General features: G+C 37.6%; 19 protein-coding genes, 2 long non-coding RNA genes and 1 other non-coding gene across 32 annotated transcripts; 9 read left to right on the forward strand and 13 right to left on the reverse strand.

Annotated features, from left to right (window-relative positions):
- Nucleotides 1-3,571: 3,571 nt before the first annotated feature.
- LOC135677041 (hydroxyproline O-galactosyltransferase GALT6-like) lies at nt 3,572-9,862 on the forward strand. 3 transcript variants are annotated; one of them, XR_010514525.1, is made up of 8 exons: nt 3,572-4,672; nt 5,029-5,261; nt 5,345-5,632; nt 5,718-5,846; nt 5,965-6,138; nt 8,616-8,723; nt 9,171-9,430; nt 9,504-9,862. XR_010514525.1 is itself a non-coding variant. In XM_065188906.1 (8 exons), the coding sequence occupies exons 1-7, from the start codon at nt 3,793-3,795 to the stop codon at nt 9,375-9,377; spliced, it is 2,019 nt and encodes a 672-aa protein (XP_065044978.1). In that variant the 5' UTR covers nt 3,572-3,792; the 3' UTR covers nt 9,378-9,397; nt 9,504-9,862. The 3 variants fall into 3 exon arrangements, 2 of the variants coding, with proteins under 2 accessions (XP_065044978.1, XP_065044977.1); XM_065188906.1 differs by having other exon boundaries at nt 9,171-9,397; XM_065188905.1 differs by having other exon boundaries at nt 9,171-9,862.
- Nucleotides 9,863-12,193: 2,331 nt separating this feature from the next.
- LOC135677042 (LOB domain-containing protein 27-like) lies at nt 12,194-15,064 on the forward strand. Its single transcript, XM_065188907.1, has 3 exons — nt 12,194-13,309; nt 13,400-14,350; nt 14,927-15,064. The coding sequence occupies exons 1-2, from the start codon at nt 12,717-12,719 to the stop codon at nt 13,506-13,508; spliced, it is 702 nt and encodes a 233-aa protein (XP_065044979.1). The 5' UTR covers nt 12,194-12,716; the 3' UTR covers nt 13,509-14,350; nt 14,927-15,064.
- LOC103989428 (uncharacterized) lies at nt 14,974-18,714 on the forward strand. 2 transcript variants are annotated; one of them, XM_018826861.2, is made up of 3 exons: nt 14,974-16,132; nt 16,217-16,260; nt 18,156-18,714. In XM_018826861.2, the coding sequence occupies exons 1-3, from the start codon at nt 15,076-15,078 to the stop codon at nt 18,360-18,362; spliced, it is 1,308 nt and encodes a 435-aa protein (XP_018682406.2). In that variant the 5' UTR covers nt 14,974-15,075; the 3' UTR covers nt 18,363-18,714. The 2 variants fall into 2 exon arrangements, with proteins under 2 accessions (XP_018682406.2, XP_009406542.2); XM_009408267.3 differs by having other exon boundaries at nt 14,975-16,132; nt 18,135-18,714.
- A 789-nt stretch (nt 18,715-19,503) lies between these two features.
- On the reverse strand, nt 19,504-27,254 carry LOC135677043 (ultraviolet-B receptor UVR8-like). The gene is made up of 8 exons (XM_065188908.1): nt 27,020-27,254; nt 25,493-25,648; nt 21,956-22,114; nt 21,184-21,354; nt 20,961-21,092; nt 20,775-20,888; nt 19,900-19,989; nt 19,504-19,815 (listed from the first exon to the last, which is right to left on the reverse strand). Exons 1-8 carry the CDS (start codon nt 27,225-27,227, stop codon nt 19,637-19,639), a joined length of 1,209 nt encoding a protein of 402 aa, XP_065044980.1. The 5' UTR covers nt 27,228-27,254; the 3' UTR covers nt 19,504-19,636.
- Nucleotides 27,255-27,734: 480 nt separating this feature from the next.
- LOC135677044 (gamma-glutamyl peptidase 5-like) lies at nt 27,735-30,926 on the reverse strand. Its single transcript, XM_065188909.1, has 4 exons — nt 30,507-30,926; nt 28,861-29,016; nt 28,605-28,772; nt 27,735-28,113 (listed from the first exon to the last, which is right to left on the reverse strand). The coding sequence occupies exons 1-4, from the start codon at nt 30,846-30,848 to the stop codon at nt 28,006-28,008; spliced, it is 774 nt and encodes a 257-aa protein (XP_065044981.1). The 5' UTR covers nt 30,849-30,926; the 3' UTR covers nt 27,735-28,005.
- Nucleotides 30,927-39,378: 8,452 nt separating this feature from the next.
- LOC135677045 (aspartic proteinase 36-like) lies at nt 39,379-44,409 on the reverse strand. The gene is made up of 10 exons (XM_065188910.1): nt 44,112-44,409; nt 43,467-43,596; nt 43,023-43,282; nt 42,144-42,371; nt 41,007-41,169; nt 40,808-40,881; nt 40,597-40,693; nt 40,427-40,493; nt 39,760-39,831; nt 39,379-39,673 (listed from the first exon to the last, which is right to left on the reverse strand). The coding sequence occupies exons 1-10, from the start codon at nt 44,357-44,359 to the stop codon at nt 39,507-39,509; spliced, it is 1,506 nt and encodes a 501-aa protein (XP_065044982.1). The 5' UTR covers nt 44,360-44,409; the 3' UTR covers nt 39,379-39,506.
- A 2,888-nt stretch (nt 44,410-47,297) lies between these two features.
- LOC135586125 (serine/threonine protein phosphatase 2A 57 kDa regulatory subunit B' beta isoform-like) lies at nt 47,298-51,688 on the forward strand. 3 transcript variants are annotated; one of them, XR_010514526.1, is made up of 4 exons: nt 47,298-48,682; nt 48,805-48,872; nt 49,167-49,228; nt 51,174-51,312. XR_010514526.1 is itself a non-coding variant. In XM_065188912.1 (3 exons), exons 1-3 carry the CDS (start codon nt 47,570-47,572, stop codon nt 51,223-51,225), a joined length of 1,233 nt encoding a protein of 410 aa, XP_065044984.1. In that variant the 5' UTR covers nt 47,298-47,569; the 3' UTR covers nt 51,226-51,369. The 3 variants fall into 3 exon arrangements, 2 of the variants coding, with proteins under 2 accessions (XP_065044984.1, XP_065044983.1); XM_065188912.1 differs by lacking the exon at nt 49,167-49,228 and having other exon boundaries at nt 51,174-51,369; XM_065188911.1 differs by lacking the exons at nt 48,805-48,872; nt 49,167-49,228 and having other exon boundaries at nt 47,299-48,682; nt 51,174-51,688.
- Nucleotides 51,689-53,482: 1,794 nt separating this feature from the next.
- On the reverse strand, nt 53,483-59,304 carry LOC135677049 (uncharacterized). Its single transcript, XM_065188914.1, has 4 exons — nt 58,858-59,304; nt 58,677-58,787; nt 55,938-56,006; nt 53,483-53,837 (listed from the first exon to the last, which is right to left on the reverse strand). The coding sequence occupies exons 1-4, from the start codon at nt 59,020-59,022 to the stop codon at nt 53,787-53,789; spliced, it is 396 nt and encodes a 131-aa protein (XP_065044986.1). The 5' UTR covers nt 59,023-59,304; the 3' UTR covers nt 53,483-53,786.
- A 1,239-nt stretch (nt 59,305-60,543) lies between these two features.
- LOC135677048 (disease resistance protein RPM1-like) lies at nt 60,544-63,901 on the reverse strand. Its single transcript, XM_065188913.1, has one exon. The coding sequence runs from the start codon at nt 63,808-63,810 to the stop codon at nt 61,174-61,176; it is 2,637 nt and encodes an 878-aa protein (XP_065044985.1). The 5' UTR covers nt 63,811-63,901; the 3' UTR covers nt 60,544-61,173.
- Nucleotides 63,902-65,414: 1,513 nt separating this feature from the next.
- Nucleotides 65,415-71,757, reverse strand: LOC135677050 (probable ubiquitin-conjugating enzyme E2 16). The gene is made up of 6 exons (XM_065188916.1): nt 71,599-71,757; nt 71,341-71,444; nt 71,143-71,245; nt 70,993-71,056; nt 65,840-65,928; nt 65,415-65,752 (listed from the first exon to the last, which is right to left on the reverse strand). The coding sequence occupies exons 1-6, from the start codon at nt 71,626-71,628 to the stop codon at nt 65,657-65,659; spliced, it is 486 nt and encodes a 161-aa protein (XP_065044988.1). The 5' UTR covers nt 71,629-71,757; the 3' UTR covers nt 65,415-65,656.
- Nucleotides 71,758-73,229: 1,472 nt separating this feature from the next.
- Nucleotides 73,230-74,196, reverse strand: LOC135677850 (uncharacterized). The gene is made up of 3 exons (XR_010514760.1): nt 74,109-74,196; nt 73,826-74,017; nt 73,230-73,563 (listed from the first exon to the last, which is right to left on the reverse strand). It is a non-coding gene; the product is annotated as an uncharacterized LOC135677850 (long non-coding RNA).
- Nucleotides 74,197-76,796: 2,600 nt separating this feature from the next.
- Nucleotides 76,797-95,930, forward strand: LOC135677051 (protein ROOT HAIR DEFECTIVE 3-like). The gene is made up of 22 exons (XM_065188917.1): nt 76,797-77,154; nt 78,537-78,603; nt 78,697-78,799; nt 81,940-82,010; nt 82,130-82,193; nt 82,269-82,334; nt 82,469-82,516; nt 82,581-82,643; nt 82,729-82,785; nt 83,150-83,308; nt 83,643-83,711; nt 83,795-83,886; nt 85,430-85,508; nt 89,923-90,088; nt 91,939-92,063; nt 92,194-92,456; nt 92,533-92,629; nt 92,712-92,870; nt 92,957-93,061; nt 93,660-93,754; nt 93,867-93,963; nt 95,211-95,930. The coding sequence occupies exons 1-22, from the start codon at nt 77,007-77,009 to the stop codon at nt 95,502-95,504; spliced, it is 2,487 nt and encodes an 828-aa protein (XP_065044989.1). The 5' UTR covers nt 76,797-77,006; the 3' UTR covers nt 95,505-95,930.
- A 1,964-nt stretch (nt 95,931-97,894) lies between these two features.
- On the forward strand, nt 97,895-104,652 carry LOC103989439 (homocysteine S-methyltransferase 2). The gene is made up of 7 exons (XM_009408280.3): nt 97,895-98,149; nt 100,350-100,406; nt 100,486-100,703; nt 100,785-100,914; nt 101,737-101,940; nt 103,455-103,526; nt 104,236-104,652. Exons 1-7 carry the CDS (start codon nt 97,973-97,975, stop codon nt 104,401-104,403), a joined length of 1,026 nt encoding a protein of 341 aa, XP_009406555.2. The 5' UTR covers nt 97,895-97,972; the 3' UTR covers nt 104,404-104,652.
- A 314-nt stretch (nt 104,653-104,966) lies between these two features.
- On the reverse strand, nt 104,967-110,238 carry LOC135677052 (uncharacterized). The gene is made up of 3 exons (XR_010514527.1): nt 106,545-110,238; nt 105,562-105,717; nt 104,967-105,473 (listed from the first exon to the last, which is right to left on the reverse strand). It is a non-coding gene; the product is annotated as an uncharacterized LOC135677052 (long non-coding RNA).
- A 183-nt stretch (nt 110,239-110,421) lies between these two features.
- LOC135677053 (vicilin Cor a 11.0101-like) lies at nt 110,422-112,886 on the reverse strand. Its single transcript, XM_065188918.1, has 6 exons — nt 112,066-112,886; nt 111,801-111,976; nt 111,649-111,729; nt 111,311-111,577; nt 110,905-111,217; nt 110,422-110,789 (listed from the first exon to the last, which is right to left on the reverse strand). The coding sequence occupies exons 1-6, from the start codon at nt 112,850-112,852 to the stop codon at nt 110,602-110,604; spliced, it is 1,812 nt and encodes a 603-aa protein (XP_065044990.1). The 5' UTR covers nt 112,853-112,886; the 3' UTR covers nt 110,422-110,601.
- A 2,619-nt stretch (nt 112,887-115,505) lies between these two features.
- LOC135677549 (uncharacterized) lies at nt 115,506-116,084 on the forward strand. The gene has a single exon (XM_065189912.1). It carries the CDS (start codon nt 115,506-115,508, stop codon nt 116,082-116,084), a length of 579 nt encoding a protein of 192 aa, XP_065045984.1.
- A 525-nt stretch (nt 116,085-116,609) lies between these two features.
- LOC135677851 (TATA-box-binding protein-like) lies at nt 116,610-121,347 on the reverse strand. Of its 2 annotated transcripts, XM_065190259.1 has the most exons (10): nt 121,181-121,347; nt 120,782-120,994; nt 119,932-120,019; nt 118,935-119,006; nt 118,199-118,249; nt 118,044-118,088; nt 117,859-117,951; nt 117,410-117,511; nt 117,259-117,332; nt 116,610-116,846 (listed from the first exon to the last, which is right to left on the reverse strand). In XM_065190259.1, coding segments are annotated over exons 2-10 (597 nt in total). In that variant the 5' UTR covers nt 120,853-120,994; nt 121,181-121,347; the 3' UTR covers nt 116,610-116,845. The 2 variants fall into 2 exon arrangements, with proteins under 2 accessions (XP_065046331.1, XP_065046332.1); XM_065190260.1 differs by lacking the exon at nt 117,859-117,951.
- LOC135586138 (pentatricopeptide repeat-containing protein At2g13600-like) lies at nt 121,124-122,655 on the forward strand. Its single transcript, XM_065189913.1, has 3 exons — nt 121,124-121,204; nt 121,756-122,393; nt 122,514-122,655. Exons 1-3 carry the CDS (start codon nt 121,124-121,126, stop codon nt 122,653-122,655), a joined length of 861 nt encoding a protein of 286 aa, XP_065045985.1.
- On the reverse strand, nt 121,647-121,717 carry TRNAG-GCC (transfer RNA glycine (anticodon GCC)). Its single transcript has one exon. It is a non-coding gene; the product is annotated as a tRNA-Gly (tRNA).
- On the forward strand, nt 121,814-124,207 carry LOC103989857 (pentatricopeptide repeat-containing protein At3g26782, mitochondrial). Of its 2 annotated transcripts, none has more exons than XM_018827475.2 (2): nt 121,814-122,393; nt 122,514-124,207. In XM_018827475.2, the coding sequence occupies exon 2, from the start codon at nt 122,683-122,685 to the stop codon at nt 123,598-123,600; it is 918 nt and encodes a 305-aa protein (XP_018683020.2). In that variant the 5' UTR covers nt 121,814-122,393; nt 122,514-122,682; the 3' UTR covers nt 123,601-124,207. The 2 variants fall into 2 exon arrangements, with proteins under 2 accessions (XP_018683020.2, XP_018683021.2); XM_018827476.2 differs by having other exon boundaries at nt 121,820-122,421.
- A 442-nt stretch (nt 124,208-124,649) lies between these two features.
- LOC135581244 (probable zinc metalloprotease EGY1, chloroplastic) lies at nt 124,650-134,038 on the reverse strand. 4 transcript variants are annotated; one of them, XM_065188919.1, is made up of 10 exons: nt 133,431-134,035; nt 131,298-131,762; nt 131,071-131,211; nt 130,195-130,296; nt 127,266-127,477; nt 126,406-126,456; nt 126,256-126,325; nt 125,606-125,674; nt 125,102-125,152; nt 124,650-125,007 (listed from the first exon to the last, which is right to left on the reverse strand). In XM_065188919.1, exons 1-10 carry the CDS (start codon nt 133,746-133,748, stop codon nt 124,849-124,851), a joined length of 1,638 nt encoding a protein of 545 aa, XP_065044991.1. In that variant the 5' UTR covers nt 133,749-134,035; the 3' UTR covers nt 124,650-124,848. The 4 variants fall into 4 exon arrangements, with proteins under 4 accessions (XP_065044991.1, XP_065044992.1, XP_065044993.1 ...); XM_065188920.1 differs by lacking the exon at nt 126,406-126,456 and having other exon boundaries at nt 133,431-134,037; XM_065188921.1 differs by lacking the exon at nt 125,606-125,674 and having other exon boundaries at nt 133,431-134,037.
- Nucleotides 134,039-134,381: 343 nt separating this feature from the next.
- LOC103989858 (plant cysteine oxidase 2-like) lies at nt 134,382-136,975 on the reverse strand. The gene is made up of 5 exons (XM_009408804.3): nt 136,484-136,975; nt 135,909-136,027; nt 135,510-135,648; nt 135,230-135,418; nt 134,382-134,680 (listed from the first exon to the last, which is right to left on the reverse strand). The coding sequence occupies exons 1-5, from the start codon at nt 136,713-136,715 to the stop codon at nt 134,568-134,570; spliced, it is 792 nt and encodes a 263-aa protein (XP_009407079.3). The 5' UTR covers nt 136,716-136,975; the 3' UTR covers nt 134,382-134,567.
- Between the last annotated feature and the right edge of the window lie 1,234 nt (nt 136,976-138,209).

A 138,209-nucleotide genomic window follows, 5' to 3' on the forward strand; every position in this document is an offset into this window, starting at 1 on the left:
ATTAGACTAAACATGTCAAGGTTGTTTTAATCACCTTTACATATGTCATCTGCTTACCAACTAATCTGGAAATTAATTGTGCAAAGTGAGCATTTTGCAAATAAATATATCAATGAATGATGCTTGTTCACCTTTTCTGGGTTTAGTTGGAGGGGAAGAGTTCTGATCTGATCCCACTCTACTTTTGTGTGTGGTTTTCATGCAGTCACCATCACCCCCCCAAAATGGAGAGAGGGGAAAAGAAGCTTAAAGCTTGAGCCTTTCCTTTCCTGTTGAGAGAGAAACCATACTAGATTAGAACTAATCAAGTCCCAACACTTTTTGTCATGTTTCCAAAGTTCAAGAAATGAGTGTGGGTGGTCCAAAAACAAGCCATATACAGAGCCTTCTCTGGGCTTGTTTGCTTTCATCCAGTTTGTCTCTATAGGACAAAATGCCTTTTGTTTTCCTTCTCAACTTCAATCCAAGAAACAACTTGACACATGCATATCATATCACAGCACATTTTTATTTTTGGTGATTAGTTTCCGGGGTCATTTTTGAGCTTTTACACATTAATTCTTGATCCTTCATATTTGTAAATTAATTCTTAAGAATGTTCTCTTATCATGATAAAAAGTTTTCAACAATATAAAAATTCATTGAAATTTTTTTCCTCTTATATATATATAATATGATATTAGAATATGACTTGTTGAGGTAACTGATGTATCAACTTATTGAATTTGAATTACTTAAACCCAAGTAAAATATAACTGATACATTTAGATCTTTCAAGTCCATATAAGTTTTATTCTATTTTAGACATGAGACTAAATTATAATTTTATAATATCTTCTATTCAAGGATTTGATATTCTTATTAAAAGACTAACAAATTCATATTCAGATTTTAATATGATACATAAGTCCTCACCTAATAGTAGTTGTACACTATCTCTCATCATGTCTAATATTATGTTGACTTTAATATCATTTGTCATGACTCGATAATTAAAGCACGAATAAACTAGCTAAAAATGCTTGCACAACTCATTTAGTACTTATAAATTTAGTTCAGTTTTTCTTAATTTTGACTAAATAGAGCACTATATATTTGGTTTGAGGAATAAGTTATATATATATATATATATATATATATATATATGGTGATTAGTTTAATGTTTATTGGAAGTAAAAGATGTGATATGACATACAGTTTGTGGTTGGAAGATTAACATATAAACAGAGAAACTAAAAGATAAAAAATTTCATAAAGATAGGAGATGAGCCCAACCACTCATTTAGACTGTAAATAGAAATGCAGAACATTTCAACATTCCATTGATATCCAATATAACCATCATAGCTCCAACATGATGGATGCATCCCAATTCTATTGATATCCATTATAACCATCATAGCTCCAACCTGATGGATGGATCCCAATTCTATTGATATCCATTATAACCATCATAGCTCCAACCTGATGAATGCACCCCTCATGTTGTGGGAGCTTGCAAGTTGCTCCCACAACATAGGAGGCTGAAGATGAGTTCTAGCATATGGAGTTGATATAAATTTCTCTAGAGAAGGGTATTAATCATATATGATCCAATTATCAGTGACAACCATGTTAGGCTTCAAGAATTTACCAGTCATGGGGCAATCAAACAATTGTTCAGAATCAAAAAGATCATCTGACAACCAATCAAACAATATAATATACAGTATGTGTTGCTTAACAGATGAAGAGAACCAGCTGATGCTCCAAAATCAGTTTGTCCAGCAAGGTTGAGTCTCCTGACAGCCTCCCAACACTTCAAAAACAAAGAGCTCCAACATGCTGTTAGGTGGCTGCTTTCTTCCACCACCTACCTCATCATTGTATCTTATGCAGTCCCATCAGATACAGGACAGAGACTTGAAAGAGAGGGGGGAAAAGGAGCAAAACAAAAGCTGATACAAAGAGACAATGGAGTGCAGATGAGCATCACTGGATCTTATGCAGAATACAGACTTGCAAGAGTGAGCAACAACAAATAAAAGGAACAAAGAGAATAAATTGAGTTGTATTTAAATCTAATTAAATTTTTTATCGTAGTCCAGGCATGGTGTGTTGATAGCTCTCTATTTTGGCCAATTGACATGTTAAGTCTAATCTGACTTACATTATAGTTTGGTACTCATTGGGTCTTACTTCTATGGCTTAGACTTTGAAATTTGTGGTTACCCAATTAAAATATTTATCACAAGGGAATAATGTTCAACTTCAGTTTCCTAATTATCTTATAAAAGACATAAACAAATAACTAAGGATCATAACCAATCATAAAAACAACTCAATGATCAATCCCAAGAATCCAAGGTACAAATTCTTCATTCTTAGCAATTCTATCCTGCTAAACACATGCATCAGTATCTCATAAAAATGCATGAGGAAAGAACAGAATACACAATACATATGTGCAGGGAACAAAGCTGGTTGGGTATGTGAGAAGGGATTGGAAGCTCATCTTAATTAGTCTCAACCATAAATCATATGTCAAGAACAACTCAACCAGTGAAATAAATCCACTTTAGCATGTAGTCATCAACATCTAAGCAGCTCAATTAAAATAGATCAGCTTCTTGAAGGGAAAGGTAACAACAAATAATTGTTTTATAATTCAAGGAAATTAAAGACTTAGGAATGGGTAAGATCTTGAGTGGATTCTCCACTACAAAAAGACAAATTGTTTCAATTGAACTTGGATGGATGACAAAAATAAAAACTGTGGATCAGATCAAAGAAATCCAAATTGAGAAGCAGAAGTTTTATAAGAAAAGTTCAAGTTGGAATTGAAAAATAGAAAGTACTAAATTCTATTCCACCAAGATGCTTAGAGAATCAAGTTTACATAACATTTTATTTTGAAACTATTATAGTTTCCAAATTGTTATAATGGATATTGTATGGGCTATAACATAATTAACATAAACTAATAAATCTTAATATTCAAAGTCACTTAAAAATTTAATATTAATCATGCTTCTTTTAATTTTTGAGAAAACTAAATTCAGTATCAATACATTTTTATTGATGATCAAGATTTTTACTGGCTAAGTCGGCTAATATATTCATTTCAAATCATGTTATACGATAATCTTTATCGTTCTTATATAATGCATAAGAACAATCTAAACCTATAATAAAATTAATAACTAAGATTGAAGGCGATTTGAATTAATTAAAATATGATCATAATATTTCCAAAGTTACAATATTATAAATACTGAATCTCGATGGAAAATCCTATTATTAGTTCACTCTAATGTTAGAAATAGATTAAGGCCAGTCAGATTTCGGCAGGAAAATAATTGGTTTTGATGGTTACGAGAGTGGTTTAGACAATTGAATACGACAGATAGGCGTTTCTGATACAATCAAAAGAAAACGGACGGCTGTTCTCGAAAAATCAAAATTTCAGAATCTGCAAGGACACGTGTTCGTTAATGATGAAAAATATTTAAAACATACCAAACTGTGGTAACAGGAAGAATAAAAATAGACTGCTATAAATACCCCCGTCGACCGAGCCACCGACCTCGAAAACGGCTTTCTTTTCGCCTTTCCCTTCCCACCGCCCCCACCACCCCCACGAACTCCGCCTCCTCCTCCGTCGTCGTCGTCGTCGTCGTCTTCTTCTCTTCTCTTATTCCATCGGTTCTTGCCCGGACCGATCGGAGAAGAAGTTGCGGAGTTGGCGGTTCTCCGTGCCCTCTGTTCCTGATCCGGGGGAGGGCCGGAGGTGGTGAGGGTGGGGGGGCGAGGATGAGGAGATCGGCGAACCTCGAGGCGGTGGTTTCGCTCGGTCGGAAGTGGCCTCTGCAGGTTCTCCTCGTCCTTGCCCTCCTCTACGGCGCGCTCGTCTTCTTCTTCGAGTACCCGTTCCTCTCATACCGGATCCCCTCCCCTTCCTCCGCCTACGCCGCTTCCGGGCTCCTCGGCGGCGATGCCTTTAGCCTCCCCCTCAATCTCGGCGCCGAGGTCCGGCCCGCTCCCCTCCGCCCTTCCCGGCGCGCGCGCCTTCTCCACAATTCCGCCAGCGGCCCCGCCGGCCCTCGCCTCCCCTCCGACCCACGACGGATGATGTCCGCTTCGGGGCTCGATTTCCGGGTCCTCAACGTCACCGCGGTCGGCGGCCGGCCGTTCTCAGGGCTTCACAAGGCCGCGAAGGACGCGTGGGAGGTGGGCCGGAAGATGCTGGAGGAGCTAAAAACTGTTCCTCTGGTGGACCTAGCGACGACGAAGGACGAGAACCGGACGGAGGATAACTGTCCGCACTCGATCATCCTTTCTGGGGAGAAGTTCCTTGAGCGGGGGAGGTTGGTGGTGCTACCCTGTGGGCTGACGTTGGGGTCGCACATCACCTTGGTTGCGAAGCCGTACAAGGCCCACCCAGAATACGACCCCAAGATCACGGCCTTGAGCGAAGGGAAGAAGGAGATCATGGTCTCTCAGTTTATGATGGAACTGCTGGGAATCAAGACGGTGGACGGGGAGGACCCGCCGAGGATACTGCATTTCAACCCCCGGTTGAAGGGGGATTGGAGTGGGAAGCCTGTGATCGAGCAGAACACGTGCTACCGCATGCAGTGGGGAAAGTCCCAGCGTTGCGAGGGTTGGACGTCCATGACTAACGAGGAATCCGGTGGGTTTCTCAAGCTTCCACCTTTAGCTATTCTCTGTCACGAGTCACGTGACACTTTAGGAAAAAAACTAATTTTCATAATTTTGCTATCGAATGCTGCGAGTTCCAAGTTTTGAAATTGGGTTTGCTTTTTGCAATAGCATGCTAAAATTTTGAATTGCAACATTGTTATATGAAAAAAAACATTTTGGTTTCTTTTTTCTTTTGTTGCTGTAAATTTCTTCTACAATTACCTTGAGAGTGGAGATTTGCATTCTGAGAACCTTATGTGTGTTTTACAAAGAGATAGGTGTGTTTTCTGTTTTGGTTCATTAATGATCGTTGATTAATGAGCTCATTGTTTACTGATATTTCAGTTGATGGGCTACTGAAGTGTGAAAAGTGGATCCGTGATGATGACAATGGGATGGAAGAGTCAAAGGCAACATGGTGGTTAAACCGGTTGATTGGTAGGACAAAGAAGATTTCTGTTGATTGGCCATATCCATTCGTAGAAGACAAGTTGTTTGTTCTCACTCTAAGTGCTGGATTAGAAGGTTATCATGTCACTGTTGATGGGAGACATGTGACCTCTTTTCCTTACCGCACTGTAAGTTTCAGTTGCAAAAGCCCCACAGCTGATATGATTAGGACTCAACATTTTGTTGATGTAATGGTTTATGTCCTGTGTAGGGTTTTGTTCTTGAGGATGCGACAGGCCTGTCGGTTAATGGGGACCTTCATGTCCAATCCATTTTTGCTGGTTCATTGCCAACTTCTCATCCTAGCTTTGCTCCACAAAAGAATCTAGAAATGTCAGCAGAATGGCAGGCCCTGCCACTTCCTGATGGACCGGTTGAACTTTTCATTGGCATCCTTTCTGCAGGCAACCATTTTGCAGAGCGTATGGCTGTCCGGAAGTCATGGATGTGTGAAGTTAAAAAATCATCTAATATGGTGGCTCGGTTTTTTGTTGCTCTGGTAAAATTTCAAGCTACTCTGACCTACATTTTCCATCCTTTTGTTTTGGAGAGATGCTAACTAATAGAGTATTTTGTTCAAACAGCATGGAAGAAAGGAGGTGAATATTGAGTTGAAGAAAGAGGCAGAGTTCTTTGGTGATATTGTTATAGTGCCTTTCCTAGATAGCTATGATCTTGTTGTTCTCAAGACTGTTGCCATATGTGAATATGGGGTTTGTATTGACTATGATCTGTTTTGCCTTGAATTGCTTGCTCTGCTATTTTTGGTCTTAATTATCAATTATTTCTAATCTTGTGGTTTTCTTTTGTTTCCTTTTCTTGCTTTAATAGGTTCGTACTCTTGCTGCTCGCTATATAATGAAATGCGATGATGATACCTTTGTTAGAGTTGATTCAGTGATGAATAAAGTCAGAAAAGTCCCTAGTGACAAAAGCTTGTATGTGGGTAACATGAATTACTACCACAAGCCATTGCGAGAAGGGAAATGGGCTGTGACATATGAGGTACATAAATGCAAGTTTTTCTCATATCTAAGCACAATTGCAGTCTAAGCAATCGCCATATCATATATAAGGTTTTACACAAGTAACAAAATTTCAGTGCATTATAATATCCCTTCTAACTCTGTATGCAATATTTTAATATTGTACTTTTGTTCTGTTTTATCATTCTAGGATTTACATTTTTTGCACTAGTAGAAATTATGTTGATTAGATCCTGCTTCCTGAAAGGTATCTGCAATGCTTGGTTGGTGAGAGGAATAAGAATCTTTGTTGGTAGCCGCTGAGTGATCTTTGCAATGATTAGAGGAAACTTGGGTAGATTAAAGTTTGTCTATTTATTTTTGGTTGAACTATGGACTTCTTGAAGTGTCTAAGAAATTCTTTTGCAAGGCTAAGTCTCCTTCATCTAATTATATAAGGAAAAGAAAAGATGTTTGGCTGACTTTCTCACAATAAGTTATGACTATTTTGAAATCAGAAATATTTGGTATCATGAAACAAGAAACACAAAATGGATGTAACCCTAGGAAAGCAATTAATTATTATTTCAAACAAAGTGAGAAAACACAAAAACAGCATTCAGATCTTCTCATGCAAGTTGTATATGGCATAATCAACACCACCGATATCAAGGATAGCCTCAATTTTGTCCAGTGCTGGTCGATGAATGTAACGATGGGACTCTTCTGATTCCTGAAAGTTTTCAAGTGATCTTTTTTTTTTATCCTGGAGCACTTGTAACTTCCTAAGGTCATGTTCGACAAGTAGTCGTATTCATGAATCTACTTTTACATTCTCTGGCAATAGGGTTAAATAAAAAAGTATCTCCTCCATAGTTGATGCGTATATATCCTTGAATATAGGTTTCTCTAAGGATTTTAATTTTGAATAATATCGCCCGTACCGGGAGGTACGTACTGGTCCGCCAGTAGACCGATACGCAGACCGGCGCTACCGGGCAATACCGTCGATTGAGGCTGCTTCCACCCTGTTACTAGACGGTCGATTTCGACAGTCGTCGCTCGTTACTTGGTGGTATTAGCCGAGGGAAGAGAAAAGGGAGAACCTGGAGATCTGGTGTTGCTCTCCCTCGACGATCTTGATATGTCGCCGCCCTCCCTCGCTGGACGTCGCAGATGAGATGTCGCATCCTCCTCGTTTGAGGCGACGAGGCCTTGGCGTCATCGACGACTTATCATCCATGCGGGGAGAAGAAGCCTCGGCGACATCGCGGGGAGAAGAAACGAAGCATCGTCGAGGCGACGAGGCGGTAAGGTTGCCTCGTCGCCCTTTTTTGTGGGGGAGAAGGAAACCTCGATTTCTTCTCCCCACGCGGGCAGAAAAAGGAGGCGACATTGCCTTTTTCTTATAACTTATATATATATACATACACACACATCGAGCGGTACACCCTGGTGTACCGCTCGATACTCTGTACCATACCGTATCGAGTTACGCTCGAAACTCTGGTACGGTATGAAATTACAATCCTTGGGTTTCTCAATATGTCTTGTTGTCGATAATATGCATATATAGTGGATCAAGTTCATAATCTAAACTTAGTTCAAATGTTGAGTTGTATCTTTGGTATGCTTCTTAGATGATAGTTGTATTTCTTAACTGGCTGGCAGGGAAAAACTTTGTTGTTTATTGTTTTTCATTTGAACTGAAAGTATATGATATTATTTATTAATGCCATTTAGTTTGAACGATAGCTGTTAATCAATGCTCAGTGGGAGATGTAAACTTTTTCAACACCACTGATGCGTTCATGCTTTTTCAAAGACAGTGTGATAAATGTTTTCAGATTTTTGTGTCTGATCGTGTGCTCGTAGTCAGGGTTCCAAATAGTTTTTGTTGCTGTGTATGCATATGTAGATATTTGGTTCACTGTGTAAGGACTATGACCACAATGTATGGTGTTACTGCATATGATAAATGTGGAGTTGCATGTGCGCCAAACATGGCCACTTTAAGTTCCACATAAGCACAAAAATACTACATATGCTAGATTCACATACACCAATGCCGTGACTTATGTGGTCCTCTGCATAAGCATGAGAATGCAGCTGCATATTCCTATGTATCCACATATAGCATTAACAAGAAAATGAGGTCATATCTTTCGTTTTATGTTTCCTCCTTATAACTAGCATTTTACAGTTGTGCCATCTTAAATTTTACTCATGGTTCATGATAATACAATATTACTCGTTGATATATATATATTTTTTAATTTTGCTCTAGTATGCATCTTTTCCCATTTAACCATGTACCCTTTCGTAGTCTCATCATCTTTCACTGCCCAATACGTAATTAATCTGGTTGGACATCCAGCATGCTATACATTAGATTAAAGTTATTTTTCTATTACATAGACTAAATGTTAGTTTTGCTTGAAAAATATGATTACTATCTTCTCATACAACAAAGTAACGCATTTAACGTGCTCAGTTGTTATGGATCTCCTTTTGCAGGAATGGCCTGAAGAGAATTATCCACCATATGCAAATGGTCCTGGATATGTTGTATCATCTGATATTGCACAGTTCATCATATCTGATTTTGAGAAACATAAGTTAAGGGTAAGCATATTTAATTCTTCTATGAGTAGCTACTTTTATATTTAGCTTAGCAATACAAGTAGTAACATTGTTGGGGCACGATAAACTGGGAACTAGGTGCAACTAATTGTGCCTGTTTGCAAGAATATAAGTGGAGGGTGACCTTCCAGGACTGGCAAAGGTCCGATCCATTCTAGCGTACCATCTGGAGGAGACACCCGGCTAAACTGTACTGAACAGCACGAAGTTTAAAACTCAGCTTACTAGTTACCGTAACATAATGGTTTTATCTTCTGTTTTTGTTTTTGGTTGCTAAGGTTTGTGCTTTTTCTTCATTTATGAAGAGAAATGAAACAATATACATACAAATTATATTGTGATTAACAACTTTTGTTAACCCCTGCATATCCAATGAAGATTTTGATTAATGGTTACACATTATGATGAGGAGTTTTCTAAATTATGCAGTTGTTTAAAATGGAAGATGTGAGCATGGGCATGTGGGTTGAGCAGTTCAATAGCACTCAAGCAGTTGAATACAGACACAGTGTCAAGTTCTGTCAGTTTGGATGCATAGACGATTACTACACTGCACACTACCAGTCCCCAAGGCAAATGACATGCTTGTGGGACAAGTTACAGGCCGGGAAGCCTCAGTGCTGTAACATGAGATGACGGCAACATGACATTACGAGGCAAAGTCTTAGCAGTTATTTCAGCCACATTCGGTAACTCGACTGGCTGGTTTGTTAGTGCTTACAAATTTGTTCATTACTTCTTTTTTTTTGTTAACATTGGCAGAGAAAGACAAGTGACGATGGTAGTGCTACCCTGCTGCTTCTACATGCATGTAAAGCTCAAAGAACGTAGATCCTGTTACTTTACGCCTTCTCTTTTGGAGGTTGAAGCAGCCTAAAAATCGTCAAGGATCAGAATCTGCTGACTTCTTTAAGTCTCAGATTTTGTAATTTCATCTCAGTGAGATGCGACAAAATGTCATGGCACGGAACCACACCTTGTTTCTGTGCTTATTGTCTATATTGGACATCAGGATGTAGCTATTAAGTGCACGGTTGAACTTCGACCTTTTGTTTTAATTTGCTCATGTGAATTTAACATAATCTTTTCATATTTACAAGTTAATTTCCTTTTGTTGACTAGCAGCTGACTCACGACATGACCTTCAACTGCAAGGTAATTCATTAGTTAAAAGATTTTGGTTATCAACGAAGCATTTGGTATGTGCATTTTATTTAGCAGTGTGAGTGTTATATTCATCAGTTTTTAGAGATTATTATAGTTCTAATCATTATTGTAGCACCTTTAAGGTAGAAGTTGAAATGTGGTTCTCATACTTTTGAATTTAATGGTTGACAGAAATTGGCCAAATTTCTGATGACCATCAAGTTGCTTATAATTTGTGGATTCTGCTTCAAGCTTCAAAGTAAATCTTGCACTAGCAAACAGTTTATGGCTGGAAACCTTCAGGTTGAGAGCCTAATCAATCATGTTTAAAATTAGTTCTCAGATGGGATTATTTAGCTTCTAGTAAACCTTAAGCATTGTTAGCATAAATCTGGTCAGGTTTGCTATGAGTTGCTATTCTATTTGCAACATGTATTGCATATTGTCTCAGAAATTGTTGTTAGATCTTTAATCAAACAGGCCTTTTTTTTAGTTCTTGTATTTTTAGTAGGTTTACTTTTGCAGGTTTCTTCTTGCGATTGTTTATTCTTTTTTCTTCCTACAATATAAATTGGATATCAATTGTTGATCCTGAACGTGAACCTATTTGGTCAACCAATGGAATATCCATAAATACAGATCAGTATTATTATTATTATTGTTGTTGTTGTTGTTGTTGATCCTGAACGTGAACCTATTTGGTCAACCAATGGAATATCCATAAATACAGATAAGTATTATCATTATTGTTGTTGTTGTTGTTGAAGCTCCTTCACCCTCTCCAGAAAGGCAATGGGAGCCAATGAACTCAACATCCGCCACACAGCATGCTAAAAGATGTAAAGCAGTGTGTGAAGAGAATATATATATATATATATGTCTAATAAAATAAATTATTAGTATGCAGATGCCTAGGAGAAATTTCACATGTGAAATTATTTTCTTTTATATCTATATCACATGTATGAGCATTTTTACCAGCTATATACCATATCTACAACTGAAACTAATATTTGTGATGCAAAATACAGTGAATCAAATCCAAAATAGGATGAGGAGAAATCAAGAGGAATGCTAGAAGATGAACTACTTCTGTATCCTTTTGAATGGATAATTGTTTGACCAAGTAAATATACATTGTTTGAGATATATAAAAAAAAACTAAGTCTGCAAATTGTCCATAAGAAATTGTGGGATTGCACATCAATAAGCTATTGTAGTCTCTCTTTAAATTGTCACTTAACTTGGAACACTTCAATTCCCACATCATCAGAATGTTTCATTCAAGAGACTATCATTCTCCCCAATTGAACCTTCAATTTGAAATGCTCCATCCTCATATATGAAACAAATTGCACATCTACTATTGAACTAATTGGTGGTAGTTTTTATCCAAAAAAAAAAAAAACTGTATATATAATTGGAGATCATCCCAACACAAGGAAATTAATTTACCACAAGTGTTAATTGTGCAACTAAAAATATCCTAAAAAATTGGTTATACCTAAAAGCAATTATCAAACATTATCTCATTTGTATAATATGATCACTTATCCAACCAATACAATCATACTTCTCCTGTTAATATACTCATGGTAAAATTCAAGAGACTATCATTCTCCCCAATTGAACCTTCAATTTGAAATGCTCCATCCTCATATATGAAACAAATTGCACATCTACTATTGAACTAATTGGTGGTAGTTTTTATCCAAAAAAAAAAAAAACTGTATATATAATTGGAGATCATCCCAACACAAGGAAATTAATTTACCACAAGTGTTAATTGTGCAACTAAAAATATCCTAAAAAATTGGTTATACCTAAAAGCAATTATCAAACATTATCTCATTTGTATAATATGATCACTTATCCAACCAATACAATCATACTTCTCCTGTTAATATACTCATGGTAAAATTCAAGAGACTATCATTCTCCCCAATTGAACCTTCAATTTGAAATGCTCCATCCTCATATATGAAACAAATTGCACATCTACTATTGAACTAATTGGTGGTAGTTTTTATCCAAAAAAAAAAAAAACTGTATATATAATTGGAGATCATCCCAACACAAGGAAATTAATTTACCACAAGTGTTAATTGTGCAACTAAAAATATCCTAAAAAATTGGTTATACCTAAAAGCAATTATCAAACATTATCTCATTTGTATAATATGATCACTTATCCAACCAATACAATCATACTTCTCCTGTTAATATACTCATGGTAAAATGCATTAAAATATTCCTTCAAGATAAATAGAAGAAGGAAAAAAAAAAAAAAAAAAACAAACTAAACAGTCTTTCGATGATTTTTCGAAAAAACTATTTTCTTTTTGAATTTTTCTCGAGAGAAACTCTTATTTTCAGATTTTGTATCCGTTCAGCCCTTTATACGGGTAATGCCAAGTCCAATCTACGTCATATGGATCGATGGATATGATGCATCCTTAAAAGTCATGATTATTATCGTAATGTTAAGTTAGACAAAAAAGACTGTCTTACTTAAAAGTATTGTAACAACTATAATTTTTTGAAAAATCTTAAAAAGTATAAAAAGCAAAAAAAGAAAAAAAACAATAAGGCAGTGATTCCGTGCGACTTGGTCCACCTTCGAGTCTGTCACCCACTCCGACCTTTTACACGTGCGCCCATCCCGCCGCCAAATCCGCAACTACCCATCCTCTCTCTCTATCCGACTCGGTGTCTTCTAACGCTCGCCTCCTCTCCCTCCTCCACCACCTCGACGTGATTGCCTAGTTCAAGTAGCAACAGCACCACTTGCGGTGGCGGCGGCGGCGGCGGAAGAAGGAGACGGAGGAGATGACGGTGAAGGGGGGGACGAACCAGTCATGCGCGGCATGCAAGTACCAGCGGCGGAGATGTGCGGCGGATTGTCCCCTCGCCGCCTACTTCCCGGCCGACCAGCCGAAGCAGTTCCTGAACTGCCACCGCCTGTTCGGCGTCAGCAACATCCTCAAGATCATTAACCGCCTCGACCCGCCGCAGCAGGCCGAGGCCATGAAGTCCATCATCTACGAGGCCAACATCCGCGACCGCGACCCCGTTCATGGCTGCCTCGGCCTCATCTGCTCCCTGCACCTGCATATCCACCACTTGGAGCAGGAGCTCGAGGCCACCAACAGTCAGCTCCTGCTCCACCGCCACCACCAGCTCGCCGCCTCCTCCTCCTCCTCTTCCTCTTCTACCATGATCGATGGCGCCGCCAGCTACCTTCTCCTCGACAACGGCGTCTCCATCGTCGAGAGCTGCAGCATCGCCGACAACAACGACATCAACATGAAGGCGGCGGAACGTTTCTGGGCTCACCATTCTTCCGCCCTGCATGCCCCGATGGACGATGAGATCTCACCCTCCTCGGACGCCATAGACGAAGATGGAGCCTACGAATCATGGTCCAAAACTTGCGCTCACTGTATCGTTCGACTTCCTACGATCCCAATCACAATTCTGATGGAAACTGCTTGCTCGATCCTCTCGACCAGCTCCGAGTCTCCGCTCAAGGACACGATGCACTCGGCGATGGCTCACGTCTCACGGAACGAACTCAAGAGCGCCGCCGCTTGCTTCACTCTCACCAGCGCCGTCAACTGAGGGCCACCTCCCGGGCTTCCAATTGCTTCACTGTAATCTTCTTCGCCACCCATGTATCATATAATCTCTGCTAATAATACCCGGCGATGTTGGATTTCCGCAGCACATATTAGCATGGAGTTGAGGTTTGTGATGAATAAAGCGATTCTTTTGCTAGGGTAGTACGTAGTTTTTTTTGCTTCACTTACTACCATAACACACAGAAGAACTAATCCTTGTGGGAATCATATTTCTTTTTCCCTGCAATTTTGTTGACATTTTGAGTGAAAAGGTATCGTAAAGTTTGATTAATAAGGAAAAAATGATCTGATTACTTGCTAGTTCAAAGTTGCTTAGATTTTACATGGAACATCCTGTCAATTTAGCCACCAAAGATAGTTCATATCCATGTATTCCATGCTCCATTTCTGTAAACATTAGGTTAACGAATTTGTCATCTCTGTATCGAGCATGAAGACATAACAATGATTGCTGCATTCATGCAATGAGCATGAAGAAATAATAAGAATTAGATTCATGATTTTATTCTGATGTTAAGAGGTTGTAAAAGAAAGGCAATCTCTTAACCAAACATGAACAGAGGAGAAAGTCTGCTGCTGCTGCTGCTGTTGCTCATATTAATCGACTGTCGAGAATAAGGTTGTCTTCAAACCTCTATCTCTTTCTCTCTTTCTTTCTTTCTGAATACTCCTCTTTCTCTTTCTTTCTCTATATATGTATTAGTTGTCTTCTCTCATTTTCTGAAAGTAGTGGGAAATTTAGTTGAAATATTCAACGTATTATTATCTTTTTACCGCAGAGTATGGTGCAATGATTTCATATTCATATCAGGCAAAACAAAGGTATGCATTCTCTCTCTCTATCTCTCACTCTCTCTTCGTTGCTGAGCATATGCTGATTTCTATCATTGTTCTATCTATCGATCTGTCGATTTATTTATCTAAACTTTCAATCTATCTTATCTATCTATCAATTTGATTATCAATATATCTTTGTATTGTTACAAAATTCCTACTGTGTTCTTCCCTTTCACTTTACTTGGTTTAACTCTTGGACTATGATTGATTCTTAGATCAGTTTAAGACAACAATATACTTCATATATGGATCCTATTAAAATACAAATAATTACTGTTCCTACAGCTACTGTTACTGCTGGTAGTGCCAACTAAAAGGCAGATTCCGCGCACAGGAGTCCAATCTATGGCTTAGTGGGGCGGCCATCTTTTATGTCCCCTTCTCTGTCACGGATCAGCTCCGAATCTTGTCTGTCCTCTCTCCACCTGTCCCAGAAACCGATACCATCAGCTCATATAACGCCCATTCTATATAACCACCAGTCCGATTCGTAGCAGTTTTTTTGTTTTTGTTTTTGTTTTTGTTTATTTACCGCTCTGATAGTTTATAGCGTTTTGATAGAGCGGCCGTCATTTTCCGAAATATAACGTCTCCATCGGGAAGAAAAGAAAGCAGCAGACAGCAGACTGATATGAACGACCGACATAAAATGGGGGATTACTTCTTCTTCTTCTCCGTGTTTCTCTACTTCGCTCCTTCTGTTTGTTTATATGTCTCTGAATCCAGTGCCGTCTTCTCTGAAGAGTTCCGTGGGCAGCAAGAGCACCAATGCCCACAACGGTGGTAGAGATGGAGGCGGAGGCGAGGTCGAGGGCGGCTTCTTCTACCACCACGGCGAGCGGAGCCGGGGCCTCTGCTCCTCCTGGATCAGCCGCTTGCACATGAGGCTCCTGTCCCTCCCGCCTACCGCCGCGCCGCCTCCTCCGACGCCGCCTGCACGCCGGAAACTCCCGGCGGATGCCGGTGAAGGTGGCGTCGTCCTCAGCCGCCTCAACGACGACAACTACCCGCATACGATCTCCACCGACGAGTCCCGAACCCGGACTTCCATTTCCAATCTCAACTCGCCTTTCGTCGACCGCCGCTACCTCAACCTGTTCGAGAGGAGGCCCATCGCGGGCGTCCCCCGGCTTCGGTCGCCGCTACCGCCGCCGCAGATCGTGTATGGCGACGAAGGAGAGCGATCGGTCAGTGGGTTCGGCCCCTTCCAGCTCAGGTCAAGGAACGCCGCCCTTCGTCGAGGAGCACAGGAGAGCCTCGGCCGCGACAGCAGTGGCGGGGAAAGGGTTCTTGGAAGCGGGAAGTACCACCACCGCGGTTATTTTCCTCTCTTCCGCAGGATGGCTCACCTCGGGGAAGCTTCGAATGGAGAAAAGGGAATGCTCGGATCTCGTCTCGGAAGTCGGATTGAATCTGTACATGGCGAGGAACAATTAGATCAGGTGAATGTGTGCTTTCCTCCGAGGAGGGCGCCTGATGTCCACGACCAGGTGAAATTGTCCCCATTCTTCCAGTTTCGGCCATCCTTGAACTCGGATTACACGATTGCTAGGAACAAGGTAATCGTTGGCCATCCAACGGACGACGGAAACACCAAAATTTTGGAGCATCGGAGTCAATTGAGATCGTCACTGCCCATGTCTTACTTCCCACCACAGCAAGTGGCTGATGATCTTCCATCTTGGCGACCGTATGAAAAGCGACACTTCTCTACCGATCAATGGAGTGCGAGTTGTACTTCTGTTCAGCATGCAGCAAGAAGCAGAGGTGAGCCCTCTCTGGAACTTGCTTCTGTTGTTCGGAAAGATAAATCTGCATGCCTGGAGTAGTCTTAATCTGTTTCTATTACAGGTGCTGCTTACAATGATGGTGCTGGCCCAATTAGAACATTTTGTGTAAGTTTCTTCTTACCCTTGATCAACTAATTGGGTTTCAAGCTTCAAATGCATGGAATATCACTTAAAAGACCTTTTTTCAAGGTTAAATTTCCTGGATAGTCCTCAAGTATCAGTGCTCTTTTGAGTTGGTCCTCAGCCTATCTTTTGCATCAAATTGGTTCTCCATTATTGGTCCTATATCAGTCAAAATTTTCTGTCATCTTCCTTTTGGTAGCAATAATGGATGGATGAGTTGTGATAACCTTTTTGTGGATTCGACTTTTAACATTTCTCATGTCATCGGCTTGGTATTCACAAGACAAAATACTCACTGGCTCAAACCTATTCTTGAAACCTCCTAAACTTGATCTCAAAATTTCAAATTTTAATTTTTCTTCTTTTACTATGGAATTGATTTGTATGCCATGTCAATTGTTAAAGCCCACTTAGCACCAAAAAAAAAAAAGAAGAAGAAAAAAAGGTTGACTATGACTAACATCACTAATTTGTTATTTGTCAATGGTGATAGATGATAGAAGGATTTGATTGGTACCGAACTTTGTTCAAGGACCAGCTTGACACAAAATAGTTTGAGGATCAACTTGTACTAGCACCAAATGCTGAAGGACTATTTAGGTAATTAAGCCTTTTTTAATCTTAGAAAACTTAGATTGGCATAAATTCCGATGGAAAAGTCATGTAGACCTTCCCGGTCCTGATTGAAATGTGCCAATATTAGGAATATTCTTTGGTACCGATAAATCTCAAAAGAAAAGGAAAGATTCTAAGTTTATGTATCAAATTCACCCATATAAAGACTAGCTGATGAAGACCTTTCCTGCCCAACAACCAGATTTCATCAACATCCCTTACCTTAAGTTCCTATTAGCATGTGGAGATTTATTTGGACTAGGCAAGCCAACATTGCTCGAACTTCATGATTTAGTAGGAACCCGAGTCATATATTTTCATGATTTCTTTCTTTTTCTTTATTTGGACTAATAATCCATGTAAAATCCTTTGGATTCTCTTATGGGAATTGCAGGTAGTTCTGAATCTTTCTTTATGTATTGAATAGTCCTACTACTCCCATCAGCATACTAGGAGTACCCCATTTTTTTATTGTCTGTCTGACAAACAATAAGTTTGCCCATATGAAGAAGCATATGGAGATGGTCCATTTGTATTGTCATGACTCAATATAGGACCTTGCACCAACCGCCTTCAGGAGTATCTTAACTTCCAAAAGGGCGAAGACTACATGTAAGATTTTGTACCTAGCTTTAGTTGACATCAACTCGTTGTCCGTGTTGTGTCAAGAGTCTATCAAATGCATTGTAAGCCTGAGGTTTTGTTGGTTATTGCTCTTGTTTAATCTCTTTGTTCACCTTCAAGTTAATTCGTTGATCAACATCTTTATCCTTAATAGGTTTCTCTATAGTAGTTTAGTCGATTAGCCCTTAGTTTGGCATGGCCATTAGTTTCAAAAAAGTGTTTGGTCTGTACAATTTACATGCCTAGCAGGTTGATTGGGCTGCTAGAAATTTCAAGTGTTCCTATCAACCCCTTAATGGTGACTGATGCATAGTGGTCCATGTTGATACCTAAGATGTGGTTATCCTTGAAGCATGGATGAGATGGGACCACCAAATGTGTAACCAGTCACATGGTGTGCAATATGGGCATATCCTTCATGGTCATTTATGCAATTGTCCTGTGTTTGTTCTTTTGTTACAATAGGTTGAACTTTGTAGTAAATTGGTTATCACTTATTTATATTTCTGAATTCTAGTGCTGATAGATTTGAAATCCCTTGTCTGGTGTCAGTACTCAGTTGCCCAAACAGCTTTTTCATTTTGTTCTAAAATTGACCCTTGATCTCTCACTGACAGGACCCTCATATCTTGCCTCAGAATGCGACAGTAAACCATCTTGAGAGAACTTCTGTATGCTTGAGTGAACCAGAAGAACCTTTTTCATTTTGGAACATGGGGAGATTTAAGAGAAGAAACACAGTCTCTTCAACAATTGGATTGACGCGCAACCTCAGTATCAAGCGAAACGCGAACTTGGACGAATCTCTTCCTCCAAAGTTCAGGAAGTTGGGCCATGAAGATTAGCATCAGTGCTTGGAGATACAGTGAGCTGCATCATTGTTATGACCACAAGTCAGAATGATCCTGAAATGAAATTTCCTCTGTGAACAAAATTATCAGGTAACCATCGTCACTTATGAAGCATCAGATATATTTGTACTATCAGAAAGAACTCAGATGTAGGAAATAATGAAGCATTTGAAGTGCTTCAAGCTGAGAAGAAGCACAATGTTACTCTGGCACTCCCTATGTAGCGGCATGTAATAATCCTGCCATGGTTTCTTTTCTTGTACTAAAGTGATGAATATTTTGTTTTCTTTATGCAGGGATGAGGTGAGGTATATAAGAATATGTATAAACAAATTTTGTTGCTTTATTTTGAGTCTTACTTGCATGTTATAACGGATGATTATACGACATATGTATCCGAATGGCTGAGGTGGTCTTCGCGTAATCTTGACCTATTAAAGATAATATTAAGATCGACTCCAGATGAAATCTAGCTTCTCGATGGTTTCTCTGCAAAGGTCAACGTCCCCCTACATTCCCCTTCACATTTTTTAGCATGTCAACGACAGTTAATTATTAAAATATTTCCTATCAATCCCGTGTAGCATATGCTCACCTGTAGTACCCATAAGCACTACAGTGCTGCATGATGTGACACAGAACAAGGAAATATTTTAAGATAGCCTCGGAGCACGAGGCGGTGACCGGACCACCATGCCTTCAGCCATGTGAAGAAAATTATGGTTTCCTAACTCTTTATAACTACATTACATTAGAAGCAGAAGGCTCCAACTTTCGAGTCTGAAAAGTTACAAGAAGAAATCATACAGAATTATGGCAGAGAAATAGAATTCATCATCTCCAACTTTATTTTCCCCAAAAAGAATACATATATTAATTATTTGATGATACATCATAAGAACAAGATTCGTAATATCGTATCGTATCGATATTTCGACCTGGGCTTGGTATCGGTACGATACGGTACGATGTATCGAACGATATATCCCGGTGTACCGAGCATTGTAGTATTGCTACAGTGCACTGCTACAGTGCAGTTCACGTACCGCTGGTCTGTCGGACCGATACCAGACGGTACGATTCGGTATGACAGACCTTATTAAAAGTAAAACACAAAAAGTACTTAGAATACAAATATCTGAATCAGTCCCCTCTTCAAAATGAATCAAAATTTTAATCCCTAGCATAATTTGCTGCTCAATTTACATCATCTCCAACAGGACTTACATAAACGATATTACTCTCCAACTGGACTTGCATAAACAATATTACTCTGTTGCTTTTGCGACAATTGTAAATCCACTGCCACAATATACTGCAAATTGAGTCCAAAGAAATGATCCATTGCAGTCCAACTTTACCTCCTGTGGGCGTGTTTGATCAGATGTGTCCCCCAGGCCAAGCTGGCCATGCTCCCCCCAGCCCCATGTCATTATCGATCCTTTCTCTGATAAATATGCCATAGTAAATAACTTTAATTGCATCAGACAGAAAAAAGAGAGAGGCAACCATCTGTTGTTTGTCTCATCACCTGTTACAAGAGCAGAATGTTCAGCACCTGCTGCAATGCTCACCACCTTCTCATCAAGGCAGGGAACTCTCTCCAGAGTGAGAGGAGAACCTAGGAGTCATATATAAGACGACTCACTTGCCAGGAACAAATCAAGTTGACTAAAGCAAAGAATATTTAAAATTCTATGATATTCAACAGAGTCACTTAAGCCATGAATAACTGTACTGACAAAGAATGCCAATTTATAAGAGCTTTATCTTGACTAACAGTAAAGGCTTTTCTCACCAGATCAGTAATTCACCTACTTTTGAGTCATTCAGTATTTGTATACCAAAAACAATTGGTCATTTTAATGGGGAATCACATCAGATGGCTACAAAATATACCAAATTTGAATAGCAACTCAGCCTTGTGCATGCAAATCTGTTGTTGTCAAGACTTAAAATTTAGAGTTCAGGGATCAGTGCCTGAAGAGTATAAGAGAACCAAATCTTACAGTACATAAAAAAAAAGTAATAGCGAACAACAAAAGATATGAGAAATAATTAGTCTTGCAAGAGTTCGGTATCTCAAGAGACAGGTAAAGTCAAACGTCGCCAGCTAGATTTTTATACAGATTGAGATAATTTCATCCGTAAATTTAGAGTTCAGCCATCAGTGCCTGAAGAGTATGAGAGAACCAAATCTTACAGTACATAGAAAAAAAGTAATAGCGAACAACAAAAGATATGAAATAATTAGTCTTGCAAGAGTTTGGTATCTCAAGAGACAGGTAAAGTCAAACGTTGCCAGCTTGATTTTTATACAGATTGAGATAATTTCATCCGTAAATACATGGAATGATTCCTTTTTATTGGTCAATAATTTCTTATATAAAAAAGAACAAAAGATACCATTTGAGGTGGTACATGAAGCAAGCGTAGGTAATCCATGCTCCACCAAGTTCACTTTTCGAGTCTCTGCGAGTAGACCATGGCGGCTCCCACCAAGCATATAAACGAATCCATCTGTGAGGCAGTCGGTAAACTAATCATAACATGCTATATATATAATCTAACACTACTCTTAAAAAGAAGTACCAGCCATTACTAAGGCATGATTCCATCCAAGAGCAACTTGTGAAATCCGTAGAGACAGCGGTGCAATTTGGGGGATATGATTATCAACATTTCCACTGAATCGTCTACCCCATAAGTATAACTGTCCACTAGCTGATGCAAAATAAGCAATTGCATGTTTAATAACTCAAAAAGTCAAGAGGAAAAACATAAGCACTATTACATTTAATTAATACGGACATACCTGATAATGCAGCACTATGATCGCCATTGGCATGCATGCTGACTATTTTACGGTCATCAAATCCTTGAACAGCCACAGGAAGATTAAGTGATCTTTGGCATCCAGATAGATGCTTACCAATTTGTCCATATCTCCCAGAGCCGAAACCATAAATCATATCACCTGAAGATCCTGCTTAAAGAGTATGGTGTATTAAAATTACTGATTAATAGAAGATACATCCATGATGATGAGAAACTCATATTGAAAGCAAAATTCTGAACATATTCAAAACAATGTTGTCCTACTATTTGGAAGAATGAAGCTTAGGTCTAAGATTTGCTTATCAAGAAAAACATAGAATTTATCAGCAGCCGCAGCTAGAGTACACAACAGAGATTTCCTTAATATGATACGATTACACTAGTGTGTAGACATGAATATTTCCAAGGCGATGAACGTTAGGATAGGAATATGACTTCATACTTACATAATCAAGCACATGACAAACATGGCAAAAGCCAAAAGGCACTAAAAGTTATTAGAAATTTCCAAGCTTCTATTTGATGATTGTGGGAAGAGCATAAAAGAGATCAATAGGATGTCACGGTATCAAATTTCTCTGAAATATAATTCTTAAACTAAGGAGTTCATAATAACATGCATGGTCTCTTATTTTAACACCAATGCTTTTCTTCTTCAACTTTGCAAATGTGACTTGTAAAAGGCCAACTGAATTAGCATGTTGAGCTATAAATTTTAATACAGAGCTAAAACTCATGAATGTTTTTACCTGTTACCAAGGCGAGAGAATGACGCATTCCACATGCTACTTGCTTAACATGTTGTGAAACAAAAAATAGGACTTTAAAGGGAGAGCCATGTGACTGATTGTCCCCATTGCCAAGCTGTCCAAATGAGCCATCTCCACACATAAAGAGACATCCCATATCTATGAAGGGATATGAGGAAGATCCATTATTAGAAAAAAAAAACTCAGATAGATGCTCTAAAAGAACAGCAAAAGAATATCAGAATGACCAATAGAAGTCACAGTTGCTTACAAGAAAAAGAGCAAAAAAGCTGGAGACAAAAACAAATGCTAAGTTGGTGGCTGAAATGAATTAGAATAAATAATTGTGCAACTAAATAAAGAACCAGTCAGAAAATGGGTGATACGAGGTGATCCAAGTTCGCAATACTTTGCGGCAAGGTGATTCCAGCTCAAGGATCACCCTTGATCTGTCAGACTATGCAGGTTGAGTTTAGCTGATCCACATACCAATCTGAGTCAACCACATGCCAATCTTGTCCAAAACAGAACTAATTCAGAGAATAACTTGGCTAATTCTGGCAGATCTTGGGCAATTCCAGCCATTTCTAATGGATTCTGACTAATCTCAACCAAGATAGGCAGATAGTACAAGATGTGGATCATGGAGCAGATACTATAGGAGTGTATACATGATACACGATACACAGCAAGAGAATTATAATGAATAATGCAACTGTGTATAAGTTAAAACTGACATGAACTGACAAAACAACTGGTGCTCATACCAGTCTACATGTTCTAGTGCAAATTAAGATGGATATATGAGTTTGCTTGCAAATAAACAATGTTGACATCCTGTTGTAACATGATGCTTGCAGAATCAGGTACCTATGTTTTTTAGAGTAGGAAATTAGGGAATACTTTGATCAGGAGAATGTTGATGTATCACTCTGTTACAACCATAGTTCCATATGCAATCTTTCTAACCTATGGAACTACCATGAGTAGGCAAACACAATTCTAGTGATGAAATGATATGCTTATAATAAGATATGATCCACGAAGCCTCAAAGCTTCATAATGGATTATAGATGAATCACAAAGTATGATGGGAAAACATGGTGCACAATATTTGAATGTTTAGCAACAAAAGCTAAAACATATTTTCCAACAAGAAAACATAGCTATCAAAGGTTAAACAATAATTGGCATATGTAACAGGATGTATAAACCCAGAGAAAAACAACATCAAATTTCTACTAATAAAATAAATAAATAACTACCCAGTTTCTTGGGATAGAACTCTAGTATACTACCAGGAAATTCAATATTGATGAAGTGGCACTTCAGACAGCTGTAGAAATTTACAATTAGCAGAAACCTAAAATTCTTGTCTTCTGAAATTATTTGAGTTGGTACACCAGCCACTACGAAAGCAAAATTACTTTCACCATTGTGCTTCAATTAAATGAGTGGGATTTAACAGCCCAAATCTTCGCCGTGCAAAAATAAGGTGTCCTTGCTGTAATTGATGCTCATGATACAGAACCAGTAACAATCATGGCATTGCATTCAACCAACATTATAATTAAATGACAAAGCCAATATTTGTGTCGTGTTCAAAACACACAGCACGATCGAAAGGATATTAATGGGTGGTTTTATATGGATAATAAAATGAACACAATGCTCAAATTTCTTGAGCCTGAACTACTTAAGCTGCACAAGATGCAAACTACTTTAAGCTTCATTAGACCATCATGTTGGATTCTATTCTTAAGAGTAGCTATTGCAACAACTACGAGTTCTCAGCTCTTAGCATCGAGGGAAGAAATCATTCAAAATTTAGAAACGGAATTATGATGATGGATATCTAGGGAAACAACAATCTAAACAATCCAACCATGAACCTAACAACAAATGGACACATTAAGATTACAAATGTATCCGTTGAGAACACCCTCTAAACATAATTAATCTCTTCTATAAAATTGTTCTCTCCCTAAAATTCAAAGTCAAAAAAATCTATAAAGCCAATTTTATTTCTCTTCTTTATGCATGCATTATTGGTTAAAGCAGGAGCTTAATGCTAGGTTTGTATCTTTCAAGTGGGTACCTTCATATCTGGAAAGCTATCATCAATAGTATTTTGCAAAGGTGCTTGCCTAGGCGCTTAGGCGAGACGAGGCAAGACTCGAGCGCCTCAAGAAACCTCGAGGTGGGGCGTTTTACTAAAGAGCCGCTTGGCCATGCACTTGGGCCCAACACTGGGCGACTCGAGTGCGTGCTCAAGACAAAGTGGTCGCTATTCGACTCAAGTTCGAGCCTGGACGATTAAGTTGGTTTAATCAAACCAACTAATACCCTATGACCGACCCAGTGAAAGCAACGGGCAAAACCCTCCTGTTGCCTTCGTTTGCTATGTCCATCACTGCAGCTTCATTCGCAGCCGTCGGCAACTTCGTCTGCCACCTTAGTCCACTTCATTCGCTTCGTCTGCTACCATCTGCAACTTTGTGCACCGCTGGTTTCCACTTCCCCCCATCTTCGTCCACAACCTTTCTTCGATTACTTCTCAATCTCCTCTCTTTCTCATTTTATAGGTAATTAGCCTTTCGCTGATTACTTTGATGCACCCGTTTGAGGTGGATGCATTATTAGGAGTTAGAATTTAGAACATAACAGTACAATTACTTTGATGAACCGGCTTAAGGTGGGCGCACCAACTTGTTTTGACATTTTTGTTATTAGACGATGAACAATATAATTTGGTACTTTATATAATTCCAATTTGATATGTCATTTTTATTTTTTTGATCATACTTATCAATCGTAATATGTTTTTTAAATTTTAATATTCGAGAGCGTCTTGTTTCGCTCGGGCGATCACCTAGGCGAGTGCCTAATGCCTTGAGAGTTTTGGGACCTTGATGCCATTTGGCGCCTAGCACTTTTAAAAACACTGATCATCAATAATATCATGTATATGAACTACAGTAGGAAGTCTAATTTGTTCCTTGCCTCATAATAGTAAGTATTGTTCCTAAGATTAGTAATAAGCTACAAAATGCAAACTGATTTCTCCAGAAACAATATCAAAATTCATAAAATCAATAAAAGCCCTCCGAAGTTTTTACCATCACAATTTCAGAAGTATAACAAGACTTTTATGATTTCACAAGCATGCATTAAAAGGATAAAGATCCGTAGGAAGCTTTTCTTACCATTTGAAATATGCAATTTGTAATATGGAGTCCTAAGACCACTTGGCATCCAAAAGATAACTATAGTGTTTCATCAAGTTTTATGTTGTTTAAATCTGCAGCATTACCAAAGTCAACATAAGTTATTATGGCACATAATTTAATGCCCTAGGATAAATTTAAGACAAAAATTCACTTGTTCGTATATCTAGAAATAAAGCAGACAATTTGATTCACAATCACTTAAAATTTGGCTCATGAGAGAACAATTTTTTAAGAATGAATACTGCCTTTCGGTTTAAAATTTAGATGGAACAATGAAGAGGAAATAATCATTCTAGCACGTAAAAACCTGTAACAAAACCAGAGTGATTCCATCCAGCAGAAACGTAGGACATAGTTAAGCTCTCAAGGAATTTTACAGGCTTCGGTCGGGAACAGCTTTCGAACTTCCCATGACCAAGTTGACCATGTGTACCTCTTCCCCACGTCAAAACCCTACCATCACCTACAAAAGGTCAAGTCATGTGAAGCATTTCACCTAAATAACTTAAATGCTTCTAGAATCTGTTACAATAATAACTATACAGGACCGGATAGGTGGAATCTCAAATACTAGATGTGAAGAAGAAAACAGTAGGTCAACAGTAAGAAATAAAACTTTAGAAGTTTCAAACCATAATCATGCTCAATCTAAGATGATGGGAGAGGATGAGAACAGCTACTAGGTTCCACATCAAGCAGCGAAAACTTTAGGATAACCTCAGTATTAAAAAAGAAAAAAAGATAAATAGAGACAAAATAAAGCTAAATTGAGAATAATCAAAGGCACTATGTGGAGTTCATCAAAACATCCAATGAAGTGTGTTAAAGAAAGAGGATCCAAGACAAACTTTTATGAAAGGTAATACATTAAAATTACATCTAAAATCAACACTTGAAACCAAACTATTTCTCAAGTACATTGGCGAACATTATATTGAAAAAGAACTTTACATCTAAAACCAACACCAGCAATTTGATGGTAATTTCTTATACACAAAATTACTGATAAATAGGGTAAGATGCCATTAGACCTAAGCAGTAAACATCCATTCTAAGAAGATCAATGATGGCAAATAAAACAAGTAATATCACTCCTGGAAATTATGTATCCACAAAGAAAAAATGATCTATTATGAATATAATAATGATCTGTGTGTGAACAGTAAACTAAATGTCTAAGGTGATATAAAAGTCTTTTGTGTTCAAGAAGAACCATGGAGAGACATTTTTTGCTTATAAATTATTCTTCCTTTTTGTTTTCTTTTGAGAGGGAATACTGGGCCTGCAACAGAGCAGAGACTGAACCCCAGACCCTTCATGGCAGATCATTCATGGAAGGAGAGATGCTATGCCATCCAAGACAAGGGTTGGTGCTGAAAATCCACGTTCCTCATTATAGCTAAAGCTCACACAATCAAGAAGCAACTCTGTAAAATTGGTGGAAAGGCTAAGTTTTTATTTTTTATTTTTTTTATCCAGAAGGACAAATTCATCAAAATATAGCCAAAGATGGATTATATTTACCATCATGTGAAGGCGTCAAACCGTGTGGCAAACTCATCAAGAATCAATCAACGAATCTTTTGCAATTTCCAAGTGATTCCCTTTAATGTTTCTCTTAGGATTAATCAACAAGGAGTGTTATCCATCATTTAAAAGAAGAAACTCTAGCTATTAATTCTATATCAAGCAAAATAAGGATCTTTCATGAAGAAAGAATGAAAGTACCGAATACTGAATCGAGTGACGACAAAAGCCCTACAATTTTGCGCTAAAATCTCAATCAACAGAAACAGAAACTCATTCCGGGTTGGTTGATGGGGGGAGTTAGTACCAGTGAGGGCGACGGCGTGGGCGCCACCGCAGGCGACCCTAGATACGGCGGTGGGAAGGTGGGGGAGGGGCTGGGGGAGGTGCTGGTCTTCGAGGGTGCCGGTCCCTAGCTGTCCGTCGGTCCCCGCGCCCCAACTCCAAGCATACACTTCCTCCTCCTCCTCCTCCTCTGCCGCCGCCATCTCCACCGCCTCTTCAGCTATCTCCATCGTATTCGATTCTTCGACTTCTTTCGTTTACCCTTCGCGATTCAGAACACGTTTATAATATGGTTAGGATTTGAAATAAAAATATAAATTTTGGTTTTCTTTAAGATAATTTGTAATATAATTCCATATACAATTTGGATATATATATATATATATATGTATGTATATGTATATATGTATATATACATATACATATACATATACATATATATTTATATGTATATATAACTTAAACTAGTTAATATGAGTTGTATTGAGATGGTTAACTTAAGTACTATGAAGGGAAATTTCAGATATATTGAAGTTATATATATTTACTTGGAGAGAAATTTCATATGTTTTGATGATTTCTGATGCATTTGGCTTTAATAAACACATCCCTTTTTGCTGCTTTCTCTACTTATGACAGTCTCAAGGTACTGTTTCTATCTGTGACAAATGGCTCTTGTTACTGAAAGTGCTATTGCACACAACACAAATTTGAGGGGCAATTTTGTTCTACTCAACTTAGCACTGATAAACTTCATCGATTTATTTAGTAGAAAGAAATGTAACTTGTTTGATCAAATTGATCCACAACTTATAAGCAAGTTGCATCCAACACAGCAGATTGAAATGACTGTTCTTTTCTGAAACACCTACTACATGAATGTGAGTTTTGAACCAAATTGATGCAACTACTTCTGATGATGAGCTCCTCGTGATGCTAATGTACAAGTTGTGGAATTCAGTAGGGGTTACATCTTTTAGCTCCATGTTTGATCCAGAAGAAGGTTAGCTACCATGAGATGTGCCCCTTGAGGAAGCCCTTGCAGAGCCTTTTCCAAGCCTCTTGATCTGGTTCTTGTGCATCCAAGCTTGCCTTTGCTGCTTCAGCATGACAAGTCTGCAAGAGTACACTTGTATCAACTTTCAATAGAAAAGAATTGTATATTTGCATTTTTCAGAGTTGCAAATGTGAAGTTTCCTCAAAAAAGATTTGATGTTCAAAGTTCTTGAGAATTAGAAATTGACACCGACTATTAATTCCTTCATTGTCATCATCATATTTAGCTAGTCTGAAGAATGAAACAATGCATGCTTTACTTTTTTCATGTTGCTAAATGATGATGAATATGAACAGTAACACCATATATTTTTTTTAAGAGAAAAAATCTATTAAGATCTAAAAATCTACGAAAGAAAAAAACTGTTGTATCATAATTTTCCTGGATTCTGAACAGATGTGATCACAACCAAGGTTTTGAATCTAATCTACAGTATCAGTTTATCGAACAGTATACCGATCTGTGCAGTTCAACATCGTTCGAAGAAGATAATACCTATACCTACACCAGATCATCATCAGACCAATAAATACCGATGGATACAAGGTACCTGAATGAGATTACGCTGGAGCAAACGATCGACGAGGTGCAGGAGAATGTCTTTGTTGTACTCCGGGTGACCCTGGATGCCCATGATGTGATCTCCACATCTGAACATCTCGACGCCGGTCTTCTCCGAGCAAGCCATCACTTCCGCATGGGGCGGCAGCTGCCACACCTGCACGGCAAGCGGGTCATCAAGCATGAGCTGAATGCATGGAGGAGAGGACACAGCAAGGTTGAGTTCTTTAGCCGTCTTCGCCAACCTCGTCGCGGTGGAATTCGATGACAGGGAGATGAGAGGGGATGCGGAGAGAAGCCAGCAGCTTGATGGTGGAGTGAGAGGGGTGGATGCAGGTCACTCCTATATCCCATCCTTTCTTTGCTCTGCCAGTCTTCCCTCCCAAAGCTCGGCTCAAAATCTGCATACAGACGAAGATGTCATCAAACTATGCCTCCTGGTCATGGTTACCGAAAGAACACATTGATCCGAGAGATAGATATCCCACATCAACAAGATTCTTCTGATATATTCTTTATAAAACACATCGACAGTTTTACCCAGTTGATGATGTCTATACCATATATGCAAGACAGAGAGAGAGAGAGAGAAAGCAGTCACCAGTTGTCATTTTCTGAAAGGAAGAAGCTGGAAATGGGGATGAGGAGGGCCAGTGGCAGTGCAGTGACAAGAGTGTTGTGCCATGGCTCCTTTACTGTGGTTACTAAATTAGATGGTGCTTCACTCTGTGGTCAGTGGATAGAGATGGTGGATCTCCTCCGTGGTCCCCATGGTGCAACAAATCTTCTTAGATAGCTACTTGGCAATGCTTGATCCTGCATTGTGCAGCTTTAATGACCACCCACTCTTGTGGATGTTCCAAATGAATTGTCTCCACATGATACCTGATCCCTAGACATCACCACATGATATGTTGTTCCTAGAGAGTGAATCTTGCTGTCATGATAAAGTTTGTTCTTTTTGAGATCCAATTAAGCAGTGTTCGAGCTACCAAATTAAACTCTTCCCTTCCTTGCAAAGATGACACTAATAAGACTCGAGTACAATAGTATTTCTCAGATTTCACATTGATGGAATCATGGAAGCATCGTTTTTTTAATGGATGTCAAATCAAGTTAAGAGAAAAAAAAATATTAGTACTATTGTCATAAAAAAAATTCTTGTTTGAATGCCATCTAGGAAGGCTTAAATAAAAAAAGAAAATAAAAGATGAAGAGACAAAATTTCCAGGGCTCCAACCCCAAGAAGAAGACTGACCCATTTGTATTCTGACCTTATTAAAAAGGTAAACAAATAAACAACTTAGCTTCTCATTGATTGAAAACTATCAAGGCTAATCTGTAGTCCTAATGGCAGATCAGTAGGTTTCATCAAAACAATGGAGGCTTCCGGATGAGCTCAGAGAGGACATAGACTGGACTTAGAATCAGTCTCCCCAGTCACATCAAAGTTGGTAAGAGTATGATCAAGCTGTGGAAATAGGTATGGCAGTTTCCAGATTCTTTGATTGGGTCCCTGTTTATGCATGCACCACATTCTTCCCGTCAAAGTCTTCTCCTGATCTCCTCCTTCAAATGGGGGCTTTTCGACCACGGTATAAGCATGAAAGACACCAATCTATTCACAATCATAAAGTAATCAACCTTCGTTTGATGAGACTTCTTACCTGCCTAGGCTTGTCAATGATATTCTTGGCTTATGTATCTGTCACATCCAATCTCTACCGACAGAGCTTTAAATCAAACATTGATCACATTGTTTTTACTCTCTCATCTCTCTAAAAGAAATCTCCAAGATCATGTTTTCTGCGTGCTCCAACTATTACCGGTTTCCACTGTGGGGTAATTTCACAGACAGAAGATATGCACTACTGAGGAGAAGAGGGTATACCTGGTGGCCAAAGCAGACACCGAGGACCTTCTTCTTGAGGGAATCCAAGGTCTTGAGGAAGGAGACGAGGTCGTTGATCCACTGGTCGTCGCCGTGGGCGTCGTTGCAGCTGCCGGTGATCACGAAACCGTCGTACGTGCCGACGTCCTCCATGCACGGCAGCTCGCGGCGCGCCGCGCGGTACACGTCCCACGTCTCCCCTTCCTCCCCCAGCAGCCCCACGAACACCTTGAAGTACCCTCCGTAAACCTTCTTCACGTACTCCGACTCCTCGGCGCACAGCAGCACTGCGAACTTCCGCCTCCCCTTCTTCCCCACCTCGCCTCCATTTTCCCCTCCCATCCTCCTTTCTCCTCTCTCTCTCTCTCTCTATTATACCGTTTGCAGAAACCAAGGAGCTCTCTTGCTTCCTATGATGTATGGAAGAAGAAGAAGAAGAAGAAAGCTCCCCTCTAGAGAGAGAGAGAGAGAGAGAGAGAGATAGAGAGAGGCTAAAGTGATGGGGAGAAGGTGCTTTATAGAGGAGAAAAGGCGAATGGTGGCAAGAGTTCCATGTTCAGTTATGGGGACCAAAGCAATCCTTGTGATGATGTGTCATTACATGATTGGTGGGTGTAAGACTTGATGTGGTGGCATGCAGAACAAAGAAACAGTGAGGAGAGAACAAAGGAACAGATGCAGTTCATGTCCCAAAATGTTCCAAATGAATGCAATGCAGCTTTGATTCTGACCAAGAAATAATTAAATTTTGATTCCTTGCAGCACAGATTTGAGCAATTTTGGAGTGTGAAGGGACAAACTCAGAAGGGATTAATTAAATTATTTGGATCCCTTGCATCACAGATTTGATTAGGTTTGGAGTGTTAATGCCACAATGTATGTTGGCATATTATGCAAACTTGAGTCTTAATATTGTGACATCAAGTGCAATCTTGATGAACAATCTCAAATGACTAAGGTGTGTTAGTATAAAGTAGGAATTTTAGCAGAAATTAATTTTTACCTTCATATCTTAGTCGATTTTTTTTATATTAAATAGATGTACAAGACACTCATTAATAAATTTTTTTATTTGAGTTTATTGCATTAAATAGCACACAAGATATTTATACATGGACTGAAACATGATATCTATCACTGTAACAATGATCTTATTTATTAGTTTGATTGAAAAAATAATGCAAATTTATTGATATTTATTAAATAAAAAATTAGTGGATGATCGAATATTCAAACCAATTATCCCAAATAATATAAAGATAATTAAAACCGAGAAGCTTGGCATATGACTGACAAAGAACTAAGAATTATCTAATTATTGTTTTACACACTATTAACTCGCCTTTTGATAGTGGAATTTAATAGGATTTAATGGAATAATGTTTGTGATATAAGGAAGATTTCTAAGGTTTGTAAATGTATGTAGAAAATGTTCATTTTTAGGTAGAATAAATAAAATATTATGATATCCGAAGAAATAATATCCACAAATATCCCATCAGATATTTCACTCACCCACTCTATCAAACATTAATTACAACACCCACATAATACTAATACCCACATGGCAAATTTCAATCTCACACTTCTGTTCTTGGTCTTGCCAACTTTGTCTTGCACCAATTTTTTGTTCCCACCATGTGACATGCTTTGTCATCTTGTATCCCAAGATGGATTCCATCTTCTATGGACACAAAAAAGTAATGAACATCATGCATAAATAATGCACACCTAACTTTACAGTAAGAAAGACCTTTTTCTTGAGTGTTCCATTTGATTTAACATCCACACCTTGTTAATACCCACAAGGCAAAAACTCATTTTGCATCATCTCCTCAATCTAATCTCCATTACTTGATCAAATGAACTGATAAGAAGCAAGAAAGCAGGAAAAAATTGCTAACTAAGCTAAAATATCAGAAATGATAGGCCTAATTCAACTCCACATTCAGTCCTAAATTTAGTGGACAATTAATGCAGCAGCAAAAGCTACTATTGGCAGCTAAATCACACTAGATCTGAAAACAGGGACATGGTGCTGTCAACAAAATCTTAGACAATTCATTCACTTCTTGTGTTAGCTTGAATCTTCAATCACAAGTCCATTGAAAAGATGAGATTGGGCATTGATCAATTCACCAGCTGCAACCACAAGACAGACAAGTCAACAATTCCAAGCCCTTAACACACTCAATCCAACTGACCTGACAATGGATGTAGTACCTCCCCACTGATGTAGTAGATCAGAATCTGAACTGCTCAAATGAGGATTTCTGAAGGTACTGAAGAAGAGCCATTGACATATCAGCTCACATTTCAAAGATACTGAAGAATATGAGGTACTTGTCTCAGAATCATTTGAAGTGGAGGTGGTGCCCAAGTCCTAGACAGGGATTGTTCTTTGGAAGGACAGCCCTCTGTTATTCTATAGAGAAACAGGAAGAATATATTCCCTCTAGATTTGTTTTTCTGATTTAGCTTCTCACTAGCTTCTCACCCCTTAAGAGAACAGTACTCATGTCATCTGATAAAACAAACCTCTTGCCTATTTACTTTTATCATGTTTTAATTATGAGTTAGTAACCATACAGATAACCAATATCAGACTGATAAAACAAACACCTTGCCAATTTAAAATTTTGATTCCTTATCCAACCACGATGTTCATGGAATCCTTGCCCTGTTCATTCTGGGTGCCTTAGAATTTTATATATCTTAGGAGAATATATCTGGAGGCAACATCATCTTTTAAATTTCCTTTCATAGTTTAGAGTAGCTCTTCTTGGCAAAAGCCCATCGCCTTGTTCCCAGAAGAGTGCAGCTATGGATATGTTAAGCATGACAGAAAAATGCTGTTGGACTGATCTCTGTAAACAAGGCAGTTGTGGAAGAACAATTTTTTTGCAAACCTATGTGGTTTCTAAGTGGCTCACTCAAGTATTAGAATTGGATCTTTCTATTGAGAGGAGATGTATAGGTAAACATGGATGAGCACTTTCTTATCCATATCTACATTATGCCTCAAAATACTACATTTTCAGAACATGACTTGAACAAGAAAGAGCTAATTTGCATTTCTGAGGAAGAAGATTTGAACTTCTGTAGGATTCTGCACATGTGGGCACTTCTGCTTATTCCTAAGCAAAAGATATTGGATCATTAGGTTTAAGCCTAGCAAATGTTGTCATGAAACAATTTGCTTCCTAATTATATCTCCACCTAAGGTGATATCACAGCATATCTTTACAACAGAAGTATCGTAATGACCACGCCACTTACTGGTGTCTTCCTTTTATGTCTCCACTTTAATTAATTGTGCCTTGTAGCAACTAATTCAAGCAACAGACATGACATAGTGCACTGAAAGGTGAAACCCACAATGTCTCAAGGCAATCTTGTGAAGTAAGAATCACTAATTTGAATGTCTTATTCATACAAGAAAAGGTCCAAAACTTGCAAAGAAGCAAAGAGAACATTAAACTAAAAGGTCTCTTTCCACAGCGATGAGGCATGTGGAGAACTTCATCGTGGTTGTGTTGTCAGCAAAATAGCTTAAAATGGAAATATCTTATTTGACCTAATGAAGGTGCCTCTGAGCTGACTCTTCAAGAAATTAATAACTGTACCAGAAGATTAGTATAAATTTTCAAATCATCATGCACTTCTCTGTTCTTTGATGTTGCAGATACATCACCATTATAATCATTTGCAAGTTGCATTTCCCTAATAGCTGAGTTTTGTTTGATATTTGCACAATTATTCTAATACTACAAGCAAGCAGAATGTTTCTATCAAATAATGAAAAATCAAACAAAAAGTCCTTTGTGTCGCGGCCATTAATTAAGTTAGTTTTCAAGCTAGCCTCACAAACCTTCCACATATGTTGCCACGATTAAATTACCACCACAGTTGGTAACTATTTTCCTTTATTCTGATTGAAATTTGCATGGATATTACAATTTACCAACTGCTATTGTTGGTTATATAATTTCTATTGTAATGGTATCAATCTTTTCAGAGGTCTGTTTCCATGCATACAAAAAGAGGACCACTGATGTATTTAACAGTCAAAATAGATCAGACTGGAAAGGACCATTGCATAAGCCATAAGGTACTCTCCCAAACTCTTTTATTTATGCACTTAACTCTACAAAATATCAATCCTCACATCAGCCATTGCTCCAACTAAGTTGGATTGCTGACCTTCTGTTGTGTATCCTAAGTCCATTTCCCTTGCAGTGTTTTTTCACATGCATGAATTAATTGGAAAGATCCATTGCCCTTTCTGCAACCAACTAATTGATCTGGTAGCATGAAAGAGTGTGATGAGCATTAAAGCATGATTTCATTAGTTCAGCAACCATAACTCTTCATGATAGGCTATTTGAGATGTAAATAATCTTTAGGTGGCTAAGGTAAGACATGGCTTTGGAACCAACAAAGCAGACTTGATCAAAAAACTCTTGCTTACTGGTTGAGGTGTGTTAAGAACTTCAAAACCAAACCTCAATTAGGTTATTTATGTATGAAGGCTCAAAGATGATTGTGTATAACAATTTGTTTCGTCAATGCGCTATGAAGACTCAAAGATGATTGTGTATAACAATTTGTTTTGTCAATCTGCTATGAAGACTCAAAGATGGTTATGTACAATAGTTTGGTTTGTCAATCAGAAGGTCTTCAGAACTGGTTGAAATGAATATGTCTTGAAGTCGGAACTTCATTAAGGCTAAAACTCAATTAGGCTATTTCCTTTTGAAAATTCAAAGACGCTCTTGTACAACAATTTGCTTTATCAATCTAAAAGTCTTCCTAACTGGCTGAATTGAATGTCTTAAACAAGGAACCTCATTGAGACTAAAACTCAATTTGTTTATTTGTATTTGAAGATCCAAAGATGGACAACAATTTGATTTGTCAATCAGAATGTCTTCCTAACTAGCTGAATGCCTTTAACTAGGAATCAAGGTCTGTCGTACCGAAGCGTACCGCCCGCTACCGGGCGATACGCCCCAAAAACCCCCGTATCGGGCGATACGGGGCAAAATCGCGCTCGGTACCACACAGTAGCAATGCTACAGTGTTGACCGTTGGAGCTTTTTCTCCTCCTATTTAAACCATTCTTCTCTCCCCTATTTCATTATACTCTCTTAAACTCTCTCTCAAACTTTCTTTTTCTCTCCTAAACTCTATAAAACAACGATTTATGAATTCAATCGAGGCTAATTTGGAAAGATTAAGAGGAAGAACTTTCTAATTAAGAGGTATGCATTCGTTTTTTTTAATTAGAGAGTAATTAAGACTATCCTAACTTTTCTAATCAAGAGGTATGTATTCATTTTCTAATCAAGAAGTATGTATTTGTAACTTGAAAACACTATCCTAACCTTTTTTTTTCTAATTTTCAAGTATTTTGGAGGGATAAATCGATAAAATCAGGTGTATCGCTCGGTACACCTCGGTATACCGGTCGGTACACCCGTACCGTACCGTACTAAGCCCGGATCGAAACTCCGGTATGGTACGGTATGGCAGACCTTGCTAGGAACTTATTTAAAAGTGATATTCAATTAGCTCATTTGTGTATGAAGACTAGAATGATGGTTATGAACAACAATTTGAGGTATCTAAACTAAGAATTCTGACAGTAAATCTCAATTAGCTTATTCATGTTTGAAGTCTGAAAAGATGGTTATGTACAACAAGTTGCTTTATCAATTTTAAGTCATCTAGCCTTGTTCAATTCTTCATAACTGGTAGAAATGTCTTAAACTAAGAACTTCATTAAGTTAGCTAAAGATGGTTATGTACAAGTTTGCTTTGACACTCATAAAAACTTCATAACTGGTTGAGGTGTGAAGCTAAAACTCAAATCAGCATACTTATCTTCCTGATGACTCAAAGATGGGTATTGTATAACAATTTACTTTGTCAATGTGCTTTCATACTCATCAAGCCTTGCTAGAGTCCAAATCAGACAACATATAAATCACAGATTACTTAAAGCTCTCTTCAACTACCCAAAATTTCTTCAAAGTGGCACTTCCTGTTCTCAATGTGTCACTACAGTCATCACAATTTGCTAAATATTTTTAATTCACTTGCATAGTACAACCAAATCAGAAAGCACACATATCATTTAAATTTGTTTCTTCGAAGCTACCCCAATCAGATGACACATCACCCAAGATTTTTTCTGCAGCCACTCACATTAAACAATTTGGTGCTATTAACCTATGCCCTTGAAATTTATTAAGAATTTTATGACTCCAATTTGAGTTAAACTGTCAGAACTACGGTCTGTGAGACTTGACACTCATCCAACCGAAAAGCTTAAACAGTTAACTTGTTTAACTTGTTGCTCAAACTCATTATGTCATCCGACTCATATTTGAATATTTTCTAATATAAGTGTTCTTGAAATGTCAATGATGTGCATGTACTCAAGATCACATAGTTGCACGGTCTAATGACATATAAGAATTTATTTGTCTTCAGGTCAGAAATGCTTGATCCATACAGACCATGTGAAACTTGTGCTAAAAAGAAATATGCATGATTTCTTTTTGTAAAAATACATAGCATTAGAATAGTAACAAAAGCTACATAATCAACTAAGTTAAAAAAAGAAACTCAAGGTACACATAAAAAAGAACCTAAGATTTGATCCTTACCTCCTGTAAGACAACCAGCTCCAATATAAATATTCTTTTCCTTTTTATCAAGTAAGCAAGTTCAAGATAAAATGTCTATATTGATACCACCAAAAGTCTAGAATAAGAGAGAGAGAGAGGGAGCAAAAATCTTGAACTTGAAAAATATGAGACCAAATATTAAAATTATGTAGCAATACCTCTTTTTTATGCTAAGTAGCTCGAGCAACTCAAAGCTAAATACTCACACATGCCCCATCTTCATCTTGCTCGAATCCTCTTACATTGAAAAATTTTCCAATAGAAAATGAGGACCCCAAAATACATTCATATATGCTATCATAACACCAAATTAGGTTGTGATGTTGATGAACAGCTCTGAACTCACAATACAAAAATTGGAAATAGTGCAGAGCAGAACAATCATATAAAGCAAGAAAGAGAATAAGTAAACTCAATTTCCACATCATACCACAATGCTGCAAGTGTGTGTCGATCCTTTTCCAAACAAGTGAGAAACAATTGTAAATAGTAGTAGCTTTCGAAACATTTCTTCAAGCACTTACATGATTAACCTCGTCTTGAAGAGAAGCAGTGCCCGTCTCCTCTTCCTCTTTTCCTCGTCCACTGAAGCTTCCCATGGCCATCTCGTTCTCTGTCGCCGTCATGTCCGCTCTAAACTTGGCACATATATCCGCCGTCACCGAAGCAGAACATTTCTTCAAGCCGTTGTTCTGCTTCAATGCCTCCGTGTCGTACAAATGCCCGGCCACCCTCACGTTCAGTGAGTACGATCCCAGCGGCCTCGCGACGGTGCCGAAGTTGTAGAGGTACTCGGCCAAAAGATCTCCAATGTGATGGCGTAGAACCGAAAGGCGACGAGGATGTGGATGATTGCCACGTGGAATACTGATTTCAATAGCATTCTTGTTATGATATGGAGTTCCGTAACAGTTAATGATCAAATAAAATTAATTTACTAATAACATATGAGGAGATTACCATAATTATTTTTATGATGGATGAAAGTATTAAAAATGATATTAAATATTTCATGAAATATAATGAATAAAGATGACTCATTTTGACTTAGAGTTATATCAAATAAATGTGAAAATAATGTTAGGTTAAAGAAGTATAAATGAATTACTACGAGGCGTTTTATAATAAAAATAATTTGGTTTGTAAGTTAAAGAAGTTAATATATGAATTAAAACAAGCTTCCTGATAATGATACACTATTATAATCTCTTTGGTCTTTATTGAAAATATTATGAATTAATGTGTGTATGCTGAGGTTAGTAAGAACAAAATAATTCTTTTAGTCTTATATGTTAGTGACACTTGCAAATAATAATTGAGTGCACTACCTAAAACAAAATATTTTTTTCTCAAAATTTTTTAGATGAAAAATTTAGACGAAGCCTTTGATGTTATTGACGTAGAGATTCATAAAGATAGATAAAAAAGATCATTAGAATTATCTTGAAAGGTTTTTATCAAAATAAAAATAAAAATATTTAGAATGTAATATTGTTATCCTTCAATTGTGTCAATTATAAAAGAAAATATATTTAGTCAAAAATAATATCTATAAAATGATTCGGAGAAGGAGTATATGACATACATGTGGTATATATCCATTATTGGAAGCCTGATATATACATAAGTTTTGCACAAAGGTATCAAAGTAATTCAGGAATAACTCATTGAAAAACTATAATAAAAATTCTTAAGATATTTATAAGGAATCAATAGTTATAAATTGACTTATCGAATCAATTTGAAATGATTGAATATTCATATTTTGATAGATATATACACTATTATCAACTTGATGAATATACTACTATCAATTTGAATTATCGTGATTTCAATAACATTATTGTCACGAAGAAGGTATAGAGTCACGATCAAATAAAATTGTTTTACTAGTCACATATAATTTGGTTAGCAAAATTATTTTTAATTCTTTCATGATTAATGAAACCATTAAGGATAAAATATTAAATATGATATTAAATATTTTATAAAATATTAAGTACTAAACATTGAGGTTCCTTATCTTATTTGTGAATGCATCAATCCAAGAAGTCTGATTCATCTTGTATAATCATGACTGAAGGTAATTTTATATGAATATGATTAACATCAAAGAGTTAATTACCTTAGGCTACAAAATTGTGGAGCAGAATCGCATACCTGTTCTAAACAGAGGCTTCAACTTAATCCAAATTAGTATTGCATGAAGAATGTCATTTACAGGAAAAAGTCCTCACAATTGAATCAAATATTGACTCAATGTCTGTCGCCATTACCAAGAACAATTGGAGCTACAATTTCATTGCTATCGTCGTAAGTTGGGTAGCATAAGAATATATACAAGCACAATTGCAATGCTAGTTGACAGCAGCTTGACCGATCCAGTGTGTGATGCTCCATTAACATTGAGCTGCTCGGTATTTAGGTACTCGTTCTTAACAGATGATGTACTAACATTAACAGAAAGAGTGCCTGTGTACAACATACAAGGAAAAATTATCATTCTTCTGAAAGAGAGTCATGAAAGAAGACAATGAAATATGGGTACTTGGACTTACAATCATAATTCATCCAGCCTATGCGCTGATTAGCCAAATCGTAAACAAATATCTTGTCCTTTAGAACGATATCTGGAAAGAACGGTATAATTAGCTCTTGATATGGAGGATACATGACGGCGCAGCAATCCAAAGCAAAATGTGATTAGCATACTGTCTTGATGAAGAAATGGACTTTTCATTAGAGAGGAAATTCACATGGCAAAATATCAAAATTATGATTTCTTGATGACATATAGAACACTCGTAGTAGGAAGAAGACCTGAAATAAGCAACATCTAATATCACTAGGATACACTTAGTTTCCCTCTACAAAATGTTTGGATGGGGATGGCCATACAGTTCAACTGTTCAACACCTGAGAGTCACAGGATCCAAATTCTTATTATACATTCTTCTTATCTCAACAGGTTTTTAGAAGTTTGTACTTGTAATTCTCAAAAAGCTTATGGTTAATCTGTCTGTAGAATGAATGTGTCTAAGGCTTCTTAGGTGTGAAATCCTTATGTTACCTTTATCAGAACTTAATGGTGTGAAAAAGTCCATGTAACACTAAAAAAGGACGTGATAACATCCATTTGAGATATGACAGCATTCAGCACACCATCCACATATTTACAGATTCCAATCTACGAGAAACAATAAATGAAAGGTGAAGTCTGTAAACCTCCTAGTATTGTAATTCCTGATCCATGGTTCCTTTGCCAGCCAATACACCATACAATAGAATTATCCTGCACATGAGCATTTGATATTAGTCTATCAGATACTTCTAATATAGTAATAATATGTTGCATGGCATAGAGAAGATGACATCAAGCTTGTGGAGGGACTTACAACAGAAACTTGCTGCAAAAGATACTCCTCAGGTTTTACTGGCAAGGATGCACCACCCTTAAAGTTCAATGTAACGGAAGGAAATGATTCATCAACACTGTAGATTTGGAGATGTATTAGGTTGCAAAGATATCGAGGAACAAAGTACCACACCTAAGTTAAATTGCTAAAATAAGAAAAAAAAAGTAACACTGTGGTGTGTGGTAAAAACCTGCTGGAAGTAATGAAACACTTGTTTCCTTTAGAAGGGATTGAATGCACTAATGGTGAAAGAGAAGAAACTATCTGCAAATAGGAAATGCGAGTCATAGCAATAAACCCAAATTTGACAGCAAGACACAAAAGGTGGTTTCCAGAAACATACTTTCAAACTTTTCATATCATTGTTTCCAGAAGTAACAATAACTTACCGCACTAACAAAAGGATCATAAGCCTGTTCTGCAAGGTAAGCCAATGTAGTCCCAGAGTCAATGATGGTTCCTTGTGCGCTTGATGTTGCAAAAACTGATGGGTCAATGGATAATATTTGCCCATTGACAGAAATGCTTTCTAGATATAAATTGTAATGAGACCTGAAATGCAAATCAATGCAATCAGAGCCCACAGATATCTATGAATAAGGAAAAAACACTTAGGATAGGAAGGGGAAGAGTATTCAAGAAAAAGTGGTTTCTGTCAAATATCCTATAGAAAATACATGTCTGTGAACAAAGAAAACAAAACATTCAGCATTAATTTTACAATCTGCATAGAAGAATCACCTGGAGAACATAAAGTTAGATAGGCAAGAAAATTCAGGTCAGAACTCTATGAACATATATAATTAGTAAAGGTTAGGAGTAGAAAGAAGAAATTCATTTTTAAGGTCATTAAAAATTCTAAAAAGCTAGCTTAAGTTCCTGCAGCTAAAGGATGATATTCCACATCAATAGATTAAATTTTCATGACTTTGATAAAGATTTTGATTCAATGCTTTTACCCAAAATCTCTTCCAACGGAGATTGTTAAATTTGAAAAATTTTCCAGATCATGCAACTTAAACTCATGGTGACAAAGTATTTAATGCCAAGACAGGTCTGGCTTTTTCTAGTGGCTGCAAGTCTAGTTTAAAACCTACTGAACAATTTGAGGAGAAGCAAATTTTAAAATGCAACTAAAAGATTAGAAAATGTTATCCATATTTCATGAAGTTAAGGTGCTATAACATATTCGATATTAGGCTTCCTGTATACCACGTGGTAACTAGACTAAATGTGATAATATACGTTGGAGCATCTATTGAGAAGTTAACCAAACTGACAAACTTTTAGCCGGTATAACAGTAAGACAATGATGAAAAAGTAATAAAAAAAGAATGTTATCTATTAGAAAGGAAATACTTAAATCATGATGATGAATCAAAAAGATAACCATAGTTGTGTAGATATAAACAATTTTACAGGAAGCTAAATATGCAGGTTCATACTAGTCCTAGTTTTCTTGAGCAAAATTTTTCAGACATTACTTTCAATTAGCACCATCAGATGTTACATTGAAGATCACTTACTGTGATGGAACAAGAGGGGTATAGACAATACCCGGTTCTATAATCTCTCCAAGAACCAATATGCCCCCACCATTGTCCGAACCCTTCAAGCAATGAGAAAAAACTCTAGGTGCAACACCTATAGAGGACAGCTGTGATACGACAGATAATTCATGCTGTCCAAAACCAAAAATCCCATCAACTGCCCTGTCTGATTTGGTCAAATCTCCAGATTGCGAGTTGCTACATCTGTGGAAAAGGTAATATCAAATTTATGAGTACATCCGAAAAACTGCATTTTTAATGTTCAGCTTTGAATTGCATTAGCTCAAAATAAGGGGAGGAAAAAGATGTACATAACAATACACTTATGTTCTCTTTGACACTCAAATGATTGCTCCTACAAACATATAAATTACAACTTCTTAGTTCGATCCAAGATATTGCAAGAATTTATTTGTGCAAAATAATAAAAAAATAAAGAAAACCAAAAATTTTACTGACCAAGAATGTACTAGTTCTGGTGACAAGAAGCTACTTCTTTTCTTTCCCCATTCTTGCTCCAGTCAACCGGTAACCTAGTTTGATTTTGTGTAGATATGTCATGTTACCTAAACTTGAAATTTCAGGTATCTGCTATTTACAGGAATTTATATTCTTCTTTGACGTACTTGCGTTTTACGTGATTCAAGACTTACTGAACCTAAACAACACATGCAGAAACAGTAACCAAATTTCTCTGTGTTCATATCCAGAAAACCATATATAATAAATGAAGTATGGACTGCAACATTAGCCTATACTAGCATTTATCCAGAAAACCAATCTTTGCTCATCAATCATATGAAATAACACACAAGAGACCAAACAATTAAAATTGAATCTAGAAATTTGTTTTACCCAAAAACAACTGTAGCTGAAGAATTTACAGTCTGCTCATTTCCCAAGACTGTATCAAAATACATAGTATCAGATACATAATATCCCGAAGTGCCGCTTCCATCACCATACTGGAAGGAGTAACTGCAAAGAGAGCTTGAGGAACCAGAGGTGGAACACACTGCCTCTTCCGTTTGGAGAGCAGAGGTGCACCTATCGTCAGAGCAAGATATCAATGACGATGAGGATGACTTTTCTGGGTCAAAGAATTCCAGTTGGATCTGCAAAGGATCAAAGGACAGCTTGTGTAATCAGTCTCTAATGAAGCACTGAAGAGATATGCGACAGAAAAAATTAAGGCTTATCATTTAACTGAATAAGCAACACTTTGTAAAATCAAGCTGGCATGGATCAAATCCATCTCATAGATCAAGGGAGTTGGAACTTCTGGAAACAGGGTCTTACATTCAGCCCACTGGATATTGGGCACCCACTGCATGAACTGCATGTCACCCACAAGATGTCACTTCCAGTGTCAATCTGGACATAAAATTCTTTCGACGGGTTCCCCAATTTCACACGAGTAAAGTAAAGCCTGCAGTTAAGGCCAAATTCAACAGCTCAGTAAACAATATGTAAAAGGAAAGAAGAAAGTTAGCATACCAGCATTGTGAGAACTCAGCAATAATTTTGCGAGAACTAAACAATAATGTTTCTATCCTGATGACAAGAAAAGCGGCAACAGAAATAAAAAACTAGAAGAGCTCGAGAAGAAAAATAGAAGAAATACCCATTGATAATGTATGGGAGGAAAAATCGAATTTTGCAGATAAACAACAATGGTTTACCCAAACAAATAGCAATTTATCCGTAGTACTTGAACTCTAAGTAAAAAAAAACACACCATACAAAACGAAAATTGAGGAGCAAAACATCCGATCAATCTAAAAACAGGATCAAGGCTTATCACCAAACGAAAACCGATCAAACTTCAAACCGAAGAATCAAATGAACGCAAAAAAGGTAATTTTCTAACAAAACCAGAGGAGAAGACGAAACACCATCCCAGACACATCGAACTCCGAACCAAACCGCAAGAATAAAGAGTACCCGACGGTGAACGGATTGGAGGAGCCCTCGACGGGGAAATCCACCACCCCGGCGGGGGTAAAGGAGGCGCCCAACAGGGACCGGCCATGCCGGGCGCGGTCCCGAGCCTTGAGATGCTCCACTCCGACCCCTCTCGTAGGCAGCGCCCTCTCCAGGTTCAGCTTGGCCGGGAACGGACCGGCGGCAGCGAGATGGGCTGCATTCGCCGTCCCAGCCACGACGAGCAGGATCACGGCCGGTATCCACATCCCCCTCTCAGCCCCTCCTCGCCACAGCCTTCATCTTACAATCAGTAATAGCTGGTAAGACGAAGGGAAAGCGATCGATGTCAATGATGACGTATCAACAAACGCGGTCCCTGCTTTGACGCCACTACTGGGGCCCACCTAAAAGCAGGTATCGGATCCTCCGTCGTTCACATTCGATACGCGTACGGATCCGGTTCAGATTTGGGTGCTTTCGCCCTACTCCACACGTACAAAGCAAGGTTCCGTGTTCCAAATATCGGGTTATCGGATCCATCACCGTCCCAACAGATTGAGGGTTTGTTGCATGGAACGTGGCATGTGATATGTGGGTTGAGTTCCAAAAGAACACTTGCTCTTATTCCTCGTATCTTATAAAATACTAGTATTTTATTGAATCACATAACATAACATTGCATTACATTATGTTACATTATTGAATGATTGACAAACCCTATCTTAGGAAATGCGGGACATCATTCTTTTTATACAGGTATCGATGCATAAAATTGCATTACATTATTATTAGTCCATTTGGAGTGCAATGGTTACGTGGGTGGCTTGGAGTCGATTGTCGTGAGCCCTACTTTGGCGTACGTGATTGGAATTCGGATAAGCACCAAACTGTTGGCATGTCAGCATCATACAATTCGATTAGAAGAGAGTAGGTGTAGAGGATCAAAACCATCCAATCCAGACTTGTTTTGCTACACATTTGTTTTCACTACGTCGCCAGAATTATCAACATAATGCATGGTCAGGAAGTGGACGATGCAATCCTGACTATTCATTCTTGCAGCATCGGTTCTTATTCTACATTCCCGACTCACCTACTTGCTTGTATTAAAAGCATAATGAGAAATATCGGTGAGTTGATAGCAGCGGTATGCTATAAGAATATTCAAAATGTGTTGTTATCCGACCATTTTTGAAAATGTGTTATCTAATATTTTTAAATAAAAATTTTAAGTTTAATAAATCATAAAGACACGAGGTGTCAATCTTTAACGATCCTTGATTAATTAAAAATTTAATTAAAATAACATAATTAATTTAAATCAAACTAAATTTAATTAACATCTAGTCTTTATAATATCGGATTGGAATAGACTAATCTAACTTATATTTAATAGAATAGACTAACCAAGAAGATGAAATTGGACCATGTTGTATAGAATTGGATAAATCATATATATTATATATGTATATCCCAAGTACTTAGTTTTGCAAGTTGAGTTGAACTTCACTAGCAAGTTGGGTTGGGCCTTCCCATTAAACTTGGTCATACCTAGCTCACGGGAGTGGGTTGTGCCTAACAACATGGGTTGGGTCATGCCTGACCACATTGACTAGGTCGTGTCTAACCACATGAGTTGAGTTATGCTTAACCACGTGGATTGCATCGTAATTAGTTACATGGGCTGAGTCATGCCTAGCATTCACATGGGCTGAGATGTACATGATCACATGGGCTAGGGCATGCTTAATCATATGGTTGGACCATGTGACATGAGTTATACTATACCTAGCTACATAGGCTAAGTCATACTTGCCCACATGAGTTAAGTTGTATTTCGTCACATGAGTTGGGACATGCTTAACCACATGGGCTAAACCATACTTGATCACATGGATTGAGCTATACTTGGCCACGTTTGTTGGATCGTTCTTAGTTACGTAGGTTGGGTCATGCCTAACCACATGGGTTGAACCATACCTGACAAGGCTAAGTTATATCAAATCGAGATTTTAATATTTTTAAAATTAGATTTAACCCATGGACTAGTATGATGAATCAATTTAACCGAGATCAAACATTAATTTAACCACTCTCATTAAATTAGATTTTAATATTTTTAAAAATATTTTTAAAATATTATAAAATAAAAATTATACTATATGGGTTGGGTCATACTTGATCATATGGGTCGAATTATACTTTGACACATGAGCTGTATTATGTATAATCACATGGGTTGAAACATACTTGACACATAGGTTACGCATGGCCTAACCGCATCGGTTGGATCATACTTGACCACATATATAACTACATGGATTATGTTATACCAGATCATATATCTACCTTGTCACAATTATTTTAGCTAATCAACTTAACCTAGGATAGACTAAATTTGATAACTTTTATTAAATTAAAATTTCATAAATACTTTAAAATACTATAAAATAATAATTAATCTCAAATCCATTAATTAACTAATTTAGATTCATGATTTAAATTTTAAAACTAATTAAATCATAAAAATTATATATAATTTCTTAAAATATAAATATATCTAATTAAATGAATTAGAACTATTATTAAAACTAATCATTATAACATCTAAATAAATTATCATTATTTATAATTAAATAAATTAATAGTCAAATTTGAAACCTATTGCTTAAACAATAATAATATATTAATCAATTCAAATTACTTATACAATAATATACAAATCAATTCATTATATATATATATACATATATATATATATATATATATATATATATTTTAATAAGAGAAGAGTATTTTTTTTTTTTCATTTGAGTGCATAGCGACATTTGACTTTTCATCACTAAATTTTTGCACTCCACATGATATTTCCATTCAAGTCAGTCGGTATTTATGATCTCATACATATCAATTATTACAGCAATCAAATGCGATATTAATAGCCACTTCTAACGTCTCATGCTTTTGGATAAGGATAAATAATTTAAGATAAAGGTGATATTTCTCAACACCACTATGTTATTTTTATATGTTTACTAATAAAAGCTTCATGTGACAACTAAGTAAGTCCCTTTCACAAAATAAAACAAATAAAAGTAATATTTTTCATTAAAAAGAAATAAATTATGGAAGTTTTTCTTTAAAAAAAATTAAAATAAAACGGAAGGTGCTAAATATAGTTTTCTAACCAAAACTCTTCCACCCACCCTCTTCTCCTTCTCTCATGTCCCCCTTTGATCTCTCAAATCCTTTTCCTCTCTTCTCTCTTGTCTCTTCAAGCACATTGTTCTTCTTCCTTAGATACTATTAAGTTCATAATTTGTTTTTCTTCTTCGGTATATTAAGTGTTATTTCTTCTTCTAGTTTAATATGAGATTATTCTCCTAATTAATCTTTAAGATCCATCGCCATCGCCGGAGGTTTCCAATCAGGGTTAGGGTTTTTGAGGGCCGGGAGTGGCGCCGGCGAAGGAGAGGATGTTGAATAGGATCATCAAGCGGGGGGGCCCCAAGCTCCCCAAAACCGACGCCAACGAGCCGCCTGCCGTCGTCGTCGGCCACGTCTCCCGCCCCGCCGCGGGCTGTGACACCTCCTCCGTCCCCTCGATCGAGGCTCTCCCACTCTTCCGTGACGTCCCCGCGGGGGAGCGGCAATCCCTCTTCATCCGTAAGCTCCGGTTGTGTGCCGTCGTCTTCGACTTCTCCGACATGATCACCCTCCGCTGCGCCCGTGAGCGGGAGGTCAAGCGGCGGAACCTCGCGGAGCTTATTGACTTCGTCCAGTCCAGCTCCGACCGCCTCGCCGAGCCTGTGCAGGAGGAGCTGGTCCGCACCATCGCCACCAACATCTTCCGCTGCCTGCCCCCGGCCGCCCACGAGAACACCGGCTCCGAGGCCGCCGCCGCCGCCGCCGCCGCCGCCGATCCCGAGGAAGAGAACATCTTTCTCGACCCCGCCTGGCCCCACCTCCAGCTTGTCTACGAGCTTCTCCTCCGCTACGTCGTCTCCTCCGACACGGACGCCAAGGTCGCCAAGCGCTTCATCGACCACGCCTTCGTGCTTCGCGTCCTCGACCTCTTCGACTCTGGGGACCCTCGCGAGCGCGAGTATCTCAAGACCATCCTCCACCGCATCTACGGCAAGTTCATGGTCCACCGCCCCTTCATCCGCAAGGCTATCAGCAACATCTTCTACCGGTTCATCTTCGAGACGGAGCAGCACAGCGGCATCGGTGAGCTGTTGGATATCCTCGGCAGCATCATCAACGGGTTCGCACTGCCCATGAAGGAGGAGCACAAGCTGTTCCTCGTGCGGGTGCTCATTCCCCTGCACAAGACGAAGCCGGCAGGGGTTTACCACCATCAGCTCGCCTACTGCACAACGCAGTTCGTGGAGAAGGACTGCAAGCTTGCGTACACTGTGATCCGAGGGCTGTTGAAGTATTGGCCAGTGACCAACTGCCAGAAGGAGTTGCTGTTCCTCGGGGAGTTGGAGGAGGTACTGGAGACCACGCAGCCCACAGAGTTCCAGCAGTGTATGGTTCCGTTGTTCAAGCAGATCTCCCGCTGCCTCAATAGCTCTCACTTCCAGGTTATGAACCCTTCTTGTCTTTCTTGAGTTCCTTTTTAGTTGTAAGTCTGAGAATTTTAAGTTTGCTGTTAATACTTCTAGTATTGATGCATCAGTGAAGGATGAATTTTGATATGTTTCAGTTATTCGGAGCAAGAAAGTTCAATATATATATTGTGCCGCAAGTAACATCTCAGACATTGCCTCTAAAGTTAGTGAGATATTATATTGTCAATACTCAATGCTGAACATATGATTTATGATTCTGAGGTTTTCATTTACGAATAGACAGTCAACTAAAAGCTGAGATTTATTTCCTCTGATCTTTATCTCTGAAGCATGTTAGGTCATAGGTTTATAATCTACTTAAGATGGTCACATGATTCTACTAAGAAAAGAGTGAAAGTTGATCTGTTGAAAGAGTTTTCTGGAGCAAGAAAATATTTACTCTATCTGCCTGTATATTTTTCGTGCTGCGAGTAATTTCTCAGCTTTTGCTTTTCAGCAAGTGATATTGCTGCCGTGATCAGGGGGTTCAAACACATGATTTATGATCCTGAGGTTTCGGTAAAGAATTCTTTATTTCTCAACCATATGTTAAAGTCATGGTTTTATTATTCAATCAACGGTCCTCGGATGGTTGAGTAGGCATTTAACGTTGTAGCCCTACAGAGCAAGTTATGCGTCAACATGCACATGTTATGGTTCTTTCATTAAACTCTTGGAAAATAGAAATGACTAATCATATGATTCATAAAGAATCTACTACTTTAAGAATTCTGGAATGGATGGTGAATCACCTTTGTCTCATGCTTCATAGGTTCTTTGTTTCTAAAGCCTAGGCATATTATTTTACGTGGACCTCATGTAATATATAAATTAACCTGACCTTTTCTTGTTCTTTTGGGATTATGGATGTCGATGGTCATGCTATTGTCACTAGCTGGTAGGATCAAATGAAATTTTGTCTTACAAAAAATGTTGGCTGTGCTATTGCCACTGGCTTGGTTTATTAGTGTATATACATATATACATTGCATTATCATAAATTTGAATAGTTTTTTCTCTCATGATGAGTTCAGTGAGTGTTTAATATCAGTGAATTGTATTTCATTTCTAATTAACAATTAACAATGCATGTGGAGTTCCTCCTGGACCACCAAGGTCTTAAGTTAGCTTCCTGCCGATGGTAGGTTCAGCCAGTAACTAATCAGGTAGAGGGTAATATTAATCAAGATTCTCTCATCTGGATATAGTTCTCCTTTCAACTTTGTGCTTGAGACACTCTTTTCCTGCTTCCTACTTGTGTGTTTGAGGGGTGACTTTTGTGCAATATCTTTTGAACATAAGCATATCAATGGGGGCCAGTCAAACTGGCCAAACAGAATCCAGTATTGTAAGCAAGGATTGTTGTGCTAATACCTTTCTAGCATGATATGGTTCCATGTCATGCCCATTGGAGTTGCTGTTTACTGGTTGGTATAGGCCAAATATTGGTCTAGCCATATACCTATTTTGATATGGCATATTTCGAGCCATGCCAGCAAAACACATGCCAATCGGGCTGGTAATTCTTGATCCGAAGCTTGTCATGATTACATAAAGTTCATCAAACTATTTGTCCTAGCAACTAGAGATACTCTTGTCATGATTCTCTGATGAATTAATTCCCCTTGTGTAAATTTGCACTGCTGTATGCTGTTTGACCATTTACATATTCTTTCATTGTCTGCTAGCCTTCTTTTAAAGAATGATGATTCTCCAACTATTTTCGCTTCTTCATTGATAAATATTTAGAGTTGCAATATCGTCAGCCACAATTACATTGTCTATCGGGGCTTCCAAATATTGTTGTGTGAGGGGGGCTTCCAGTGCAACAAAAGAGAACAGTGGTGAACTAGCACATAGTTTAGAACAAGGTTCGCAATACCGTACCGTACCAGTATTTCGACCTGGGCTCGGTACCGGTACGGTACGGTATACCGAGCGGTACACCCAGGTGTACCGAGTACTGTAGCACTGCTACAGTGCTACAGTATACTCGGACCGGTATGTACCGCCCGTACCGGGCGGTACGGTTCGGTACGGTAGACCCTGGTTTAGAACACCTGATTGTAGATATCTTAAATTGAAAAGTTAAAATGAGATTCCTTGTTCCTTAATTTTATGATGGTTTCTGCATGCTTTTTACCTGCTTGTGTTTGCTGTATCTCTTTAAACAGAATAATTCACTAGCTATCATAGGTTGCAGATTCTTGAGCTGTATGTTTCTCCGTACAGTCAACAATGCATATTTAACTTTTAGCAGTAAGTTGGATGAACTTTCTGGTGTTGCTGATAAGTATTTTGTTATACCATCCACTTTTGAGAAAAATGTTCCCTTCCTTTTTCATATATCTTATAAGTCTAGGCACTAGAATGATTAAAATGCGCTTGTCCGATGATTAGTAGCTTTCTATATCAATCATTTGATACATCTTCTACAGATACTAAAGTTAAGGATGGCCAACAGGTTGCTGAACGGGCTCTCTATCTTTGGAACAACGATCACATCGTCAGCTTGATCTCGCAAAACTGCAGTATCATTTTGCCAGTCATATTCGAAGCACTGGAGAAGAACATGCAGAGCCACTGGAACCAAGCAATTCATGGCCTAACCGCAAATGTCCGAAAGATGTTTCAAGACATGGATGGTGATCTTTTTGAGGATTGCCGACAGCAGTATATAGAGAGAGTAGCAAGTGCCAAAACCTTGGAAGAAGAACGAGAGCTGGCATGGAGACAACTAGAAGCTGTAGTTGCAGCCAAAGCTGCTGGAGAAGCAATCATTCTTGTCAATTAGCTTAGCTTGCAGCCTCTCTCTCTCTCTCTCTCTCTCTGTATATATACACATGTATCTTCTTTTTTCCTTCATGTTTTTCTGTGTAATGTAATTTAATGTATCATTTGAGGATTTGTCTGCCTGTGATGATGAATTGTTTTTGAGATTATTGACTTTTCAGAGAGGTTGTATTGCCTCTCCTGCTATTTTGTTTGTTTACCAAGTCCAAATGCCGAAAAGGAAATGTTGATCTATCGGACTATTAGAATTAATATAGGAAGAAAATAAAAAGAGATATAAATCACTGGTGGTATTGCAGAAACACAGATTAAACCAAACAAAGATAGTTAAGATGAGAAAGTGATGTTTGTTTTGTCAATCATTTGTAGACGACCTATCAAACTTTTGCTGTGGCCTACTGATGTCACTAGAATGATCCCCTAAAGATTCTAAGGGGAGGTGGTGGTGGTTCATCGTCAGAGATGGACCAAATAGAGGTCGATAGATAAGCCGATTAGATACGGTGGTCGCTTGACGAAAGTATCATATAATTGTCGGCAATAATGCACCTCTGAGGAAGGAGATGGCACGAGTGACATCGGCGACAATAGGATCGCCACGGTGGCATGTCTGAATTGGAGGGTGCTGACGTGGAGCTTCTCACTGAGCTCCCCATGTCTAAACTTCCACTGCAAGAATGCCTCGTGTTGCTTATTCCCAATCCTAATTGCATTTATGTTAATTTAAATTACCATCTTACATTTTATGCCATGTTTTCGTTGCTGAAATGCCACGACAAATAGTACTAAAAAAGTGCATATGATTATATAAAAGGTGAATTCTCCAAGAAAAAAAAATCTTTATCCTTGAGAATTTTTCGAGAGTATGTTTCTCTTTGTAAATAATAATTTTGCCCTTGGCTCCTATCGAACTTGCCTTCATCGTGCATAACAATTTTGCGTCATCTCCACCACCACCTCTCTTCTCCTCTATCCCATTAAACTTATCATCGTCTTTGTTTCCATCCCTAGCCTCTGCTAGACCTATCGCTTCGATTACATCATCCTTGCCCATTGCACAAGCAGCCAGCATCGTCATTTGTGGCCCTTGCATTGCCTTGCACAATCTTCGTCATTGTCTTCCTTCTCCTCTGTCTTGTTGGATTTATCATTCCCTTGACCTTTGCCCTAGCCCCCACCAAACCTGTCGTCTCATTCTAATCATCCATGCCCATTGCATAGACAATTAGCATCATCATCTATGACCCTCACATCACCTTGTGCCGTCTCTGCCATCACCTCCCTTCCCCTTTGTTCCATTGGACTTGTCGCCATCTCCCCTATTGCCTTCACCCCGAATCGTTGTAAGGCCCATTGTCTTACTCTCATTGTCGCTTGTAACTCTTACATAAGAAAGAAGAGCACATGAGGGTTGTTGCCACCTCCACACCCTCTCCTTTCTTACATGAGGGCGAGGTGGACTAGGGAGGAGGCAAAAGTAAGTCCAACGAAACACAAGAGTAAAATTATCTTTTCACATGACTAAGAGCTTTCCATCAGAACTTTTAAAAATCGAGATGGTTTATGAGAATTTCTAAAAGATATAGAGTTTGTTTCGAAAATTTACCTTTATATAAATTATGCAATAATCGTTAGTTGCTATAACAAAAATTTTGATGCCCAAACATTGTTCTGTAAGCAGAAAAAAGTAGCCTGAACACAGAATCATAACTTAGGGAAAGCTGATCAAAAGCTCAAGGTAGAAGTATGATAAAAGTAGGCCTAATTTTGAGAAGCACAATCAAGATAAGTTTTTTTTTTAGAACACAAGTGATAGATGAAGGTTCATCTCCCAAGAACATGCAAGAAAGCAAGCATCTCATCTTTCTCTAGTTATGGTTTAGCTGTTCCCTCTAAATTATCACACAAGTCATCAAGTTGTCCTTTTTGAACCAATAAGAGGAAAAATTCACATACATTTCTTGAGTATCAAGGAGTATGTGGACAGAAAAAAGAGAGATGCTGTTTTTATTCACATAATACTATTTTTGCAGGTGAAAAACTAAATTAAGAAAACACCCAACTTTGTAATTGTAACTGGTTCACTGCAAGGAAAACATAACAAATGTATGTTTCTGTTCTGGAAAAAAGAATAAATATATATTATCACAGTGACCACCGTCGCAAATGATCTCTCTCCAATTTTACAAGATATTAGATCCTGCCACAAAGTCGCCACAACACAGCTTAGGATTCCTGTCAGCTATATAACCTGAGGCCAACGCCAAGTCACCAACAATATTGCCTAGCGATCTTGGAATGATGCATTCATGAGGTTAACTGCTGAATCCATAAACTGGACAAGGCAAAAACCAGCATGTGATTAGAATATGTTAACTAAGTACAGAAAAGGAATTAACACATGAACTTGAAATAAATGTACTGTGAAAATTTAGAAAACACAAGATACTAACGAACATAAATATATATCAATGTATACATCGCTTTTAGTAATCTGAGCACATAATCGTGCACTTAAAATCCGAATGCAGTGCAACAGTCATCAGTTTTCACTGATGGTCACCACTGGCACAGCTAAAATGTTCCCAATACAATGAATAAAAAATATTCTAGAGTAAACTTATCATTAGTGTAGGAAATTTGCAAGGTAGTCCATTCCATGATTTTAAATACTGATCAAGCCAGTGTATATGATCCGGTCTGACTAATGATCAGCAACAGCAATAGTCAAATACTACTTTAGTAATTTTCTTTCGGTGATAATAGAGGAAACAAATCGATATACTACTCGATGTGCAGGCATCAAGGTCAGACAAGTTGTCAAAACCACAACTGCACCAATATCTAAAAACTTTGTCCGTTGTATTTTGACTTGACAATGCAAAGTTTAAGAACAACACCCAGTATAGAGTCACTGGGTCCTACCAGTGGTGAAAACCAGTACTGGACCAGCATTTAAAACGACTGTCCATTATCTTTTGACTTGAGAATACAAAATGGTACAAGGCTAGATAAGCAGAATCATTTTATTTGGTGCACACGATTGCGAATGGCAATCGTAACTTTGGTTTATAAATTACAGGGTTGCTAGAGTTTTAAGCCCATATTGTTTTGATATCCTTAACCATAGTATTTGATTAAGCATAATTCAACATGAATGCATATGGGAAAGCATTGGTCATGCAGAAACACCGTAACTTTCACATCGGAACATTCAGTTAATGAAAGTTGGTCACTAATACAACCATAAATATTGCACTTATTTCCACAATATCCAGAAGTTAAAAAAATCTATAAATTTTGGTCAAACATTCTTAGTACATAGTATCTCTCTGCCATATATGTTATTATGAGAACCTTAAACAGCAAAATTTCCCCACATAGTATCTGATAGTATCTCTCTGCCATATATATTATTATGAGATCCTTAACAGCAAAACTTCCCCACATAGCATCTTTCTGATCATAGTGCATAGTATTTTCTAAACTATCTTTTTCTAATTTCTGTGACCAAATGAAAAAGTAAGTTTGCATATCACTGTAACAACCATAAAGATTGCAATTATCTTCACAATATCAAAAGTCACAGAATCAGCAAAATTTGGTCAAACATTCATAGCACAGTGTCTTTCTACTTATATGTTATTCCAAAGGTCTTTAAAGACACCAAACTTCCCTATTTTTCCTAATTTCTGTGACCAAATTAAAAGCAAGTTTGCATATGACTGTTTTGATGAAAAATTTAACTCTGTTTCCTTTACCCAGACTCGATTAACATATCGATAATAAGAATCATTAAAGCAAGCTGCTTCTATCGATCAAAGGCTCTCAGCGTCAATGCAAAGAGATGGCACAATCCAGAATCCTCATCGTCCATGATAGTATGTATAAAATTTAGCACTATTCCCGGTCAATCATGATAATTATTAACCGAAATTAAATTTTCAATAACTGCTGCAGAACAAATAATGATCTAATTTTTACCATAGTGCATAAGTATAATGACTTACTGCCAGAATTATTATATCAAGAAAATAATATCCAAAGGCAAATTTCATACCAAGGCCAGTGCAAAATCCCAAATAAGCATGAGATACTTAAGCAAATATTGCAACAGCATATTTCAGAATACAATCTACCACCAAAGAGATATGGAGCATACAACACATACTGTCTCCACTATTGCAATGATGATTTTTTTTTAAACTTGAGGGGAAAGATATTATCCATATGGGAAGGCTGTGGGTGAAAAGGATTCAAATCCACTGGATTCTGTCCATCTGTACTCAAAGGGAACCATCCTCGTCAATTTTAGCTTAGGAAAACAAGAAAGTGCATTTTTCATCATGTCTCTCAGAAGAAGATTCCAAGATATGAAGCGTAAGAGGAGATATCATAATTTTCAGGAAGCAAGAATGGTCAAGTTGCTGTTCACCTTTCCAAGAACCTGAAGTTCCCTTCCAACTGGTTCCATAAATTTAATATTGATGTCTATCGGCCATACCTGCATTATCCAGTACAAATAATGAGAACAATTTTAGTGTGGAAGAAGATTTTGAAACTGCAACAGTAAGAAAGTAGGGATCATTAGTGAACGACAAAACTCATCTTCAAACAATTAAACTATACATATAACAAAACAATCTTCTCAGTGGTATAAGTAGTTATTATAAAGGGAACTTCACTATGGATCATTCTATAATCCTGCAACCGTGCAATCCATTAACAGAAGCATCAGAAGAGATTTATACAGATAAGTGAGGTAGGAAAGAAAAACACTCGGAGAAAAGGAGACAACAGAAACAATTTTGTTGTCGATTAGCATCTAACCTCAAATGACAAGTTATATGCCCATCTGAACAATGTATAACCAAGTTCCAAACATTAATAAACATAATAGCTATAACAAAAATAACGTACCAGATACCATGCACACAGAATGTCAAGAAAAATGTCAAATTAAGAAATTTACCAGTCACAATATAAGAAAATTTTTTACTGATTCATCTGTCAAGTAAATTTATCACTTCAAAGAGAATTATGTGAATCTTCAAGGTCAAAGCATCAACCGATATCAGGAACTTTGACCCATATATAAAATAATGGCTACAATACACAACGACATGATTCTAGATCATTTGCAATGTAAACTGCTGAAGTAGCATAAACCAACAAAGACTTATTGCTTGAGAACTTTTAATAATTTTGTAACATCTCTTCTACATTGCCTCTGAGGTTTGCTGCAAATAGACATCAAAGTGACTCCACTTTTTTTTCAAAAAAAACAGAATTTGCTATTATTAGAAGTCAAAAAATACCCACTTCATTTACAGAATGTCAATATAACAGTCAAGTCTATCATCATGGCCATAACATCTTCCTCCAGATGAACATTTAATCATATTTTCCTCAAAGAAAAAGTAACATAATAGTAAAGAACAAATATACTGAAGAATACTCTGCTTAAATCATTATAGTCAACTATTTTAAAAAAAAGTATATTCATTTTTATTCCATTCAATGCAATCAGTAACCCGAAAGTCTCATCCAAATGACGGGCAGACAAATCCTTATGTCTTAAACCTAAACAGAATAAGCATCTCTCATAAATGCCGTACATGCTGAAACTTCTGTTTTTTTCCTTATCCAGCAAACTTTATGCAAGCTAAAGATAATTTACCACATTAAAAAATTCTTCACCTATTATTTACCAAATTAAATACTTCTTCACCTATTATTGGTTTTTATGGGAATAAAAGGACATCAAAAAGTTCCATGACGAACTTAAATAATCATCCATAAATTTGCATCAACCTACATGTGCTAATGCTAAACTATCCTCTAGTTGTGAAATATAGAGAACCAGAGTTTCAATTCTGTACATAGGTTCAACCAGTTACCAGTCTATTTCAATAATCCATTAAATATCCCTTCAAGGGGAGCCAAGGATAAAATATCCCCATAGGTTTTCATCAGAAAAATAAGAAGACAGAAGAGGAAGTGTAAGCCAGAGAAGGTCATCGGACCGAAGAAGGGAAATTACAAGCCACAGATAAATAATTATAGTACCAATCTTTTCAGGCCCAGAATGGAACACCATGCAGAACAACCAAAACAGAACTAGAGAGGATGACTGCAGAGAAACATAAAGCAAGCTATTGTGCAAATATATTCTAAATATGCTCCATAAATGCTCTAACTGCAACCTTGTTTCCAATCTTTTACTATGTGTTTCGTTTCTTCCTTGCACTGTCCATGTTAATAATTGAAATCCTAGGAGCAACAAACGAGATAAACAAGAAAAACAAAAACAAAAATGCTGTTGACCAAACAAAAAAAGGATATATCCTGTAACAAAACTCCACCTCCAAAAGATAAAAAATCTATAACAAGCGCCACCCATCCATCAAGCTCAACAAGCATCCTCCTGTGGCAAATTAAGAGGTGAACAATTTGTTATCCTTTGATTGCGCCCAAGGGCATACATCTACTTGAGTCCAAGAATGAGATGATATAGATGCAACACTAGGTTGCAAGTTTGGTGTTGTGTGAATGATTTTCCAAAAATGTAGCCATCATGGGATAAAGCAATTTAAGCTTTGACATGGCCGATCTTTTGAATGCTCACAGACCTTTCCAAAGACCAGCAGTGTCATGCCTCATAAGAGATTCTTACCACTTCTGAATCGTATATCTACAACAAACAACTATGAGAAGAAAAACCAGGAGACCTAAAGAACGATTTAAAATAAAATTATCATGTTTCCAAAGTCAAATTTTGACCCACTGCACTAATCACATAACATAAAAGGAAACAATGGAAAACCTGAAATGGTAAATGAACTTGTTGCCCACCAAGATCACTGATAAAATTGTGAAAGTCACCCTGGTTCTAACATTGGAGTCGAGCGTTCGCGAAAGCCAAATTGCTTTCTTTTCTAGTTGGGAATTTAAAAGTCCATAAACACATCGTAGTTATGAAATTTAAGAAAACGAATGAAATATCCATAAGCATTCTGTCATGGAAATGAATGCATTATTCCACAATTAAATAAATTAGGAAACTTGCAATCGGCATAATTGTTCCAGTTAAACATATGTCAAGAACGAATGAACCAACCGAATTCAATCAAGGACGATAAAAAGGAGAGAACTTTAAGACTCATTGCGAAACCTTGATTCCAAGCAACTTCACAGGCGTAGCGAGTCCCGGTACGATACAATCGGGCCCCGCGGCTTCCAGCCTCGCCTCCATAGCGAACCCTCCGCCTACAGGGTCAGGATGCTGAATAACACAGATCACATTAACTAAGCGCTTGGACCGAGGGAAAGAAAGCGGGAGACGGTCAGCACACCTTCATGACGGCGACGGCGTAGTTGGTTCTAGGGTTCTGTTGAACTCGGAGGACGGGGTTTAGGTGGATTCTGGGGACGGGCTTCCTGCCGGCGGGAGAGGCCCTCCACGGGGCGTCCTCGGCGAGCAAAGCTCTCTTCGAGGCGGCGGCGGCGGCCGACGACATGGGCTCGGTAAAGCGGGCGGGGGAAGCGGGATCCCTGGATATTACCAGAGGGAGGAAAGGACGTGGAGTCGCACTTTATCCGAACGCGGCCGAGGCGGAGAGCGCAGCAAATTGATGGATGTAAGAACAGAAGAAGAGGACGAGAGGTGAAATATGCGGCGGAGGGGGAGGCGGAGAGGATGAGATAAAAGAGACGGACGGAGGTGTTTGCTTGGGGATTACGTTGCTCGATTAAAATATTCTTAATTAGTCGTTTTAATTTAATAATAAAAACACTTTAATCCTATCAAAAACATTGTAACTGACTCGATTGAACCAAATACTTCGATTTAATTGGGTTTCAACAGAAAATTAAAATTAAAATGATAAAGAGAAATATCCTATATATATATCCCTTATCAAGATCAAATCAATTTTCATCAATCAAAATGAATCTCGAGATTCATCGCCTCCCATAAGCATTGTTTTGGAATACTACATAAGTATAAGGAAATTACAGAGAGAAGTCAGTACCAATATTAATAATAAAGAAAGGCCACTTGTAATTATTTTGAATGTTAAGTATAATCTCATTAAGGGTAATAAACTTGCAAATACAATGGATATGTTCAGATATATGCCAAAAATCTTTACATGAAAACAAAGAAAAAGCTAAAAATTAAAACTAAAAAGAAATGACAGAGGAAAAAGAAACTGCAAGCAACTATTTGAAGATAATTTAAAAAGGGATGGTTTACTTAATAATTCAAACCAAACAGCATGGCAATCAATGACAGCTTCTGATTCTTCAACAAATAATGACAATCAATGGGGAAGAGACATTTAGCACTACTTCCATTTTGTGTTTTTTGTTTCTGCAAAGTGATGGTTCATGCTTTTTCTTTTTTTTTGTCTGGAAATACTTTTACCACTACAGATTTTCAAAGTAAAATGCTATTTGAACATATAAATTCTTTAAGAATTTGAACATGATTTAAGAACCAAAAGAAACTAAAAATCTAGAACCGAAAAAAAACACTAAAAAACAAGCAAGGGAATGCATTGCAGGGAAAGAGAAAAGAGTTGCTATGTCATGAAAGCAATAATAAGTCAGCAAAAGAATCTAGATAGAGGTATTATAAGTTCCATCGATGTAACCATCAACAGAGATACTACAGGATAGAGAGAAATCTCACAGAGGATCTAAAATATTGTTGTCTACAAGCTGCACTTGCTTGTAGGTGAAGAAATCTTCCATTCCATCATTCTCTCAGCATGTAGCCCTTTTTCACAAAGAATTTCAGAAGATCCTGAAAGCCCATTCAGAAGGTTCATCAAGGTGGAAGCATAATCTTGATGGAGCTGTGGCTGACAGACCAACAAAGAATGATCACTGATATGGCTGCCTGTGATTTAAATGGTTTATATGGAAATGCAAGTGCCAAAGAACTTTAGAAGAACAACCAAAGATTAAACAGAAGAATAATCTCTACGGTTTCCATATAATCAACATCCAATATAAGCCACAAATGTCGTCAGAGGTAAGAGATCAGCAATCCCAAATTAACTTTCTCGTATCATACAACTCAACTAGGAAATTAACCTATGCTAATGCTGATATGTGTATCCAAATGCTTTTATAATGAGAAAGCAGAGATCTGCAGCTTGATGTGTTATATCTTATTATCTATAGTATAAATTATGAGGCAAGACCAACTCTATGACCAGATTTTTCTTGCCGCAGAATCTAAGTGTTATTCTGGTGCATAGCCATTGAAATGAAGAAACAGATGTACCTGCTCGATGATGAGGCTTTGGTGATCCACGGGAAATAGAATTTTCAGAGCTGTGCTCAAGACAAAAAAACTTGAAGCTTTCTTAACAAGAAGCATTGGAATTGCTAATCAATGCACCGGAATGGCTAATTCATATCATCTCCTGCAAAATAGCTGCTTGTGTTCTGATACTCAACTTACCTCCTCTACTTGAATAAAATTTGGAACAACCTTTTGTGTTATTTATGCAGTGAATAGAGGAGTTCATTGATGCCTTCTCAATAACTTATTGCACAGATTTATCATACATGGATGAAAAACATGCAGACAACCATAATAGTATCTGTGACAAGTCTGCAACAATTGTCAACGATGAGAGTACTCAACAACCCTTATTCTAATTGACCTGAATGGAAGGAATATGTTTGACTTTGATGAAATCCTCTCCTTCCGCAGGATTCAGTCTCTTGACAAAATGTTCTGGCATGCTTACTAGTCTCAGCTGCTGCAGTGTGACAAGGAACTCAAGTCCAAGGGGTACTGTCTTCAATTTTGAGCATGACATGATCCACATCTCCTGGATGCATCGCATCGCTCCATCCTCTACCTCCCATTCTTCCAACTCTTTCAGATCAGTCAATATTAGTATCTTTAATTTTATGAACCCACGATTGGCGCATCTCAGCACCTTACCCTGGTATGCCTCGTATAGCTGAAGGAAGACAAGGTTGGGGAGCTGTTGCAAGACTTCAAATGGATCTGCAAACAGTCCGGATAGACCCAACCTCAACTTGGTGAGGTTGCTGATGCCACTAAACCAGTGAGGCAATCTTTCTAGACGTCCAGCTATATGAAGCTTCTGTAGAGATGAAGGGTTCAACTTCTCCAGATCTATTGCTGTTGATACATCAATGGAGAATATTGACAGTGACAACAGACCAGCCATGTTGTTGATGGAGGAGCACAAGACAGCAGCATCTTCAGCTCGCAGATCTCCAACAGCCAATTTTCTCAACTCAGTTAGCTTTCCGACTTCATGAACAAAGGTGCAGTCAGCTTGTACACCAGTCACCACTTGAAGATATTGCATACGTGAGAGTCCTAGTGGCACTTTGATGCTCTTCTCGTCTTGCCTCATCTCAAGGTGCCTCAGATTCTTCAAGCGTTTAATCTCAAATGACAACTTCCTCAGCTGGGTTCTTCTGATGTCCAGTATTTGCAAGTTGCAAAGATTCTTTAATGACACAGGGAGCTTCTCAAGCCTTGTCCCCCTTACACTGAAGTACCTCAAGTGAAATAGATTACCCACTTCACCAGGAAGTTCCACTAAAGAAGCATTTTCTAGATCAAGTACTCTGAGTAACCTAAGGTTTTTCAACATACGCTCACTAATGTGAAGGGAATCAAATATGCCAAACATAAAAAGAGAGCGAAGTTTTTCCCAACCTTTGTTTTGCAAGGCATCGTAGGAGCTCTTTTGCAATGAAATACGAGAAGCTCTACTAGGAATGACGGCCTGTTGATCTTCATAGACTGCTGAGAAATTCTGCGCTCTGGATATGGAGATAGAGAGCTGGTGGAGGAGATGATGGATTCGGCAGGCCTTCACGCGCCCACTACTGCTGATTATTGATATCTGAAACATGTTTCTGTTGATAAGCTCCATCAGGTACTTCTCGGCAACATCTTCCACCCTTTCCCGTTCCACATCTTTTATTAGCCCTTCGGCTATCCATAGCCTGATCAATTTCTTTCTCGGTATGTTCCAGTCTTGTGGGAATATGGAACAAAGTAGGAAACAAGACTTTAATGGATAAGGCAAGTCCTTGTAACTCAAGAACAGAGGACCCTGCACCTCGACTTCATTGCCGATGAGATCACTGTAGATGTTATTGAGGACATGATTCCACTCCAATGGTGATCTACCTTTTCGCAGCATCATTCCTCCCACGATTGCTATTGCCAAGGGCAGCCCATGGCACTTCCTTACGATTCGTTCGGCTACTTCTATTAGCTCGTCGGGGCATGGTTCCGATACCGCAAACACTTTGTCACAGAACAATTCCCATGACTCCTCATGGGACAGCGGCCGAAGCACATGCGTGCAGCTCCTCGCGCCCACCACCGAATCAGCCACCTCACTGTTGCGAGTCGTGATGATCACTCGGTTTCCATGACCATTGATGGGTAGAACGAGTCTGATGGTCTCCCATACACCTCTGTCCCACACATCGTCGAGCACCAGCAGAAATCTCTTCTCCTTTAGAGTCCTCAGCAGTAGCTCCTGCAGCTGCCTCTCGCTGAGCGCGTCGATCTCCGTGGAGGGGATCTGCATCAGCCCTTTGGCCACTTCGTTGACGAGGTTTCCGAGACGAAAGGATCTGGATACGTAGACCCAAGCCAGGTGATCGAAGTGCCTTCTCACATCACTATGATTGAACACCTTCTTGACGAGCGTGGTTTTCCCCACACCTCCCATGCCCACCAAAGACAGAACACTCAACTCTGGGCTGCCGTTCATCAACCGACCAACTACAGCATCAAAATCTTCCTCGAATCCCACTATACGTTCTCCTTGATGGGTCCAGGGAGAAGAAGCCAGCAGACCATGGATCCATCTATTGTGCAAGTCAAGTGAGGTTGATCTATCCCCTGCTGGATTGAGATACCCCGACCTCCTCCTAAAATGGTCGTCGAGCCTATTTTTGATCTCCCTAATTTTCCACCCAACTCGATGCCGCGATCTCAAATGGCAAAGGAAGCAAGCAAAGGGATGCGAGCTGATGGCGTCGAAGGCGTCGATGATGTCCTCAGAATCATAGACTATGGCTCGGATCTCGTCGGCCCAACTCATGTGGTCTTCGGTGGCGCTGGTCTCCGTGTTTACCAGGAACGAACGCATGCTTCGGAGTTCATCCCGGAGCCAGTCCACACCGTCGCCAACGGTCGACAAGAGGTGGCCTGCGTTTGATATTGGAGCGGCGATAGCAGAGGCCAGATTCGGCAGTAGGGACGCCAACATAGCTTCCGCCATGGGTCTTTGAGTTCGTCCTCTTCCTCCTCCGTGTGGTGTGACCAGACGAAGCAAGCGATGCTTAGGTGGACCCCATACGCTGACCCACAACTGATGCTGGCCGATGGGAGAACAGAGAACACTTAGCCTAATTAGTCTTTTTAGTTCGTTTCTTTCTCTCCTTCCCTCCCTAATTGACTACTAATTGTAGTCATTAGACCCGAGTCGTGCATCAAATCATTAAATGACTACTAATTGGGTTAACCAAATTTACTTACATTTTATGATCAAAATAAAATATTAGCAAATATCGTAATATACTATAAAAATTGTGAAAGATATTATTTACATAGCAATAATATATATCGTAATATACTAATTGGGTAGGTTGACTTCGAAAAGCTTATCGATTGATCAAATAATAATCTAAATTTCGGTGAATTGGCCAATGATGAGAAAAGGAACGACTAGCTGAGTGTGGTGAGAATCCAGCGGAGGAGAGAAAATATGACGAGAGTATAAGATGGTGTTTTACTATTCACAAACCTATTTTATCTTTTTTTTTTCTCATCATTTGCCAATTCATCAAAATTTAGATGATTATTATATGACGAGAGTATAAGATGGTGTTTTACTATTTACAAACCTATTTTATCTTTTTTTTTTTCTTATCATTTGCCAATTCATCAAAATTTAGATGATTATTATATGACGAGAGTATAAGATTGTGTTTTACTATTCACAAACCTACTAACGTATGATCGCTAAGAGGTGTTGAGACAAGGGGAAGAAGATGTAAGAAGATGTGTTGACAAGGCTCTCGTCGACACTGCTCGCCTCCCCCTCAATGTCATCCGAAGAAAAAAAATAAAAAAGGAGATTTACAAACAGTAAACTTTTTTAAATTTTTTTAATATTTTTAAATAATCTCTTTTCGGATGAATGTAAATACCAAAGGATAATATCGAGGGAATAACGACAAGGTTAGATAGCATTGAGCAATGTTGACGACGAGATAGCATCAAACTGTAAGCAATGAATGATATCATATCGCAATATCATATTGATGGCAACAACAATAGCGTCAACAATAAGAATGAAATAAGAGATTATACGAAGAAAATAAATAAATAAAATCGATAATAGTAAGGCTTGCAAATAGTGAAAAATATTTAATTATTTTTCAAAGAGTTATCAAAAGCAAGAGTTGTCAACAGAAAAAGAAGCTGTGAATTACTAGCTTCAAATCACATACAAACTCCAAAGGAGACGTACATACCGAAGTTGGAATCAGTTCTTCTAAATTCAAATAAGCAAAAGAAAAGATCTAGGAAGCCAAATAAAGAATTGAACTGAAGTTTTAAGGTTACTAGTTCCTCAACAAACCTCTCTCTTAAATATCACAGTCTTATATAGTCTCCCCAGTTTACTGGCCTAAACCTTTGATTGCTAATATCGATCAATGTTAATCATTGTAGCTCAATCTTCCAACCTACTCCTCTCCAGCTTCCTATCTTTTCTCTAATTTGCTCCTAAGAAGCACATACAAAAAATGTTAATATTATGAATTTCCATCTTCATGAAGCATCATGATCATCCAAAGAGTGAATATTTGCCGTAAGTAATTCCTTCTGAAATGGAGATTAGATTCAAACCCATTAATGCTTGATCAAAGTACTTCCTGGACAGTTCTACATATCCTTATTGGTCCACATACTAATCTCGGATTCATATTCCGATTTCATTTACAAATATATGACAGCATGTAGGTCAGAAACCCTTGATTCAAATGACCTAAGACTCCTGCACTGCAGGCAATGGAGCAATAGATCCTTCAGAAGCACCGCTGGAGAAGCACTGCCAGTCATCACACTTTATCATCATGGAACCACCATCTAGTCTCCTTTGGAGACCGACCATTTCGACAATTCTTCACGTAGTGGTCATTATCGGCCGGCCGTTGCTGCAGCCAGGAGAAAGGAAAGCTTTCGGTCACAACACCGCAAAAGAATATGTATGCGATCAGGGCTACAAACGAATGTATGCATACCTTCATGGTTGCGCTTGATAACATTGACAAAATGCTGATGCAAACAGAGCTCACAGTCATTGCTGGTGACCAAGAATCATATAGAATATCTGCCAGTGCCAACAAAAGAATCATTAAGGAGGGAAATTCTCAACGATACATGAACTGGAACATGCAAAGCCTTTCTGTCCTTTTCAACAATAGGTCTTAACCAAATCATGATAATTGGGATAATGTCCTTTCTGGTGACCAATAGCACTCTATTAATAGGCAAGACAAAAGGCCAACAATGAGCATCTACGGGTTGCTATTTATTTAAGTGTTCCAATTTTCGCAGATATGTATAACTTCAAGTTAGTTGTTTCCTAAGTGGTGACAACATGGCTGTCCATGTTTTGGTCAGGAAGAGGTATGATAATCATACAAGGTGAAATGCAGAAAATTTCCCATTTTGCATGAAGAGGTCGAGGATTTCAACAGAAGTATAGTCAAAATTAAGTCAGTTCTATCTAGAATGTACTATATGCAGATGAAAGTCAATAAGTATACAAGATCTGCAAATTGAATGTGATTGGAAGTAAATCTCTTTACTAAAACTAGTGTTCGAGCAATTGACTTAATAATAGAGTGTAAGTACACCCACAGATAGTGTAACTACATAACAAATTAATTCATTATTTTTTCATATAAATTGTCATATTGTCACGGACTTAGTTAGAATTGTCTAAGTCATGAGGCACCCTTACGACAATGTTACAGACTTAGCTTGAATTGCCTACGTCGTGAGGCACCCTTACGCTAACATCACAGACTTAGCTGGAGTTGCCTAAGTCGTAAAACATCCTTACGCCAATGTCTCGGACTTAGCTAGGATTGTCTAAGTCATAAAGCTCCCTTGCATTATCTGTCCGCAAAAGGTCAGCCTAGTTGCAATCTCACTCAGGTCCCGTAGGACATGTAAAAGAGCAAATTGATTAATACGAAAGCGAATGGCGAACAAATCCCGACGTCTAGCAAACAGGACAGTTTTACAAGCATCAAGCATTCGGTGTTCAAGAGAGAAAAGAGAGGAAGGAGAAAACAAAGACTTTAACAGGCAAACCAATAGTCGCAAGTCCACAAACGCTTGCTCACCGAACGTCGAGCGCGATGGCAAGTTCCCGTAGACTTAACGTGTGAACTTGTGAAATCCAATCAATGTCCAATACTACCCCATATCCTTATCCAGCCAGGTGCCACCTGGGGGGTTCCAAGGTGCTGAGATGACTAACGTTTTGGCACCACACCACAACATGTAGAAAACAAGCCGTAGAATACGAAAATGAAGCCATTTTGGGGCAGTTTTGCTCGTCATGGTGAGCGATCACTCTGCAATGCTACGATCTGTTCTTGCTCACAGTTTTCAAGCAAAACACACAAAACCAAAGCAAAACACACTACCAAGCATCTGAACAAGCAAACAAAAGCAACAAATGGTTCGTTGACAAATATGTTATAGGTGCGCAATGACCATTTGTGACAATATCGCATAACTCACTTGCTCAAGCTAAGGTATAAATGTTTCAAGTATAAACTTTCCCAACTTTACCTTCGATATGTACTTAGTGTGTACTAAGCTTGTACCAATAAGTATCTATCTTTTTAAACATCCAAAGAAGCATCAATGTCACATCCTCCGAGCCTATGAAGTACGAAAAGAATGATTCAAATGATGTCAATGAATGTTGGTCATGGTGTGCTTGCTTATTAAGTCATGTACCAAATCTCACTATTGCAGATTAGCCACCAAAGCCATAGGAGCAGTGTTATAGATTTATCATGTCCACGAGCAGAAGAGAGGGTTTATCTAGAATGTGCTCAGGCAACCTATAGATGTAGTAATTACAAGAGGTAAAACGACTACTGTTAATGGTATAAGAAAAGACCCAAGAAGACCTAAAAATACTTTAATAAAAACTATAAATAAAGGTCTAAATACTCTTTAACTTTACAAATCTCAATAGTAGCAAAATAATTCATGTAATCAACCTCAAATAGTTAGGGCTTTACGATTTTGTTGTTGTTGTTCTTGATAAGCAGAAGAGAGGATGAAAAACTTCTGACACAATATATGAAAGTTGATGAAGAAGCAAGGTGTTCTGTAGTGGTTGTTGTGTGAGTCTCATAAATTATTATGATCTGCATTAAGGCCGACGATGACACAAACATGAAGCCAGTTTCAGATTGATATCAAAATAACTGGAGAAATGGGACATTCATAAGGATCACAAGCAATCAATGTAAATAATAGATAAGTACATTAATGTGCTCAAACCTTGGTCCCTCTCCTATCAGCATGGTGCATCTCTATTGCTTATTAAGCCACAGAATAGCCTTATCAACCATTAATTGAATCCAAATATTGATAGATTCAGCACAATTCAGCCTGGGATAGTTTGGTGCGGTCTCTCAACACATCTTAATCTAGCATTGTCGAGACCTGTCCAGCTTAGTACAACAATCCGTCGATTAGAGGAGAACTCCTACACATTTGTGGAGGAGGAGAAAAACTAAATTTTGAAAGAGAATGGACATATAAAAATTGAGGACAGGCCTTGGTACAATAGTAAGGTTGCTCGTTCATGGACTACGAGATCAAAGTTCGAGTCACAAAAAAGCCTCCCTATATTTAGAGGGAAGGTTGCAGATATTGACTCTCCCCAGACCTCATATTGGCAGGAGCCTCGTGCATGGGTAAGCTCATTATGCACCAGGTACGTCCTTTTTTCAATGGACAACTCAAAACTAATATGTGAGAATGAAAATTATCTTTTCAATTCAATTCTAGTTAAGTTGAACGGAGCTAGTTAACCAAGCTATCTTACCAAATTTTAGTAACAAAATATTCTTTTCCTATTATTTTAGGATTGGTTTTTGTCATTAATATCAAGATATTTCTTTAAGTCTTTCCTTGTTTTAAATTGTACCTGGTGTACAAGGAACCTAATGTGAATTAAGTACAAGTTAGGTAATCAATATAGGATTGTAGCAGATTTGCAATGTGACAACTTATGAAATTTACAAGAGACATCCTAAACTAATTTAAATTATTCAAGAAAAAAATTAATAAAAAAGGTCCTGCATCCAACTGTGCTGTATAATCATCAAAAAGGAAAAAAGTAGAAAAATCTGCATCAAGGAGGGGGGCAGCCACAGCAGGCCAGCTACTGCAAGCCAGTCTGATGAAGGTTACCCACTGCAGCACAGCCTGATATGCGCCAGATGCAGCAGGACAGCCCACAGGCCAGTTGCTAACTAGAGGCTTGCTGCAGGCCACCTGCATACCTGCAGCCTAGGAAGATTGCTGACTGCAGGCCTTGCAGATACCGGCTAAGCAGAAGCTGCAGCCTGAGTCCAGCAACTCAGGAACCTTGATCTCAACATGAATTTGGAAATTAATTGAATTTGAATATGAATCTCATATAGAAGCAGATTCATTATCACTTCTTTTGTTAACGTACCATTCCATCGATTTGTGATGCCTTTGCCAACTCATCCTACATATCAAATTTATTGGTTTTCTTAGTTCTTCAACATACATGACTGCATTTCTTTCCCTCGTATGTTATAAGTTGTATTAATATCTATAAATGCTTATGACAATATCTACATAAATAAATGAACGAATGAACAAGATCGATGAATGATGTTACATGACATTATTCCCTGCTCAAGGCAAGCAGGTCAGATGGCATAGTAGGCTAAGTAGGCTATCAAATGTTATGGCTCGGTAGGGGAATTATGGTGGTGGAACATCGTGCCATCATTTTCTGTGAGTACAATATAGATTCATCCATTATAAGTATGTTTATGTGCTATGTGGCATACTAGATGAAGTGTGATCCATTATGATGCATGTTACATAACTTTGCATTGTTTCTAGCATATTTCATTTCATTGTGTTCATTGCATTGAACCTCATTGGCATGTACTTTTGGATATATGAATTTCTATCCTAAAGTTCCCCACTCAACAATGTGGCGAAAATGAAATTATGAACATAAATTAACAAGACATCATGAATACACTTGATGATCCAATATCTCTAGGTAGATGTCTTTTCGGAAAATAGCTTTTATTTTTTATACCTAGATGTAGCTAGAGTTTTAACATAACCAGAATGACTTGTTAAATTTATAGATCTCTGATGAATCAATGAGTTTAGCTAACTATTGCTCTGGGGAGTTGTTGTTGAGAGGTTGTAATGTTCCTAGTATACCTTGTTATAGACAAATATATTTGGGACATCAGACACATAAACCACGATTGAGGTCAATCTGGTAAGGTAAGAAGGCAGTTCATTTATCTAGTCTTTCTTCCAAACAATTTAAGGCTCATAAGGGGAGAAGATGATATGGGAAGGCCCAAGCCCAATATGCAAATCAATGGGAACCGTACATGCAGAACAATCTAAAGTTGACATGTGTTTCCTATGCCATAACATAGTCTTCTGTCGAGACATTGTGACCCTGCCAAAGAATCAATACCCAACCCAATTTGAGGGATCAAGGTTGGATTACTTGACACATATCCTGCAATAAGTGCCCTAGTTCATATAAAAATATCAAAAGATTCCTTGGCCTGAGGTACATACACGATCCTTCCATTTATCCTACTAAATTAAGCATTGGAGGGCTTGTAAGAGGCATCTCGTGCCTTCTAAGCATCTGGTTGGTAATGCATGTTATCCTTTGGAGTTGATCAACAATCAAACAAGTAATGACGTCAGTTCCATCGTATCCCCAAAATAAACAATCTAGTTCCAGCTGCAACACCCAGAACTTTATTTTGCAATGTTGGGAAAACATCAAAAGTGAAACCTCAACCATAAGAGTATCCACAAAAAAAATTGATGTTCCTCTATAAAGATCCTTATGCGATGCAAGAGATAGAAGACGTAACACAAACACATTTAATTAAAGAAATTTTCAGTCAGAAACTTGTTACCAAAATGAAGAAAGCAAATAACAAAGCTAGATGTTCAGCACATAAATGAAAAGTGCCCATTCAAGAAAAGAACCCTGGTGACAATATGAAGCATTGCTAAGCTTAAAAATTTTATATTCCAATATAATAATAGATTAATTTTACGTAAGATGAAAATCCTCGTTAGCATCAGCTGAGATCAGGATTACCTAAACAGATATGCCCGTTGCTATAGATGTGCGGATGAAGAGGCGCAGGATGAAGAAATATGACCTGATCAAAACCCAATAATTATAAACTTAGTTCTAATGAACCGAAAAAAGTAACCTTTTATCAAGAACATCTCAACCATCCATCACCTGCGGGGCTTCCATGGGGTAATGCTCCGGAAAATCGACCTGAAGCTGGTAGGTCTCGTTCGCATACAACGTACCCGGCGCCCCAGCCACTTCAATGACCCATCTTTAAACCAAAAAAACAAAAGGTAATTAGAGAAAATAGGTTCCATCAAACGAAGGATGGAATATGACAAGGGAAAACAAGGTCCAAGACGGAACCTTTGGAGGTTATCAGTAGCCTTATGCTTGAAGCCGGCCGGGGGGTTGACTTGCCACTCCGCCAGCTCCTTCTGGAGCCTGTTGCATGCGATCTTGCTCAAGGACTGCAAGACGATCGACCGAATTAGGTGAGTTCCGGCAATATCGGAAGACGGAAATAAAGCGTAGGGGGGAACTGGGAAGAGAGGAGGAGGAACGGAGATCGGAAGGGGATTACGAAGAGAATTCGGGAGGAGAAGGAGAAGGAAGAAGACGAACCTTGCGCGAAGGAGCGGAGGAGCTGGTCATGCTTCGGCGGCAGCGGCGGGGAAAGACACAGAAGAGAGGAGAAAAAGGCCGACTTTTTGTCCTTCGACTCAAGTGTTCCTCGTTTTGTCCATCCGTTGCTTGTTTCACAAGTTTACAACATTCACTCAGACCAACTCGATGCAGTATAAATTATGAATCTGATTGGTCGATTTATGGGGTTTTGGGGAAAAAAATCCCAAATTTTAGGGTAACATTTCCATTTCTATATTTTTCAAAAAGAGTTTATTTCCTTTACAGAAAAATATAAAAAAAATTCTTAAAAGAGGTTTCTATCAAAATCCAATTTGAGTTAAATTAGGGTTAATAGAGTTACAATATTCTTAGTCTAAAGTATTTTTGTAATAAAGTTATAATGTTTTTTATTTATAATATTTTTAAATAAAATTATAGTCTTCTAAACCAAAAACTGTATAGCATCTCATTATTTTTTATTATCATTCGTTCATAATAAAATATTATAATTTTTACAAAAAAAATATTTAGACCTAAATTTAAGACAAAGTGAGATATCAAAACTTTTATCATGGTTTATTTTAAAACATGTTAATTTTCATCCAAAATCATTCAAATTATCAATCACATTGATATATATTGTTACTGAAAATTTAATTAATCAAAATTAAGTGATAATGTATATGTTTTTATTAGAAATATAATATTTTACTGCAAATATGTTTTTATAATATCATTCTTTTAATAAATAAAATATATATTATAAGATTTTAAAAAAAATATAGGCATAAATTTATGGTAACGTCAAAAAAAGAAAAACAAAGACTTAACACAATAAATCAAAATATTCTTAATTTTTATTTAAAATTACTTTTTAAAAAAATTAAATAAAATATTTTTATGAGTATTTGAATTAATTAAGATTTATTTGTAGTGTTTTTAAATAGGATAATAGCTAATGGTTCGTTTGAACTAAAAATATTGTTAGCCCCCTACGAAAACAGTATGACCGGTTTGGTTTAACACCGAACCGGTTTACCAAGTTCGGCCTGTCATAGAAAACTCAAAACGTGACACTTGCATGTCCATCGAATTCATAGAACAACTAAGAGAGAAACATATCCTCCAAGCATAGTACGACGAAGAAGAAGGTGGAGTAGAGAGAGCATAAAGACCAATGGGTTGGCTTGTTGAAGACGCAACAACGGTGACATAGAACACTCCGAGATTAAGTGGTAATAAGATTCATCACTACTCATTATTTGGTGATGTGTGCACGCTGAAAAAAATGATGAAATTAAATTTCTAACCTTTTAATTATAGTTTATTCCTCCTGTAATTAGTGTTTCTATACTTTTTAAATTTTATATTAATTTTTTATATTTATACAATTAAAAAAATTTAATCTCATTTTTTTCTCACATTATCGATTCTATCAATAAAAATATAAATTTAATACTTCGAGATATATATATATATATATATAATCTATTGACATAAAATATTAGGTACGTATCAAACTATAGTAAGTATATCGACATATGATATATGGGATCATTACCACTCGTACCGATTTCTTATCGGATCGATAAGTATTGCTCGTATCGAGTGATACATCATGATGAATCTTGAATCACAAATGACATCATTTATTAATTGGAGTATCCAACAAACATCCAAACTCCATGAAGATGATTCCGACACGTACCACATAAGGTACGATTAATTAGGCTTCAAGTAGATCCCGAGCGCATTAAGATACTTCTCTGCATTTCCAAAGAAGCCGATGATCCTACCCTCGGCGACAGGAACGGAGAAAGCGACCCCACCACCCTGTCCGAATGGACCGTGTGTCTTCCTCAGATTAGTGACAAAGGTGAGTTGGGATACGCATCGAGTTCCACGGAAGTCTTTGACATGGCCTGAGATACATTTGATGTATTCTCCCTCCCGGAGTTGAAACTGCAAGATGAAAAGAGTGGGTTAAAGAGTCAGATAATCAAAATATTTATCATAAGGAACGAGTTCCTATCATATATCTACTTCTTTCGATTGTGTCCGGTGTTGAATGTAATTTGATCTTCTTGCATATGAGAAGAAGAGATGTTAAGAGTAATATATTTTTACTAGTAGCTTAAACTTTCCTTTCTTCTCGTGTTCCTCTTTTATTTCACATCTTCTGGAGAGAGAGAGAGAGAGAGAGAGAGAGAGAGAGCAGGGGTGCCTGGTGGGGGTTGCTGCCGGAGCCTCCGTGCCGGCACGTTACGTTGGGCGTGCCGTCAACGACGTACCAAACCTTAATGGAGTCGACGATCAACCCAGCATAAATCTGCACCCTTGTGATGCGGGAAGCAGGTCCCATGTCCCAGTGAGCCCCTTTGTTCCCTCCCCATGACCCCACCTTGATCACTCCTGCCTGCATCCATCACAAACACACACAAACCATGTCAACTCCTCTCCTGGGAAAACGTTAATCCATCTCTCTCTCTCTCTTGTATCTTTCTCACCATTGGCAAGCTCGGTAGGAAGCTCTTCTTACAGCGCACTCTCAGAGAGAGATGAGATAGGGTATTTATAGAAGCGATTACCCCGGCATGCATGCTGAATTAAGAACAGATGAAATTGATTAGGTACCTCAAATGTCATTTATATTGACTTCCACATATCCATGCATCTACGTCGGATCCCGACGGCTCAACACACAAGCTGTCTCTCTCTCTCTTTTTCCGTGTGGTCAACACTGAGGAAGCTTCCTTCAGTAGGTGATGGCTTAGCCAAAAGCTTTGGGAGACATTATCTCTGCATATGACGGGATACGTGGTCAACACACCCTTGAGTCATCAGTGCATAGCGACAATTCTTCTCGTCCTTTTCTCCTCTATTTATTGCATATGACGGGAGCATGTCCTCTTGAAAGATCGCATATCCCGCTATGAGTTTGAAAGACAATGACACTGCAATAAGTGATGATGATGATGATGGCAATAGGTTAATTGTATCTAAATTCTACCATAAGTCAAAAGTTATATGGGAAGAATGAAAGTATGTATGGTCGAGTGTGAGTAACTCTAGGATTACTAGTCGCATAGGAAGCTAATTGAACCACTTGTTTCTAGACCATTTGAAATTGAGCTAATTTAATGAAACCTCATCCTCATCCTTCACCTCCACCCCCTCTCCCTCATCTTCCTTCACCTCCTCATCCCTTGTCTCATTCCTCCTCCTTCTCATTCACCTTCTACCTTTCCTCCTCATTCTTCCCCTCCACCCTCTACCCATTTATCTTTGCTTTCTTCTCTTTTGCCTTTCCCCTATCTCATCCTCATCCATCTTCGCCTCCTCCCCCTCTTGTGTCTCTTCTACTATGATAAAATTCTAAAAATAAAAAAAATATTAATCATCTTAAAATCATATCATAGTGATTTAGTAAAAGTTTGAATTGGTTTAGCACAAGTTAATTTAGTTACACTTGAAATCAAACTAAGTTACACTCGGTTACGAGTTATTCAAAAAAATCTCTAATTTTAATAATTATTTATCTAAATTATTTTTTTTAAAAAATAATATTAATACCATTATAATCATTTTTTTAGTAATTTTGTGAAAGTTTGAGTTGGCTTAGTGGAAGTTGACTAAGTTATTCTCGAAATTGAACTATGTTACAACTCAATCAAAGTAATAGTTCAATAAATCACAAAATTGATAATTAAATTATTATGAAAATTTTATAAAATAAAAAATATAAATCATCTTAGTTTAATTTGAGGATATTATGACAATTAATTATCAAAATTTAAAAAAAAAATTGAATAGGTTTTGTGATCGAGTGTAATTTAGTTCAATTTCGAGTGTAATTGGATTAACTTTCACTAAAACAACCCAAATTTATGTAAAATAACTAGGACATGATTATAAGATGGTTAATATCATTTTTCTATTTTTAAAAATTTTATGATAAATAATCATCAATTTTTAAATTTTTTGAATTAATTTTTTATCGAATGTAACTTTTTCGATTTCGAGTGTAACTTGGTTAATTTCTACTTTACCAATCTAAACTTTCATAGAACCACAAGGATATTATTCTAAGATTATTATTATTAATTTTATGATAATTAATTATCAAATTTTGATATTTTTTGAAATTAGTACTCTCATCGATTGTAACTTAGTTCAATTTTGAGTGTAAATTAGTCTAACTTCTATTAAACTAATTCAAGCTTTTATGGAATCATAAGGATATGATTTTAATATATTTTTATAATAAAAAATTTAGAAAATCATTATCAAAATTGAGGAATTTTTTTTGGTGTGATTAGGGGAGAAGTGGAGGAGAGGGAAGAGAGATGGGTGTGATTTGGGAAATGTTCGGCCTCCGCGTATCATATTTGATATGAGACTTTTACCTATTTATTTTTTAAAAATTTAAAAAATATTATAGGGTGATATTATTATTAAAACTGTGCTATAGACTTTATGATAATCATAATTCTCATAAAAATTGAATTTAAATTAGATATATTATTTATTAAATTGAGCAACCTTTCCATATTCAAATATTCAAGAACTATTGAATGACAAAAAAATTATAGAATTAAGATGATCATGATTAAGGTAAAAAAAGGTTTATTTTATGAATTTATTTAATTGAGCAAGCACTAGCTAATATTAAATCTCTCATATTTTCATCAAAATAATTGAATTGTCTTGAAAAAATGATAAAAGATTATATGGATCAACATACTCATGGTTACCACAAAATTTTGTTCTAAATGAGACTTAATAAATTTAGTAAATTGAGCAAGTAATGGCTAACCAATATTAATTCATTGTACTAACATCAAATTAGTTGAGTTGTGTTAAAAGAGTGACTAATTTATAGAATTTATGGTTATAAATAATATGTTAATTATTATATTTTTTTTTATGAACTCAATAAATTTTTATTTGAGAAAAATAAAATTATTTAATGCCTTCTCTTGTCACAGTAAAGAGGAGTAATAGATTAATATGATTTAATAACCACTAAAAGTCAATTGTAATTTGTTTTAGGTTTTTATGAGGCTTAATAATATTGAAAAAAAAAAAGCTTAAGTAAAGGGACAAAAAAAAAAAAAAAGGTGAAAAAAGGAGCCCAAATAGAAACCAAAGGGACTGTTGAACGGGACAAACATGGGCCTCTATATATAGTCTGTAACTGCTACAACGGCCGCAGGAATTGGCTCGCCCTCATTAGAAGCCTTCCATCCCTCCTCTCCTCTCCTTGCCTCTCCTCCCCACACATCACGACGCTTTCTGAGAGCCCCCAGATCGAGTTGCTTCGATCGTCTCTTACCTCTCTCTTTCTCTGTCTCTCGATTTCTGCCGGTCATTGTTCTTTGCCGTCGTCGTAGCGCTGTCGGAGAATGGGCGAGGAGATTCGCTCGGTCCAACTCATCGATGGGGACGGCGAGTTCAACTTCCCCGGAGTGGAGCATTTCATGAAGGCCACTAAGCTCGCCGAGTGCGGCCTCTCCTATGCCGTTGTCTCCATCATGGGACCCCAAAGCAGCGGTTAGCTGATCCCGTCAAATCTCTTTCGTTTCCCTTGGCGGCTAGTAGTTAGGGTTTTGATCTTACGAAACATAATGAAAATACATGACTTTGATCAAAGTTTGGCGTGCTGGCCACCCTCCTTTTTAAATTTTATTTGGGAAAGTGATACTCCTGTTTTTGAGTCAAATGTTTAATTTTCTCCTTTTAAGTAGATGAGTTAATCAGCTTCAACCATTGGGCTAGACGTCAAATTATTCGTTGGATGAGTTTTAACTTTCAAAAGGGCGATCCTCAGGACCACGATAAGGTTGCACCTTGATAATGATTCAAATCATAGAAAAATCCCTCTGCTTGCAAGGGTAAGACTATATGCACTAATCTTTTCAAACCCTACATTGGTAGGAACCTTGATGTTAGGTTAGTAAATTTATAGAAACGTGTTATTGCTTTCAAAAGGGGAATCCTTGGAGCCATGATGTGGTTGTCCTTTTGCAGTCTAGTTGATCAGCATTCATAAAAGTCTCTGTGTTCCATGGATAAAACTATGTCTATTGACGCTTTCCACACCCTTAACCGACAGGACTCTTGCATTGCCCCACCACTAGTTCTACCTTCCAAGACCCCAGAATTTAATTTTGGTTGAACAAAGTGGATCTTGTCTCTTTTTTGTGACTTGAAAATAACCTCTTAATCATGAGTGGATCTAGGAAGACACGTCAGAGTGCTTATAAACTATTTCATAAGATGTAAATGTCCTACAATTATGTTGTTAATGGAAGAAGACATGATGGACTCACAGATTCTAGATTCCATATTGTTGATCTCCATTTACAGCGTACCGGTTCACTAAAACATAAAGAATCAAACAAATATATTGAGAAAGCAAAAATGAATACTACGACCAGAAGCAAAGGAACTAGTATGATTTGTGTTTTACAGGTAAAAGCAAAACTAGAATGCATTTGAAAAAGAATGATGCTTTGAAATGTCATACAGTATTTGCTTTGTTGATTTAATGGGAACCTACAGAACGTTTGACTTCAGTATCTACATGATATGGATCATGTACTTCTCTCTGAAATTACGGTTCCTTAGCAAGATAAAAATATATGTGGATGCATGCATGTGCACAACATTCTTATGTATTTTCATATGTGTCTGTTCACGCTCACCATCCATTGACATACACAGGAATACAATTATGATAAGCCAAAGCATAGATATACTAGGTATATTCATTCTGGTCTATTAATGTGTATCATTATAATAAATATGTAGCAGACCCAAAAAAATGTAGGTTTATGGTGATGTATGTTTCTTTTTGTCCTATATCTTGGTTTGGTTGAAAAATGCTTGACATGCTGGACAAAAGATTTCTTATGATCTTTCTTTTCAAGCAGGGAAAAGCACTTTACTTAACCGTCTCTTTCAAACTGACTTCAGGGAAATGGATGCTTTACGTGGAAGGTACTGCTGCTTCCTTCATGTTTGAGAATACACGGCATTGTTTTTACGTACTCGATTGTCCAGATATATAACTTTTCTCATTTTTCTTATTAGGAGTCAAACTACTAAAGGTATCTGGTTAGCGAAGTGTGTTGGCATAGATCCTTGCACAGTTGTCATGGATTTGGAGGGTACAGATGGAAGGGAAAGAGGAGAGGTAAATGATACAAAATCATTTAAGATTTCCTTAGGTTTGCACATTTTTTACAAATCTATTGGTCTTGAATTTTACCCCAACTTAACTGCCTCAACTAAAAATTCATTTCAATAATTGATTATAATTTTATCATGTTGCAGTTTTCAAGAAGAAATTTTTGCAACAAAATGACTGAAACATGGTATTCTTGGGCTAGACATATTTAGTCTTAAATTTCCATTCTTACAAACTAGAATACTGTTTTAGTCAATAGTGGTATGCTCCTGAAATCTTTAAAATGTAATTTTAATTGAAAAAAGTAATTATTACCGACATAACTTAGGAATTAATTAATTTCATTATGGAGCTTTAGTCAGATATCCTCCACTACACCAAAGCTTGGAATGAATTTGCATACATAAACTGGCAATCATTGCTGCTGAAAGACCAACTTTATGCAAATGACTGAGTCACTAGATTACTTGACTTGTGATTAAAGAACATTACTGTATAGTATTTGTGCTAACCTAGGATCAGTAATGGCAGGGCAACAGTACACTAAGAATAATGGTAGAATTGTATATGCGTTGTTGCATTTGCAATACATTCCCAATTCTACATTTCATAGGAGATCAGAAGAATTAATAGATCATAACAAGGATATCAAGTCTGCATGTGGTTGCAGATATGATAATCCAGTAATTCTGCACTACAAAAGGATCATTAAACTTCTATATATCAACTGGAGGAAAAAATACTAGATTTTTATAATTAAGGGAAGGTTTAAAATTTCAGTCTGGTGCCAATACCAATTGGTAGATAGACCGGTAAGGTACAGGTATGATCTACACGAAGTTAAGGTGGGGGACTGAGGAGGCTAAGACGGAGGCCACTATAGAGGAGTAAGGGAGGAAGAGAAGAGAAGCTGGTGCTATTGAGGCTCATTGACGGCTATTGAATGCTGTCAATAGCTGCTATTGAAGCGGCTAGTAGCTGGCTGTGGTTTTATTGACAGTATAGTTTGGTAACAATCATCTTGCTCTATTGTGTGCTCTATAAAATAGCCTTACTGGATGGTATGCCAGGATGAACTACAGTCCCTGTACTGATTGATTAGCCATGAAATCATTATATACCAGTCTGTACTAAATAGTACAATCAGTATTTAAAAGCTTGACTTAAGCATGTTAGAGCATTCATGGAAGTGCTCTCCATGATGGATAGAATGATAGCAAAACTTGGAGGGGTTTAGGATTTTGGTATTATTTTGATATTATTTGGTGTCTAGCAAGGAGCATTGGGCCATGTTGACTGGTGGTGTTGGTCCCTGGGTAGAACAGTACATATTGGTCAGTGCGGGTGTACCATGTGTTAGTACGTTGATATATATATAATTTGAAAAAAAAAGGCTGAAAAATGACTGAAAAATAGAAAAAATCATTTTTGGGGATTTTTTTCCTAATCTGTTGGTACATAAATTTTATTTAGATAAGAATAAGGTGTATCTAAGCCATAAATGAGTAGGTTATAAGGAGGTTTCGGATTCGTCAGGGAACAACTTTGTCAAGTTGCTTCTATTGATCTTAGATCAGCCGATTAGGAACTTTAATCACAAGTAAGAGTATCAGAAAAGAGAGAGAATGAGAGAGTGAATGAAAGAGAGGGAAGGGAGGGGGATTTAAAGCCCTAAAAGAGGCCCCAATGGTCAATTTGACCACTGGGGTCAAACTAGGCATGATTTGGGTCAGTTAATCAAATTCCAGTTGGTACCGACCTATATCGTTTGATACAAGCCAAGTTTTACCATATCGACTGATACATTATACCTATATAGATCGATAATGGGACCATATTTCAGCATATTGTCTGAAATGGGTTGGTCTGCATATCGGTCAACTGGCAGGCCAGTACGTACCACTCATTTCATACTATTTCGAGCAATATGTCAAACCTTGGTGTCTTTGAATATAGGTCTTTAGTGATGATATTCTATGAATATTTGACTGGTATCTTTAATTGAACTTTTTTGTTGTATTTAAAGTCATAAACTTCATTTTCTTTTCTTCTTTTCCTATTTAGTTTTCTATTTATATTTTCTTCTCCCCATGGATTAGACATTCTATTCAGTTTTTATAGGGATCCAATTGGGATCAGATCTTATCACATAAAAAATGGTGGGTCCATCTTTGCAATGGCTTTGATATGAAAATAGGATCAATCCAATTAACGATACAACTGAAGAGATCCACTCTCTAGACCCACTACTTTGTAGTCTCTTGTAACCTGAGACTGTCACTAGCACTCCTTAGATGTCAAGTCTGCAAAACTTCCACTCGTTTGGTTCAAATCTGCAAATCCGATTGCTTCCCACACTGCTATATACAGAGAGAGAGAGGGCTAATCCTATTAGGCTATTTTCATTCTCATTCCTAAAAAAACAATCATTTTGAGTATGTTACTGAATATTACATGTGATATGCTTTTAGAGACTCGCTGAGATTTGTTTAATTGAAAACATATAAGTTGATTTTATTTTTTTATTGAATAAAATTTGGTACTTATTTGTTATAGCACCTTTGTGTGCGTGTGTATTACTAAATAGCTAACTGAATTTTGTGAAATGAAGCTCTGCTTTTGAGAATTTCCATACACCAAGCAGTGCTAAACTTTGTCTTGTAAATCTTTTTCAGAATATTCCTCATGAAATATTTTTAAATTAATAAATGGCATGTTTTTCTTCATGATTCAAGTTGCTAATATGGAATATGGCATATTTCAGTGAATATATCACAAGTTGCACATGGCATACAAGAAATACATTATTTTAAGTTGTCGTATTATCTTGGCTAATACACCTACTAGTCGTTTTGTTCTTCCTTCTTTTGACTTAGCAGCTTAATGCAAAAATTCTCTTACACAAAGATTAAGTGTTTGTGTAGTGGATGCAAATTAGTTGCATTATCTTTCGTAGGGCTCATCCTCATGAATTACATCATTTCAATGCTTTTTAATTATTTTATGGGATTCAGATTATTTTCTTGATTCTATTCTTAAACATGGGTATTGTTTCAACTATCAACTTTGAGAGGACTGTGTATTTTCAGTTCGTTAAGCATTAGTATGTGCAATAATCACAACAAGCATTAGTGTCTTCATTTCAGGATGATACTGCTTTTGAGAAGCAAAGTGCACTTTTTGCACTGGCAATATCAGACATTGTTTTGATAAATATGTGAGTCATAATTGTGACTTCTGAGCATTTTCTTATTCATATGAGATTGTCACAGGTCCAACTTAAATAATTCATTTTTGATCTTCTAAATCTTACCTTCGTAAATTCGATTCATCTAGGTGGTGCCATGATATTGGCCGGGAGCAAGCTGCTAACAAGCCATTGTTAAAAACAGTATTTCAGGTATTGTGTTTTCGTTTGCTAAGGCCAGCATAGACTTAAGTATGACAATTGTGTGCCTTTGTGCGCCTCTTGTAGGTCATGATGCGTTTGTTCAGTCCTCGCAAGACCACATTACTCTTTGTTATCCGTGACAAGACAAAGGTGTGACCCGCAAATCTTTCCTGTTATATTTTCCTAAGTTTTCTGGTCAATGATGGCAATACCTTAATTAATTCCTGTATTTCTGGTATATCTCATAGTTCATTGTAATTGCTGACTGTTGGTATTACTTGTAGACGCCATTGGAACATCTAGAGCCAGTTCTGAGGGAAGATATACAGAAGGTGTGTAATCTGCTTTTCTTTACATATTGTAGCTTTTTTCCCTTATCTATGCTATTGTTCGCAGATATGGGATTCTGTTTCTAGGCCTGATGCTCAAAAGAACACCACACTCAGTGAATTCTTTAATGTATGTTTCTTCCTGCCAAAGCATTATGATTTTGTGAAATAATGTTGACTTATATGTTTCTGATTCCTTTGTTTCTCCTGAAAAGTTGGAGGTGACAGCATTATCTAGTTATGAAGAGAAGGAAGTACAATTTGAGAATCAGGTATTTAGTGATCAGAATATATTCGAGCAATATCTAATCTTGGTTTTCCTTATGCAGCTTGGTGTAAATAACTTTTCCGCTAACACTACCAGCTTTCACTTAGTATTTACTAATATCTAGAGTCTGGACATCAAGTTTATCTGGAATTTTGCTGATCATCCTACTTAAAATTTTTTACAATACAAGATAGGACATAAATTCATCTTTATACTTGTAATCTGTATCTATAATTCTATATGTATATTTTTACTGAAATTGATAAGTATACATATATGTATGCGCATGTGTCCATATAATGCATGTGTCTATATGTGTATTCTATAGATGAACTGGAAAATGTTGTTGAGAATGTTTCACATTACAGGTTGCAGAACTTAAGCAGCGGTTTGTCCATTCAATTGCCCCAGGAGGACTTGCAGGTGACAGAAGAGGTGTTGTTCCTGCTTCAGGATTTTCCTTTAGTGCACAACAGATTTGGAAAGTTATAAGAGAAAATAAGGATCTTGACCTTCCTGCTCATAAGGTACATGATATCTGGAGTGAAATTTTGCTTAAATAAATAATTATTAAAAAGCTTCTGTAGATCTTCATCTTTCCAGATATAATTATATGTCAAAATGACAAGAATTCTGCCTATTGAGGAGTGTCTTCAGATTAGAATAACACAAAATATCATAAACTTCAATTGAGAAATGTGTCGTCAAATATGGGAGCATAGGAATGTATTACTCTTGTACTACTGAAGCAATTGACTAGTGAAGAAATTAAATGCAATCTTTAAACATATATGTACTTGTGAAGCAACAAGCTCTTTAGTTTATCTTCTTAGTTCTTTTGTACTTCATTGAATTTCCTAGGTAATGGTTGCTACAGTTCGTTGTGAAGAGATTGCGAATGAGAAGCTCAGCCATTTAACTTCTGATGAGGTGACATCAATCGTAAATTTTAATAACTATGTCTTCATCCGACTTAGATTTGTCCATAAAATTCTGATATTTTAGTGCTTCAGAGATGGTTAGAGCTGGAAGAGGCTGTTCAGTCTGGTCCTGTTTCTGGCTTTGGGAAAAAACTTGGATCTATTCTTGATGCTTATATGTCAGAGTAATACATCTTAAATTGCTTCTCTTTTAGTTTCATTTATTTACTCTAAGAAGTACACAAATACACCTATACTTCATGAATAATTGAATACGATTGTCTCACTTTTCTTTTTATGGATCTTCATACAGCCCATTCGTGATGTAGACTGATTGCACTTCATGGTTCATTTTGTAAGACAATGTACTAAGGGTTTTTTTCCATCATATAGATTATAGGTCCATTAATCAATCATATTAAAAACACAGTTTCTGATAAAAATGCCTTTTTCATGATTTACATCATACTAGAAGAGGATTAATACATTTTTATTGCATAAATAGTGAGAAATAAATTTGATGATTTATAGAAGAAAAAAGTTTTGATTTGGCACAATGATAATATGACATGACAAATGACAGAAATAGGGCCTAAAGGAATCTACATAAGCACAACACAAATTCCAGTGCATATTGCATGTCCACATGGCCTCTACTGTATGTGGGCAAAACAGGTTTCTGTTAGCATCACACCTTTACATGTGAATACCACCCAATAGTTAAAAAATTATTTCGATATCTCTTGATTGGTAGGTGCATAAAGGAAGGTTCTTCTATGACAAAGAAAGCTCCGTCTGAGTTTAAGGTTTTATGGGTAGTGTGAATTTGGGCAATCCATATGCAGCTAGTTTATGACTAACAACCCTTAATCTCTATGAGAACCGAGAGGAAAAAAATGTTTGTCTTTCCTGTTTCCATAGATCTGTTTAATGCTAAAATAAATTGGTGCATTAAATCTTATCTACTTCAAAGCATTGCTTATACACAACTGATACAACGACAGAGTATCAGTAACATTGCTGTTATTATATTATGCCCTTTTATGAAGGACAATGTGAAAATTTGTTTGCACATATGATTGCATAAATATGGTTAATGTATTATTATTGAAAGATAACTTGCAATATCAGGGCTATAATATATACAAATTTAAGACAAGATTTTGATTATCCTATGAAATCATCAGGCTATTGTAGATATCTGAGTTAAGATCACACCGTAAAATCTTTCCCAACTTTTCACTCATTAATCACCCAGATTTGGAGTGAGTATGCATAGAACTGACATACTTAAACATTCATTGCCTTCATAAAATTTATAAATATTCTATTAAATTCTTTTGTGGTTTAACAAGAACAAATTAGCTTTGCTATGTCTGACATAATAAAAACACAACTTTTTTTGTTTTTTAACCAATGAATTTCTTGCTTTATTGCTATATACATGTTTTGTATTAGAGGAATTTAATTATATCAGGTTTGATAGTGATTTAGGGATGTTTGAGTATATGCATTTCTAGAATTGAATCTGAGTGGTCAAAATAATTGCTTATTTTAATTTTTGTTCCTCATCGTGCACTCAGTTTGTATATGCTCCCTATATTTGTGTTTGGATTTGTTAATCCAGCTGGAACGTTACATTTATGCTGTTGCTTGAATCAGAATCATTTTAGTTTATTTTGAACAGTAAATTTTTGTCGAGGAAATATTTAATTCCATGCCATCTAGGTATGACATGGAAGCAATCTACTTTGACGAAGGTGTTAGGACTGCAAAAAGGAAGCAATTAGAATCTAAAGCTTTGCATGTGAGATAATTTTCTACCCTACTCGTCCTCACAAAATTTTATTTTTCTATGGTGAAATATCAACCACAGTTTCTTACTCAAGATACAATTGTCTCTTATTATCTGTGTATTAGGAATGTAGTCAATTCTGGGTGAAACATATATTAGGAATGTAGTCAATTGTTATCAGATGTCACTCTAGCATGTAGCATCTATATAGCAACATTGTGGATAATGTTATGGCTTATCAATGCAATTACAATTTACAACATAATTAGCTTAGTTTGAAATTTGCAAAGTTGAAAACTTGAAATAATATTTACAAATCTAGAACTGAATTGTTTGACTTTGAACCAAGGTCTGCCATACTGAATCGTACCGCCCGGTACGGGTGGTATGTACCGGTCCGACAGGCCAATGGTATGCGGACCGCCCGCTACCGGTCTGACTGTAGCAGTACACTGTAGTACTGTAGCAGTACATTGCACTGTTGCAGTACACTGTAACACTGCAACAGTACAGTTTACTGTTGTAGTGCACTGTTATAGTAGCAGTACAATGCTTGGTACACCTGGGTATACCGCTCGGTACACCGTACCATACTGATACCGAGCCTAGGTCGAAATATCGGTACGGTACGGTATTGCGAACCTTGCTTTGAACTGTATCAAATTTGAACAAAAATATTTTTTATCCATATAAAAGCCCTTAGGCTGTAAGGACTTGTTTTCAGCGGGAAGGACTATTTCGGCAATCTTATAACTTATATGATGAAGAGTAAAAGTACTACAAGTACAAGTTATTTGCTTGAATATATGGAAGGAGCTGATATCAAGATGAAAAAGAAAGAAATTTTATTATATTGAGGAAAAATATAGATTGGATGCAGAAAAGATTTAGATAATTATTTTTGTTTCTCATAGGAGGCGATGAAATCACTATCTTCACTTGGTACAGCTGGGTTTAAGTCGATGTTGCCACTATTTTTAACTTTTTTAATATAGGGTTCCTGAGCTTATGTGATTGCTTTTTTAATTATTCTGACCTTTCTTATTATGTTCTGTTCTTGTCATCTACTTAATTATGGAGGAACAGTAAACTGATTTATGCACATGGATAAAGAAATTGGGTTTCACAATGTAATTTACTCAGATGGTTTCTATCTCATTCTGTTATATCCTTTTAGATACTAGTTATTTGCTAAAATCTAATACTTCAGCTCCCAAAACTTTTGAATTCAGATCATAATTATCATCTGATTCTTTATCCATCACATATTTTTGACATGAAGCATAAATCTAGAAGATGTCACCATAGTAATTGAATAAATTTGAATGTATTTTTATGATTGACTGTTAATCCAAACAATCCCTAAGTTATTCCTGAATTTTCTATCCATCTATGCACAAGATTGGGTCTAACCTTGCAACTTAGAAGGATTAAAACCAAGGAAGACCAATTTGATTTACATATTTTAGGCTTTTAATTGTTGGATTATGGCCCTTTCCAAAACTCACTTAGTTCTAAACTGGTCTAGAGAGAGAGAAAAAGAATAGGAAACATGGCTTCATTACTGTTCTGTATTCAAAGTGTTAGGAACTTAGTTTGTTTTGCCTAAGCCATGCGATGCCTTTGCATGTCTATCTACAAAGGCTCAGCCTCTCTTAATCTTGCACGGTCCCTAAGGATCTATAAAAGATAAAACGAGTTAGAAAACAAACAAGTGCATGGGAAAACTATCGTTGTTGCTCTGCCAAAGCATAAACACTGGATCCATAAGCTGACATTAAAGCAAACACTTGATAAGAATAGTATAATACAAAGATGGACTTCGCAAGTTTTAAATGGTCGCACGACAAACGGTCTAAGATAGTTTATCATGTATAAAAGTTCCCAAGAACAAGTGCCTATGTGACACCAAGGTTCGTCGTACCATGATGTACTGCTCAGTATGGGCGGTGCGTACCGGTCCAATAGGGGATCGTTATAGGCAGTACGTACTAGTCTATCGGTACACCCTATCATATCGTGTGTCGGTACATCGGTACAAACTGGTAAGGTGAACCATGTGCGACACTACCATGGAACCATGTGATAAACCATCCCTAAATAATACCCTGGAGCCCTATTTAGGCATATGCCACTTGGGGATTCCAGGGGTTTGATATGGTTGGCGTTTTTGAGCTATTTTTTACTAAGAAATTTCACCAAGCTATAGCCTAGAGGCTTTGTTTTTGGACAGTTTTGCTTCCGTGTGATGACTACACACAATCTGCACTTACAAGCCAAAAAGGGCACAAAACCTAATCAAAATGGGTTTGCCAATTCTATTGCAGGCCCCTTACATAGATATGAACAAAACAAAAAATCATGAGCATTATATTGAAGTAAGGTAGGCAATACCGAATGATACCGCCCGATATGGGCGGTACGTACCGGTCCGACGGCATACCAGTATGCGGACCGCCCGCTACCGGACGGAACGAAAAATAATAATAAAATTATATATATATATATTTATTTATATATTTATATATAAATATTTTAGAAAAAGGCGACGCGACGTCGCCGAGGCAACGCGATGTCACCTTTTTCGGCGACGTTGTCGAGGCGCCTATTTCGGATTATATATATATGTATATATATGTATATATATATATATATATGTATATATACATACATATATGTATATATATATATATATATATATATATTAATTTTTATATATATACCGCCTGCGAGAAGAGAGAGGCGACGTTGTCAAGTTATATATATATATATATATATATATATATATATATATATATATATATATATATATATATATATATATATATATATATATATATATATATATATATATATATATATATATATATATATATATATATATATATATATACCAAGCGGTATACCGCTCGGTATATCGTTCCGTACCGTACCGAGCGAACGTCGAAATGCTGGTACGATACGGTATTGCGAACCTTGCATTGAACATCTTCACCATAAATAGTCCATGATAATAGGGCACAGATATAGACCAAACATTTGTTAGAGTTTATCTGAAGACCTATGAAAACTTAACAACATGTGAGTATTTCAAATCTTGGTGGGAATTTTGGTTTGAATGGTAATTCTTGTTCATAGTTTTGTATTAATGGTTTCAATAATCCACTCAACCATAATGTCTAGATCACAACAAGAAAGATGAATCCTCCCAACATAGTTTGCAATATCGTACCGTACCAATCGGTATAGGCGGTACACTAGTACACCTTAGTATATTGTGTGTCGGTACGCTCGATACAACTTATACCAACAGTTGATCAGTATATCGATACGGTACGGTATTCAGAACCTTGCCTCCCAATGCCTTTAACTCATAAACATTTATGATTGTATGCTACAAATATTCTATATTTGTAGAGGCATGTAAAACTTTTTACTTGGAGGATCGAGGTGAGAAAAGAAGCATCAAGAGACAAGTTATATATATTCATTGTGTAGAATCAGAAAGCTTATACAAATATGATTTATTTGCTTACTACATATTTTGCAAAAATATAAAAGAAATCTGATAACATACTTGCAATTGGATGTATGTGAGCTTTATTTGTTAAGATCCCATGAATTGACTTCTCATAAGTCATTCAAAACATTAAGGGTGAAAGGTAGAAAAAATTAGACCCTAGTATTCTCTAATAACATTGTGGACAAAGTCAATTAGAGAATTTTATGAATCTCATGGGATAAATATATTTGAGTATGAGGGGAGAACATAATTGTCTTGCAAAACTGTTACATAATTGTCTTGCATAATTGTAAATGAAACATTTAAAATTTAGATGAAATGACAAGATGCTGCTTGATCAACATAAGCCTATATCTGAAAGTTGTTGACCAGACTGGGAGTGTGACTCTTGGTTATGAAAATGTGGTCTTGTTCCTACTTCATTTTATTATAAAATTATAATACCCATAGCTTTCAATTCTTGGTGGTGTTCTTCTGACAAAGAAGTTCCTATTGAAACATAATTTTGTCTTGAGAATTGGGTTTTAAATAATTAGATTATTGTTGAACGGTTTTGAAGTTTGTTTCATTACCAATGCTGACATTACTACAAGGCTGAACAAATAAGTTAGAATTTTGAAATCTAGTAAGAGACTGATATGAAGGTTTACTTTTCTATCTCTTCTACTGAAGGCCATTGTAACTATTTTGTATGAGGACGATCAGATTTGAAAAGAACATAAAATATGTTATTGGTTTGTCTTAATTATGCATTTATGTTTTTTATTGAGAAATAATGCTGAAGTCACCAGTTAAAAATATTCTCTTGCTATGACTATCGTACACTATTTCAAAATCATCCATGCGAGACATTTATTTATCTTTGAGTTGATATATTATGTTCATTGTTTTTATTCTTTGCAGCTTGTGCATCCTACTTACCAAGCATTACTGGGACATTTACGTACAAAATTTCTGGAAAAATTTAAAAATGATATGGAAGATGCACTAAAGAGTAGGAAAGGTTTTGCATCATCTGTTCGTGAATGTAGCCAGACTTCCATATTGGAATTTGATCAAGGATGTGCAGGTATTCTTCTAAAACTCTAGTACAGTTGAAACGTGACATTTCAAGAGTCAGTTGACCAATTGATCTTAATGCGACTCCTGATAGTTTATATTTTGTCTATTCTTTCGTAGAGTCTCCGTGAGAAAGGATCACACTCAGATAATTGAAATAACTTAGAGGGATTTATTATCTTATTTTTTATGTTCTAGTTATATGTACATATGATCTGATTTTCATTTAGCAAGAAAATGCTTGTTAGATTTCTACAACCACTTTCATCTATCTTAGAATTTCTGGTTTGTTTGATAATGAAATGTTTGTGGCATCTTCACTTTTGAAATAAATGTTGCAGAAGTTTCCCTTTTCCATATCTTTTTTAATGAAGAAAATGCATGAGGAAAACCTTTGCGGTGACCCTTTCTACTAGCTTATGTAGAAATAAGTGTCATATTTGCATTTGGACCGGACTACTCAGCATCGATGCCACTTAAATGGATTTGGATGTAGATTGTTTTCAGCTACCTTTTAAATATGCTTCTGCCTATGTGGGAGTTACAACATAATTTTAGTAAACCTACCAAATTATGAATTACCATTTTGGAAAGAAATAGTTCTTGAATAAGTTATATATTTTGTGGCGTAAGAATTTTTCAATAATATGCCTACCAAGACAAATCAACATATTCCACATGTTAAAGTAAAGTTATAGGCACGCTTTTGATAATGCACGAATTGATAAAATGCCATGCTGTTATTATGCTTGTACTACATGTGCCAGCTGCCATAGAGTGGCACTTAAAATCTACAACAGTATAGTGTTAATAGTAAGAATGATAGCAATATATTCTATTGTTATTTTATTTATTTATATAAGATTCTAATGCTTAATTAGCTTATTGAGCTTGGTTTCTCCAATACTGATAGTACATAGTGTTGATAGTGAAAAGTAGATACCTTAGAATAAGATATACATTCCCTTTCCTAAATCAACTGAAAAGGATGTACATGCATGCTATTTCCAATGATAATTTTGATGATTCAAAATATCTCATTTAGACATAAAAATAACATAGCTGTTGGTACAAAAGGTTGCTCCTTTGTCAACTAGAAAACTAGGATTCGAGTCATGGAAATAACTTCTTTATATTTAGAGGTAAGGCTGCATATATTGTCTCTTCTCGACTCTTACATTGGTGAGAGCCTAATGCACCGGGTATGTTCTTTTTACATATAAATTTCATATTATAATAAAATTAAAAAATAACATATTCATAGAAGAAATTAAAAGACAAGTGAGCTTATTTAACCTGGATGTTAGTGAGACAAGATGACTAGTGAATCCAGAAGCATTGTCAGATAGCACATATTGCCTTCTTGTGTTTTTTTCCTTTTTTTGTTAAATGAAACTTCGCTGATTAAAATCGAAAACAAGTACAATCGTTTGCAACTTTGCATTCAAACAAACCAAAATTTTGAGAGCAGAGGAAAATTACCTCACTAAATACTAGTGGTTTAGGCTCAATAAGTTAATGGGTTAGTTAACTCATCAATCTGGGTCATGACAACATACAACAATTTCCTCTGTGAATTATTGACATAGTGAGTTTGCAGGAAAATTCTAGATGAAATTCGAGTCACATTGATACTAGCATACAACTGTCTGATTCGCAAGTGCTTTCTTTGTGTTCTTTGATTGACTAGCACGTTTCTTTAGGATCATGTTCATTTCAATTTAAATTATACTCTTTTTTTATTTAAGCAAATGCTATGCATTTTCTATTTACTTATGTAATCAAAGCAAAAATATACTATCTTTTCAATTTGCCAATACAAGATAAATTGGAACCAGATAAATTGAGCTTTTTCTTCAGATGCTGCATTAAGTCAGGCTGACTGGGATGCTTCCAGAGTTCGAGAGAAGCTTTCTCGTGATATTGATGCTCATGCACATTCTGTTCAGAATGCAAAAATGTCTGAATTGACTAGGCGTTATGAGGTCAAGCATCCCTTTTACTCTATGTTGCAAATTTCAACAGTGTTATGTATGTATGTGTGTTTGTATGTATGTATGTATATTTGGCAGAGCCCCTTTTAGGATGATGTTTTTATGATTCATTGCTGTACAGGCAAAGCTAACAGAATCACTTGCTGAACCTGTGGAGTGTTTATTTGAAGCTGCTGGGAAGGATACTTGGGCATCAATAAGAAATCTTTATAAGCATGAGGCTGAGAATGCCCTCTCTGAATTCTCATCTTCCCTTTCTGGATTTGAACTGGACAAAGTTGCTTTTGATGAAAAGATCATGAATCTAAAGGAATTTGCAAGAAGTGTAGTGGAAAAGAAAGCTAGAGAAGAAGCTGGCAAGGTTTTGATTAGAATGAAGGATAGGTAACCATTAAATCTGTAGTTTCTCATGCCATAGATTTCACATGTTTCTTCAGATTTTATGATGCATTTTTTCCAGGTTCTCAGCAGTGTTTAGCCAAGACAAGGACTCCATGCCTAGAGTCTGGACAGGAAAGGAAGATGTGCGGAAGATCACAAAGAATGCCCGTGCTGAAGTACCTTCCTTTTTTAGTGGCTCTTATCCTTTTGCTATAAGTTTTGAACTTTCAGTATCTGTTTAATATGATCATGATGCAGGCTTTGAAACTTTTGTCTGTTATGGCTGCTATACGTTTGGATGAAAATCCAGACAAGATTGAGTCCAGTCTTTTATCAACACTTATGGATGCTCCAATTGCACAAGAAATGAAGCCTGTAACATCAACAGATCCACTTGCCTCAAGCACATGGGAAGAGGTACTTTTGAAATTCATCCTGCTGTGGGCTTGTACAGAAAATCAATTTAAGAGTGTTAGACAGGCTTTGATGTATACTTGGACCAGGTTTCTCCATCAAACACATTGATCACTCCTGTGCAATGCAAATCTTTATGGAGACAATTTAAGACAGAGACTGAATATTCTGTCACACAAGCAATATCTGCACAGGTACATATTAGTATATTACTGTCTTTTTTAAATTATTATTGCAATTTTTATTCTTCTCATGACTATAACTAGCAATTTTATTCTGAATTCTTCTTTCCTTGGACCATTTCAGTTCCACTTAAGTTGAAGTGAAGAAAGAATTCTGATGACTTGATTAGTTCTGACCATTATCATATTACATTTAGATTAGTATGCAGGCCAGTCTACCTTAAGTTCATATCAGTTGTAAATCAAGTCTAATAATTTGAATAAAATAAGAGTTCCGATAGATATGTTATTCCCTCATAGGCCCCTGCTACTCTGCTGATTTCTTTAGAAGAACTTGTGAATATAGGCTGCAAACAACGTAGAAGCATTTTAATTGCTAGCAGCCTAGCATAGTTATTTGTCTTGTTGTACTAGATTGTATTTGTACTAGAATAAGTATTGATGAAAAATTTATCAGAAACATTATAATTCTCATCATAGCAACATTGAGACAAATGCACTCCTTGATCTGGATGATAATTTTCTTTCTTGATTCAGCTTCACATGTTTAATCAAGGTATCTAAATGTGTATTGTAATTGTGTTTGTTACATTTGCTTTCGTTATGTCAGGAAGCACATAAACGTGGTAACAGTGTGTTACCTCCTCCATGGGCAATACTTGCAATTGCAATCCTTGGTTTCAATGAATTGATGGTGCTTTTGAGGTGATTGTTTCTGTTTATTGTTTCTTATATGATCATTTTCTGCCTGAAGCTGTATCTAATCTTGAAATTTAGAAGTACAAATTGGCACTGCTGTGTTTTTGTTGATGAGCAGGAATCCTTTGTACCTGCTGGTGATTTTTGTTGTTTTCCTACTGTTCAAAGCTCTATGGGTGCAGCTAGATGTTACGACTTTGTTTCAGAATGGCATTGTAAGTACATCCAAAACTCGTGAAATTTACTTCACAGGACTGATCATCTTCTTGCTCAATTTGAAGAATTAGTGTGGGAGTTTAATCTAGATTGGACCTTTTTCTAACAGCTTAAGCTTTTAGGAATTTTTGGTAACCCAATCAGAATTCTTATCGGCCATTATATTAAACTGGTAAAAAAACTGTTTTCATACATACATACACAAATGCATATGTACATTATATCCATCTTCGCCATTCAGAGATGCTGAGCGTGAATTTGGTTATATACATCAACATGCAAATAACGCTATATTTGCATCAACAGATCATCGGCCAACTATTGGTTAACCGATATGATCTCTTGTGTGTATGATCTGTAAGGAAAGAAGCAATATCATATAAGATGCCACCCTTGACATAATACGAGTACATGTTATTGCGGAAATACTTAGGTTGGAAAATTTCAAGTCTCTCTGCTTGATCATCTCATTTTATTTCTCATAATTGATTTGCCTTATCAATTAATTTTTTGTGAAACTTTTACCACTTAATAATTGATGCATTTCATAACCAATTATGGAATGCATAATTTCATAACCACTTAAATTCTTTAGAAGATGTCAAGGGTTTTGATCAACATCTTCCTCATGTGCATGTAGGATGATCTTTATTGTTATAGGAGCAAAAAGGCTTGAGTCATCTTTTCTTCAAGCAGTGAAGAAATTTAGATGATGCAAGTCCACCTTAATAATTCTGATTGAACAACACTAATTTTTTTGTAAGTGTTTTTTTATTTTTTTGTTTGCACCAAGAAGTCCATCTGTTACTGTCTATCAAGTTTCATGTGCAGCCATTCTTCCGAAAGAAGGATTCAGCCCTATTTCTTCTTTGATTTTTTTATTACTCTGAAAACTCACAACAGTATTTGAAAATTGAATGAAAATGTTATCTGTAAGATATCTGTGAGAGTATCATGCAATTCTGTGAATTTGTAGTATCATTAAATGCATGGTTTGAGGTAAATAAAAAAGGAAAGGTTATAGACTTTCTGATTGCTGAAAGTTTAAACAGAAGTTGTTCAGCATTGCAAACCTGGGTGTCCATCCTACCACAGCAGAGTCCTCAGTAAGTGGGTTTTGTCATGTGCCTGCAAACCAGCAGGTCATTAGATCAACGGGGAACTAGGAATGTAAATCAAGATAATTTAGTGTGATAAGATCGTTTACCCTTATACTGCTGATGATTCTGACACTATCTAAATGCAGCTCTCTGGCTTTCTCTCGCTGTCAACAAGATTTCTTCCTACTGTTATGGACATTTTAAGAAGACTTGCTGATGAGGGCCAGGGACAGCCTCATGTTCCACAAAATCCCCAACATCTACCATTGGACCCACTGAGCTTCAGAAGAGATTCACAGAGGCAAGCTCAGCTCTCAAACCCCCCAGTTCCTGATGCATCATCTTCATCATCAACCCTTTCTTCTCCTAGAAGTGGTGTTGAGTGTCCGGCAACTACCCGCATGGTAGATGCAGATACTGAAGCCAGTAGCACTTCATAAGTAAAGCATGACCATCATTCCCAGGTGCTCATCTTGTCATTGACAATGTAGCAGTTACCCAACAGAATGATCATGTGGTCAGGTAAAATGACTTTTTTTTTTTCTCTCAAACTATTGATTGTTATGTCAAAAAACATATTTGTTGTGGCAATGGGCCAATCTATTGACTCAGGTCAACAGCACTATCTCTACCTTTTGAACCCTTCTCCATCAACTGTCATTCCTCTTTATTCTCCCACTCCATCCCAGACATCAATGAAGAGTCATAAATAGATTATTTGCTTCATATGCTCATATTGCCTAGTAGTCATAAATTATATTTTGGAAGATATGTAGTTCTTCTTTTCCTGTATGGATCAGCCCAGTCCTCTTACCTGTTGGAATCAGGAGCTGAATGCATTTATGGAAAATATATTTCCGTCTTGATATCTTCTTCTCTTTTGTTTTACTGGCAACTTAAGTTCTTATGCAAGTGTTGCATTTTCCTTGTTTAAACAAACATTTCATTTCTTGTGATTGGCTTGAGCTTGATAAGTTCATGTAATCTCAAACCGATCCAGTTTGAGAGATACATAAGATCTATTTCAGGTTGTTTATGAACATCAAGCTATTACGAAAATCCCATCCAAACCAGAGATAGAGGGACAGAGAAATCCCCATTGTAGGGAAAAAAACTGAGAGGGAAGAGACTTCAGAAAAAAATATTAGTAAATGATTTCTCAAAAAAAAAAAAAAAGAAGTTTTTGCCATCGGTTGCTTGAGGATGTATATAATAATTGTTAGGATGAAAAAATGTGGTTGGCTAACAAAGAGAGAAGATGAAAAGAGAGAGAGAGAAAGAGAGAGAGAGAGAGAGAGAACATTTGGCATATCTTTATAACATCAATACAAGCTTGATAGGGAAAACACAGATGGTGGTGATGGATTGTTAAGTGCAAGAGTAAAGTTAACATTACATATAAACAGCCAACTAATGCATGCACAAAAACCATCTCAAAGATGCAAAGACATTCCCTCAGTAGCTTATATGTATTCTGGCCTACCATGTACAACATCTTATCAAGTCAGTCACTAGTCATCCATGAGACATTGCTGTTTAGATTTTATCCAAAACCATCACAGAAACATATGTTTGTATATTTGCTTCTTTGTATAATAATTTCCTTCTATGATCCGAATTATCAAGAAATATTTTTTTATGTTCGGCAGTGTGTAAAGCGATAAGAACAATCTGAAAGAGACTTCCGTCATAATTTTCTGTTGGCCTCTACAGTCACCGGAAGAACATCAAAGTCTATCAAATCTATATTTATCATCCATTTGTATTACATCAGTTATCGATCGATACAATACGTACTGAGCATATCGACATACGGTACACTAAGATGTATCGATATATCATCTCTATCGTATTGTCCGTATATGATATTATAAATCATGATGAAAATATTATCAATTCTGTCACAAATAATAAGTTAGCATAAATATCCTTCACAAAATTAATCTTATTTTCTTATAGGTGAAAGAGCAATAAAATGAGAGGTTGCTTAATGTATATATATATATATATATTCATTATGGCTATGCTTTCAAGGTGCTTAAATTTTAGAGTCCACCTACATAAAACAAGATCAAATCAAATAATTTTGTGTCGATCTTAGGTGTTAGACTTTTTCAAAAGAAACTTTTTGTTTTTGTTTTTGAAAAACAAGGATAAGAACCTTGTGCTCTATCGACTGAGTTAGACGGCCAATTTAAAAGAGAAAAAAAGAAGATTAATTAGCCGGATGATCATGAGCTTCCCAAATTGTCGATTCTCTAACGAAGATAAAACTGTGTTTTACTATCTGAAATAATTTAGCTAACATGTATTTGGCGTTCAAATCATTTTCCTTGATTTAAAAGGTTGTTCTGAAACTTGCATGTTTTCACAATGCAAGTTTTATATTGATCATAAAAAATGTTTTGAACACGTCATCTCTCCCTTACAGGACAACGTCATTTACCTCCAAAGAAAGTCATTGTAATACCCGTTTATGTCGCAACCCGATCATACCTGCATCTTGATTAGCCGCAGCAATCACTTAGTTCGTGGGTCCCGCAAGGGTCCCGGAAAGTTCCCAACAACGATGCAGGTTTAATTACCGGGTAACAGCGGACACCCATCCGCAGTGACGCCCGCAGAATAAAACCTCGTACTTCTCATACTCATCTATCCGTCACCCGTTCATCTTTCTGTTTCCTGTTTCGCCACGCCCCCGAAAATGGGACCGTCAGGTTTCGTCAATGCGCAATGTTACAAGGCAGGTATGTGGTTGGGTACGTCAAAACATGTAGAGAAACGCATGGCTTTCTAGAATGTAAGAGACGTACACGTCCGAGGCGGCGTTCCGCTGCTCTCCTCCATCCGCCACCTCTCTCTCTCTCTCTCTCTCTCTCTCTCTCTTTGCGTGCGTTTGTGAAATGAGATGGGGTTTGGGAGCGGCGATCCGCAGGCGGTGATGAGGGAGTTTCTGCACCAGGTCGGGGGCTGCGCGGTCATCGACGGCGGGCTCGCAACGGAGCTCGAGGCCAACGGCGCCGATCTCAACGACCCTCTCTGGAGCGCCAAATGCCTCATTAGCTCTCCCCACCTCATCCGCAAGGTTAGCTGACCAATGGACTTCCTTTTTTGTCCTCTGCTTCCGAAAAATGTCGACTTCTAACCTTGCGGTGTATTGTGGATTTGTAATTATCGAACGAAAAAAATAAATTTTTTTACCCTGGTGAATGTAACCATGGTTTATGGGCTTCTCATCTAGATTAAGTTAGATACGATCCTAGCTTTGTTTGGTGCAGATGTCACAAGGAAAAGAAAGTGGCGTAATAAATAGGGTTTTTTTCCCCTTAAATGAGAAATTAGACTATCGACCAAATTTACTGAAAGGATGTGAACCTATGGCTCTACTTTCGAAGTTTTGCAATAGCCGAAGGTGAATTTAAAGAAAGAAAACCTTGCTTATCAAAAGAATAAATTAGGAGGAAAAAAAGACTCTTCTTTCAATTTGGTTCCTGCGGCTTGAGTTGGATAATTAATAAACAAAGAAAGTTGATGTTGATCATATTATGATAAGCTTATTATGTGAAGAGGGAGAGCTGTTCCATGCATATGACAAATTAATAGTTGGGTGCTGGGGATTGAGCATCCTGATGGAATTAGAGGATTCCCAATGGATGAACTGGTACTTCTTCAAGACAAGTAGAAATTTGTTATGAGTCGAGGCAACGGAAACTAATAAGCAGGCTTATGCCAGTAATGAAGGCTCGGTGCTTGTTTTATTTGGTCCTAAGAGGAGAAGAACAACATGGTATACTGATATTCAACTATTCATTTGGATCTGATGAGGTCCAAAACAAGTTAATGATCAAAATCCAAGCACACATCAAATATAAAATATTGCAATACCTGAATATGATGTATAGTCTGAATTTAATAAGTATTTGAATTTATAATTTGGAATTAGTTCGTCTTAATAAACATTGTTTATGTTCTGATTTGAGTCTGTCACTTGGCCTTGTCTATGTTCAGTCTTGAGACTCTTGTTTGTTGTTTAGTGAGTGATTTTTTTGTTTAAAAAAGGAGTTTTGTATGTGAGAAATGTCTGGCTTGTTGGCCATAATCAAAGTGTAAAACTGGATTATAGAAACTACAGAATGTAAAATTTATCAATTCTGATCAAGGTCCATCAGTTTGGGACTGCTGGTCATACGGGGCTTAACATAGAGGTTTTGTTTGGTAAATGGCTAGGATAGATGACATTTTTTCTATTTAGCAACCTTGTCTAATAATTAGGTTTTCTTTTTCCATTCAAACGTGGAACAGTTCTTTCTTGGCAATGCCAATATGGCAAATAATATGAATTGCAGGAATGCATCATCATCACCCATCTGATTGAGCCAAACTGGATATGTCCTTTCTATAATTACTTATGTTATCACTTAATTTTTAATCATTCATTTGATGTATTGCAGTCTAGTTAGTCATCTTAGTGTTCTTACAGCATATGCTCTATACATATCTTGTAAGTTCTGATTTTTGTGTATGTCATGAAACATGTCAGACATGATGATATTCGAGGAATTTTTTTTTTCAGCTGCACGTGTTATTCTAGTAATGTGCCAGCATGAATGGTTCAGCGGAATCCTGGCATAGGACATAGCATGGGCAGATACACCTTTGGTGTGCCTGGAGCCCTATGTCAGTACCCTGTTGGCAGGGCCAACATGCTTCTTGGCAGGCCAACATATTGATATTGATAAATCATCTGACTGTCGCTTGGCATGAATCTGCATGGCCAAGCATTTGTGCTCTGTTGATAGCTTCAATAGTTCATGTTCACTACTAGTCAAGCTCATATCACCGAACTAGAAGAGGAAGAAGAAAATTTTCAGGTTTCCTGTTAAGGAAATTGACTAGTGTTTTTGTTAACATATGCAACCCTTGGTGATGTTGATAGATCTTTCGATTGTCAATCTTACTATAGTTTACTTATATCTATAAAGATGCATATTATGCAAGTTGATGGGCTTCTGTTGACTTCTCACTTTCAGTGTAAGGGAAGATTATGTAAAATTTTTATAGATCCGCATTTTTCACTATCCGGTGATTGTTTGGCAAAAAATACAATGTAACTTGGAGTGTAAGTAATATAGACTATTAATATCACCTGACCTATCAGTTTCTGTTGATGATATGAACAAATAAGTTTCATTACTAATTACACCTCTCCACATAATACTTCATTTTCTTCCTGAAGAAACCAGTGTTTACTGAAGTGCTTTTTACTGTTTTATCTTACTGAACAGGTTCATCTGGACTATCTTGAAGCTGGTGCACATGTTATAATCACATCATCCTATCAGGTAACTTATTTTTTTCTTTTATTTTTTATGATATATTTTCTGATGATTTTTTATATCACACTGGCATTTTTTGAAGCAGGCTACCATTCAGGGTTTCAAGTCAAGGGGCTTCTCTCAAGTAGAAAGTGAAGACTTATTGCGGAGAAGTGTTGAAATTGCACGTGAAGCTCGTGATATATTTTATAACGATTGCTTAAGAGGATATGGTGGCCATAGTGACATTAAAAAGCACACTGTTTTGGTGGCGGCCTCCGTAGGAAGCTATGGAGCTTATTTAGCAGATGGTTCTGAGTATAGGTTGATCAACTGAGTACTGCTATATTATAACTTGCTTATTTTCTGTTTGTTATTCCACTGATGAGTGATTGATATTGCTAGTGGGCACTATGGCAAAGATATGACCATAGAAAATTTGAAGGATTTTCATAGAAGAAGACTTGAGGTCCTTGCTGAAGGAGGTGCTGATTTGATAGCTTTTGAAACAATTCCAAATAAATTGGAAGCTCAGGTAGTTATAGTTGATGAGCTTGTCTAATGGAGTTAAGTCTTCATTCTCAAGTTCATAAAATAGTTTCTTTGCATCTTACCCATGAAAGTTCTGGTTTTTGCACTGTAATTCCTTTGTTCTTCATGTTTATACATTTCTCTATGGACCCTTAGAGATGCAACCACAGTTTGTGTTGCATTGAGTGTATTTAACTACTGTAGTATAACCTATGGTTTCAACTTACATTTACTGGTTAGGCAGGTACTGGACCATATAGGTTGGTATCGGTTAGTAATTAATTTTTATTTTTTCTTTTGATGATTATAGATGGTGCAGGGTGGTATATTGTGATGTATATTTGTATGATAATGGTCTGACTGGATGTCAAAACCATCATCAGATTGAGTTTTAAATTTTTGTTATGACCTTTAATTGATACTCCTTTGTAGAAATTGTTCTAAAAGAAAATTATTTCCTTGGTGACAATACCCTTCTTCCTCCTATGTACCTTATATTGTAAAAGTTTTGCTGCTTCTTTTAGTTTTCATGCACCTCTCTAAATGTCTAAGTCCAAATCCCCTAAGATGAGAAAGCATTTAAAGATATACCCAGATCAGGTGTTGATTGACGTGTGATCCATCTACTTGCTCCATGGTAGATTTGATCTTCCCCAATCCATCCTAACTAAATATAGAATCAGTATTGAAGTTAAATCTATTTTTTAATCTTGAATTTTTGAAAGTGTTATCCCCAAGTTCTTGGACGTTCACAACCCCTAGCTAGTTTTGTGCTTTAATTGGTGTGATTAATGTTTCTGATTCCTTTTTATCTGTGTTTTAACAGGCATATGCTGAACTTCTTGAGGAAGATAATATAAGCATTCCTGCTTGGTTTTCTTTTAATTCAAAGGATGGTGTTAATGTGGTTAGTGGAGATTCATTGACTGAATGTGTCTCGATTGCTGATTCATGTAAGAAGGTAGTGGCTGTTGGAATAAACTGCACTCCTCCGAGATTCATCCATGGATTAATCCTCTCCATAAAAAAGGTATTGCTATTTACTTGGATTAATCCTCTTGTTTCCTGAACGGTCATTTATGCCGTTCAATGTGGGCAAAGTCTACTTTCTCTTTATTATGCAAACAAATTATGGGGATCATAATCTTGTCAGACAAGTGTAAGCTGAAGGAAGGTTCAACCTGGTGCTGAATTTACAATGCTCAGAATATGGTCCTTGTACATACTGACAGATGAGAACATTCAACCAAATCTCCTTAGTCCCATAGAAGTATATAGAAGTTTTGAGGATAAGTTAGCCATGTAATATGAATACCTGAGTTAACATTCCATCATTTCATAGCAACATTCTCTGCTAACATTAACTATTGCTGCAAAGAAAGCTTGTCTGACTGTGAATTTAACTGGATATCAACTTTTATTTCTATGATGAGACAAAAAAGAAAAGGCAAGACTTGTGTTTTTAGAAATTTGATGTCATATGAACACAACCAGAATAACTTTCTTATTCCTAAATATGTGTGAACCAGAACTCTTAGGCATTAGAATAATTCAAAATAGGAAACTTTCCTATAACAATCACTAAAAATAAAAGATATAATTATATCAAAATGTTATGAAAAAATACAATTGAAGTTTTCATTCAACTTGGAGTCAGTGAAAGACAACCTGTAGCTTTTCTTGCATCAGAACATAGCTTAGGCAAAATGCAGCAGGAATTAAGATTCAGATCTGACTGGGTCAAGACTGATTGGACGTAAACAAGTTTTGGGTACTCTTATCAAGAAATATCAGCAAAATAAAGCTTCAGTGAGGTATATATGCTGAATTATTCTTTCAAGCGCCGCCTCCACAGCCATCCCCTCCCCCTCAAATCACACACACACGAAAGGGCTCTGTTTTGAGTTAGGACTCGATTAAGTGTCAACTATTAATTCTTCTTGTGTAGATTGTTAGGGAACTAAGGCATCATACTTGTGAAGCTTACAATTTCAATTACTTAAAGACTACTGTGGAAATCTAAATGTACATGAGTTGTTGCAAATGTAAATGTTGATTGAGCTTTACTTGTTTTAAACTGTATTTAGCATCTTGAGGAAATAACTCTGTTATTGTTATGTTAAATGATTTCACTTTCCTGCAGTGGTGATGTCTGAGTTGTTCTTTTATGTACAAATTGATTACATTTAATTCTCATTCACAGATGATCTCATTTTTGCAAACTAAATTCCATCTGGGAATTCAAGATCCCTGCATGTCTTAAAAATGATTTGTCAGCATCAACTCTGATTCTCTGAAGGTTCTAGAGTTGAAAGAAAGCTTCATAGCAGTGTGACTGACATTTATCATATAAGCACAAGAATAGTGAGAAATTTCTATTATATTTTGTCAATCAGATACAGTCTTCTTGGTATTAGCAAAGTTGCTTTAAACCTATTCTTTGTTGGTTGTTTTCTTGTGGTCATGATGTCTTTTGAACGGAAAATATGCACAATGCATAATGTTCACTTCAACTTTGTGATAGTGTGATTGCTGAATTTACAGGTGACAAAGAAACCAATTTTGATATATCCAAATAGTGGAGAGAGATATGATGCTGATAAAAAGGAATGGGTGGTAAGTTGACAGTTGCAAAGTCATTGTCAGATAACTGATGTTTCATATGGCACTTCTTTCGACAAACAATATTTGACATCTTTCTTTCCATTATTAAGTTAGATGTCTATGCATAACTTGGACTAGGACACTTTTTCTAGTTTATGGTGGTAAGGTGAATCTTGATTATCCAAACATGTAATATTAGCACATCCAAAATTCTTAGAGGAAGGTCATAATTTATATATACCAAAGAAGCATTGAACTGCTCAAAATTCCCTTTTATCTTGAACTGTCTGTAACTTTTCTATCACTGCCATCAGATGAATTCTGTAATTAGGTACGCAAGCCATCTCCTGCCTTTTGGTGGTATTAATTCCTCATACTCTGGATATTTATCTTCTCTTCCCAGACATCAGTTCAAATTATCAAAATCAGGGTTTTAGTTTATCTAAATGTATTACAAATATTACCAGAGCATAAAGATCTAGCCGAAAACCTAAGGTTTCATGCACTAAATTCATAAAGTGGCAGTCAGGAAATTTGTCTTCAAGATCTCATCTTTTGAAGAGTATCTTGTAACAAAAGCCTGACCGGTTTATATTGGTTATCAGCTGTAACAGCATGCAAGTATTGCATAGGAACCAGCCTATATAACCAGTGGTTTTGTTAGAGAGAACATATTAACCAAGACCAAATCTTCAAATTGTGATTCTTAATTTCCTTGCAGGAATCCACTGGTGTCACCGATGAAGATTTTGTTTCTTATGTTCAAGTATGGCATGAAGCTGGAGCCTGCCTGATTGGAGGCTGTTGCAGGACTACTCCGAACACGATAAGAGGCATATCTCTTGCTCTTCAGAAGGAACATGCCATTCCAAGAGAATCTGTACCATAAAACGTTTGCAGAACCTGAAGTCCTGACAATATAGACCTATCCATGTAAAAGTGGTCTAATGCCGATATCTGCATATTATCTTCATCGTGGTTACCGTCGGACAAACTCTTTTTTTATTTGCACTTGTAGTTTCGACACACATTTTGTTAGGCTGTTCGGAGTCAAGTAAAGTATATTTAATTTGTTTGGTTTTTCTTTGAGAATTTTGTGAAAAAATGTTAATTTGCATCCGCTTCTGCTGGTTTCTTATAGTTTGGCTTTAAGAAGTGCCTTTGGTCTGTTTCTGTATGATAGGACGGATGATGGATATTCTTCAAACATGAATCTAAATCAGAACAGTCTTAGAGGAACAAACGATATTGTCTATAGTATTCAAGTACAGATTGTGTCAAGTATTTATCAGCTCTAGGAAGGATGGGCATATGTTTTGGTATCAATTGGTGACTACTTTTTGATAGTTTTTAGTTGACACCAAGCAGTATGAATTATATATTTGCCTAATACATCAATATAATATTTGTTTGGTATTGTCACACATTAAATTTCTTGCATAAGTTGTGTGGTATCATAAACATACAAACTTTATTGGCAAGACAAAAAACTGGGAGCTCTACATGGTAGTACGAAAAAAGAAATCTATTGCCACTCCTGAATGGTTGCAAGTTTCCCTTGTCCATTCATGTATCTGAAGCCATCTTAAATCTAACCCAAATATCTAATATTTTTTATTTGTACACTCGGGCTGGTAGATTGAACCTCCATAATAATCATACTAATTGCAAGGAGGCACAACAAGGCAAAGACATCAAAAATTAATCAAAGATTGTCTAAGAGAAACCGTGGATTAATACCAGCAGGAACGACAACTAACATGTCAATACTTGGGATTACCTTCTATTGGCTGAGGCAGGACCTTTGCTCATGAGCTGTGCATTCACGTATTCCAGGACAATGTGCTCAATTCACCTTTCTTTGGCATCCTGAGCTGCATCATCTTGCTACAAATCCCTTTTCTAAGCATTTTCGCAATCCATAATGCACAGGCTTCATTCATTCATCAGATTCAGGCTCTGCGTCACACAAAAGAGCAGCGAAATATATAGCATCTCCATAGAATCAAATCTTTCCAGAACTGCTGGGAATTAAGGGACACATTACCTGCATTTGTCATGGAATTCATCATCATAGTCGTTGTATAAAGCTTGATTGTTGGTTGACATTCCTTTTCATGGCCTTTAGGGATCACTTGGGCATTAAACCAGGTAGGAAGACAAGACCTCCACATGACAGTATACCAAGTTCATCAACAGATGGCTGAAAAAGGATTAGAAAAAAGAATCAGATTATGCAGAAAGCAAAAAGATTCTGAGCCATGAAGAAGAGCAAAATGTAAAGGAAGTTAGAGCACAGCCAGTCATGCAGCTAAAGTATTTGAGGCATAGAGGAAACATAGTTCTGGCGTGTAGAATCTACAGTATTTATCTATGTGACCATAAATTAAACCAACCAGATACGATGGAATAAAATAAATGGTTGTTATTGTCAAAAAATGGTAAAGAAACACTAGTTAGAGGTAAATTATTCAGTACAATGCCTAAAGGACCCATTTTGAGAATGCTCTGGAACTGCTTATACATAAGTGACATGATAAAGCTCCATCTAGAGCTTCAGCAAAAGCTCAGGTTGTTGATGGGTAGGTGCAACTTCATACATTTTATTCACGAACCCACACCAGTCATGCATTACTACAAACAGTTAAAGTTCATAATGCTAAAAAAATATCAGTTACCATGATGAGGTTGCAGCACACAATGCTAAAGAAAACGAGGTTGGGTCACATAGTGCTAATTTAGCATTATGTGCCACACCCTCATTATTTCTAAGTATATCATGATACTTAGCATTATGAGCATTATGTGCCACATCCTCATTATATCTATAACCCGGACCACTCATGTTATTTTTCTTTAGCATTATGCGCCGCCGACCAGTCACCATGATTAGAAATAATGAGGATGCCGCAGATAATGCTAAAAAAAATAATAGTTCAACATATGTCAAATGATAGAAGTCCTGAAATATTTGGGATCAAATTGTTGATCTTTCAAATTGAATTTCAAACATAAGTCAAACTAAGAGACCTTGCACACTAAATGCATCAGCTCCTTCTGCTTCACCAAAGCTCCAACTGCTAGGTTTGCAAGAAAGCTTGTGCTACATCAACAGCTGCAGTCCATGACAAATATTAAGATCGATTTCAGAGAAAAAGAGCAAGGACAATTGGCCAATTTCTGTTCACAGAACAACTGTAAGTTGAATATTATGATTGAAAGGAACAATTATCTACTGTTGCTTCTGACACTTGATGCATTTCTTTAAAAAGAAAAGTTTCCTGTTTGTGTTGCTTGCTTGTGTCCATGATAAACAAATCATAGTTTTCCTTCTTACACAATTCAAACTCCTTCAACAGCAATTTTCACAGAATCTGATTCCATGTGGCTACAGCAGCAAGCAATCAAAGAGAACACTAAATATGGGGTACAAAGACTTTTTCCACAGATTGGAGAATAACAGGCTTGATTCACTTCAGCAAGAAAAAAAACTATTAGCAGTTCACAAGTAGCTGTATGAAAAACATGTAATTTAGACAGCACCTTCTGAGAGCAGTAAAATTACAAAATTAACTTGCTCCACATTGCCAGAGAAGTGCAGAACAGTAACATCTTGCATTTCTGGAACTTTAAACCAAAAAACAAAACAAACTAACTAGACATGCAACACTAGGTTAAAATTTCTGCCAATAGAAAAGAAAGGACGGAACATATGCTCGTGCCAATATGGGATATGCCAATTATACCTTGTAAATATGAGTCCATGAACATGCTTACAAAGAGCACAAAAAGAAATGGACAAGCTAGACTTTACATAGATGTCAATCAGTGATGTTAGATGCATTAGATGCAGGGTTGCCCTCTGGGAGAAAAAGAAATGAACAAACATAGCTGGTCTGCTCTACATGATGCAAGTTCAATGCTAGATGCATAATCCTGATCCCATCTCAAACATCAATGCTGATCTCAAAGTTTATGACTTAGATTTCTATACAGTCTAACATTCAGAAATTGGTCATATTCCTTTTTCTAAAATTTAGAGGAACGTAATTATTCATGTATTGGGGATAAGTTTTGGCACTATAGTAAATTTGTTGGATGACCACAGTTAAAGTCACAAAAGTAGCCTTTGTACTTGCAGGAATAGGATTGCATAATTGACTTGTCCACGTTATTGAAGTTCTTTGAATATTCAAGATTCCAGTGAAGTCCTACAGAATAATCATGATTCTAACAAACAACACTGTCAGAAATTGCAAGTCAATATGCCACATAAACAACTTTGAGATAATTTATTAACTTCAAATAAGATTGATCTTGTGTGACTAACACCTGTAAGAAGAATCAAGGCTGTCTCCAAGAGAGAAATGGAAACTTTGTGAAATGAGATCATAAAACATGTGTTGAACAACTAGAAATTACTTCTCAATTTGCATATAAAAAGTATCAATTTTGATGGATGTTGTACATGGCCTTCATGTAACAATGGTCAAATTCGAAGAAACATAGCATTGAACAATAATGGCAAGTATGAATATTTAACGTACATGATCTCCAAACAACATGATTTTTGGTTGTATATGGCCCATTGATTATAGTGCAAGTGGTTCTTCTTGATTTAAACCTATCCTGCTATTTTGTCTTTCGCTTACTTTAGGTCTTCGGAGAAAATTGTTGACCAGGATATTCATCTTATGAGTCTACGAAAAGCTACCTAATTATGTCAGCTAATTTTCCACAATAGCTCCGATCATTTTGATAATGCAAATGCCATCTTAAACATGGAGATCTATTTGTAGCACAACCTATTTGGCAGAAGGCATTAGAAAGTGGAAATCATACATTGTAAAATAAAGAGATGATCAAAATAAAAATTAAATTAAATTAAAAGAAAATAACTAAGGCAAAATGTTAAATTACCGGTTCAGTTCAATTGCAGTGATAGAGTAACCCCCCAAAAGACAAGCAAAAAAGAAGAAAGGGTGAAGAGAGAAGAAAAAAGGGCCAAATATCTAATACCAAGGAGATAACAATGCAAATGACTCTTAAATAAAAAATAAAAAAAAGATGAGAAAAGTATGGTTCCTCATTGTAGCCAGGTAGCTGCTAATCGTTACATGTAATTGGGATCTCCGGTCTCCTCCTTTCAAAGGGAAAACTTTCCTTACCATCCAATAATTTGATGTGTTAGATCCATTTGTAAATAATTTCAGTACCATCCAAAGCAAAGATTATAGTCCACATACAAGATTGATAGAGATCAATTTTATGTCAATTAAGTCATGTTCATAATTCTTGGCCAAATTAAAGGATAGTAAACATGATTCTCATGGTCTTACTGCTCTGCTTCTCTTCTTTTAATAAAATTTGACATTTTCAAACCAACCATAGCTAAAATATCTATAAAACAACTAGAATTTTCTTTCAACCACATTAAAAATATATAAAAACTAGATCCCTAAAATCTGACATTCATGCTCTGGCCAAGGAAGTCCTCTATTTTGATAACTGTGAACAGAAGCAGTCAAATAATCTTGAAAGGTATATAGTAATGCAAATTCTCTCTTAAAGCAGAAGCAAGAAAGAAGACAATAACATGCCTTAACATTAGCCAGATGATCACAGGATATTTCCTCTTTCTTTCGAAAAGGAGTCTTTACATGTCAGTTTTGGTGTTTTCCAAATTCAATTGTGTCGAAATCAAAGAGTGATATTCCATGTACACAATCGTAAGAAAATTTTTTGACTATTGAATCATGATGCTTGACCCAACACAAAGATTTTGATGGACAGTATTGTCAACTTATTTCTGTTCCTGCCTTCTTTTTCTTGATTAATTAATTATGTAAAACAATTAGCATTGCCTCTCAACCACCTTTAAATTTACAAAAAGAAAAACTTGATCCCTGTGCTCTGACAGTCATGCTCTTTCTCGGTACCCTACTCCCATGTAATGTTGAAAAGCATGGTAACTATGGTGACGACTTGTCATGCCCATTTCACATCCGTCGAGATAATCATCGCAAGTTACCGACCCACCCACCTTTCTCTTCCATCATCTTTGCAATCTAAAATTAGAACTATACCCAGTAAACTGGTGAATTACAACTTCTTCTTGTTGCTTGGATTCATATTAAAACTTGATCCAAATTTCTGCATGTTAATTCCAATTTACCAGTATTATCAGAACTTACCGGAGACACCCAGCTTCTCGCATTTATCACTATGTAACAATCAACAATAAAGAAACGCTCTTTTCATTGGAATTACACTCTTTTCTTTCATTCTACTAGTCCCAGGGATGTCCCAAAAACACCACAAAAAAAGGAAGAAAAAAGATCCAGATTCTGGGAATTCCGAAGGGAAAGGGAAGAAAATATGAACGGAAATTATTCAAAAAAACATGTCCGTGAAATCACATACAACACCTACGAAAAAAAATCCCTTTTTCACTGAAAACATAAGAAATAAGAGACGCTAAGAAACTTATAAATGCAAGGTTTTGCTTCAAACAAAAGAAACAACAGAAAGCACAAACGATTCAACGGTGTTATCTGAATGGAAACCAAGCTGTTGGATGATGCGGCGCTTGTTGTCGCCGGCGACGAGCGCGAGCTCCATCTTCTCGCCAAACAAAACCCTCCGTTTCCAGGACCTTCGGGTTAGAATTAGACCTTCCTACTACGATTTCTCGAGTACATCGCTTTGTGGTAGAGCGGTAAATGGACCTAACCCCAATCCGGCCCGGCCGATCTAAATACAATTAATTACCAACGATTTCAGCACGTGCGATATTACAGTGGCGACGCACGTGAACAATTATTCTAATTTTAAAAAATATTTAATTTTTATAAAATCAAATAATATGTACCATAAAATTAATTCATTTAATAGCAAGCACAAGCAGTAGTTATAAGGGCGAGAAACGTTTCGTTGGTTGTACTCGTGGATAACATTTTATTTGTTGCATGCATTTACATTTCATACACGCAGTGCCCTCTCTTCTCATAAACACTTCCTACGCGCTCACGACACTTATTTTAGAGCCCTCTACTGCCTACGTACATCAAAGACGCTTCTCCCCTCCTCACATGAAAGCCTCGGCGATCTCGAGCATGGGCAGCAGCGGACGTTCACGGCGCTCCCGCTCCTCCGGGCCGGCGACGATGATCTGCTCGCCCTGCGCGTTGAGCACCTCATCAACCTCCCTGGCCGGCATGTCGAACGACAGCTCCTTGGCCTCCCTATCCAGCTGCTTCAACACATTGTTCCTCCCTGCGCAGGCAAAAACACCGATAAGCGTTCATGAACACGAGTACCGACGGATTAGATGTGATGGTGGCGATGGCGATGGCGATGACGATGGCCCTCGTCATATCGAGCCAAGTACCTGCGAGGAAGTTCCTCACGTTCCTCTCGGCGCGGATCTCGAAGCATACGGCCTCGAGGTTTCCGCCGCGCGAAGCGACGGTCACTGAAGGGTGGCCCGGAGGGACGATGGCCACGGTGCCGCGCGAGACCTGGGAGCGGACCTTTTGATAGCGCTGACCTCCTTCCCGGCCCTCGTGTCTTTCTCCGCCCTCCTCCCTGCTCCTGCCTCGCTCAGACAAATGAGGGCATATAGTCTCGACGTAGCCACTTCCTTCCAGTATTACGGCGATCTTTGTCGACCTGGAGTCGTAGAATGGTGCAACCATGGAGCCCTGCAACAAAGACCCTAACGTCATCCCCCACCAGGGAGAGAATGAATGACCATGATAAGCACGGGGGACGGGATCAGCAAAGGACATATATACCTCGGTAAGGTTAGCATGGGAGACTCGGAGGTCCAACTGTTTAAGCGGCCGGTAGTCGTCGCCGTCGGCCTCGTGCATCTGTCCCCGTCTGCTCGAATAGATCGGTCGCTTCTCGAGGAGATTGAATGGACCCTTAGATTCGCCAAACGGCCATTGGCCACCCTCGGAGGCGTGGCGGCTCAGTGCGCGGACCTGCTCCTCGGACGCCTCCACAATGCCTCCTTTCCGCTGTTGCCCAAAGATTCTGCTCAATCGATCTCGTCGCGTCTACAAAACGACACATTGCTGTAATCACACGAGACATAGAAGACACAATAAACAGGCAGAGGAATAGGTACGTTGAAGGCAGCTTCCAAGATTTCGTCGCTGAAACTCGGGAAGAACGACTTAGGATTTTGTCCTCCAGCACCATAGAAGACCTGCACAGTAACAAAGAGTTGAAGATATTGCATCCGATGAAAAGAATATTCAATCAAGTGACATAATCTACCTCGAAGCGGCCAGGTGTAGAAACCGGATGAAGGAGCTTGATCAAGAGAAACTCCTTATTGCTGTCTTTGTTGATCATGTAAATAATTGCTCCTGCCGGCGCCTCCAGGATATCTCCCCGGCGGAGCTCATGCGTTTCCTTCTTCTCTTCGCATACCAAAGTTAAGACTCCACACCCTGAAGAAGTCAACAAGTGACACTGAAATATTAGCTTGGTTCATCCACGTATAAGCAAATTATAACACAGCAGCAATGGAGGTATGTACCTCTCGCGACATAGTAGATTGCATCAGCATCCAAGTGATGAGGCACCAAGAACGCACGAGGATTCAACCCAACTATAGCGATGCGGTAGTTGGCGATCCCCAGTAGGAACTCCGACTTCTCCAAGAAGTTTTCGAGGACCATGACATGACCATGCTCCGTCCTCACTTGTTCATAGAAGCTATCTCGATCGAAGAAGTAGGGATTCGTCTCCCCAGTCGTCGTCTCTTCCTTCTTCTGGCGAGGGTTACCTTCACGGTGGCGCTGCTCTTTGTACTCCTCCTCGCACCGATGCTCGCACTGTTGTAGCTGCCTCTTATCTTGTGCTCTCTGCGTGCACTCCTGGCGGCATTGCCGGTATCGCCTTCCAGGATCTTCGTGGGTTTGTACTCCAACAGCGACCTCCCGCCGCCCCCTTCGCTCTTCCTCGTACTGCGCCTCGCACCGGCTCTCGCACTGCCTGCGCTGCTGTTCGTCGTGTGGGTGCTGGTGCCCGCACCGCTGCCTGCAATCATCGAACCGCCGCCGAGCGGGGTCATCGTCGCCACCCTGTCCGGGCCGCCCACGCTCCCGCATTTCTTCTTGGTACCGGTCTTCGCACCGGTGCTGGCACTGAATCCGCTGCTCCTGGCCGCGCTGCTGCTGCTGGCACTGCTGCCTGCACTGCTGCAGCCGCTGCTCGGGATCCTGCGGGTTGTCGACACCGAGACCGCGGTAACCCAGAACTACAGTGGCCGACAAGACGAGGACGGTAAGGCAAAGAAGAAAAGCTTCCGATTTGGCCACCATGCTGAACGACTTCTACAGAGATCGTTACAATCTCTCGGGTGAGATCCCTAGGAGGGAACAGAGTCGGATTTATAGAGAAAGAAAGGTGTGTGGGGGATGAGGTGGTGTAGATGGAGAGAGAGCGACGCGCATGGGGGGAACGTGGCGGGAGGGATGAGTGCATGCATGGCTACGTGTTAGGGGAGAGCGAAAGGGACGAAAAGGCCGATAAGGCCAGAGCGCGGATGAAAGCAGTGAGTGACGTTACACGTGTGGGGATGCGATGTCGCCTCCACAGCCAGCACGAGGAGCTCGCGTGGGGCAAGTGTGGCGCATGGACGAGACGTGTCGGAGGAGACGAGAAGGACGGCATGGGGCTTTCGTATGAAATGTCACGCTACTTTTCGAAGTCTTTAGCTCGACTCGAGATCCTTACGGTCTCCATCTAAGCATCAAATCAACAATACATTGTTCCTTGAATTGAGCAACGAAATATATATATATATATATATATATATATATATATATATATATATATATATATATTTGTTGGTTTGAAATATATTTTATTATTTCATCATCTAATGGATTGATTGTAATTGTTAGTGATAGAAATAAAAGTGATTGTTGGGAGTTTATGTAACAGTACCTTTGTAGGTTTTCTATGGCCGAATTCCTTCCACTTGGGTGTGTTTGAGCAAAAATAATACTTGTTCTTCTTCGAGTTATTAGTTCCAAATTACTCGAGCAAGTAAAATCGAACTATATATCATCTTGAACTCCTATAGATAAATAAAATAATTATTTTTATGACTCAAATAATAATCATTTAGGTCACTGTGATCAATCTTGTGATGATTTACAATCATCAAAAGCATATATCAAATCAAAAGATATAATATTAAGCTGTATAATACAAGTTTTACTTGCCTGCTGTCAGCTACTCATTCATGGAGTTGAATCATCCTTCATGATATCCTTTACAGCCACTTTCATGTGTCAATTCCGTTCTCACTCAATCTTATTCTTGTTTACTGAACCAAACTTGCCTCGTTAGATGATGATAACTCTTACAGTATATTGCTGCATGCATGCTTCAAGCATTATTTTTACTCCTCTAGAAGGCCATCTTTATGTTATGTTGCTTGATTGATATTTGGATACCACATAGTATCTGATCCTAATAATTCATATTTAATCTACAATAAAAATAAAAATAAAATCTTGATATTTGTTAGTTTTACCTTTGTTTTTTACCCAAACAAACAGCACAGCCACTTAGGTGTTAAAGCACCAGAATTCCCACTAACCAAGAATTATGGCACTAAATCTAGTATCTTTTAAATTATCTTTAGGCACTTGTTTGTGAATTCACATTATTTTTTGAATAATTTATAAGAAAAAATCTTTAGTATTGGGTTTATACCATATGATGCTCTCATAATTGATTTTTACTAAGAGAAATTATTTTTATAAAAAAATTAATAATATTTTTGAACCGAGCTATTTCAAGTCATTAACCCATTCGTCGATTCGATCTGATATGATTATCATGGTTCAAGTTAGGTTGATTAAGATTCAATCGAGTTGAATTTTGTTGAATATATGAGTGAGTGTAACTCGAGTATAACTAAAATATTTTTATTAAATCAATCTAATTTTTTTTAGAACTACTAGCGCATGATTCTAAGATATTTAATATTATTTTTTATATACTTAGGATGAATAATTTTTAATATAATATTTTTGGGTTAAATTGATGATCAAGCGTAACTCCTTGAATTTTCATCAAATCTTTTTAAATTTTTTTTAGAATTATTGAGGTAAGATGATAATATATTTGGTCACTATTTTTATTTTTTATATGAATTTAGAATAATTAATTTTTGAAATAGGATAGTTTTGGATCAAGTCTGTTACACTAGAGGAGTGTAATGTGATTGTAACTCAAATATAATTTTTTAATTTTTTTTTATCAAAGCTATTTAAACTTCTTTAGAATTACTAAGATGAGATGTAATATGTTTATTATTATTATTTATTTAAAATATTTAATTTTAAAAATAATAATTTTTTATGTTGATGGGGAGGGGAGGAGGAAAAAGATGCATTATTAGAGTTGGAGTGAGAGAAAAAGGAGGTGATGGAGATAAAAATAATTTAAAATTTAATTAAATCAATTAAATAGTTAGAATTTAGTTGAACTAATTTAATTCGGTTCAACTCTGAAAAAAAATTAATTTAATCCTAAAAAATCAAATCAAATCAAATTAAAAGATAATAATTATCTTTTTATTATTTCGAGCTTTTATCGGTTATTCCTTTGACCCAAACACTACTTCTCAGCAAAAAGCTTTTGGCTTTTGCATGATAACTTCATTTTGGTACGGTGACGACTAGCGGAAGAAAACAGTGACCAGATAACAAAGTTCCTACAGCTGAAGTATCTTAGCAGTCAACCATGGCGGCCACCTAAATCCTGTCCTTTTATGCATATGATAAATTCGCCCGTCTATTTCATCCAAACCGGAGAATTGATATTGATATGGTGCTTTCACTCCTGTGGTCGCCTATGGTATTAGAATCATGTCTCAAATCTCAACTAGATTACATCCTTCGAATGCATATAAATGAAAGCTGCATCTCTTGTTGGCACGTACTAGAGCTTTCTCAAATGGATCAACACAGGGGTGTGGGAGCAAAAGAAGAAGAAGATAGAGAGGAGAAGAAGACCGTCCCCGAGATCACCCTCCGGCCATTCACGCTCTCCGACGTCGACGACTTCATGACATGGGCGACCGACGACCGCGTCATGCGCTTCTCACGAAGACCTACGTGCACTACCAAGGACGAGTGCCTGACTCACATGAAGGACCTCATCATGCCTCACCCGTGGTGCCGCGCCATTTGCATCGACGATGACGGCTGGCCGGTGGGCTTAGTCTCCGTTATGCCGGCTCCGGGGGCTGACGTCCACCGAGCCTCGATCGGCTTCGCCATCGCCTACGACTACTGGGGCCACGGAATCGCCACCGCAGCGGTGAAGAAGGCGGCGTCTGCCGTCTTCGAAGAGTGGCCGTTTCTGGAGAGGCTCGACGCCATAGCCGAGGTGAACAACACTGCCTCTCGGAGGGTGCTGGGGAAGGCTGGGTTCCAGAGAGAGGCTGTGCTCAAAAGCTATCTTGCGTTGAGAGGGGAAAGCAAGGACATGGTCATGTATAGTTTGCTCTCTGCTGATTATATGGTTCGGTGATGGTTGATTGTACTATCAATATTGGGATATATCAATTTTCAATTAGATGGAAAAGACCCGTATATATTGAACAACTGATGGATTTCGATCTAGCAGAGATAATGTAGGAGTAATCTCTATTTAATTTATGAAACTATAGTTAAGGAACGGTTGAAAATGATAATACAAGTGAGAAATGAAAAGAAGGTTCTCAACAGCTCCCGTCAAGTGATTAGTAGAGAAGGAGCTGAGAAGGGAGGGGGAGAGGCTGCCTGAGGAAGAGAAGGAAAGGGAAAATAAGAAGAGAAGATGGGAAGGCCGTAATTTAAGAATTTTATTATTTTTCAGATATTTAGAAAATTTTAATTATTTTTTAAATCTATCGGCATGTACCGACATACAACATATCGATCGACACAAGAGTGCAGTCCTCATTATAAATCGTGCTTTTTGCTATAATTTGTGTAAAAGTAGAAGAACAATCCAAAAGTTAGTATATATTTTTGCATCACATATTTAAGAATTATGAATTCCCCAAACAACATGTTCTATATGAAAAGCTGCATCCTTGATTGATCACAATTTCCATAATAAAGTTGTGTGCCCTCACTGTTCAACAAATTGTTCAGCAAAATAATAAAGGCAGGAGCCTCACACAGGGTTTTCTCTTCATGCATTCATCATTTATTGGTTTCAAAGGATGTAATTTATCTATATAAGTTTGATGATATATAGCAACTATCAAGAAAACCATCCCAGCTTGCTCCAAATTCCTGATAACATCTGCATACAGGAAGCAAATTGAAAGAAAAAGAAATTAGTCTTTAGAGTTCTTAGTAAACATTTCGTAAACTAAAATGACAATAGAAAGCTAATGATGATGACTGTTCAATCAGTGGATCAACAGTAAGTTGTAGGTCACAAGTAGAAAATGAAGGATGATATTCTGTTCAATTTCACAATATGTGGCAGTTGAAAGTTCAAAAGATTTCAAATGCAAAGCCTCAGTGCAGCTCACAGGATTCTCAACAGATCATTCTGATCTAGGCAGCGGCTATGAGTCCTCTGTTGTGAAGATTCTAAGTGAGACTAAGTTTTTGTATGCAGTCTAATGCATTAAAACAACAAAATGTTGCAATGCCAGCTTGCATCAGATTACATAATTTTTTATTGAAGTGAGCATACAAATACATACCATTGCTGGATTTTCCTGAATTCTGTAAGGACTGGATAGATATTCTCAAACGCAGCATGTGTGTCATCTTCCGACTGAATTGGATTAAGGATGACGAATAAATAATAGATACCAATGACATGCATTCGAGTTAAAGCTTTGAGCACATCACCTTAGCCCCAGTGAGAATAATCTTGCCGGAAGCAAAAATGAGAAGTACCATCCTTGATTGTCTCATCCGATATATCAGACCAGGAAAGATCTCTGGTTCATACTGTTAGAGGTAACATTCATGCAGCTGCTTTTAGGAATACAAGCCCACAAAAGAAGGATATGTATAATTGCAGTAAGGAAGCAACTTTGATGTTTCATCAAATTTAAGCATAACGCAAGTGAATGAAGTTTATTCTAATGAAGGCAGTAAAATTCCTCATATGATCTGAGCATAGAGTAGCTGAGATTCCAACTATTACCTAAGCTTACAATACAAATGCTACCACTGAATTCTAACTATTAAACAATTTGATAAAGTAAAAAAGGAAATAAGGGAAACAGGAAATCATGTGGACATGCAACTATTGGGTAAATTATTCTTGAGCATGTAGAAGAACAAAAACTTACACTACAGAAGGCATCATGAGAATAGGAAAGGCCCTCAAGCCTTATGGGAAACTTGATGTCACATGAACTAAGCATATTCTGGATTTTAAAATCCTACATATTGCAAGACAAATTAGACAGAAAAAGCAGAAAAAGTTGAAAAACTAATAAAGAGAGCATGCAGGAAGGCAGAAAGCATCAAGAACCTTGAATTTGGCTGGGAAGCCAAGCTTCTGGACAATACGAGCAAACTGAAGGCCAGAAAATATGAGACTTAATGAACACAGTCAAACTTTACTTGAAAAGCAGGGTACAAATACGTATAGAAAATTACAGGAAACCTCTTAATTTTGTAGTATACCTTCCGTGCTGCGAGCTTCGATTGCTGCTCACTCTTTGCTCCAGTACAAACCTGACAGAAGAGGCAAGTTCAGTGTCGTTCTCATTATGGATGACAAGAAAAGCTCATGCCTTTGGAGTTCCATTCACCAAAAAAAGAAAACACCTAGGTGACAATCTCAAAGAACTTCACAATAAACTTTATGGTCATGTATTACAGCTAAAGGTAGAATTCATTGTTTGTCATTGGAAATACTAAATCCTGATTCTTTTACAAGGTCATAAACCTTTAGATGTTCAAGGTTTTGCAAGGTAATAAGCCTTAACATACTAAAAGCTATAAAACATAAAGCAGAAGCCATAAATAGGAAAAAGAAGAACTCTGACTTTCAAATGTCATTCATTTACAGAGGTGGTCCAATGCCTGAACAAAACCAAAAGAAACTTGCTATTTTCAACAGGTTCAACAGCAATTAATACCCTGAAACCAGGTAGCCCACTTAATGGTCTGACCTTGAGCTGATAGTAATTCTGTCGGTAGGTATTATAACCTTATGTCCCCACCAAATTAAAGACTGAAACCAGGTACACAGATTTTTTATAAAGATTGAGCATTGTATTGCCAATGAAAATAAATTATGAAAGTAATTCTATTGGCATTTTAAATAAGTCAAGGTGAAATGATACGGGTGATAAACACTGAAATCAAAAGACAAAAATTATGTAGAGATCATATGTGCAAAGCAAGTTCCACTTACCATTTGTCCAGATGCGAACATCAATGCTGTGGTTTTTGGTTCTCGTATTCTCATTATGATTGCAGCAAAACGCTACATACATCAGAAAGAAAAAAGAGATGCAATGTAATCAACAAACAAGATGCCGAAGTAATGTTATGTAATACTTATTTTACACACACACGCACACACACAATATATAATATTGACTTAAAAACATATACAAAAGCACTATTGTGTTAAAACTGAAGATATGGACCAAAGAGTTACATAACATGTACACTATAGTTTAATTTTTTTCCTTCATTTTGCTCGACTCCATCAGGTGTAGTGAATGCCAAAATAACTGAAAAGCTTGAAACTTGTAAACTATTCAAGGAACTTGATTATTTAACTTAATCTATATAATAGTTCTTAACATGTCCCACCCATAAATTCAACAGAAACTAGCCTATAAGGTTATCCTCAAACAGCTGGGTCTTTTAACCATATGTTTAGGAACTTGCATTTTTGGCAAATTGGCCTCCTTAACCAGAAATTAATCAAAATGTTCTTGCTCTGCATAGTTGCACTAACACTTTCTCATGTGTGGATCTGGTAGAGATCGCATCCTGCTACCAATGCATTATGTTTAAATGGTGAGACCCAGGCTGTTTAAGTGGGTCGAGCAGTGTTGACAACAAGTTTATTATGTTATCCTTTCTAACCAAAGCTTGTTTCATGAAGCTGGAGAACAAATTTAACTTTGACAGCATTGCCTTCAACATCAATTTGTGTATTAATTTTAATAATAACACAAATGAGACATGCCTCAGGATAGGAAAACTGAGATTGATAGGCTAAATCAGAAGGAAAAAAAGAACATTTAATAGTATCCACCTATTTCGGCATTTCTTTAGTAGACATAAAAAAATGATCCAATCGCACATTATAAAGCACATAGTAAAGCAATCACGAAAAATACAAAACCAGAAAGTAAGAATGCTACATGATCCAAAAGCAATCTTCTTTTCTGTACCTTGGGATTGTACTCTGAATTACGGGCTAGTAGAGCTATGGTCTTAAGATCCAACTTACAATCCATGTTTACTGTTGAAACAACATTCCTGTGAGTTCAACCAAAAAAAGCATATAAGCACAACACATAAACATCCCGTAACGTATTCCAGACAAAAAAAAATCTATGGCAATAAAAATGTATCATAAATTCTTGCAATATTCAATTAAAAGTAGAGATAGAATCAATACTTAAAGCTTCATCTATGGACAATGTTATCTGCCAGAAAATATCATCCTATGTCTCATTTGTATGCACTAAATTCTTTGATGTCTTTTTTATCGTTTTAATCATTAGATGTCTGTCCCAAACAACAGCAATCTCCAACAGCTGGTCCCAATTGCAGATTGTAACAATGCTTAAGAGTCATGTTAACCACATAGAACAGAGAAAATTGGTAAGACCTTTAACTCTGTATAAACCCTAGGACTTCAGAAGAAAAATGAGACCTGAAGTGACTGACATATTAACAATTCCTCATCTCATTTTGACAGAAGCTGAGCAAACATTCTGGTCTTAACTGAGAGGAACATGGTGAATTTACATATCCATACACTATAGTAGTGTCCTGGATATATGAGAATACTAATTCAACAATTGCAACCAATACTATATGAGTTGTCCAAACAATATTTTCCTGATGGTGGTTGTTAAAACAAATTTCGTAAAACAAAACAAATGTGCTGCCTTATACATGTAACTCATGATTCATAATTTTCAGGTAGAGCATAAATCTTGCAAGCAAGTCTTCAATGCAAAGCAAAGAAACTTTTTTTTCCTCTCCAGCTAAAGGTGAAAGAGATGAACTTACTGGATAGTGAAAACAACTCCAGATGGATGCCTGGAAAGTAGCTGCTTCCCCTGCGAACCCTGATCGGCCATATCCACTGCTTCGAAAATCCCTCCTTTTCCCCAGTAAAAAGATCAGAATAACTTCTCCAAAATAAGACGATATATGTGCTTCAAATCCCACGAACAGACCATAGATTTCTGATTAATGTATACCTTTTTGCCCTCTTCAAACCTAATCCGATCGATATTTATAATGAGTTTTCTTCTAGCTCAAATTAGAAACGCAGAGAACTCAACAGTTTTTTTCTTTTTTTTTTAAAGGAAAAAATAACAGTTTAAGATCTAATTGTAAACGGTTGCAATGAAGGAGATTAAGAAAAATGCAAAAACTGATATTTCATACGATCAGAGGCACAACCCAGCAAGAAAGCAGAGCAGAAAGGTAGCGGGAGAAGGATCTACTGGTGCTTCCAATCATGACACCAAACTCGGCGCTTCCTGGGCAAAATCTACAGTTCCGAGAGTGCTCGGGGGCCAGACATCGATCCATTCGAGGGAGAAACGCGAGTAGAGAGGGGTTGTGTGTAAGCAGTATTTCGAAAGCAGGCATTTTTATGCTGAGGGAATGAGATCCTTCCATAGTCAACCATTAAGTATGTAAGCTGCCCTTAGAAAGTCAAACCATAGAAAAAGAGGCCCTTTTTTTTACTAAAAAAATATTTATTTATTACTAAAAATATATAATATTTTCCAAGGAAATTCCAATTTTTTTTATTATGAGGATGAAAGAAAATAATGCAATCCCTTCCATTTTTCTTTTTACTTCTATATGGTAGATCTAATTTTCGCTTCGATATTTCTTTTTAATTCGTAAAAAATTCATCTGCACCAGCCGGGAATCGAACCCGGGTCTGTACCGTGGCAGGGTACTATTCTACCACTAGACCACTGGTGCTTCTTGTTGTAATGTGACATAAGCACATCCTATTTCAGTATATAGATTGCAGCACTAAGCTACCAAGTCCGACTAAAGCAATTGTAATCTCCTCAGCCACAGACCATGAAAGCAAGCAAAAGGTCGAACACAAGTCGCAAGAATCGAGGCTGAGCAAAACGCACCCTCTCTCAAACCACCACCTCCTCCCCCGACTCCATCACCACGCACCGCTGCCTCATGACGGCTTCAAGTCTCTTCTTTCCCTCCTCCGCCGCTCCTCCTCTTTCGTCCTCCCCCAACTCCACGCAAGAATCCTCGAGTCCCGCCTCGCCCACGCCTACCTCGCGTCCGATGACCTGCCCCCCGCCGGTCTTCCTCTGGAACGAGACCATCAAAGGGTGCTCCGACGCTTCTGGGAGGCCGTTGACGTGTGCGACCGGATGCTCGTGCGCGGCGTGCGGCCGAACGAGTTCACCTTCACCTTCGTCCTCCCGGCCTGCGCCGGTGTGCGGTCAGCCTCCGAGGGCCGTAGGGCCCACGGCAACGTGCTGAGCTTCAGGTGCGGCTCCAACGTCTTCGTCGCAACCGCGCTCGTCGATATGTATGGGAAGTGTGGTGACGTACGCGTGGCGAGGAAGGTGTTTGACGGAATGCCCGTGCGAGGTACCGCGAGCTTTAACGCTCTGATTGTTGGGTGAGCTATGGCTTCTTTTGCTGCCCTTGTAAGAATTCACCGGAAAAAGTCTCGTTTTTATATTATCTTGTGGTGCAATTTATTTAACTATCTGATATAATTGGATCCTTTGTCTATCAGGTACGTGTTGAACGGTGAATATAAGCAAGCGATATCCATATTCAACCAAATGCAAGAATCCGCAGTCCAATTCGATGCGATGACCGTGGTCGGTGTGTTGCAGGCTTGTTCCTATCTCGGTGCCCTGCAACGAGGAAGATAGGCTCAGAAACAAGTCCTGCGGGCCAGCATGGAGATCACTGTTCACTTGGGCGCAGCTCTGATAAACACGTATGCTCGGTGCGGTAGCATTAAAGAATCTCGAAGGGTGTTCGATGGAATACCTGAGAGAGATTTGATCAGTTGGACTGCCATCATTTGTGGATATGGGATGCATAGACTAGTTGAAGATGCGGAGCTTCTCTTTAGGTCCGATGGTGTCACCTTCATGGGGCTTTTGATGGGATTCAGCCATAAAGGACTGGTTCAAAAGGGTCAACAATACTATCGCAGAATGATCCAACAGTATGGTTTTAAGTCTACTCTGGAGCACCACAGTTCCATGGTTGATAAGCTTGGTCGAGCAGGTAGACTGGATGAGGCTGAGGAGTTCATTGGAAACATGGACGTGGAGCCTGATGCAAGTGTTTGGGGTGGCCTTCTTAATGCCTGCAAAATTTACGGGAATGTTGACATTGGTGAGCGAGTCATCAAACAGATTCTGAGGATCGACCCTGGCTATGCAGGTTGGTACGTCCTGATGTCTAAGATCTATGTGTTTGCGAGATGTTGGGATGGTGTTGCGAGGATGAGGCTTCTGATGAAGGAGAATAGGATATCAAAGCCTCATGGATGGAGTTCGATCGAGATTGGAGGTCAAATGCACACCTTCCTTGCGTTCGATAGGTGGCACCCTAGGTCGAACGAGATATACATGTTTCTCAAGGACCTCAAAAAGAGGATGCTTATCGAGCATTATGTGCCGGAGATAAAACATGTGGTAAGCAAATTGGATGAGGAACACAAGGAAGACATGCTCCGTGGCCATAGCGAGCGATTAGCCATTGCATTTGGGATCTTAGGCACAGGAGATGGTGAAGTGGTGAGGGTGATTAAGAACTTGAGAGTGTGTGTAGATTGCCACACCGCCACCCAAGTTCGTAAGTAAGATTGTCAAGCGGGAGATTGTCGGCAGAGATGCAAAAAGATTCCATCATTTTAAAGATGGTGCTTGCTCCTGTGGTGACTATTGGTGAGAGTGGCATTCCCAGGTTGTATCAGGGTATCCGGCGGTCGACCTCTGTCTCTCTCTCATGCAGACTCTTCCTGGTTGCAGCCTTTCCATCTCTAAAATATACCTGGTTTGATGGTGCAAGAACTCTTGCTGAGCTGAGATTTTCTACAGAATTTGATGTCTGAGAGACCGCATTAGGAAGTTTCATTATTTTCTCATCATCCACACAAGTGCAAAGGAACTGAAATAACATGATCCCACATGTTGCTAGTTTCTTGACCAGAATTCTTCAAAGGGTTTTTAGAAAGTAAATCATGAGAAAGTAAACATGATCCCACGTTATTTTCTCATCATCCACACAAGTGCAAAGGCTATGCTTGAAGTGAGGTTTTGGTGTGTATTCGTTAAGCATTTGCTGTAAGCTAAATTCTTTTGTTTTTGTTCTCCTTGTGCATGTATATGGCTATGATGTACATGAGATTGAAGAGACAAAGGCTCTTCCTCTTCCTATAATAATTATCTGAAATTTTATCGTTCTTGATGATTAAAGGATTTTTTTTTGAAAATTTTCATTATTTTAGGTGTTTTGGGTTGGCGTGTCTCTTTGTTTTTCTCTCTGAGTGTCTCTACTTTCTCTATATCCCAAATTGTCCCTAACATGAAAGATTAAAAATACATTTGACCGTTGTATTGGATCAGTTCATAAAGAAAATTGATCCTGGCAAAATATTTTCATACACACATACATACATTCATATATAAAGAACTTCTAACAATAATCAGCATTGGTTTATTTGTTCTAAAAGAATAAATATAAAATATTCCAAATATTTTAAAATATTAAAGGATATTAAGCAATTAACTCACAAGTTAAGTAAATTAACTACAATAACATATATGCAAGTTTTCAGATTCTAAATAACTTCATGTGTGCGTGCGTATACGCAATGTCTTTTTATACTTTGATCGTGACCAACAGAATATTCAAGCAAAAAAAGTCATGCTTTTGATTGCTAAAATTATATTTTTGGCTTATGAAAGTGAATACAAATTGCGAAAAAGGAGATACAAAGGTTGAAACGAGAAAGATTGGCATTACACGATATAAATAGTGTCAAAAAAAAAAACCACCTCATTTGTGTGTGAAATTGATTTTAGCCAAAAATTGGAGTTACAATTACCTCAAAACGAAGTCACAAGTCCTATGCCGAGCTCCTCTGCTAGCTCGTCCCACAATGGGAGGAGAGTCAATACAACAAGAATAATGGCGATCGTTACCGCTGTTCTCCTCCATGTTCCAACTTCCGACACATCATTCAAGCAAGGCTTCTCTGACGCCCTCTGTATTCAAGTGCACAATTTGCTAAGGAGAATTAGGGATGACAAAAATGGAGATGAGAGAAGGAACAAAAACATCATCCTCTATAAATCCCACCTGGCATATTAGAACGTACAAGCCCCAAGGAAGTGAAAGTGGTCCACCAAGCTACAAAAGAGAAGATCAGAATCAAGTTAGATGCATGATTTAGTCTAATTATATGAATGCCTTCAACAGAATTCATTCAGCATTATATGATTTCATTCTATTATATTCTTGATACTCTTCACAGTCAGGTGGAATTTGAATTAATTGGGGATATATATTTATAAACATGAGTTGGATGAGTTTTAAACACTATCTTTTGTCTTGGTGATATCTTATTATTAGTATTTTTATCAGTGTCATTGCATCTCTAAAAGATTAGGCCAATAAATGAGAAATGATCTATTGATTTACATTCTTAACAAGGATGATTCAAAATCCTTACAAAGATAGTTGAGAAGGTCAAACAGAGTGCAGCTATTCTACTGAACCAGATAAAAACCATAAGATAGCTCAAGGCTACAAGAACACATCGACAACTGAAAAATGATTAAAGGAAAATGACAAGAATCATACCACACCGAGACCAAGCAAGGAGTATGTGGCCAAGCCAAAGCCAAACAATGTGTTTTTACCAAATGCACCCTGTAAGAGATGTTGTGAAGTTATGCCACCAAGGGAGAGAGAAAAATGCAGTTTCTAGAAAATCACACAACATAGAGTAAGAGAAGACACAACTGAAAAATGGACTGTATCAAACTTTTACAATGGAACAAATGCAAACAAGACAATCCAAGCAGCTGACAATCAAAATGGCCCACCAAATAGAAATGTAATACAAACACGAAATCATCTAATGGTGGATAAATTAAAAAGAACCATATCTTGACATGGGCAAAGTAACAAATGCCACAAATAGAGTTCAGATTTGAAGATAGTAAGAGTTCACTCATGTCCTATAAAATCCTTAATATGTTTCAAAGCTCCAAGTGGCTTCCCAATCCTCCAAATTTGTGAACAAGTCTCTAGGGTTGAAGCATTCTCAACATACAGAGATATATAGAACAAGTACTCAGAACCAACTTAAAGTGAGAAGAAATGGAGCACCTCTTATATACTAATGAAGCTGTTATTAATTGTATATATTTTAGGCATTCCAGATTTTATTTATTACTTCCCGTGTCACATTCTATACTGTTTCTTGGCTTGAAGATGACAACTTATACCTGTATAGCTCTTCCACCATCAAGGCAGCCCACAGGAAGCATATTGAAAGCTGAAGTAGTCAAACCACACCTTTAATACCCGAACAAAGGATTAGTACCCACAAATATCTATGATGAAAGACAGTAAATGAAAATTGTAGGATGCTTCACCAGCCAGCAATTACGAGGGGGTGGATTGAAACATTAGCGGCATGCATAGCTCTGTAAACTCATAGTAGATATATGTTAGTTATATACTGACATTGTAGAGCAAAGAAGATAATCCATAAGAGAAAAACAACTTCATTTTTTGTTAAACCTGACTCTCTGAACTTGGACTAGTTAAATGACATTTTAGAAATTCATTTAGAAAGGCAAATAAAGAAAGAAACTGCTACAATACACCTCTGTGATTATAGAGAACTCTAGCTACTCATAAGGCTGTAGGTATTAAGTACCTTAGAGAACAGTCAGGCAGTTTCTAATTATGTTAGTGACCACATTCAAACTGGCATCAAATCAAGAAGAAACAACAGAGAGGGGGAGGTGGGCAGGGAGGGGAACAAAGGCAAGAGGCCCGCCTCAATAAAATTAGATATGTTAACAATGTTTCAAGGTCCAAACATGGTACCTTTTCCTTTGACCTCTTCCATACGAAACAGGGGACCAAACAATAGCCTAACCCTGGTTGGACCAAGAGGCACCATTTAATGGAGTCTTGGGATGAACAGAAGCAAAAAGATATGTTAAAGAAGCAAACAACTAACAACCAGAAAAAAACTGTGCAGTCATGGCAGCAATCGGGTAGATTAAGAGATGACACAAAAAGAGAATAGGAATTCACGGTGACCCAATCAATTATGTAACAATATGTGCACTGTAGGTGGGTGAAAAAAAATTCAATTCAGGGCATGCTTTCATAAGAGATACTTTTAAGAAGGTCATTCTGCATTCTGTAACCAACTTAACCACTATCTTTTCTTTTTCTATAAAGATAAGATTGCATCAAGATCAAAAAGGAAAAAGCTTACGTGTAACCAAGAGTGGCTCTGCTGATGAGTCCAAGAAGCAGTGAGCCCTGAAATAGCATACTAGGGACTTGCACCAGATCTCCTGCTGCAGCATTATTTGAGGACAACAACAAGCCAACAAAAAACATTGAAAAGGAAAGTGCAGCACCGGCCAATGGACCCGCCATTGAGATGTCAACCTTTGTCCTTCGATCAGGAAGAATAGATTTGAACTACAGGAGTTAATAGTGATATATGAGCAATATGAGATCAACCTATTTCATTACATGCTATATATAAAGTTAGAAACAAAGCTAGGTGTAAATATAACATTGCCGCACAATGAAAGAAGAAACTACAAAAGTGTGACATGAATTATTAGCAATCCTTATTGTTCTGAAAGTAATTTTCACTTGAATTACTGTAAACACTGAGAATACGAAGACTAAACCAGTAAATTTAGGCCATATTGGTTGAAAATCATGACTAAACCAGAATCTCTGACACCATTTGATGGAGGACAATTAGCAAAACAGCAGCTTTGGTACATTTTGTTGAAACTTAGGCCATAAACACACAATTAAACCAAAAAAATACAGCTGTGCATATTTTTTGTTCATCATCAAGGAAACTTGTTGAAACACAAAAAAAAAACTGCACTGCAACAATAGTTTGGATAAGGACAGGCTAACGCAGGTTACTAGGGCCTTGTAGAAGGCTAAATAGTGAGATTTCAGGTTAAACAAAGTCCACATTATGGTATTTTAAAGTCTAAAAGGCAGTTTGCTACTTCACAACTTCAAATGGAAAAACACTTGGACCAGTGTAATCTGTGGATTGTATAGTCTCACATATGGGCTACAGTTTGGATAGGAAAACAAGACGAAAAGCCCCTCAAGGAAGCAGCCACCATTTAGGCCCATTAAGTGAACGCTCCACAAATAAGCCCCTCAACTAACTATGATCGTAAAACATTCCCTTTGGTTTATAGAATGACATATGACTCGAAACTAGACATAAACTGCACCTAAAAAAAAAGCTATGAATACAGAATCAAAACCTGCACTAAAAGGAATCTAGTTATGACCTAAAAAGCTTGAGTTTATTAATGTCATTATGCTTTTGCGTCATATCTACATATATACAAGTCAAAGAAGCAATGCAAGAGGCAAACTAATGTCAGTGAGCAGAAGTACTTATACAGCAATAAGCTGCTAGCATGTGCATACTCATTAACAAGAGGCAATGCAGGAGGCAAACTAATGTCAGTGAACAAACAATAAACTTGTTATGTTAATTAACACTACAGATTGAGATTCCTTACAGAGGAAAACCAAGTAATCTCACTTGGAATATTCAGATACTGAGTGAAAAAAAGGAACCGAAGCAGTGTCACCAATATTTGGGATGTCCATAAGAGAACTCTTAAACCAAACTATTGGATAATAGGTCCTTGGCTTTCTTAGATACATAGCACCAACATTCAGAAAAAATATAAATTCTCTCCTCCAGGCCTAATAAACTAAAGCAGTGTCAATGGGAAACAGTTCTAACAAGTAATACTATGTTTTGATGACAAACAAGTACCAACCTTCATTGATGAATCTAAAAATATGAACTTTTCTATGTTGATGGACTTATGATAATTTCAGTTCCCAAACAGGATAGATACTAAGAGGAAAGATCTGAACACCAGTAATGTTCAAGTTCTTGAGGTATGAAAAAAAAAACACATTTTGATTCCTGATACTTTAGAGTTTAAACGTTCGTATCCCTTCATATGTGACTTCATTATCTTCTTTTCTTCTCAAATAAATATGGTACTACAATAATAACAATAAAACTGTAAGTTCAAACTATTTGGGGTCAGCTACATAGATCTTTTGCCGTCATTGAGATCGATAAAAAGTCATATGTTTAGTTAAGTTCAGATTACTTAGATCTTTCTTTATAGTTTCTATTAAAATCTTTTTAGGTCTTCCTCTGCCTCTCCTCATACCACTAACATTAATCATTTCACTTCTTTTGACTACGGCATTCGAAGATCTCCTAGGCACATGCTCATACTATTTTAAACGATTTTCTCTCATTTTATCTTCTATTGAAGCGATACTTAGTTATTCACGAATAAAAATAATTCTTATATGAAACACATTAATGGAGGAAAATATTGATAAAAATTAAGAATATTGTAGTATAATCATTGGAAAGCAACCCCACTTTTAATTGAGTACACCAAATTTACTAATAGGAGGAGCTTTAAGAATTCCACATATAGCAATAAAGCTCGAAGGAAATATAAAGATGCAAAGTAGTTTGGGCAAGATATGCTTAAAAGACTGAAGAAGTCATGATAATGAAATTGAAGAGTTATCATGAAATGCCATAGGCAAAGCAGAAAACAAGCTGGACTCATAAAGCTGGAGATTTTTTAGCCGGATGAATATATGAAAACCAAGTAGGTCATGCTTCGACGTCAACAATTAAGACCTAGAGTCAGGATCAGTCCATTATCCAGAGTTTTGAGCAAAAATAAAAAGGAATAAGAGAATGAAAGCTTGTTCAACATGTTTATGGGTAAATATGAACCAAGTTTTATGTATACTACAATAGAGTTTGAAAAGGATTTTGTGGAAAATACCTTTCGGTATGTAGTGGTGATTGTCTATAAGAAGATGGAAACACTTGCAGTTCTAACCTTTTTATTAAGAAGGATTATACATGATTATCACCTTGAATATTTGATTAATATTTCTAAACCACCATAATACAAGAAACACCCAGATAACTAATATAGACATCTTAGGAGTCCGAAGCACGTAAACAGTAACTAGTTTACAGATACAACATAACTAGAACTTTCTTGATAATATATATAATTTTGAGAAACAAATTTAGAAATCCACAACACAATTTATTATGATTCCTTCAAAATGTTGATTATGCCCACCTGAGTAATTGCTCCAAAGCTGCCAAGGGTAATGTTCGGAATCAAGAAAGGAATCCCCAATTTCACTTTCTTTGGAAATGCCGCTAAAAAATGTCCAACCTCCTGCAGAGGATAATTTAATCAGCATAAGTACAATTATCCTAACATGAAGTTTAAGAGATATGCCATTTAAACATGAAAATGACTAAAGATGCATTCAAATTGCACAATAGAGAAAGAAGAATTTTCTATTCAAGCTTTCCATGGTTTTTGGTATGACAAAACACAACGTAAACCACAAACCTCATAAGCTAGAAATATGATAAGAATATAGGCTGAAAAAAGTGCAGTTTTCTCTATAGTTCAATGAAACCTAACAGAATAACAAAACATGATCACTACCTCCAGTAGCAATGCAAGTAAGACTGAACACTTCCAGCCACATACAAATCAACAACACATGCTTGTGCTGTAAAAAGCTCATCTGAGCAAACACCACAGAGCATAACTTTCATAGTGTTCAGAGACTCCTATGAGTAGATACATTCACATCCTGTTCTTCAGGCAGTTGTCATTATAACAAATATAATAATAATAACAAATAATTAGTTTATTTTGATATTTGAATCAGGGAATCACCGTTATATGTATGTTTATGTACAAGCTCAACTTATGATCCTCAAGTTCCCAAGAGATAATACACAATTATTGACATTGTGAACAAAACACAAACAGCTGCATTTTGTTGAAAGAAAATATGGTAGTGTAATATGTTACTCTCCTGATCTCTTCAATTAATCAACAATCATCACAATAGAATGATTAAAAAGTAATAAAGTTGATAATTTTCTTTCGGAATGAAATAATACTTAATCGCATGTGGGAAACTTTAGTTACATGAAATAGCTGAACACCAAGGACACCATATGCCAGCGGTAAAGCAGAATCCACAAAGGGGTACAGAAGCTGCATATCAGGTGGTTCAGTAGCATTTGGATCGGTAAAGTACTTGACTACCTCGGGTGGAAGAGTGTTTATCTGTGCAACGCAACACTTGGGATAGTGATGCTCCAAAAGTTGATAAAAAAAGAACCTCACACATAAGTGCTCGAACTTTAATGTACCTGAGAGGCAATTCCTAGCTCTACACAGGAGCCAATAGTTAGCACAAAGAGAAGGAGAGCAATAACATATTGCCATAGTGTAGTGGGTCCTGGCTCAGAAACTTCTTTCCGCAGCAATCCAAAACTTACACGTGGCCCACCACGTGGGTCTAGTCCTTCCGAGTTGGGCTCCTCTACCATAAATAGATTGTACTTGTCCCCAGTAACTTCATGGAGGTGCCGCTGAAGTTTGGCAAAAACATTTTCTCTTTTTCCCCGCAGGTTGCCAAGAAACAGGATACCTTCCCCAAGGTCCCCAAATGGTTCCTCTCTGGTGACCCAAAAAGTTGAGTAGCCAAAAAGTTTTTCTTTAATGAGCTTCACATCAGATGGATCCACCTTCTCTGGTCCAAGCAGTTCCAGAAGCTTGAAAGAATCAACTTGAAAGCTACTATAAACTTGTTCTCCCGAGGATATACTAGGTGTCTGGAAAGAAATCAAGAATAAATAAATATCAAAAAGCCAAAAGCAACAAGAAAACAATCATACATTCCGAGAAAACTTACGTAGAAAAGAAATTACAAATTACCCATCTATGTCATCTATAGAATTAGCATTAGGATAGCTAACGTGAAGCATGGATCAATCATAGTTCCACAAATTACAGCAGTGTCATCTTTAGGTCACAATTGTGAGTTCACCCCAGGTGTATAGAGTTTTAATGTACTACGACCAGTAAGGATCTTCCAAAAAATATCGACCAAAGACATTCCAAGTATCTTTAACTAGCTAAGGATGTTGATAGCCACATGCCATCTCCCTAATCCAAAGGTACATTGTGTCAGGACTCATAAAGAACAACTCAAGATAACCTCCATCTAATCTTAGTGACTAGTCTGTGAAACAGTGAGACCTACAGAAAGCGTATTCTCAGAAGTCAAAATCATAGTGTGCCCTGTTACTATGTGTTGTACATATATATCCTGCATTTGAGAAGTCTCTGAGTCTAACATTATGGACCTTTCAGACAACAAGCATCTGGCTTAATAATGTGGTCTCTCTTCCCCGATAATAGTCATACCATATGATGTGTAAATACGACTGGATAGATAGAGAAGTAACACTCCATTGTATGAACACATTATCTGTGTCTTGTGCTTACTTGGTAAATTATACTTCTAATATAAACTGTAGAAGACCATGTACGACTAAAGCCAGAAACTGTCAAGGTTTGGTGGAGTAGTCAAAATTGTATCAATAAACCCATTGTCCTTGCTACCATGAAAATTTGAAACTAAACTGCAAAAGTGATTTTCGGGCAATAGCTATTGCATCAAATGTTTAATAGTATTGTCCTGTAGCTCAATATAACAGGCACAGTATCTTCGTTAATATACCACTATGTATCTAATTCATATATTAAAAGAGTGCTATAGTTACTGTATTTTTTTAGTCTGCCATAAGAGATTTCATATTAAATGTCAGGTTCCAAAATAGTTCACAATCATGGTTAACCAACAGCAAAGAGAGGCATACAGAATTTTGATTCTGACTAAGCACTGCTCTAGAATGGCACATATCATTTACAGGAATTAGCTAAGGGCTACCTATAAATTTAGACTACAAACAGCATTAACAAAAAGAAAATACCTTTAATATGCTTTGAAATATATACAATCTAGCATCTTGCACTAAGCATCATTCATTTCTCCTTTTCTTTTATATGATTCAAATTTATAAATTTCAACAACTAATTAATATCCTATTTTTCTAGTGCATTTTAGCCCTTTGCTAATAGACCTCCCAAAAAAAACATGGCCAGTTTAAGGCATTACAATGATTCACTTTACCTACATTTTAGTCGATATAATTCAAAAAAAAATTGAATGATAAATGTAATGCTGCGATGGAAAATAATGATAACCAAAAGGGTTATCCATGCATCTTCTAAAATTTAAAAATGAAAATGTACTTTAATGTAGATTGATGCTTGATAAATCACGTTTGCGTTTGAAAAAAATATATCATCGTCCAAAGTGATAAACTAATTGGTCAAAAGACCATTTGAAAAAAGAAGAAACATTTCAATCAACTTATTTGGCTTATTTATCGCATAAGTCAATGAGAATCGAAGAAACAGTGAAACTGGTGTACCCTAGAAGGAAACGAAGTCTGGGTCGGCTCCGAGTTCAGGTCCTCGTCGGCAGCAATCTGCTCCACTTCTTCAGTCGACTTACTACTCGGCCCCTTCTCTTCACCGCCGCCATCATTCCCATTTATAGAGAAGCACATAATCCCATCAAAGCGCCTCCTAATTCTCCACTCTTGTACTCTCTTCTTGCACAAAAAGCACAGCTCTCCCGGACTCACCCGCTCCATAACCGAATACCTCTCTCTGCATCTCCCGCCGGGGGCTAACTGGCGGGGCCGCAAGCTCGGATTGAAGAAACAAGAGCTCGGCAGGGTTCCCATGGATGCTCCAATTCCTCCGAAGCGGACGACGACGAAGACCTACGAATCAGCAAGACGGGAGATCGGGGGGGTGGGAAGCGCTCATTGGATGACGAATTCGAGGGATTTGGGGGTTCCGAATTGCTAGGGTTTCGTCAGGGTTTCCGGATTCGCTTCGAATTCTTGTGGGTCGCAGAGGATGAGGATGAGGAGACTGGAGCAGCTCGAAGCCCGTCCAAATCGTGATTCCCCCGCTGCAGCGATACGTCCAGGGAGATCAAGATAGGGGTCGGAAAGAGTTCTGTGAGATCTTCCATCACCGTCCATGTAGTCGATGCACGTGTCTTCCGCAACCTATATACACACGTGGAAGTCTTTGATTGGTCGACTGGTTTTGGTTTGGGCTCTGCTGGCCAGTATCTCAGGATTTTTGTGTGCGTTGCCATCACGTGAAACTTATTTTTGTTCTCAGAAAAATCACAAATAATATAGTTTTGTGGCTTACAGAAATAGAATTACACATACAAAATATTCCTCCCAGAATAAATTATTTTCATACTTTTTCCTCTAAATTAAAGTTAGAGGCTAAATGTTATACTTAATATTAATCCCCTTCTATTAATTATTACCTATATTATTTCTACAATCATGTATCAAATCTTTTGCAAGGAGTTCATAAGCACCGATAGAAACAGGGAAAAAATTATGATATCAACCCAAAAACAATTATAACTTTACACATCAGACACACATGGAAAACCACCAAAGAGAAGGAAAAGCAGAGTCAATGTCATGGCTGATCTAAATGGGATTCTTGCCTAAAACTTGTTAGAACTGGAGTCAACCATCGATGACTTGTGGGCCGAGATATTCCACACCATCCATCTTCAAATCCTCTGAAATATCGATTTCTTCCAACCATCCCAGACAATGATCCTCGACTCCATTTTCATCTGAAAAGTGTTCACCAAACTCGGTCAGTGAATGAACAGAAATTATTGGCTCGTGAATCATCAAACTAAGAACTACTTTTATATGTAGTTTTTGTTGAAGTAAATGGTTCTAACATATTCAAACTGCTAATCCAGCAGTATTCTTGATGTCTCATAGCTAGGAATAGGATGCCACTCTTCTTCACCAAGAAGATTATAAATACATTGATAACAAATGATAGCTCTGAATAAAGTCAGTATTACGGCACCATGCAGCCAAAGTAGCACACGGTTTTCGGTATTTTATAGAGAAGCTATCTGGTATCCTATCTAATATAATGGACTGATGCAAAAGGAAGGGATTCAATGGGCTACATAGAGACAACTACTAAATTCATAAATGTCTCTCCAGGATGAAGTTTAATTTCATTATGAATCTACCTAATTGCTTGGCAATACTAATCATGGAAGTAAGGAGCAACTATGAAGCATATCAGAAGAAACAAACACGGAGTATACGACATGGATACAAGGCAGAAAGACTCGAGGCAACACATGGAAACTGCTTACCGGGATAGTCGCGATAGTATGTAATGTCACGGTCGTCTTCTCTCGAGTAAGGGGGTCCTAGAACGTCGAGCACAGCGCACGGTGTGATGGCTGTGAAGGAATGGATGTTACCTCCAGTTGTTGGATAAAGAATTGAAGTGTCGCAAGGAGCGGTGAAATCAGAATCCACTACCAACTTTGCCGGTCTCACTGCAACACATAGCTTACATTATAAGCCAATGAACTGAAAGATATGTGACATGAAAGAAATCAGAGAGAGAGAGAGAGAGAGAGAGCTCACACTTAGCTGAGGGTGTAGAATCAAGCCAGTCATAAGATCTTATATGCATCGACCCCAGGAGCAGTTTGCTGAAGACAGTCATCCCAGGGTGGTCATGAAGAGGAATCACTGCAGATGGGGGCAAGAAGAATATACACATCTGCAAAGGAAAAGAAACATTTTCAACAAGAGTGTGTTAAGCAATTATGTTCATTCTATCAATATTTAAGGCTCCAATCAATGCTTCCATTCAATCCTAATATCTAAGGTTGCTAATATAAATTTTACCATCATATCAAGACGACCTCAAGGCACAGTTCTTGCAAATTAAACGTTCTAACAAACGTTTCTTGCTTAGGATACAATTTTCAAGTAAGCAAAGCATGTCTCTGGTAACAATTCTATTTTCTCAAGTCTTACCGAAAAGTTTCGGCACTTGTATATCGTGGAATATGTGATCCTTGCTCCTTTGGAAGAACTTTTGGCCTTAAAGAAGAGTACATCTGTGCTTAGGCCGACATCTTCTGGTCTCATTTTATCTGGAGATAAAACATCAGAAGGTTAGTATATATAGCTGATCTCAGGTAAGAGAGAGCAGTGTGTCACAAGATTATGCATTTCACGAATAAGCCCGTAAATTAGCATATATTACTTGATCAAGGAATAGTGTGATTCGACCAAAAATCCAGCCCCATGGATCTCATCCATGAAGCAAAAAATGACTCGATGCCAGAACAACCGGAGTCTGGATTCAGAAGAAAGCAAAAGCAAAGCCCTATGTATTAAGCCAAACAAATACACAGTGAGATTGGACTGCAGATGTAAGCAAAACAGAGCACGGCAAGATGCTGTAGGTATCACTACAGATTGGTAAAAGAACAATTAGTCACAGATCGAATCTATTGACAAGACTCGTCTTAAACGAAACCGAGCAGTTCGATCGAAACGAATTCGCTCAAAGCGATCCAAAGAGGAGGGTTCCCGGAGGAGGATACCTAAGAGAAGCTGCAGCATTTGGACGTCGGCCGGCTCGGGCACCGTGCCGGGACCCTTGAACACCGTCTTGCAGGCCAAGAACAGCCGCTGGATCGCGGTGGAGGTGGCCTGCACCCGCCGCCGTGTCCGCCTGCTACACCCGCGCTTCCTCACCAGTCTCCCTGCATTCCTCTTCGCTCCCACCGCTCGCTTCTCCTCCTCCCCATTTCTCGTCTCTACTTGCACTTTCATCCGTACCGCGGAAACTCTCTCCAAGACGCAATTTTTCGCACTCAGCGCTTCGACTCCGACACCGCGACCCCCCAAGATTCCAACTTTATCGGCTCCGACGATCCAATATCGCAGGAAAAACGAGAAAATGCCGTTCTTGGAGCGATTAATCTCAGAACAAGGATCGCAGCGGAAAAAATATATAGAATTTTGGCGAGAGGAAGGGGGAGGCAAGGAGCGGACATATAAACGTGGGAAGGGAACAGCAAAACCGCGGGCCACTGAAGGAGAAAACCGGACTCCGAGGCATGAAGGGAGAGCAATAGCCCTATAGGTTGGCGAAGGGAAGGCGATTTAACTATACCGCTTGTTTTCCACTCCTCTCTTCGCGACTCCGCCCATGTTGTTGTTGGCTTCCCCTCCTTCCCGATACAGCATTAAAATTACCGAAACGCCCGTGACGCGAGTAACTCTACGGAAATCCAGCAATTGTCCACAGAAACTGATGACGTTCTGACCCGATTTAAGCCATGACCCAAGACACCGCACCGCCTTGCAAAAGCAGCCCCCTCTTTGCCGTGACTCCGTATCGCACTCGGTGCATTCGTTACACAAGTTGTTTGCTTTGTCGTCGCACGTGTAGGTAGTTCCTGGCGTCCACTTATGTTTTGCGGCCACTTTGTCAAACACATCATCGAGCTCAACTTTGCTCGTGTCTCGCGGTGTTCGATAAAATGAGTGATGTACTACTAAACATAGCATCGTCAGGTCATTTGATGATAGTCATCCAATCGTTCTTATCGTACACTAATGATAATAAAAAGCTTAATAATATTCCGCATGTACAAACATACATTTCAAGTTCTTAACCAACATAGGGACAAAAAAATGTCATGTCCAATCTACCGTTTGCAAAGCGATCCTGCGAGATGATTGGTGGTTGGGAGGTCGCACAAGTAACCGCCACGTGTGATGTTAGGGAGGCGAGTCAACACTCGCACGACTCGATCGAAGTGGGGGCCCACCTCAACCTGCTGCGGTGGGGACGGCGTGGTTTCCATCAAATCTGCGGTCGTGCGGTGTTGCCACCCCGAGTTTGGGCGCCGCACGCCGCCGCTGGAAGTCGGAGGACCGACGAGACACCATGGAAGCAGTTCCACTCTTCCACCGTTAGTGCACGTGACGGTAACGATCGGAGTACCACCACGTGGCGTAAAACCCATTCCTATGGCGACGCGTCCGGCAACAGGAGTTGTCGGGACACGTGGGGAGCTCGTGTTGAACGCTGTGGTCACGATCCAACCACGTGATTTGGACCCACAGTAACCCACGAAGGAACTCGAAAACTGCATGTAGAGTTACGTGGAGGACAAAATAGCATGCACCAAAAACTGTGAGCTGTAGACGTGGATAACGTGGGAGGTGCCGATCTGGCACAGTCACGTGATCTTTTAAAACACACATGCATCGTACGTAATTATTTTTTTATTACTGATTTTTTTTTTAAAGGTATAA

Source organism: Musa acuminata, chromosome BXJ1-6 (assembly GCF_036884655.1).
Source record: "Musa acuminata AAA Group cultivar baxijiao chromosome BXJ1-6, Cavendish_Baxijiao_AAA, whole genome shotgun sequence".
In the NCBI taxonomy this organism is placed as follows: Eukaryota; Viridiplantae; Streptophyta; class Magnoliopsida; order Zingiberales; family Musaceae; genus Musa; species Musa acuminata.

Coding starts and splice junctions, on each gene's coding strand:
- LOC135677041 (XM_065188905.1), top strand. CDS start 3,793: ATGAGGAGATCGGCGAACCTCGAGGCGGTGGTTTCGCTCGGTCGGAAG. Junction 5,847..5,964: donor TTGCCATATGTGAATATGGG/GTTTGTATTGAC, acceptor TTGCTTTAATAG/GTTCGTACTCTTGCTGCTCG. Junction 6,139..8,615: donor AATGGGCTGTGACATATGAG/GTACATAAATGC, acceptor CTCCTTTTGCAG/GAATGGCCTGAAGAGAATTA.
- LOC135677042 (XM_065188907.1), top strand. CDS start 12,717: ATGACGGTGAAGGGGGGGACGAACCAGTCATGCGCGGCATGCAAGTAC. Junction 13,310..13,399: donor GATGGAGCCTACGAATCATG/GTCCAAAACTTG, acceptor CCTCTCGACCAG/CTCCGAGTCTCCGCTCAAGG.
- LOC103989428 (XM_009408267.3), top strand. CDS start 15,076: ATGTCTCTGAATCCAGTGCCGTCTTCTCTGAAGAGTTCCGTGGGCAGC. Junction 16,133..16,216: donor GCATGCAGCAAGAAGCAGAG/GTGAGCCCTCTC, acceptor TTTCTATTACAG/GTGCTGCTTACAATGATGGT. Junction 16,261..18,134: donor GCCCAATTAGAACATTTTGT/GTAAGTTTCTTC, acceptor TCTCACTGACAG/GACCCTCATATCTTGCCTCA.
- LOC135677043 (XM_065188908.1), bottom strand. CDS start 27,227: ATGGAGATAGCTGAAGAGGCGGTGGAGATGGCGGCGGCAGAGGAGGAG. Junction 25,649..27,019: donor CCACGCCGTCGCCCTCACTG/GTACTAACTCCC, acceptor GACCTTTTGTAG/GTGATGGTAGGGTTTTGACG. Junction 19,990..20,774: donor TTCATGTACCACCTCAAATG/GTATCTTTTGTT, acceptor TATGACTCCTAG/GTTCTCCTCTCACTCTGGAG.
- LOC135677044 (XM_065188909.1), bottom strand. CDS start 30,848: ATGGGAGGGGAAAATGGAGGCGAGGTGGGGAAGAAGGGGAGGCGGAAG. Junction 29,017..30,506: donor GTGTCTGCTTTGGCCACCAG/GTATACCCTCTT, acceptor GTCTGTATGCAG/ATTTTGAGCCGAGCTTTGGG. Junction 28,114..28,604: donor TCCAGCGTAATCTCATTCAG/GTACCTTGTATC, acceptor GTACTCTTGCAG/ACTTGTCATGCTGAAGCAGC.
- LOC135677045 (XM_065188910.1), bottom strand. CDS start 44,359: ATGTGGATACCGGCCGTGATCCTGCTCGTCGTGGCTGGGACGGCGAAT. Junction 40,882..41,006: donor ATGATCCTTTTGTTAGTGCG/GTAAGTTATTGT, acceptor TCCTATTTGCAG/ATAGTTTCTTCTCTTTCACC. Junction 39,832..40,426: donor AGGAATTACAATACTAGGAG/GTTTACAGACTT, acceptor CGTTCTTTCCAG/ATATCGTTCTAAAGGACAAG.
- LOC135586125 (XM_065188911.1), top strand. CDS start 47,570: ATGTTGAATAGGATCATCAAGCGGGGGGGCCCCAAGCTCCCCAAAACC. Junction 48,683..51,173: donor TCAATAGCTCTCACTTCCAG/GTTATGAACCCT, acceptor GATGGCCAACAG/GTTGCTGAACGGGCTCTCTA.
- LOC135677049 (XM_065188914.1), bottom strand. CDS start 59,022: ATGTCGTCGGCCGCCGCCGCCGCCTCGAAGAGAGCTTTGCTCGCCGAG. Junction 58,788..58,857: donor ACGCCGTCGCCGTCATGAAG/GTGTGCTGACCG, acceptor TGTGTTATTCAG/CATCCTGACCCTGTAGGCGG. Junction 56,007..58,676: donor TGAAGTTGCTTGGAATCAAG/GTTTCGCAATGA, acceptor TGGATAATGCAG/GTATGGCCGATAGACATCAA.
- LOC135677048 (XM_065188913.1), bottom strand. CDS start 63,810: ATGGCGGAAGCTATGTTGGCGTCCCTACTGCCGAATCTGGCCTCTGCT.
- LOC135677050 (XM_065188916.1), bottom strand. CDS start 71,628: ATGACCAGCTCCTCCGCTCCTTCGCGCAAG. Junction 71,246..71,340: donor GCTACTGATAACCTCCAAAG/GTTCCGTCTTGG, acceptor TTTGGTTTAAAG/ATGGGTCATTGAAGTGGCTG. Junction 71,057..71,142: donor ACCCCATGGAAGCCCCGCAG/GTGATGGATGGT, acceptor GGTTTTGATCAG/GTCATATTTCTTCATCCTGC.
- LOC135677051 (XM_065188917.1), top strand. CDS start 77,007: ATGGGCGAGGAGATTCGCTCGGTCCAACTCATCGATGGGGACGGCGAG. Junction 83,309..83,642: donor TTGACCTTCCTGCTCATAAG/GTACATGATATC, acceptor TGAATTTCCTAG/GTAATGGTTGCTACAGTTCG. Junction 83,887..85,429: donor CTTGATGCTTATATGTCAGA/GTAATACATCTT, acceptor CATGCCATCTAG/GTATGACATGGAAGCAATCT.
- LOC103989439 (XM_009408280.3), top strand. CDS start 97,973: ATGGGGTTTGGGAGCGGCGATCCGCAGGCGGTGATGAGGGAGTTTCTG. Junction 100,704..100,784: donor GCAGATGGTTCTGAGTATAG/GTTGATCAACTG, acceptor TGATATTGCTAG/TGGGCACTATGGCAAAGATA. Junction 103,527..104,235: donor CTGATAAAAAGGAATGGGTG/GTAAGTTGACAG, acceptor ATTTCCTTGCAG/GAATCCACTGGTGTCACCGA.
- LOC135677053 (XM_065188918.1), bottom strand. CDS start 112,852: ATGGTGGCCAAATCGGAAGCTTTTCTTCTTTGCCTTACCGTCCTCGTC. Junction 111,977..112,065: donor AATCTACTATGTCGCGAGAG/GTACATACCTCC, acceptor TGACTTCTTCAG/GGTGTGGAGTCTTAACTTTG. Junction 111,578..111,648: donor TCTTGGAAGCTGCCTTCAAC/GTACCTATTCCT, acceptor GTCGTTTTGTAG/ACGCGACGAGATCGATTGAG.
- LOC135677549 (XM_065189912.1), top strand. CDS start 115,506: ATGGATCAACACAGGGGTGTGGGAGCAAAAGAAGAAGAAGATAGAGAG.
- LOC135677851 (XM_065190259.1), bottom strand. CDS start 120,852: ATGGCCGATCAGGGTTCGCAGGGGAAGCAGCTACTTTCCAGGCATCCA. Junction 117,952..118,043: donor GCTTCCCAGCCAAATTCAAG/GTTCTTGATGCT, acceptor TGCAATATGTAG/GATTTTAAAATCCAGAATAT. Junction 117,333..117,409: donor TTATTCTCACTGGGGCTAAG/GTGATGTGCTCA, acceptor AATCCAATTCAG/TCGGAAGATGACACACATGC.
- LOC135586138 (XM_065189913.1), top strand. CDS start 121,124: ATGAAGGAGATTAAGAAAAATGCAAAAACTGATATTTCATACGATCAG. Junction 121,205..121,755: donor CAAGAAAGCAGAGCAGAAAG/GTAGCGGGAGAA, acceptor ATCCTATTTCAG/TATATAGATTGCAGCACTAA. Junction 122,394..122,513: donor TTTAACGCTCTGATTGTTGG/GTGAGCTATGGC, acceptor TTTGTCTATCAG/GTACGTGTTGAACGGTGAAT.
- LOC103989857 (XM_018827475.2), top strand. CDS start 122,683: ATGGAGATCACTGTTCACTTGGGCGCAGCTCTGATAAACACGTATGCT.
- LOC135581244 (XM_065188919.1), bottom strand. CDS start 133,748: ATGGGAACCCTGCCGAGCTCTTGTTTCTTCAATCCGAGCTTGCGGCCC. Junction 130,297..131,070: donor TTGGTGTTCAGCTATTTCAT/GTAACTAAAGTT, acceptor TATCCTCTGCAG/GAGGTTGGACATTTTTTAGC. Junction 126,326..126,405: donor CCCCTCGTAATTGCTGGCTG/GTGAAGCATCCT, acceptor CGGGTATTAAAG/GTGTGGTTTGACTACTTCAG.
- LOC103989858 (XM_009408804.3), bottom strand. CDS start 136,715: ATGAAAGTGCAAGTAGAGACGAGAAATGGGGAGGAGGAGAAGCGAGCG. Junction 135,649..135,908: donor ACAAGTGCCGAAACTTTTCG/GTAAGACTTGAG, acceptor TTTCCTTTGCAG/ATGTGTATATTCTTCTTGCC. Junction 135,419..135,509: donor TTCTACACCCTCAGCTAAGT/GTGAGCTCTCTC, acceptor TATGTGTTGCAG/TGAGACCGGCAAAGTTGGTA.